The sequence below is a fragment of the Moschus berezovskii genome, chromosome 5 (assembly GCF_049115385.1).
Source record: "Moschus berezovskii isolate FMDL1 chromosome 5, NW_MosBer_1.0, whole genome shotgun sequence".
Taxonomy (NCBI): domain Eukaryota; kingdom Metazoa; phylum Chordata; class Mammalia; order Artiodactyla; family Moschidae; genus Moschus; species Moschus berezovskii.
In genome coordinates, this window is record NC_142464.1 from 18,084,115 (window position 1) to 18,228,293 (window position 144,179).

The window sequence follows — 144,179 nt, forward strand, 5'->3', positions numbered from 1 at the left end:
AAGTCATGCTCAAAATTCTCCAAGTCAGGCTTCAGCAATATGTGAACCGAGAACTTCCAGATGTTCAAGCTGGTTTTAGAAAAGGCAGAGGCAACAGAGATCAAATTGCCAACATCCGCTGGATCATGGAGAAAGCAAGAGAGTTCCAGAAAAACATCTATTTCTGCTTCATTGACTATGCCAAAGCCTTTGACTGTGTGGATCACAATAAACTGTGGAACATTCTGAAAGAGATGGGAATACCAGACCACCTGATCTGCCTCTTGAGAAACCTGTATTAAGTCAGGAAGCAACAGTTAGAACTGGACATGGAACAACAGACTGGTTCCAAATAGGAAAAGGAGTATGTCAAGGTTGTATATTGTCACCCTGCTTATCTAAGTTATATGCAGAGTAAAACATGAGGAACGCTGGGCTGGAAGAAGCACAAGCTGGAATCAAGATTGCTGGGAGAAATATCAATAACCTCAGATATGCAGATGACACCACCCTTATGGCAGAAAGTGAAGAGGGACTCAAAAGCCTCTTGATGAAAGGAAAGATGAAAGAGGAGAGTGAAAAGTTTGGCTTGAAGCTCAACATTCAGAAAACTAAGATCATGGCATCTGGTCCCATCACTTCATGGGAAATAGATGGGGAAACAGTGGAAACAGTGTCAGACTTTAATTTTTTGGGCTCCAAAATCACTGCAGATGCTGATTGCAGCCATGAAATTAAAAGACGCTTACTCCTTGGAAGGAAAGTTATGACCAACCTAGATAGCATATTAAAAAGCAGAGACATTACTTTGCCAACCAAGGTCCGTCTAGGCAAGGCTATGGTTTTTCCCGTGGTCATGTATGGATGTGAGAGTTGGACTGTGAAGAAAGCTGATCACCGAAGAATTGATGCTTTTGAACTGTGGTGCTGGAGAAGACTCTTGAGAGTCCCTTGGACTGCAAGGAGATTCAACCAGTCCATCCTAAAGGAGATCAGTCCTGGGTGTTCATTGGAAGGACTAATGCTAAAGCTGAAACTCCAATACTTCGGCCACCTCATGTGAAGAGTTGACTCACTGGAAAAGAGTCTGATGCTAGGAAGGATTGGGGGTGGGAGGAGATGGGGAGGACAGAGAATGAGATGGCTGGATGGCATCACCGACTCGATGGACATGAGTTTGAGTGAAGTCCGGGAGTTGGTGATGGACAGGGAGGCCTGGCGTGCTGTGATTCATGGGGTCGCAAAGAGTCGGACACGACTGAGCGACTGAACTGAACTGAACTGAACTGAACTGTGTTCTTTATTTCACTGTCCTCTTTACTCTTGACTCTATTGACCTTTCCCTGGCTCTTGGCCATCTGATATCCTAATCTTTTTGATATCCTTCTGTTGCTTCCAATTTTGTTATAAAATTATAACACTTATTTGCATAAGTAAAGGTATGGTTGTGAAGAACACTGAGCCAATTCATGAAAAAGCACTTCATATGGTGCTGGTACCATTCCATCATTAGGTAATGTCCAATAAATGTTGTCTTCTTTGAAATTGTATTTCTCTTGCTACTTCTTAGTCTCCTTTTGAACCCCCTATTCATCTTCCCTGTCCTTAAATCGTTCTATATAGTTCTGTCCTTCTGGAGGAGGGCATGGCAACCCACTCCAGTATTCCTGCCTGGAGAATCCCCATGGACAGAGTATCCTGGAGGGCTACAGTCCATGGGGTTGCGAGGGGTTGTACACGACTGAGCAACTAAGCATAGTTCTGTCCTAGACCCTTTCTCACTCCCATTTTCTACCTTTCCCTGGGAAATTTTACCCACTCTAGATGTGGATGAAATTTTCTGGTCTGCCCTGTTCCCTGAGGTGCAGACCCGTGTGTGTGTGTGTGTGTGTGTGTGTGCGCGCGCGCGCACGCACATGCGTGGACTAAGTAGTTTCATTCTGATTCCCCAGACATTATGGACTGTAGCCCGCCAGGCTCCTCCGTCCATGGGATTCTCCAGGCAAGAATGCTGGAGGGGGTTGCCATGCCCACCTCCAGGGGATCTTCCTGACCCAGAGATGGGACCCCTGTGTTTTATGTCTCCTGCATTGGCAGCTGGGTTCTTCACCATTAGTGCCACCTGGAAACCACCCAGATGCAAATATTCACCTACCTACTGCACTCCTCCATTGAGATACTCGCAGACCTCAAATTCAACAACACTGAAGTAGCTTTTTGCCATCTACTCCCCAAACCTGCTAGTTCTTTCATGACTCTTATCATTATAAATGGCACCACCATTCATTCAGCTTCTCTAAAACCAGAAACTAGGTATAATCCTTCATTCTTCCCTCATTCTTTTTCTCAAGTCAACAACTTCTATTGATTTTACTACCGGATATCACACAAATTCATATAATTTTTAGTCTTTATTTCAATCAATTCTTACATTCTTAAATTCATAAGATTGCTATAGATTCATAAAGCTAATAATCAGGAATATGCTACTTCTTAGATACCCAATCAAGCAGTTACTTTTACTAATTAGTCTTGACTCTGTATTCCACATCTATTTAGCCCCATTGAGAGCAGACATCAGACCACTTCAATCACAGGAGTCAGCACCCTTTACATTCGGCCTGGGAATCCACCAGTGCCTGCACAGAGGGTTGTCCCAGATAATCACCCACTTAGTCGCTAATGCATCTCTCTTCTTTTCTAGATCTTGGTGGTTTAGCCACATCCCAACTGTACTTCTTCCTGCAATATTACAAAAACTAGATGCTCAATCATAGGATGTTCTGACTCTAAGCTTATCCACCTATTTTTCAGCTATGTCTTCCGCATTATATTAATATTTGGTAACTTCACCAACCTTATCCATTAAGCAATCCCATTAAAATTTTTTTAATGCATTCGATTCAAATCATTGGTGCTCAAAACTCAATACACATGAGAAGCATCTTGAATGTTTCTTCTAATATAAATATTTTCAGACTTGGGATATTTTGATTAGGTTTTGGGTGGAACTGGGAATTTCCTTTTAAAAAATCACTGCTGCTGCTGCTGCTAAGTCGTGTCAGTCGTGTCCGACTCTGTGTGACCCCATAGACAGCAGCCCACCAGGCTCCTCGGTCCCTGGGTCCAGGCAAGAACACTCTAGAGAATTCTAATGAGCAGTCAGGCTTAGGAACTGATTTTTCTAAAAAGAAAATTATATGTAAATAATATATAAGTTCATTTACAATTTAAGCAATAAAAACAGATTTTAAAATTATAGAAATTACCATCTTTTCCCATAATAAGCAGCCTGTTTAAAAGTCTGCTTTCACATGGGGCTTCCCTGGTGGCTCAGCTGGTAAAGAATCCTCCCGCAATGCAGGAGAACTGGGTTCAATCACTGGGTTGGGAAGATCCCCTGGAGAAGGGAACAGCTACCCACTCCAGTATTCTGGCCTGGAGAATTCCATGGACTGTATAGTCCATGGGGTCACAAAGAGTTGGACATGACTGAGCGACTTTCACTTCACTTCCTGCTTTACAGAATGGAAGAAAGATCTTTTCTTTAAGAGTTCAGCTTTTCCGAGTTTCTAATGTCAAAATCCTTGCTACTTTGGGGTTGCCACAATTTTGTTGTTGTTGTTTAGTTGCTAAGTCCTGTCAGATTCTTTTGTGACCTCATGGACTATAGCCTCCCAGACCTCTGTCCATGGAATTTCTCAGGCAAGAATACTGGAGTAGGTTGCCATTTCCTTCTCCAGAGGATCTTCCTGACCCAAGGATCGAATCCACATCTCATGCATTGGTAGATGCATTCTTTAACAATGAACCACCAGGGAAGCCTAGCTACAATTTTACTAAGTTGAAAATTTAGTCTCATCTTTATAAATTATTACAGCTTATTTCAACAGAGACTTTCTCAAAGAAAGCAAATGATCTTAATTACCAAACCAGACATTTAATCATCCTACTTGGTCTTATTCAGAGAACTTTTGTTTCTTGTGACATGACTCAAAGTAGGGGTTTCCCAGGTTGTTCAGTGGTAAAGAACCCACCTGCCAATGCCGGAGATGCAGGCTCAATCCCTGGGTCAGGAAGATCCCCTGAAGGAGGAAATGGCAACCCACTCCAGTATTCTTGCTTGGGAAATCTCATGGACAGAGGAGCATGGCAGGCTACAGTCCTTAGGATTGCAAAAGATTCAGACATGACTTAGCGACTGAGTACACACAACTCAAAGTAGCCTTAGATCCATGGCCTAATAAAGAGTTAATAATGATCAACAAGAAGTTTATTATATGGAATCCATGTGAAGATGACTATATTAGGACAACCATGTTTTAGGCAGTTTGTGCTGAAGTCTAAACTTAGTGACATTCTTCATTTTTAAGAACTTAATATACTTATAAACCCAAACAAGCAGCAATTAGGATTTTAAATCTTGTAATAGTCTATAAACCCCTAGATTGACTATTTTCACATCTTTTAAAGATCGCATTTAAAAATTAGCTGTATCTATTAAGTATCTGAGTACATGTTTAGCTGAAAATAAATAACCTACCGAAGAAAGGAAAAAAGCGTTAACAAGCATGCTGTCTTACTAGGCAAAGACAAAACAAAACAAAATTTTGTTTAGGGGTATGTGGTTTGCAGGTTAGGGCGATTCTGTCTACCCATACTGGGTAGGCTACAGAAAATGTCATATTTATGATAAGAAGCAATATAAATATTTCAAAGGTATCCTGGTGCAACTCCCCATTTTTCTGCTCATCTGTGGCTTTCTTAGCTTCTGTATTTACAGATAGGTTTCTCATATCCACTCCTTCATTCCACCCTTCACCCCTGACCATCCAATATCCTTGGTGTGTCCACTGAGGAGCTCCAGGCCACACTGTGGTACCTTATTCTGAGCTCCTCTCTCTGGTAGTGAGGATCCTGCCAGTTTACCCAGTTTACCCTGCCAGTAAACTTTTCCATTAACATTATCCAATTAAATGAAGTCATATCTGTGTCTCTTGTTCCTTTGTCCCTTGCGTTCCTCTTAGTTGATTTACTTCCTCCTTCTAAACTTTGAATGAGTGCTATCTTCCATCAGATGATGTGGCCATTTGTTGCTGTTCAGTCGCCCAGTCGGTTCCAACTCTTTGGACCCCATAGACTACAGCATGCCAGGCCTCTCTGTCCCTCCCCATCTCCCGAATTTTGTTCAAGTTCATGTCCATTGCATCAGTGATGCCATCCAGCCGTCTCATCTTCCTCCTCAGAAGGCGAAAATGGTGTCAGAGGACATAGCCACAGCATAGTTCTTTATCCTAAGGAATATATTACTGTAGAAATTTTACCCATTGTGACAGTTGTATGACTCTAGTCTTTACTCCCTAAAATCTCTCCCTGAAAACGTCCTGGGATTTCTTTTCCTATATTTTTCATCATGTCTTGCTCTAAAACAAAAATCTTCAAGAGACTCGGTACTCTTAAGGTGAAACTAAAATTCTTCAAACTTTTATAGACTGAGGCAATTCATTTGTAGTCTATCTCTATAAATCCAAGAAATAACCTCAATAAGATTTAATAGAATATATTATCATGCTGTGTCCTATTTAAAGGACCTCATCACTTCTGATGCCCCTGGAATCAAGTTCCAGCCCTTCATACCTTTTCAAAGTTCTTCAATATCTGGTGTCACTTGAACTTTCTAGCATTATTTCCCAAACTCCTCCAGTCCAAATGTATCTCAGCCAGTTGGTATTCTCTTTTCTTTTACATGAAGTGTCCTCCCTTTAACTTCTTCTTTTCCTTCCCAAATTTCCATCATACTTTAAGACATACCTTTAGTCCCATCTCCTGATTAAGTTTTGCATGAATAATCAGTTAACACTAATTTCATCTCTAAGCAATCCTGCTTTTCTCATCTTTTAAACTGAACCAAATAATACCTTTAGTTTTTTTATATAATCATTCTATAACTAGAGGAATATATTTGCAATGTGACCACATCCAAGCCAGAATAAACCTAAGATGTTATTCCATAGGGAATCTGATGCCTGAACACCAAAATACCAGCTCAAAAAAGAAGTTATTGGGGGTCTCTAACTTTGGATTTCATGAGGATGTTAGAACTATTGCTTAGAGTGCATGAAACCCAATCCTATAATTAGAAATGTGAAGTTTATGTAGTTTAAATATCAGTAGAGGTACAATAAAGGCTAGACCATTCAACTGCCTCTGATTTTATTCTCAAGTCTTCCTTATGGATGTGGGTATAACCCTTACCTATTCCCTACTATGGGTAGGGCACCCAGCGGATGGATTTTACCTTCAAGTCACATCTCATTTGGTCTGCCATGGCATGACCATTCTTGTTTCTTGGCTCTTACTACTAATTGTAAATAGTTCTTATTCTCCTTTTGTGTTCAGTTCAGTTCAGTTCAGTTCAGTCGCTCAGACGTGTCCGACTCTCCGCGACCCCATGAATCACAGCACGCCAGGCCTCCCTGTCCATCACCAACTCCCGGAGTACACTCAAACTCATGTCCACAGAGTCGGTGATGCCATCCAGCCATCTCATTCTCCGTTGTCCCCTTCTCCTCCCACCCCCAACCTTTCCTAGCATCAGAGTCTTTTCCAGTGAGTCAACTCGTCGCATGAGGTGGCCAAAGTATTGCAGTTTCAGCTTTAGCATCAGTCCCTCCAATGAACATCCAGGATTGATCTCCTTTAGAATGGACTGGTTGGATCTCCTTGCAGTATAAGGGACTCTCAAGAGTCTTCTCCAACACCACAGTTAGTCCTGTTTATTCCAGAAGTGGCTTTTTTAGGGCTGAGTTCTGCCTTTCCATCCTACGTGTGGATTGTCTGCATGCCTTGTGTGGGAATTAGAATTCTCCAACTCTGGCAGCTGTGTTCTGTGCTGTGTGGCTGGAAAGCATCTTAAAGCCACTTATGGGAAGAATATCTTTTGAAAAACAAGGGTCTTGAAGTCAGACAGATTTCTAAGTCTAAATTTCCTGCATAAAGGGGATAACAAGCAAAATAACATTGCCTTCAATCTGAAGGTCATTTCTTGTAGCACCCCACTCACTAACCATACCCAGTCTAAGGCAGCTTTCTTTCTTTTAAAATTTCGTTGAATTGTTTCTTCACTTTTGAATACATATCTGAATAGCTATACAGAACACCACAGAATAATAGCTATTAGAGTTTGGTGATGATTAGTTTATCAGTATATTTCTTCCCCACCACAGTTTAAGTTCCACTCGAGGAGAGGCCTGGCGGGCTGCAGTCCAGTCCACGGGGTTGCAAAGAGTCAGATAGGAGTGACTAACACTTTAACGTGGGGCTTCCCTGGTGACTCAGACGGTAAAGAATCTGCCTGCAAATGCAGAAGACCTGGGTTTGATCCCTGCGTTGGGACTATCCCTGGAGAAGGGAATGGTTACCCACTCCAGTATTCTTGACTAGAGAATTCCACAGACAGAGGAGCCCGGTGTGCTACAGTCCATGGGGCTGCAGAGTCAGACATGACTTACTAACACTTTTCAGAACAAAAGCTACACCAGACTTAGTTCACCATTATGTTTCCAGTCTGTAGCACTGGCCCAACTCCTCAAATATTTGTTGAATGGGTAAATTCCTCATAAGATTGGTGGAGAAGGAGAGGAGGTAAAGAGTGTAAAACACTATATAAATATTTAGAGCATAAGTGTGTGTGTGTGTGTTTATCAGTACATAGAGTATTACGGTTAGTACATGGTATTTGGTAAAAGGTCCATCTAGTCAAGGCTATGGTTTTTCCAGTGGTCGTGTATCGATGTGAGAGTTGGACGATAAAGAAAGCTGAGCACCGAAGAATTGATGCTTTTGAACTGTGGTGTTGGAGAAGACTTGAGAGTCCCTTGGACTGCAAGGAGATCCAATCAGTCCATCCTAAAGGAGATCAATCCTGGGTGTTCATTGGAAGAACTGATGTTGAAGCTGAAACGCCAATACTTTGGCCACCTGATGCAAAGAACTGACTCATTTGAAAAGACCCTGATGCTGGGAAAGATTGAGGACAGGAGGAAAAGGGGACAACAGAGGATGAGATGGCTGGATGGCATCACCAACTCGATGGACATGAGTTTGGGTAGACTCTGGGAGTTGGTGATGGACAGGGAGGCCTGGCGTGATGCAGTCCATGGGGTTGCAAAGAGTCGGACACGACTGAGCGACTGAACTGAACATTTATTTTTTAATTCTTGCTTGAAATCTGAACTGAAAATAGCCCTCCCTCTTGCAGTAACAACATAGACACTTCTTTTGTTATATCACTGACTCTCCCCAACTAAAAGCAGTGGATTGATCTGAATGTTCATTTGCCTCTTTCCTACTGAAGCACCTGATTAGGCCCACAGAGCTGGGAGCATTACCTCACAGTGCTTTCAGTCTCCCAGTACTCAGTTCTCTCATTACATATTTGGTGATTTAACTCACAGACTTGCTAAGATCACATTCCCAAGCAGTCTTCTAAAACTGCCCATCTGTCCACAGACTAACCAGAATGGCCTCAGAGAAGAGAACAGACTCCTGTTAGGAAAATTAACCGCATGGAGCACATAGAAAGCTTCAAAGGTGTTAAGTTTCCATTTTACACACTTTGCCTAGAAACTTAACAGGAACTTGAGCAACATGATGGAGTATGACACTGTAAATCAATTATACTTCAATAAAATAAATAAATACATAAAAATAAATAGCTAAGTAAAACTTAGATTTATATACAGGCAACAAAGAGAATCTGACATTTTATGTGCCAGCACATAGTAGGTGCCCAATAAATAACTGCTGAATAACTTTGGGGATGGGGAAAGTATGTCTCAGTGGCTTCTGGCCGTTGATTGCCTCGCCATCCCCCTTCCTGTCTTGGAGCAGGGCTTTAAAAACACGACTCTAGTAAAAGCAGGCGTATCTTCACCATCAAGACAAACTTTTGTTTTACTCCACAGTTATAAAAAGGGGGGGCAGAGTTCCCTGAATTTCCAGATGGGAAATGGTGGTTTCTTTACTGCAGGAGTGCAGACCGGCCTCGTGGTTCCTGGGGGTGAAACGTGCAACTCTTCTTCCTCTCCATGTTCTTGGCTGGAGACAGCTGTGGGTAAGTTTGGGGAGACAGAAGCAGAAGGCGATTTCAGTATGAGAGACGCTAATCAGGAAGTCAGACTGTAAAGGCCAGCAATAGCCAAAGGAAATTCAACTTGTAGTCGCGACTGTTTGGGAAGAAAAAAAGAGGCGGGGATAAAAGAAGTAGGAAAAATTGGGGGAGGGGGAGGCTAGTAAAGGAAAACCAGAAAAGAGAGTGTGTCTGCGCACTCTGTTGTTTCTCCTGCGCTTCCTTTCTCACTCCCTCCAGAAGCTAGAGAAAGTTTGCAGGCGCAGCATCCGGGATGGGTGAGCGGGATGTTGATTTGCAGACCCTGGAGTAAAAGCGCCCGCTTCCCTCTTCCCCATTCCCGCAGCCGTCTTCCCCTCGCGGAAGGATGGGAGGCAGTCCTCCTGGAGACCCAGGGAAGCTGTAGCCCACGATCCCGCAGGGCTCAAGCAGCGAGCAGCACTGTCTCTCTGGCAAAGCCTCCCCTACCTCTTGCATCCTCCTCCCGGAAGGGAAAAAGGCAAGATCGAACCTCTAAACTGACCTTACCCCTCCCCCTCTTCCTGGGGGAGCCGAAGCAGAAAGTACGGTTCTGTGATTCACTGGAGAGAAAAGAGGGTGGAGGCAGCAAAGAACTCCGAGTGCCAAAACTAAGTTGGTTAGCTGACAAAACGCACGCAGCGTGCAGCGCTTCCGCGGGTGCACCAAGCCGCGGAGACCCAGCGGGCTTGGCGGAGTAGGCGCGGGGTCAGGGGCCGATCTGCGTCCCCGTGCGCTCCAGGGGCGAGGAGAAGCTCCTCCGAAGAAGGGGTGGCCAGCGGTGGAGGGAGATCGGTTAAGCGGGGTGTTTTTTACTCATTTGGCCGCCTGGTGAGTGTCGGGGAGATTGGCAAACGCCTGGGAGGGGCAAGAGAAACAGAGAGCCCTGAAAGGGTGGAGAAAGTGATCCGGGGCCGGTTCGCTGCCTGCAGCTCCTTATCTGCCTGGGTTAGTGCTTTTTACCGGCGGCTCAGCTTCCCAGTACTTTCCAGCTGAGGGGACTGCTAGACGGACGGTCGGCCCCGCATCCATCAGTGCGCGCGCCCCCACATCCATCAGTACGCGCCCCTCAGCTCCTGCTCAAGACCCTCCTCAACTCCTCAACCTCCAGGGCGAAAAGTTCCGGCCACGAGTAGTTCCTGCCCAAGGTGATTCTCAGTTCCTTATTTGATTTTTTTGTTTTCCTCCTGGGAACTTTTGGGTGGAGGCTTTGACTTTTTGTGTGGAAGCTACTTTGGGGAGGGAGGAGGGGAGGAAAGTGCAATTTGATGGAGAAAAGCGACTCCTTCTCACACGTCCCATCCCTTAAGCCACCACTTCTAGAAGATTAAATTTGTTGGACGTGGGGACAGCTGAGAGGAGAACAGGACTTCTTTCCCGGTGGAGCCGCTCCACCGCCTGTTGAGTCTGTGCCTCCCGCGTGCATGTGTGCGCCAGCGGCGGCGCGCGGGGCCTTGCTCTGCTTTGGAGTCTCAGCTGGGACCAGAGTGAATGGCCCCCGGGGGCTGCGCGGGGCCTCTGCCTCCGCCACCTTCGCCACAGACCTGGGTCTGGCCCAGAAAGATGCTAGCCATGGGGGCGCTGGCAGGCTTCTGGGTTCTCAGCCTCCTCACTTACGGTTACCTGTCCTGGGGCCAGGGCTTGGAGGAGGAGGAAGAAGGGGCTTTGCGAGCTCAAACTGGAGAAAGACTGGAGCCCAGTGTAACTGCCGTGTCCCAGCCGCATCTCATTTTCATCCTAGCGGATGATCAGGGATTTAGAGATGTGGGTTACCATGGATCAGAGATAAAGACTCCCACTCTTGACAAGCTTGCTGCCGAAGGAGTTAAACTGGAGAACTACTATGTCCAGCCTATTTGCACACCGTCCAGGAGTCAACTTATTACTGGAAAGTAAGTGTTACTTTATTCTTTGCAGATATCTTAAGCATGTAATTAAGATGCAGCTCCTAACTTAATGGAGTTGCAGTAAATATGGGAAACTAAAGGAGTGAATGAATGGATGGATAAAATGCATTTAGCTGTGGTGGGTATTAAAATGGATGTCCTGTTGATGATCTTAAAAGTCTCCTCACTAGATTAGTCTCATTTTCCTTACTCTCAGACCCTGCTGTGAAGTGTGTTCAGAGTTTTAAAATGACATCGGAACTTATAAACTCCCACCTACCAACCAGAGATCTGCAGAAGTGTTCTTTTCTAAGTGGATTTTGGTTTTTGAGCTTGCTCAGATTTTATTCCGAGTGTCATAATAGAATTCCTAGTCATCGTCACTGATAAGAGAAACAGACGGAAATTTTTCTGGACTCTTGGTTTATTTGTAAATCTAGAATTGAATAATCAAAGCCACAGGTAATCACAGAGAGAAGAAGGGCAAAGAAACATATGGAAGGCAGTGTAAAATCTGACCAGTGTATGTGGGACTCTGTCTGGGTCTTTGATAGGTAATTTTCTCTTACAAGATCATTAGGGAAGGCAATATGTAATCACCAAGGCAGTTCTCAAATTGGGAGAAAATATAGTGGTAAATGCTCAGTATGAGTTAAAATTCATCCCACGTTTTCCACTGTACCTCACATGTCTGGGGATTTTCTGATTAACTCTAAGAAAAGTCAGATTATTTGGATGCTTAAGAAAGTGTTTTTAATATTATTGTTACTTTGCTAAATAGCTAAATCTCCTACTCAAGGCGTTCACTCATATTCATATTTTTACTCTATCCTGTCCGAATATAGGTTACTATAACTAGTTTGCTTGTCCAAATTCAGCCTGTGGAATGGAGATAAACTAGGAGACCCAGAGGTTTAGCCAGTGGACAGAGGTAGAAGAAAAGCCTTAGAGGTTTCAGTGAATGAGTCTTGTGATTTCAGTTTCAGGGGAGGCTTGCTTCAGTGAAGTTGTTCTTGGAATTGGTTCCTATAAGAGTAGCCAGTATCCATCGGAAAAATAAAGACTATTTTGTAGGAATCTCTGTCTTGCAGAGACTTTTGCTTACTACCCGATTTCCACTGCTTAGCAAACTGTCAGAAGTTAGCATCACTGCCAGAAAAAAAAAAGAAAACTCCAATCGTTTCCTGTCTTGAGTAAAGAAGACTCACTGTACTTCAGAGTCATTCTAAAGGTTAACTGTGGCATCAGAAAGTCAGGAGCATTTGGTATTTATAAAGTAGCGGACTGTTGGCTAGAAAATAACAAGTCCATCTGATGGCCTGGGGGGTCAAGTTCTTTATATCTAATCCAAACATCCTTATATTTGGTTTTTGAAATAAATTTTTCATAAATGCTTCCCTGAAACTCTTCGACTAAATTTATAGAATTTGGATTTATTCAGATAGCCAAGAGTAACTGAAAAACATATACCTAAATGGTATTAATAGAGCATTTAAGATTTTGTTTTCCAGCGAAGAATGTCTAGTTCCTAAGCATTATCTTGCACTGTTAAAATATGTAGGTTTTTATCTTTTAATCTTGATGTTTAATTAATGACATGAAGCAGAAGTCAAGGTGGAAATAAATTCTCATTTTTCTTTGTTGTCAAAGGTTGACTCTCCTGTCTTTTCAATGCAAACATCTCAGGAAAAGATTGATTCTCCTTATTAAAATTTTCTGTTCAGTGTAACAAGTTGTGTAACTTTTATAGAAAAAAAGTTCAAATAACTACTGTGATTTGACTTAAATTTCTGTTTGAATTAAACAGTTGAAGACTTTTGCACTTTCAGTTCTTCTTTTAGACAAATTGCTGGAACCTTCCTTAAATGAACACAGATGTAAGAAAGAAAGTGGTTATAGAAGCTTAGTTCTGGGTCTAATATTCATAGTGCAAGCCCAGAAAATATGGTCATTTGTCCTCTACATGAGTACTTTTCTATGATTTCTGGATCCTCTAAAGTTAATAGAAAACCTAAATTAATGAATTACATTAAGGGAAAGAACAGGTTATGTGGAATATGATAGAATTCAAAGACTGTCACATTTAGGAAGGAAGAGTTTAAGTGATTGAAGCTGGAGCTACTTTTGATACGGTTAACAAAACAATCCTCCCTTTATATTTTGCTGGAGTCAAAATGTAAAAATCTATTCCCTTATACTGCACATAGCTATGATAAATTCCAATTTCTTTAACAACTTACATCATATCAGTCTGGCAATATTGAACATAAGCCAGCCTGTCAATAAGCATTCACTGTGTACAGATCCCTGTATTGGAACTGTGAGGAGCAAAGAAGTAAGCCCTAATCTCTGGACAGTGACTCTCAAGTTTGTGCAAAAAGTATCAGCCCAACTGCTAGTAGCTGAAGTATAGTCCTCCAGCTTCAGTGGTCTGGGGTTGAGCCCAGAAATTAATAGTAATTTAACAAACATATCCAGTTATTCTAATAATGATACTAATATAAACTGAGTGTTAATATTAAACACTGGCATCTACTGAGCAGTTACTGTGTTCCGAGATAATGCATTTTTATCTCATTTAATCTTTACAGCGATTCTATGAGGTGATTATTATTGTTAGCCCTACTTTGAATAGATGTGGCATTCGATTTCAGGAGAGAGTAATGCAGACATTCTGTGTACTGGACTTTGAGAAACAACACTGTAGGTGTTCAAAGTTAGACTGGAGATAGAAAGGTTGATTGAGAAAGCAGCTGCCTACAGTTGATTTATTTCAAAGTAATTTTCCCACCTTTTAAAAAATAGTTTTTCAAATAAAGACATATAGCAATGACATCATTTCTTCTTAAAGAGAATATAATGAAGACCTCAGAAGAGAGTTATAAATTTTGCAAAATTTAGATGTGTTTCATGCAGACTTTAGAGCTGAAAAGACTGGTAATCTGAGCTGAATATATATCTTTGGCAATACTCTTGTGTTCTATTTTGTTATTCATTTTTTCCCACTTGAAGTACCATGATGATCATTTAACAAATATAAACATAAACCAAATAATGTGTATTTGTAATAGGATATTTGATTTGATAAATTAATTTTTTTAAAAAAACAAACCTCTGAGACTCACTAAGGGTAATCACGACCCAGCTTCTAACACTTTATTTTGCCTGTTTTTGAGAATCATATAAATAGAATTGTAGAAAAGGTATTTTTTCATGTCTGGCTTCTTTCTCTTAACATTTTGTTGTAAAATTTACCCATATTGTTGGCTGGAGTTATAATCCACTTATTCTCATCAGTGAATAGTGTTCTTTTATATAAATATGCTATATTTAGTCTTCCATTCTGTTGAATGGCATGTGGGTTGTTTTGGTGTTGGGTTATTATTAATAATGCTGCCATAAACATATTGCATATATTTTTGATGAATATATTTGTATTATGTCTAGGGTCCATGGGGTCTCGAAGAGTCGGACACGACTGAGCGACTTCACTTTCACTTTTCATTTTCATGCATTGGAGAAGGAAATGGCAACCCACTCCAGTGTTCTTGCCTGGAGAATCCCAGGGACAGGGGAACCTGGTGGACTGCTGTCTATGTGGTCGCACAGAGTCGGACACGACTGAAGCAACTTAGCAGCAGCAGCAGCAGCAACAGGGTATCTAGCAAAAAGGAGGATTACTGGGTAATTGGAATATATATGTACAGTTTCTGTAGATACTTCCCAGCACTTACCCAAAGTGGCTCAGCCACTATATACTCTCATTAGCGATGATAAGTTTCTTTGCTTCACATTATTGCTAACATTGGTTGATATCTCTTTCATTTTAGTCATTTTGGTTATTATACACTGGTATTCCATTATGGTTTGGTTTGTATTTCCCTGGTGACTGAAGAAATTGAGCGTATTTCATATTTTTATGGACTGGATATTTACTTGTATCTGATTTTTTTGCCTGAGTTTTCATTAGGTGATTGCTTTTCCTTATTGATTTGTGGTAGTTATTTTTATATTCTATTCCTTTGTCAGATATTTGAAGTGCAAATGACTTCTCCTATTCTGTGGCTTGTTTTTTTCACTTTCTTAATGTTTTTTGATGAACAGAGGGTTTTAAATTTATTGTAGGCTTATTTATAATCTTTTTCTTGATGTCCTATTAAAGGTATCTCTGACTAAATCAAGATCATTACAATAGTCTTTTTAAAAATTTTTATAGTTTCCTTTTTGTTTACATCTATAATTCATCTGGAATTAATTTCTAATATGGTATAAATCAGGATTCAAACAAACTTTTCCATATGTAAACTCACTTAATTCACACTATTTATTAAAAATATACTTTCTCCACTTTACTACAGTGTCATCTTTTCCATAAACCAGAAAAAGTATGTGTTTGGGTCTGTTTCTGGACTCTATTCTACACCATTAACCTCTGTCCATTCTTCTGCCAATCCTACATTCCCTTAACTATTGTAGCTCTATAATAAATATTGATCTTTGGAATGTAAGTCCTTTTACTTCTTCTTCCAAATTGCCTAAGCTATTCTTTACTAGTTCATTCATTTTAATACGAAAGAAGGGAGGCTGTGGATGTACATATTCAAAGAATTTGAAGGATTTGGTTTTGGAGAATATGAGGTAGTTCTCTTCTGATTATTCTACTTTGAGATGGCTGGATGGCATCACTGACTCTGTGGACATGAGTTTGAGTGTACTCCGGGAGTTGGTGATGGACAGGGAGGCCTGGCGTGCTGTAATTCATGGGGTCGCGGAGAGTCGGACACGACTGAGCGACTGAACTGAACTGAACTGAACTGAAGTGAAATAATAAATGAGGTCATTAGATGAGAATGAGAATCTTAAGGTTTAAAGACAGAAAATATTCTAGGAGAGCGAGAAAGTGAATTAAGTAGAGGAGTGCTGTAAAAATACTGGGCAGCGATGAGAACCCATTTGAGATCTGCGGTCATAAATTTAAACAGAGGTCAGTCCTCGCTTGTTTTTCTTGCACCATGTTCAGGTGTGTGAGCGCAGAAGAAGCACTGTTGAAGAAGTGGATTTCACTAGATTTGGAGCTTTTCCAAGTGAATAGAGTGGGTCTTTAGACTCTAAACTTGGCAAGGGAAAGAGGAAGACTATAAGCGGTTTATATTCTCTAAAAAAGTGCCAGGGTCAATGGATTGTCTTTCTAGGGTTGAAGTGAGGACACTAGAGTCAACTTGGAAAACTGGAGAGGTAGATAATGAGAGGCGAAGAAATGCGCGCCGAAGCAAAGGTTTACAAGTAGCGCGGTTTTTAGAAATGACGGGAGAATTGTGAGGTGAAGGATGACAGCTTCGGAAGTGAAGGCAAGGCGTGAGACAGACATGGAGGTGATGGATCACTTGGTTGGGTATTTGAACCATTAGGAACAATGGGAGAAATTGTATTAAAGAGCGCAGCGAGCCAGCTGCTGGAATCTGACAGCAGTGAGGGCAGGGCCTGGAATTGGAGGACTCCACCTCATGCGACGAGTTGACTCACTGGAAAAAAGTCTGATGCTGGGAGGGATTGGGGGCGGGAGGAGACGGGGACGACAGATAATGAGATGGCTGGATGGCATCACCGACTCGACGGACATGAGTTTGAGTGAACTCCGGGAGTTGGTGATGGACAGGGAGTCCTGGCGTGCTGTGATTCATGGGGTGGCAAAGAGTCGGACACGACTGAGCGACTGAACTGAACTGAACAGGAAAGACTGTTGTTGTTTGGTTCTCTAAGTTGTGTCTGACTCTTTGTGACCCCATGGACTGTAGCCCCTCGGAATCCTCTGTCCATGGAATCCTCCAGGCAAGAATACTGTCGTGGGTTGCATTTCCTTCTCCAGGGGGATCAAACCCACATCTCCTGCATTGGCAGGCAGATTCTGTACCACTGAGCCATCGGGGAAGCCCATAATAGGAGAGATAATGAGCCTTTGATCTGTTGCCTGACTTTTCAAAAAAGTTGAGCCTTTAAAGAGAAATAGGAGCTGAACCATGTAGAAGTGCCAGTGAGGAACTAGGAGGATACCCAATCCCTGCTTCAGAATCCTTGATAATTGAGAGGATAGTTGAGAGGATAACCAGCAATCAGCCAGAGCAACAAGATGGAAGGAATGTCCAGGAAACAGATGAGGTCATAGAGGATTTTGCTAATGACAGATTTTTAGTAACAGAAACCTCTTTGGAAAGGAGTTAAGAGGGGAGAAGGATTTAATCAGAGCAGAGAATATACAGCAATATATAGAGAGTTAGAATCTGAGTGAAAGATACATTGAAAAGATTAGAGAAAGATTGCAGTTCTGGTGAAGACTGAAATAAAAGAATCTGAAAAGCATGGTGGGAATATTTCCAGATCATCTCTTAGGTCAAATTGTAATTGTAAGTGTCAAATTGTAATTGCAGCTTCTTTCTAAAGATTGAGTGGGGCCTCCTCCCTATCTGTAGCCAACTACTGCAGCCACACTGAACAGTCAGGCACACAATCAGGAGATCTGGGGGTTTTGGTCCAGGAAGACAGGATCTGTGTTGACTTTTTGCAGTGGGCTGTAGCAGCAACGGAATGTGTCTTCCAGTAGTTTAGAAACTATCGTTTTCAGGTATGAAATTGTCAGCTAACAATTACCCCAGTATTGAAAACCTTGAAAGAGTAATTGAATTCTTTTGATATCAACCAGAGTCTTGGCCTTCTCCAGTCAATAGAAATTGACTAAAGGCCAGATAAGAAATTGAGGCAAGGCTTTACTGGGGCTCCTGTGCTGGCTGCAGGATGGAGCAAAATAAGTAACAAGTTCCATTGCTTCTCCCCCAAGGAGAGGGGGCAGGCTTATTCCTTATATGGATTGAAGGTAGGGGGTGTGTTGGGGCGGGGGTCAGACTGGAGGAGTGGCTTGGATGGTTTGCCCACCCCTTTGTGGTATTGAGTGCGGGGCGCATGCACAGTGTCCTGTTTTTGCTTCTGGCTCTTCAGAAATGGCAGTTTTGGTGGGGCTTTGTGTGTGTGTGTGTGTGTGTGTCTTCTTGTATCTTTTTGTGCAGAATTCGCCCCAGGTGCACATGCACACAGTTATTTTTAGTCCTATATTGCTTCTTTGTATTTTGTAGCTTGAAGAGAGGTGTGTCCAGGTACAAACATTGCAGTGCTGCAGCAGAGTCCCAGGCCCCAGCCTGGGAGAAAGATCCAAGAAAGCAAAGGTTTCTTGATTGTTCCATTTCACAGTCATGTGGTACATACACACAATAGCCACCTCCCCCAACACACACACTTAGACTGTAAACATCAAGGATCATGCATGCTTCTTCCATCCATTTCTTTTATCCAAGACCTAGTTTTAAGTAGTGTTATACACCCTAAAAGTACACAATAAATACCAGTTACTAAGAGTTCACTTACTGCATTCATAAATATTTAAATATGTAAACATTTAGAAAAATGTTTGTAGTTGGAGAAGTTCGGAAGAAACACTTTGGCTTTGGAAAATGAATGTAACAGCAAATGGACAGGGTGGATTTAAAAACCTCACATATCCATTTCAAAAGAATGGCTCAATAGATGACACCATTCAACAAATAGCTGTCTCTTCCTCTTTTACCATATGGATTTTCCTGACAGTAGAATCAGGGTCAAGTAAGCTATTGGCACACCCTTATGATCAAAGACCCTACTTATAAATGAGTCTTTATAAAAAGACACCCTTTGAAATGAATTCCTATTCAGGTAAATCTGATGAGTTTCCTGAATAGCTTGTCCTGTAAGGTGTAAATTTATCCAGGTGCTGAAGTTCAGATAATTTTGTTTCATCCATATGACCTCTCCCAGAGATCAAAGACATGGGAGGAACCAAAAGGCTTGAAACTCCTGCTTCTAATAGGAGCTTGGCATGGAAACTTTTTATTTCAAAGTTTAGTTTAGTTTAGACTTTTTACTATAGCAATATTATGGAATTCATTGTTATGTAGTCTTTTTCTGTATTTTACTTTGATATAATTAGAGTGTGTTGCAATGTTCTTTTCTCATTCCAGATACTAAATATTCCCAGGAGTGTAACTTCATTGAGACATTCATTTCCCTGTGTGCTTTATTGCAAAAAAGACTTTTTGTCCCTCCTGCTTTTCCTCCTCTCTCTCCCTAATTCACCCACCACATTTGCTTTACTCGGACATGACTCATTATATCACCAGCCTCAGCATACTAGGGAGTCTCTAGTTCCCAATTACTACCACAGATTGGGGAAGGAAAGTGATTTTTACTGAGGGCTTTTGTGCCAGTTGCTTTTCAAACATCCTGTCATTTGACCTTCACATCACCTTGAAGGTAAAATATTTTTATAATTTTGAAAAATATTTAGCAAATATTTAGCAAATATCTTCATTTTATAGATATATGAATGTTTTAGAGAAATTATGTAAGTTTTTGGTGTTCACACAGCTTCTAAGCAGCAGAAAATGTATTGGAATCGAAACTCGTGTGGCTTCAACAACATCCTTGCTGTTTTCATCACCCATTCCTTCTGCCATGAAGTTTGTAAATACCTTAGTCCAGTCTTCGAAAACAATTTTAGCCTTATCTTTCTTTATCTTTAAACTCTGTACTCCAGCGAAAAGAATGATTCACTGTTTCTAGAGCATGTCTCATACTTGACTTTCTCCCTCCTTTTTCACAGACTGTTTCCACTCCTTGGAATTCACACCCTATCTCACTTGGCCCTAATGCCAAATGCTCATTAAGACTCAGCTAAAATACCATCTTTCCTATATAGGTTTCCATGATTCCTTAGCCAGAAATATTTACTCCAGTGATGACCTTACATAATTCTTTCTGTTACTGTCTTATTAGGCATGATTTTCCACCTCGTTCACACGCTGATCCCCTGAGTAGTGAGGCTGATTTATTACCTCCATAAATTTCACAGCAGCCAATCCAGTGCTTTGTACTAACAGGCATGAAGAATGAATGAATGAAAAGATGAATAAACAATTATTTATTTCCCTCTGGCAGACCATGTGACAGAGCAGAAATAACAGAATATAGTGAGGAAATATGAATTACAGTTCTGATTTAGAAAGTCCAGACTATGACCTTGAATGAATAATTTAATCTTTTGGAGACTCCATGATTTTATCTATAGAATAGGAGTAATGACAATCTCAAAGGCTGTAGTGCTTAACTGAGATAACATGAGGAAATTAATTGGAAACTTTCAAGTATTATATAATTTTTAAGTAAAAATTCCTCTGTATTTAGAATGACATCTCCATAATGTTTAATTACATACTGACTTTAAAAGAACTACTTGTTCTTTTTAAAAGCTGTGTGTGTACTAATATCTATTTTCCAATTTCAATCTATAAGTACAAAACTTTACAAGTAAATCCCATATGTTTCCATTTTAATCTATTTTATCCATCACGGTTTTTCATATGATATTCTTAGTTCTGAAATGTCCAAGAAGGTGATTAGGGCTCTATTTTCCTTTTAAGTTTCTGCACTCGGAGGCTGTATGTGTTGTTGTTGGTTGTCACGCTTGGCATGTTGCTCTCATCATGCTTGGCAGAATGTGTTGGAACCCTGCTAAGCCTGTGACAAGCAAAAGCCAGATGTATGTTTAAACAGTAACGTTAAGAGTACCACACTAAATGAGAATTAAAAATTGGGTAGTGAAAAGGCCAGTGATGATTTATTTCAAATTCCTTCAATCAACAGTAATTTAAAAACATTTTACTGAATATAATTTCTGTAACTTATTTATGTCTGCATGCTAACTTACCCCAGGGACGACCGCTCAGTAGGTGTGCAATAAAGAATTTTGAATTAAGACTTTGTTCTAGGCTTCATGGTGATTGGAATTTCGTGTGCTTTATGATCACTATTTCATTACCTCTTAAGTGATTATCCTGCCTTCAGCATTTGAATCCACAGTGCACACTAAGATCTGAGTGAAATCTCTGTCAAAATCACACAGTCAAAATCATGCCATTTGCTGCTTAAAATCTTTTAGAAGCTGCCATTACCTGTAGACTAAAGCCCAATCCCTAACCATTTCATATAAGAACCTTCAAAATCTGGCTTCTGACAAGATTCTGGTACAGTCTCCTAACACTTTCCCGTTTATACCCTCTTTGGATTATCACTGCCAGGATACTTGTACTTTCTCACCAAGGCTATGCCCCCTAAAGCCCTGTTCCCTTCTAAGCAAAATTCCCTTTTCTAGAATGTTCTTCATTGTCTTCTGGGAAAATACCATTGCATCCTTCCCGACTATCTACGTCCCCCATCTCCCCTCACCACTTCTTTGATCGTTTACACCTTTATACACAGGTACACGTTTTTTGGCCTATATAAGATGCAGCAGTCAGTCAACAACTGATAGAATTCTTAGAATTCAGAGGCATGTTGCACACCACTTTTTCCAACAAAGAACATTGTTGATCATTTAAAAGCAATGAATGGGAGTCTTGCCTCCACTGACCAGACTGAATCAATATCATGTCTCTGTCACATGGTGGGTATCAGTCTACCCAGTTCCTGGGCTTGGCAGAGAGAAAAGCCAGAAAATAATTACTGTCATTGTTCTCTTGCTGAGGAGATACACTGATTGCTTTCTCAACACTTGGTTGTTCTCTGACTTGTTGGAGGAGGTAAGGAAGTAGCCCTGGATGAGAAAAAGGCTGGGGAAACTGACAAGATCCTGTGAGAGTACTGGATTTTTCCATGCACAGTGTCCAGACAAACTGGAAAAGCATGATTTGGCAACATTCAGTGTCTGAGAAGGTCCACTGAGTAGGTGGGCATAGAAGCAGACATCTGAGTGACAGCCAGTATTTGATTAAATTAAATTCATGGTCACAGATCCAAAATAGGCACACAAAAATGCCCAGTGATTAAAGGGGCGTTGTGTTCAATGTGTTCAATTGTGTTCAATGATTGTGTTCAGTGTGTCCAATTCTTCAGAACTACTATTTCAAGATTTCAAGTATGTGTCCAGTTCTTCAGAATTGTGTCCTCTAGTCTGTATCCAGTTCTTCAAAACTACTACTTCAAGATTTCTCATCTCAAGCTGCCAATATCCCCTCATCAGTTCTCTATTTTACTTCAGAAATCCATTGAGAGAAAAGAAGCAATAGTAAATTATCTCTTTCATATTACCAATACAAAATTTCCAAACCCAGTGGCATCCATAGCCATGTTTTCTGCTTTCCTTCCTCCAGTAGGCATTGAAGTACTTGCATTGTCAGACACACACCTCCCAGAGTTCCTTCCCTCCTCAGATACTTGATTTTTAAATTTTACCCTTTTTCTCATTTATTAGTAATTTTTTAATCCCTACAAAATCATTTTTATCTGCATGTGAATAAATTTTAGTTCCTTGCATCTGCAAACAAAAACATGAAACAAAGTTAATTGACCCAATTTCTCTGCTCTCCTACCTAGCAAAAATTCATGAGTTATCTATACTGGGGAACTCCATTCTGAATTTATGCTACATTAATCTATAGTTACATCTATCAATATACATTTATCAATAATTATCAATCTATATTATACTATAGTTATCAATATATTGCAATATTATAATTATCAATGTATATTGCAATTCTGAAAATATAATCTAATACTATAATATAAATTGTATTAATGTATGCCATAATAAGAAAGCTGATCGCCGAAGAATCGATGCTTTTGAACTGTGGTGTTGGAGAAGACTCCTGAGAGTCCCTTATACTGCAAGGAGATCCAACCAGTCCATTCTAAAGGAGATCAATCCTGGATGTTCATTGGAGGGACTGATGCTAAAGCTGAAACTCCAATACTTTGGCCACCTCATGCGACGAGTTGACTCACTGGAAAAGACTCTGATGCTGGGAAAGGTTGGGGGCGGGAGGAGAAGGGGACGACGGAGAATGAGATGGCTGGATGGCATCACCGACTCTGTGGACATGAGTTTGAGTGTACTCCGGGAGTTGGTGTTGGACAGGGAGGCCTGGCGTGCTGTGATTCATGGGGTCGCGGAGAGTCGGACACGACTGAGCGACTGAACTGAACTGAACTGAACTGATGCCATAATAATGTATGAAGTGAAGTGAAGTGAAGTGAAGTCGCTCAGTTGTGTCCAACTCTTTGCAACCCCATGGACTGTAGCTTACCATGCTTCTCCATCCATGGGATTTTCCAGGCAAGAGTACTGGAGTGGGTTGCCATTTCCTTCTCCAATAATAATGTATATTATAATATTAATGTATACTATAGATGATCAAAATTTTAAGATTTTCACTAAATCTGTAATTTATTAGAAATTTATAGAAAGATTATGCCATAATCTTGGATCTGAAAAACTCAAGTTTTTAATTGCTTTATTAGACTTAAAACTTATCTTTCAGATTGAATATCATGAGGTTAAAGACTATATCTTTTGAACACATCAAGTTCTTACAGAAGATATAAATATATAATAAATTTATGTGAACTGAGTAATTCATATTCATCAATTAAAGTTTAATTTAGATTTTTTGAACACTCTTAAAAGTATCAGTTCAAATACCTAAAATCAGTTTTTTACTCTGAGTCTTGTTTGGATGTCTTTGTAATGCTATAAAATTAATTTAATTATACATTTTTTAGCTAAATGATTTAGTTGAAAATAAAATCTTAGAGATGTGACATTTATTTGGCACTTAAGTATTGAGTATTATTTGGCACATATATATTATATGTGTGTATTAATATATAATGACTATTTTCTAAACTCTATATTCTCTAAGCCTCATAATTTGTGTATAAATATTAATATTCACATTTTACATAAGAAAAAAATCAAGCTTTCAGGAGTAAAATGCCTTTGCCAAAGCCTTATGGTAAGTAATGAGACTAGAATTCCAAACCCAAAACTATGATTTTCCACTACATTACACAGATGGTTGACAGGATGGATTTGGTATAGCTAGCTGTACAGCTTATCTTTAGAGTAGAAATAAATGAATATCTTGATCAACAACAAAGAGCTAAATATAGTTATTCTCAGAACCAGAACTCATTTCAAACTGGCTTTCCCATTCAGTTTGGGAAAACTGGAGTCCATTCTTGTTCTTCATTTCTTTTATATATAAATTAAAGATAATGTTATGAGTTTACCTCTCAGAATTTTTAATACTTAAATTATTAATCAAAATATTAACCACTGGAGAATTTGCTAAAACCTTCATTCCTTTCGTTCCTCTGGGGTCTTCCTCAGAAATTTTTTTCATAAGGTCTAGGGTGGAGCCTGAGAGGCCACATTTGTCACTCTGCCTGGTAATGCTGAAGTTGTGCATCTGAGAACTACATTGATAACATATTGATAATACATTGATTGATAACAGTACAGTTTGGGCCTTTAATGTTCCATGACTGTTTATTAGTATCTTTATCTCTCTTTACTTTTTTAACCATTTATGTAGCGCTTACTTTATGCATCCTGAAATTAAAGGTGCTAGGAAATGCAGGCATTTTGACACATTGCTTTTTTCTTTTAGAACCTTTCTACTACAAGGCCGACCTAAAGAAAGTAGACATTTATTTGGGGGTCTTGTTTAACTCAAACTATCAATTTGATCAGGGTGGCATCAGTTTCATATACATGTATGTCCTAATGTTCTTTTATATATATATATATATATATCTTCTAATTTTCTACAGGGTTGTACATAGTCTAACATATACATTTACACAATGGAGTATTACTCAGCAATTAAAAAGAATACATTTGAATCAGTTCTAATGAGGTGGATGAAACTGGAGCCTATTATACAGAGTGAAGTCAGCCAGAAAGAAAAACCAATACAGTATACTAACTCATATATATGGAATTTAGAAAGATGGTAACGATAACGCTGTATACGAGACAGCAAAAGAGACACAGGTGTATAGAACAGTCTTTTGGACTCTGTGGGAGAGGGCGAGGGTGGGATGATTTGGGAGAATGGTATTAAAACATGTACATTATCATATGTGAAACGAATCGCCAGTCCAAGTTCGATGCATGATACAGGATGCTCGGGGCTGGTGTACTAGGATGACCCAGAGAGATGGGATGGGGAGGGAGGTGGGAGGGGGGTTCAAGATGGGGAACATATGTACACCCGGGGTGGATTCATGTCAGTGTATGGCAAAACCAATACAATAATGTAAAGTAATTAGCCTCCAATTAAAATAAATTAATTAAAATTAAAACAAAAAGAAAATTGAGCCATTTGGATCAGTCTGAGATTTGCTGAAATAATTTAATGATTTGGTTCCAACAGTAACACTTTTCAGATGGCTTTTCCTTCTTTGGCTGTGTAGGGTCTTAGATGTGGCACACAGGCTTCTCTAACTTCTCGAGCCACTGGTTCTCTTCTGTTGTGGCACAGAGGCTCTAGAGCACAGTGGAAGGTGGATCCTTAACCCCTGGACCACCAAGGAAGTCCTGCAGATCTCCTTTCTGGTGTGGCTCTGAATGAACTCAGATGTCAAAATAACAACAACAAAAATAGGTAATTTAGAGGCTTTTTTTTAGGCTAATGTTTATATTGTCACTCAATCCACATCACAAATGTGTGAGGTAGGTGAATGTTAATGTTAAATATTGAACATTAACATCAGTGTTAATGTTTAACATTGAGGTTAGTGTTAAAAATATCTCTCAGTCTTGTAAAGGAAATCCCCAAAGTTAAATGCAAATCCTTAGACATTCTATAGGGGAGAAACTATGCATTGACTAATTTGTCAAACTTGGTATAAGCCTTCCTAAAGCTTCTCACCAGCAGTTAATAGTTCAGGAGGTAACGATCCTTTATTTAGTTGGGCTTCTTGTTTTTATTTCCTTGAAATTCATTTATTCATTCATTCAATACTAAGCACCTACTTTTTGCTAGATACTGTTCTAGGCACTGGGAAACATTTCAGTCAGCACAACCTCCAAAACTCCCTTTTCTAGTGGTGTTTATATTCTGTTCCTAGGAGACACGTCTAGATCAGATATATAGTGTGCTGGGGGCAGTATGGGCTTCCCAGGTAGTGGTAAAGCACCCACCTACCAATGCAGGAGACATAAGAGATGTGGGTTTGATCCCTGGGTCGGGAAGATCCCCTGGAGGAGGGCATGACAACCCACTCCAGTAGTCATGCCTGGAGAATCCCATGGACAGAGGAGCCTGGCAGGCTACAGCCCATGGGGTTGCAGAGTGGGACACGACCAAAACGTGTGCATGACATCCATGCACAGGAGGCAGTATGCCCTGTGAAGGAGCACATACCAGGAAACGGGGCAGAAAGCAAGAGATGAGGGTTAATGGTGAAGAGGGCGATATCATGGACGGCAGGGAAGGCTGCACTCAGAAGGAGGTGAAGGAGTGGCCCCCTCTGTCACTGCTCCAGGCGGACAGAACGGCAACTGCACTGGCCCTGTGACAGGGGCACTCCTGGGCTGCCCACTTACCGTCCAGAGGCCAGTCCAGCTTGACTGGGTCACACAGGGGCAGGGAAGAGTAGGGGAGAGGAGGTCAAGGTGGTCAAGGGACCCAGGTCCTGGAGTGCATTGCCGACCAAGGCAGGGACTCTGACTTCCATTCTAAGCGAAGAGCAGAGGGGTGACACGACCCAACTTGGGTGTTAACAGAATTACTTCGGCGGATGTGTTGAGGGTAGATCCTAGAGATAGGGTTTACAGCAGGAAGACCTGGAGACCTAGTAAAGAGACCGTAGCACTAACCTGCTTGAGAGATGATGGGCTGTGGAGACGGGTGACAGAGAGGGTTAACTGAGTACATTTCACAGGCAGAGCAGACAGAATTCGGGGGTAGACTACAAGTGGGTTGTATGGTTGGAAAGAAAAAGATGAATTAAGTACAACTTCAAGGTCATTCATTCTGCTGTTAGCAAAAACACAAAAACAATAACAAACAAGTACTCAGGCAGATAAAGTCATAATTTAGAGAAACCTATTTGACAATTACCTTGCACACGTCAAAGCCCACTGATGAAAAATAGCTTGTTTCTCCATTCTCCTTCCTTTGCCTGACCCCTTGATGTTTGAAGGATTGCAGTAATATGTATATTTTCATTTTATACATATATATATATGTGTATGTATTTCATTTTATGGTATAATTTACGAGAAGAGTGGTAAATCGTGGTCAGAAGATCTGCTTTTGCGTTCTAGCTTAGCCACTTCCTAATACTTCAAATAAAAGACCTTTAAAGCATCATAGGCAAATGTGGAGGAGGCGGCTTTTTAGAGCAAGTATGGCTGTCCAGCCCCAAGGCTGTCCCAGGATGGCATTGACGGGGTGACTGCATCATTCCTATCACTTAACCACACAAACCCTGCACATCTGGAGTGTCTTAAATGGTTGATTTTAAAAAAGGAAGCCAACAAGAAAACCTGGCGTATGAACTCAGTATTCCTCTCGATTTCTGTCATGCTGAAAATGCTGCTGCTTCAGACTAGGTGTCAAGTGTATGCAAACAAACATGCACGCAGTCTCACGTTTCTCCCTTTCTCTTGGATTACTGTCTAGACCATAGAGTCTGGACAACGCTTTGTGCTTCAGCTCTGCACCTGTAATTTTAGAGTTTTCATTTACATCCATTTTGCGTCTCAGTTTAAAATGGCTAAAAGTAGAATATCTGCTTTTATTTTTAGAAAAACGGTCATTTAGGAAAACTTTCCACTTTGGTGACCTCTTCTTTTTGCTCGTCAAGGTAGTAAAACACTTCCTGAATAGCTTATAAACCACCTCAGTAAGTTGTATTACTGCTGACTTCTGCTGTTGTTTTCTGGACCAAAGAGTCAGTCAACAGCTGTGCAGACACTGAGAAAAGCTATGTTGAGAGGAATGTTTGTTGCCATGCATTCACCTTAGTTAACCCCCTACAACTGAGATCAAAAGGTTATACCAGAAGATTCCCTTTCTTGGATTTTAAGGACAAGCACTGCAAAAAATCTCCTACTGATGGGAAAGAATATTTTCAATGATTTATTTCTTAAAGAATGCTGAACATAAAGAATCTTTCCAGTCCCTCCTCTAAGTCTCTTAATTTTAAACCTTTGTGTGAAACTGTAGCCAAGCCACGTTGTCCTGTCACGTAAGTGTTATTCCCTTCCCAAGTGTTGGAGGCCTTCTCCTGGTCTCAGAAGCAGGGTTTGAGTACACATCCCAGGCTGTCTACACAGGAACTGCTCTGCTGTCTCTTTCTCCATTACTTACTTTTGACCCCAAGAGCTGGCCAGTTCGTGCATGTTTGCCTGCCATTCGTAAATTGGTTTATTTCCTTGTTGGACTTAAAACTTGTTCTATAATTTACAGACTTTTTTTAACCGTGGAACTTTTTATTCAAGTGAATTCTTTGATGGAATAACCCCGTATACAAAACATGTGAAAGCGGAACTGCTGGAGGGAGTTCCCGGCCTCAACCCCTTCCTTCTAATGCAGGCTTAGAGCCCCTCTATTCAGTCTCCAGGGCTCCTGAGCCATTGTTTGAGATACTCAGACCTATTTAATCTACTCTGGGAGTAATTTTCCAACATGTCAAGGAAGATGAATTACTGACTGAGTTCTACAAATAGTACCTTTTTAATAATACAGTCATTCTCTCAAGAATATAGAATACAGGCATTGGTGTATAAAATGTAAAAATAATGACACAGCAGCAGCAACAGAGTCGCCAATCTCTTAAACACATTTTTAAAATGTCTTAAACACATTTTTTTTCTTCAAAAATGCTTTGATTACAGTGGGTTTTTTTTTTTCTTACAGATAATGATGTCATTTTAATGCTTTTAAAGACTTGATAATAGCTTTTAAAGATGAAGCAATTAATAATCTTGAGATATTGTAATACTTCCCTGGTGGCTCAGCTGGTAAAAAATCTGCCTGCAATGTGGGAGACCTGGGTTCTATCCCTGTGTTGGGAAGATCCCCTGGAGGAGGGCATGGCAACCCACTCCAGTATTCTTGCCTGGAGAATCCCATGCACAGAGGAGCCTGGCGGGGTACAGTCCGTGGGGTCGCAAACAGTCGGATCCAACTGAGCAGCTGACACTTGCACTTTCATTGTAACACTGCAGTGGAGAGGCCATGAAAGACTAACACACAAAGGAGGAGGCATGGAGGCACGTAGAAAATAATAATGAAACAACAGTGTCGAAACAGCAGAGGAGGCTTTTCATGTGTTAAGACTTTCAAGTTTTTCTCCCGTCATCAAATACCATTTCAGTATCCCAGTACAGAGAAAAGAGTAGAAGGAAAATATTATTCAATAACTCTTTGCGACCCGCTGGAATTCTCCAAGCCAGCCTGAGAGTGGGTAGTGGTTCCCTTCTCCAGGAGATCTTCCCCACCCAGGGATCGAACCCAGGTCTCCCGCATTGCAGGGGGATTCTTTCCCAGCTGAGCCACCAGGGAAGCCCATTCAATAACTAGGTTGTATCACTTCTTTTTAGATTCTTCAAATAAGGGGTATCATATGATGCTTCTCTTTGCTGACTTACTTTGCTCAGTGTGGTAATCCCTAGGTTCATCCATGTTGCTGCAATGGCAGCCTGGATGGGGCGGAGTTTGAAGGAAATTGGATACATGTGTATGTATGGCTGAGTCAGTGCTGTGTGTCTGAAACGTTGTTCATTGGCTGTACTCCAATATAAAATAAAAGTTATAAAAAATAACTAGTTTGTAGGTAAGGTCATTGCAGAACAGTTATTGGGAACTAACATTGAAAATTTGTTATTCTTTGTATGTTCTATAAAATGCCTGGTATAAGGCAACTGCCTCATTATTATTTCTCTAATTCTATAGCAGGGGAATCAGCTGTTCAGATGAGAAATGAGAAATTGAAAAGTCATAATATTAAGAAAGGAAAAGAAGACAAAAATTTAAGAGACAGTTATTGATAGAATGGACATTACTTAGTACCTGAATGAACATAGCTTGAAGTAGAGGAGAAACTAGAAGATTTTCAGCAAAGTTCTCTTCAGGGGACTGGGAGATCATAGTAACATTAATCAAAATAAGAATTAATCAGAATTCAAGGTGGGGAATAATCTAAACCATGCTCTTTGGCTTTATATTTGGACTCCATTTTCAGAAACCAAATACCATTTGCTACTATGCAGCCGTATACAATCTTCTGGTGAGTTAACCCTATGTTAATTATAGTTGCCAAATGGTCTGAAAGAATCAAACTAAATGAATCAGTTCAGTTCAGTCGCTCAGTCGTGTCCGACTCTCCGCGACCCCATGAATCACAGCACGCCAGGCCTCCCTGTAGCGTCTGTAAAATTTGTATTTAAATGCTACACATGATCATTGTACCTACATAAATTAAAAAAGACAGCAAATTGAGGTTCCTCTAATAAATGCTGAAATTCAGAAAAGATAAGACATGAAACATAAAAATTGTGAATCACTTTATTGTACACCTGTAACATATATAACATATTATACATCAACTATACTTCAATTTTAAAAAAGGACATGAAACAAATTTATTGTTATTTCTCTCTTACCCTGGCCATTCATAAAAGCTAAACACTCTGTCTCCCTTGAGACTGTGAAATTGTTCACAGGTTCAGATATGTCCCTGATGTTCTAATAGCTGAGTGTCCTGAGGAACTTTATTACTCTGACTCATGTTTGGCCACAATGATTCAACATTAGGAAATTTATTTACTGGGTCAGGACTGTTCTGTGCATTTGAAACATTAAACAGAAGATTTTTAAAAGGAAATGTCATGCATATTTAGAAGTAAAGCTGTTAATGGGACGGAGCACTGGACTGAGGATAAGCAGAAATCATTTCTCCATTCCCCAACCCCCGCAGTGCACTGCTGGCCTATGAGGTGTGTATTCTAGATAAGCCATTCAAAAATATGTCTGCAGCAATTTGAGACAGATTACTTGATTTAACAACATTTGTCTGAAGAGAAATGTTCTTTTCAGATAGTTTTAGCTATTATTACAATATTCATGGTCCTTTAAAATCATTATTTTAAGAAGACAGACATTTTATCCGCCCCTCCAAACTCAAAAAGCTTTGATTCTGGAGAGGTTATTAAAAGGGTCAGTGGAATAGAAATAAAAAGAGTGTGTGTAACCTTTATGAGGGCTTTGGCCTTGAAACAAAAGCAAGAAAGAAATATGTGGTATTTTAAAAAGTAGCAGGCTCAAAGATTTTCAAGATAGGGACAAATTCTTGAAGAGGTGGATGAAGGTACAGCAGCAAATAGAGGGGAGTTTAGTGGGAAGTAAGTGATTAAACACGTGAGAGAGGTAAAATTGTGCCACAATCATCCTCTTCTCAGTCTACTTGAAATCTTACTTATTCTTAAGGATCCAGATCAGTGTCCTCCAGATATGCTATGCATTAAGCCTCGTGTGTGTATATATGTGTGGGTGCATATTTATAAGAGCCAAAGACAAAATATTCAGGTTACTATATAAAGAGAAAAATAGCAAATCTATAATGCAGAGGCTTGATATTTATTAACACTAATTATTTACAGACCTTCTTTAATTATGATAGGTGTCTGGTTTGGGAGATATAGTACAAACAGAAAAATAATTAATACATTCCTTAATCTGTCTACTCATAGTGAAACAGACTGCATTCTGTCTTTAATCATAACCTTGATAACACTGTTCTTGATCCTGGTTAAGCATGCAAGTTTTTATTTGACCCTAATTTTGCTTCTGTAGCCCTCTCCAGTTCGGCTGGATTTTCATATTGCAGTGCTTTATGCACAGGGACACTGAGTAAGTTGGCGGACTCTTCACCTCGTTTTTCGCTGGGCAGCCTCGCTCTGTTCAGGTTGCATGAGGAGAACTGCTGTTCAGCTTTCATTTCCATGGCAGTTTGGAGGGAGAGAGTAAGAGGAAACAGAGGCTGCAGGCACTAGCAACAGCTGGAAGGCATCTCTAATTAAATTCCAGGCAGACTTGGGCCGCATTTATAACTTTCCATATGCTGGCTTACAGTTTCTTTTAAAAAGGTTCCCAAAACAACATGCAAATTTTAAAAGATTTTCTGCACTTGTATATGTCATTCAGTACAAAATGGTTTTCTTGCGCACCTTAGCATGGAGAACGGAGTGGCAATCAGCCGTGCCCGACTCTGCAAACCATCTGGAATGACACAGTCCGTGGAATTCTCCAGGACAAAATACTGGACTGGGTGCCTTTCCCTTTTCCAGAATGGTAATCACTGACTCCTGATTCAGGGGATGATATCCAAAGAGATGTTTTAGAAGGTTTGTGTGCTTGACCAATTTGTTATTTATGCATAAAAGTTTTATGACTGCCATTACATCATAAGATTAAAAGATGTATTTAAGCCATGTGGATGAAATTCTATCTGACTTTTAAGGTTTTTCCTCACATAAGCAACTTGGAGTCTTTCTTAGAAGTTAATGTTACTTAAAAAAAAAAAGTTAAAGAAACAAACCATTGTGTTCAATATACAAACAAATCAGTGGCCATGAACTATGAGAGGATATGTTGTGCATTTGTGAGTATGGCTTTGTACTCAGCAATAGAAAGAGAACTTTGGAGTTGTTACGTTTTGTGTTTCAATGTAACATACTGGAAATATTGATTTGAAATTTTCCTACTTGATGGAATTAAAAGTCACATTATTGCAGAAGAACTTTAAAGACCCATTGCCATTGAGCTCTTCAAAGGCGTAGGCCTTGTCTTTAAAGATTTAAATTTGCTCTACATGTGACACTGCTTGGCATGTAGTAAACAGTCACTGAGTATCTGTTAAGTGAATATATGTCTTACTGATGTTTAGTGTACTTGTAATATTTCTTAATATTTTTGCTTTTGTTAGCTTAGATCCCTGTCTCCTATTTTTCTTAATTCTTTATGTTCTAAGGGAACAATATATATTAACTACACCCCATAAAGAGAGGAGGTTCCTTTGGATCCCAATTATTTTGTTCTAGGTGTTTTTTTATACAGTAGGCTTTATCTCACTGTCTTTCAAAATCACTATATTCCCCAATAGTATTCTCATATTTTTGGACAAGGACATTTTGAAAGACTTTTTTTTAGTTTTTTAGCTTAGCTCAGTGACTATTCAACTTTTCCAATGCTGACTTGAAAAAATATTCAGCACATGTCTGTTTTAACCTTTCTCATCTATCCAATCTTGGTTAAGAGATGGGGTTCAATGAATATTTGGTTACAGTTTAAATTATATCTTGTTCCAGATAATTAGAAACCTAAGTCACTTGGAAATATAAAGGCAAAAAAAGACAGAAAAAAAAGGAAATTATCATCAGATTGTATGCCAAAAAGCTATCATTTGGACATAGTTGGCAAAGAAGCCTAAATATATGTTGTTCCTTTTCCAAATATTTTACGTCCTTTTGGATTTATCACTAATATGTTATATCTCTACTATAAATTTCTAATCAGACTTTTTAAAGTTATAAAACTGTTTTATCCATACTGAATAATTTAATTTTACTTAATATAAGTGGAAAAATATTTTTATTTTATACATTTCCTTAATATATTAATTTTCTGATTAAAATCAGGATATAATAAGGAGAGGTTGAATTATGTACTTTGTCTTCTCATAAGTAAGATGACGTATTATTATCTAGAACAATCTGGGAATGAGTTTTATTTCTTCTGTAGCAGCTTTGGACAGTCTATTTGCTTTATGTTAAGTTGGAGCTACGTGATAGCCGAAGAATTTCCCGAAGTTAATTTTTATTGGAAAAAATAATGAAGAGAACATCCAAAGCATTCTCTGATTTTAAAAAGTCATAGTTATTTACAACTGCATAAGCAGCAAGGTTCCCCTGCCTTCAGTTCAGTTCAGTTCAGTCACTCAGTCGTGTCCGACTCTCTGCGACCCCACGAACCACAGCACGCCAGGCCTCCCTGTCCATCACCAACTCCCGGAGTTCACTCAAACTCATGTCCATCGAGTCGGTGATGCCATCCAGCCATCTCATTCTCTGTCGTCCCCTTCTCCTCCTGCCCCCAATCCCTCCTATCATCAGACTCTTTTCCAGTGAGTCAACTCGTCGCATGAGGTGGCCAAAGTATTGGAGTTTCAGCTTTAGCATCAGTCCCTCCAATGAACACCCAGGATTGATCTCCTTTAGAATGGACTGGTTGGATTTCCTTGCAGTCCAAGGGCCTCTCAAGAGTCTTCTCCAGCACCACAGTTCAAAAGCATCAATTCCTCAGCGATCAGCTTTCTTCACAGTCCAACTCTCATATCCATACATGACCATGGGGAAAACCATAGCCTTGACTAGACGGACCTTGGTTGGCAAAGTAATGTCTCTGCTTTTTAATATGCTCTCTAGGCTGGTCATAACTTTCTTTCCAAGGAGTAAGCGTCTTTTAATTTCATGGCTGCAATCAGCATCTGCAGTGATTTTGGAGCCCAAAAAAATAAAGTCTGACACGGTTTCCACTGTTTCCCCATCTATTTCCCATGAAGTGATGGGACCAGATGCCATGATCTTCATTTTCTGAATGTTGAGCCAACCTTTTCACTCTCCTCTTTCACTTTCATCAAGACTAACCAGTTTTAAATTCCAGTTAAGCTTCTTCACAGTCAGTGGGATTAGAATACTTACCATAAGCTACCATTTTCATAAGTTATAAATACTTTTTCATTCTTTAGCCTTATTTCCTTAAGCTTTTGTTTTGGTAGAGTGTTTTTCTGTTTCCTCATGACTGTGTTACACATGTAATAAGAACTCGATGTGAAGTAAATGTTAGCAAAGCATTTAGTTTTCATAAGCTAGATAATGGTATATACAGATATATTTATACTCTCATTTATATATAATAAATATATATGATCCAAAAAGAACATTTTTGTGACTAGATAATCTCCAACAAAATAAAACTTACAAAGTAAACTAATATAGGCTGGATAAAATAGAATACAATAATTCAACGAACATTACATTCTTCCTAATAGAACTGATTTACATGAAATTTTTTCACATAAAGAAAAAAGCATCAATGAAGATAAACAGATTGCATGTTTATCTACTAGGTGGTATCATTTGAATTTCTCATATTAGGACTTTTTAATGGTGCTTTTATACCTAATATATGTACATAAACAAAAAGACAATACAGTGCTAAGATGATAAACAATATTAAAAAAAAAAAGCAACTTAAGGAAAAAGAATAAAAGGAATTGCCCTATTTCTATAGGGCATTCAGGGAGGTTGTCTGTGACAAAGAAACATTTGCAAATTGAATGAAATGAGCGACAAAGTAATTTCACAGTTGATCCAGGATGATGGAACAGCAGTGGCAGAGGAAGTCAGCTCGGCATGGCTGAGGAATGGCCAGGACTCCGGTGTGGAGTGAGTAAGCATTACATGGAGGGAACTGAGAACAGAGGCAAAGGCAGGGGCCAGACATAATAAGCACCTTGAGACTCAACCCAAGAGCGACGAGATGCCACGGAAAAGGTTTTGAGCAGATATGCCATGATCTAATTTATGTTTCGGAATGATGCATTTTGCCTTGAGTTTCTCAGTCGGACTGTATGAGGCAGAGGACTCCAGATTCACAAAGTAAGGATGATGTGTCTCCCAGGATAGAGTAGGATTTGCTGTCTCTACTCATGGCCTCTTGAATACTGAGCGCCCAGGGAAGCTGGTCCACAGAAGCCAATATTGACCCCAAACAAGCCTCTGCTACAAAATACAGGCTCATACACGTGCACGAATGTAGTCCGACTCCCATGCTTCCAAGGCAGGCTTCCCCAGTCCTACCCTAAACCCAACCCAGTGTTCAGAAGCAGAGAATACCACCACTCGTCACTGTAGCAGCCTCCACAGCTTGTTTATAAAGGCCACGTCTGGCTGGTGGTAGAGCATTGTCAAAACTGGACAGCTCCTAGACCATTTCTAGTGCTTCATTGAGGCTCTGCGTGAGAGGGTCAGTGGGACCAAAGAGCCCCCATTTATTTTGGCCTCTGGACAAGATCAAAATCTCTAAGAAAGAGGTCAGTTCATTGTCTTTGTTTCTGTTAAAATTACAAAATTGTCGTTTGTGATTAAAATAAAAAGCAGTCTTAGTTTAGCTACTCAGAACTTCATAAGCTATTCCTTGTTTAAATATTTTTGTGTGTTGCTCCAAGCAAGAGCATTGCTTTTAACTTTTTTTTAATATTTCTGCTATAGAGATGTTACAGGCATTTTTATAAAAAGTGTGAGGTCCAACAGGCTTCATGTGAAAGCACATTAACTACTCTTGAAGATTACATTGTCTTATTATTTAAAGACATGATTATCTATTTTTCCCTCACTGAAATGAATATGTATCTTTTGGTTCAGAAACCTTTACAATTGTAACAGCACTTGAATCAAAGGTAATCAAAGTTAGTATGCTTTGAAACGTTATTTTCTTAACACATTTTGTTTAAATCAGTGATCTTTATTCTGAGGCATAACATTATTCTTGAGTTTTTGGCACTTTTGTGTAGAGTACTTTTCAATGAGCGTGAGGATCCCTGGATGAGGTTATAGATTGGCTAGGGCTATAATCTTGGAGAAGGAAATGGCAACCCACTCCAGTACTCTTGCCTGGAGAATCCCATGGATGGAGGAGCCTTGTGGGCTACAGTCCACGGGGTCACAAAGAGTTGGACACGACTGAGCAACTCCACTTAGGGCTATAATCTACCCAAACTGTAAGTTTCAGTACACAGAAAAAAAGTTCAGATAGAATAAATAAACTGGAACCAAACAAAAGCATTTAAGTTAACTTCAACAACATAGCCAAAGTTTAAAAAGACTCAGTGTCTATACTACAAATGGCTCAAAAGCATTATCTTCATAAAATATTAAACCATAAAACCTATTGCTGGAAGATATTAAAAGGTAATATTTTCTTAAAAATTACATTAAAAAGTATACTAACAGCATTATTTTACCTCCAATGTAGAATTTGTTCAAATATTTTTGAAAAGAGGCAGCACAGCATTATATAAATAACACTAGAACTGGAAGCAGAAAGTCTCATTTTGGAATTTGAAAGTTATGGTTTAAAACATTGTCTTTTACTTTGTGATATTACTATTCTTTTATTTTTTAGTTTATTTTTAATTGGGGGAAAACTGCTTTACAATGTTGTGTTAGTTTCTATATACAACGATGTAAATCAGCTGTGTGTGTGTGCACGCCCTCAGTCATGTCCGACTCTTTGAGAACCCATGGACTCTAGCCCTCCAGGCTCATCTTTCCATGGAATCTTCCAGACCAGAATACTGGAGTGAGTTGCCTTTTCCTACTCCAGGGATCTTCCCAACCCAGGGATCAAACCCATGACTCCTGAGGTTCCTGAATTGGCAGTGCCATTAGCCATAGTTATACATATTTCCCCTCCCTCTGGAGCCTCCTTCTCCTCCCTCCCCCACCTCTCTCGGTCATCACAGAGCCAGGCTGGGCTCCCTATGTTATGTATCAATAGCAAATTCCCTCACTGTCTGTTTTACACAGAGCAGTGTGTCCATGTTGATAGTACTTTCTCCATTCATCCCATTCTCTCCTTTCCCGACTGTGTCCACAATTCCATTCTCTAGATCTGAGTTTCCATTCCTTCCCTGCAAATTGGTTCATCAATACCATTTTTCTAGATCCCATATATATGCATTATTATATGATATTTGTTTTTCTCTTTCTGACTTAATCTGTTTAACAGGCTTTGGGTTCACACATCTCATTAGAACTGAGTCAAATTCAGTCTTTTTAATGACTGGGTAATATTCCATTATATATTTGCTATGTGATCTTAACTAATGCATTTTACTTCCATACGATTCAGTCCCCTTACATATAAATGAAGATTATAACAATTACGAAGGTTAAACCAAGCCATGCGTAGACTAGAAAGCACTCTGCACGTGTTAATCATTATTATTTTGGTATTTATTGAGCTTTACTCCTCCGAGCTTGGTGCTTGGAGAAACTTAAAAGGCTTCATCCTAGTAGTTTCTCTTATAATAAAACGTCTGGCACAGCCCCTGCAAGATAGTGTGAAACCTGGGCTTCTGAGTATTTCAGTTGATTCTCTTTGCCAAACTGTTTATTTAGTTATATAATCATTCAGATTACCATGAGTCCATGTAGATTTAGAATCTGAAAGAAGTTAGCTAATCGGTTAACACACAAATAACAACCAGTATGTCCACCTACTTTGATAGATTTTAACAATAATTTGGGGGGTAGGGGCAAGTAAGTGTAATGTATCTGCCATGACTGCTCAAGGACTTCCTCACACTAGACCCAAGTGCCAGTGGATCTAATAAGACCCTGAAAGTGGCATTAGTGTGTTCCCAATAATGAGTGTTTCCATTTTTCAGTTCCTGCTCTATCGTTCTATTATCCCTTGCCTATGATCTCTCTTTCCTCAGATTTCTCCAATAATTAATTTCATCCATCTGTCATAGACTCAAAAACAGATGCTGTGTGCTCACATATGCTGAAGAAAACAGTCAAGAAACTGAGAGAAGAATAGAAAAGAACATAGCTTTGTTTGTAGGAGAAAAGGAGGAAACCAAAATAATTCAAGACAGATAAGTTCATAGAAAATAACAAAGCAGAAGCATTACTGCATTAGAACAAATAAGCAATTATTTCTAAGGATTTCGATCTGGCTCCCAGGGTATAGGTGTTGAATATTTATGGACATTGCAGAAACAGCACAAATTTAAAAGGCGTGGCTCTATTTTCAGCAAGTGGGCCATTGGAAGATTGCTGCCCGGTATGCTGCTGCTAAGTCGCGTCAGTCGTGTCCGACTCCGTGCATCCCCATAGACGGCAGCCCGCCAGGCTCCCCCGTCCCTGGGATTCTCCAGTCAAGAACACTGGAGTGGGTTGCCATTTCCTTCTCCAATGCAGGAAAGTGAAAAGTGAAAGTGAAGTCGCTCAGTCATGTCCAACTCTTCGTGACCCCATGGACTGTAGCCCACCAGACTCCTCCGTCCATGGGATTTCCAGGCAAGAGTACTGGAGTGGATTGCCATTGCCTTCTTCAGCTGCCCAGTATGAGCTGGCTTCATCTCTCTCGCTGCTGTGAGATAAATTCCCACCTATCAGTAATACCCGTACATCAAAAAATGCTGATAGTAACTGGAAGTCTTTGTTCTTAGAACAGTTAGTGTGGCGCCAATTAAAAGAGATAGATATGGACTTCTAAAGTACAGCCTATGTTTAACTTTCAATAAGATGAAGATATTTCAGTTTTTTGAAACAGATGTTTCTAAGTCCTTTATTTGGAGCAGAATTTGAAATAAACTATTTATTTTCTTTTATAAGCATTTGAAATCTGTATCCTCATAAAGGATGAAAACAGGCAAATAATATGAATTACAGATTTGTGTTACATGAACTTGAAATTTTGTTCTATTTCATACCAGTTGCAGATAGTATTTCTTTAAAGTCAGAGAAAGCTACTATGGAAACACACATTAATATCAAGGAAAAATCTTTCTTGATTGCAAGGAATATTTTTTACGTGCTGGGAAGAGAAGGGAGACCCCACTGTTAACAGAGTTCCGTGTATTCAGATATGTAATGGATATATTCAGCTTTCTAATGAGATGTGAGTGACTCTAGGAAACCAGAAGACATCCTTTCAGAAAATCTAAAATAGATTTTAGTTTTAATATATTATTTTAATTACTTCTCTGCTGAGAAAGTCATTAGAAACTCAGAACAGTAAAGTTATAAAGAACCATTCTCATTTACTTAGTCCTAAATCTTGTTCTAAAATGCTTTCAGTATACTTAAAAACACTGCCGTTTTGACTCTCACATTTCTTGAAACAATTTTGTTCAAACTGTGTCATACATCTTTGACATCAGTGACCTTATCATCACTTCTGCTACTTTTTGAATCTTTTTCCTCCCCAGAGCACTCTATCTTCACTTCCATCTAAGTTATTTAACACTCAGCAGTTTTAAAATCCTTTTCTATGCTACCACTAATCATGGTAGGTATTTTTTGTTTGTTTGTTTTACCGATACTAAAATTATAAACCCTTTTCTACCTCTTTAAATATTTCCTCCATTAATTTATTAGTATGCATTTTCACTAAATTGATCTGGTGCTAAATTTTGTGGCCAATATCCGGGGTCAAAAGATGCAGATCCTATTTAAAATTCAAACTGTTAGAATATTTATTGCACAAAGTTTGTATTAAATCCCTAGAACTAAAAAAATGATTTATTTACAAAGTGTACATTTACCTTAAGACTTTAAAGAAAATAGAACGTATTTTGTTTATATCCTCCTTAAAAAAAGCACAATGAGCTTCAAACTGTAAAGAATTAATTAAATATGATTACATTTATAGCAAATAGAAGCCCAAGATAAATGTGTTCACTCTCCACAGGTTCTAAGAGAGAAGGCCAGGACCTTGAAGTCAGTTGTCACAGGTTTTTGCCATGCTGTCTTCCCAGAGTTCTAATTATTGAGTCAGGATGCTCTATAGTCTTCCAGCATTGAGAATACATGCTTTGGTGTTCCACAGACCTCTTTTCAGATCCCAGTTTTGCACGTAATTTCCTGTTTATGAAATAAGGATGCTGTTACTTTCCAAAGGTTGTTCCAAGAATGGGAGATGGTGTTGCTTTATTGCTAGACATATATAGTAAACACTCAGTAAATTGTATGTATCATTGCTGACTCTGTGCCATTTTTGATCTTAGCTTTGAATACAGACGTCAGCCATAACACCAAGACTCCTGTTGTCGAGGATATTTCTGATGTTGATATCACACTTCGTAAAAATGTGTGTCCTTGCTGTGTCCTCCATCTGAGTGCTGACTGGCAGATCCATCTTGGTCATCCCAGTTGTACCCCATTTATGTGAGCCGTGTATATAAACTGGAATTTTTAGATAAGCCTAAAAGATTTGCTTCTCCTACAGAGGACTGGCCTTCTTAGCCCAAAGGTATCTTGTCACCCAGTACACTCCCTATTTCTCAGCCCTCTATTGCCCTCTAGTGACTGCTTTCAGCATTACCTCGTCCAAGGGTTTATCCTTGTACTGAGGCACTTGGGTTAAGAAATTGTAAGAACACCTGGTTGAATTGAGAATTCACAGTCGATTAAATTATTTGCCATATTTTGCACATTAACATATGTGTGAAAAAATTGAAAAGCAGCCATTCCATTGAGAACTGAGAAGTAAATGCATCAGAAGATATGTAGCATCCCAGTGTCAAAAAGAGAAAAGTCTGGATTTTAGGAGCAAGACTGCTTAATTAATTATGGTGCCCTGAATAAAAATTTTGCTAGACTAGGCAGTTAATTGTTATTGAGTAAGATTCAATCATTAGGATCTATCCCACATTTATTGAGAATACATCCCTCAAAATATCATTTAATTTTCTTTGGGCATGCCAACATCAGGGAAGTTACAGGTATACAATATCTCAGTTTCAACAAATTTTATGGAAAAGCCAATCCTTTTAAATAAAAAATAGACTTAATGATAAGTAAAACGTTGAGTGAGCCATTCAAAGCAAATTGTGAAATCAATCATAGTTAATCTGAGTGCAGGTCTCCAGTAACATTTTATAAGCCTTTGCTCTGAGTTAATGCTGTCCCCCCAAAGTCTTTAACACATGAATCAGGTGAAGACACATATTTACCAAAATTAACAGGGATGGACTAGCTAACATAGTGGACAACAGAATCAAGTATCTTCTGGGTCATCAAGTGGCAAGAAGAATGAGATTTTTTAAAAATCAGGAAATGGGAAATTCTCTGTGTAGATTCACCAATTAAACTGTTCTTCTACAAGATGCAGGAAATCTGGCTTAACAAAATCATACATGAAAAAAATAACTTAAGGTTTTAGCTGCCTATAAACTCATCATGTGCCAGCCATGCGAACTGCCAATAAATTGATGTGACTCCTCACTAAAGTGTAGACTTCACATCAAGGAAGGTTATAGTCCTGCTGAACTTTGCACTGTTGAGACCACATCTGGAGTGTTATGTTCACTTCACAGTGCCCAACTTACAGAAGGACCCCAACGAGCTGGATTGCGTGCCAGGGAGGAGATCTGGCAACTGCTGAGTATGAGGATTGGCTGGAAGAGCTGACACAACTCTGCAACATGGCAACTGTCTTCACATATTTGAAGAATTAATGTAGAAGAGAGTGCATTTATTAAGATTCCAGACAAGTAGAGCCTGGATCAATCCAAATAAGAACCTTCTATTAGCAGACTCCTCAGAAATAAAATGAGCTGTCGTGAGAAACTGAAATTCCCATCTCTGGAGGCTTTCTAGAACAGGCAGTGAGACTAGGAAACAAGTATGGCTCTTTACAACTTTACTCTTTGGGCTTTTAGATGCTTTTCCTGTATGTCTTTAACTTCTGTGATTCTGATTCCTTTCCCTCGTTTACATTTGTTTCTTTAAACATGGAAACCTTCATCTAGTTTCTTTTACTCCCCAATTCCTGCTCCCAGATTTGTGCAGTTGGATGAGAAAGTGCTGTAAACAGAATTACATAGTATCCTGGCCAAGCCAGTGTTTCAATTGTACGCAGATTTCTTTAAGAATAAGATGCTGTCTCACAACAGACTCCCGAGGAAACAGTTCCTGTTTCTATGCCTAGTTATGGTATAATCAGAAAAGCATAGCCTCTTAATACGCAGGCCTTTATATTTAGTGAGTATAAAAATAAAGAGAACACAGATGCTTTAGTATAAGCCTAAGGAGCTGGTGAGCAGTATTCTGATATTCATGGTACAGAACCAAATAGAATATATGTAATTCCAGAATTTGCAGGCCTTTAGAAATAAAATCTCTCTCTCTCTCTCCACCGCCCCCTGCTCTCTTTCTCTTCCTTTATTCCCTCCTACCTCTCCTCCCTCTATTTCTCCTCTTTCATTCAAGACTGTCTCACAGCTGTTGCACAGCGATTCAGTGCCCCATTCCTGTGTTTCTCTTGAGCTGTTTCCTTATCACCAAACCAAGCCAACTGCCGGCTCCAGGGCTCGTCTGGCTGGTACTTCATACATCTGCTGTGCTAGGAAGAGCTTTCCCTTCACCAGCTGGCGGTCAAGTAACCATGAGGTGCAGGGGGAGGCAGGTTTAGGGGGAGCACAAAAGGCGGGTGTAGAAGAATCTCCTTTCTTCTGTGCAGTGGATTTCCTTCAGGACAGTGCTGGACCGCTAAAATTGCTTCGAAAGGAGGGAAATAGAGAAGCTGTTCTTTCAGAAGCAGGTTTATCCTTTCAAACAATCCCATATTACGGTTCAGTACATTTTATTAGAACTTTTTATTTCCTGAGAAACCATGAAGTTTGCATCTGTGTAGCATGCATTTCTGTGGACCTCTAGAGTCCTGGCATTTACAGCGTCTGACTCCCTTCCCAGATGAAACATAGGGAAAACCTAGGAAAGAAAGTTCCCCTTAACTTTTTTTTTCCTCCAGAGAGCCTTTAAAAACCAAGTGGAGAAGAGGCTTTGAGCCATAATAACAATGATCTTCATCTGCTTTGCAGGGGTGGTGGGAGGCACGAGGAACTAATACGTTATATATGGATTAGGGTAACTCTACACATTTCAAAAGTGCTTTATTAGTCATGGGACCATCAGCTTCATCTCTTTATGCCCTCATTTTTTTCATATGTAAAATGACGCCAGTGGACTTCCTGACAGTCCAGTGGTTAAGATTCTGTGCTTCCACCGCAGAGAGCATGGGCTGAATCGTTGGTTGGGGTAAGATCCCACGTGCTATGCAGCATGGCAATAAATATAAAATAACACTAGTGTATATAACCCATGGGGTCATTATGAGAAATATATAGGAAGAAGGAAGTAACACCCTTAGCACAGGGACAGCCTGAAATCAAACCTCACTAACACTCGGCTCTTAGCATCATTCTTGTCTGTGTTTAGGTTGGACACGGAAGGGGGCGTCAGTAAATATTAATCCAATGAAAGCGGGTCTTTGAATACCCGTCCTAGTTCACTGTGTGCGTGAGAAATGGCAGATTCTAGTGCGTGCTTCCTTAACTTTCATCCACATGCTTTTTTTCCTCCTCCTTTGATGAAAGTCAAGCATATAGGAAAGATGGTTTCTGGTTTTCACCATATCTTCACTTCCAGCCAGGGGAAAAAAAAAAGTGCCATAGATGAGATTACACGTTTCTTAAAGATGGACTTCAAGAAACTCACTGAACATCTGCACTGATGACATACAGGAAAATTAAGAGCAGAGCCAAATAAGATCTATAGAAATGAAGAGACCCAAGAAGCCTGGAGGAGAATGCGGAGCAGCACGGGGCCGTACACCTCTCCTTGTTCAGTGCCGCTGCTGCTGCGGCTAAGTCACGTCAGCCGTGTCCGACTCTGTGCGACCCCATAGACGGCAGCCCACCTGGGATCCTCCAGGCAAGAACACTGGAGTGGGTTGCCATTTCCTTCTCCTGTGCAGGGCTGTATAATTCATAGCAACAGAATTGCAGTGTTTCCCAGAGTAAGCTCTGGAATTTGGTTCTAAAATATGATTGCCTAGACATCGACAGATAAACTCAGTAAAGCACAGTAAAATTCAAGGCTATAAGGATAACATTAACAATGTGCTTGGAAAAAACCCTAGAGTACAGCATGCTTGCAACTATAATCAGGGCATAAAAAGCCTACATGGTTAAAGTAAGTGAAGCTGTTCAGGTATTACAAAATATGACATTTCGTATAGTTTTAAGGTTCCAGGGAATGTTCAAATCTACAACTGTTAATTATAAAGATTCTGAAGTAAAGAGTAATAATTTTCCATTTTTTTCCTGGTTCAAATTTCTTGGTGATTACAAACCATTTGAGTTTACTGAGCTGTAGTATGAAAGAATACACATTTCATCAAGTAATTCCCCACTCAGACTCCTGTAGATAAGATAGTAGAATGAAGTCATAAATAATTTATAAGCACATTTTTTCTGTAGAGGAGGAAAAATTCTCTTCTACCCTTTCTGGGTCTCTGGCGGGGCCTAAGAACAGATGTAAGAGAGATGGATAGGAAAAAAGTGTACAAAATTTACTGAATGTTTACATGTACATGGGACCCTTCACAAGAGAATGGAGATTGGAAGTAACTAGAGCAAGAAGCTTTTATACCTTTGGGGCAAAAACAAATCTGTGAAGAATTGACAAAAAAAGGGATTTGGGCTGTGGATAGTAAATGGTGAAGAAGTAACAACCAGGTGCTTATACAACCTTCTCTAAATTTCCCTTTTCTGGTGATAAGGATGTCTCCCTACCTCCTGGCAGAGGGGGCACCTTTCACAAGGGAGGCTCATCTCCTACTTTCAGGGAAGGAGCAGGAATTTCAGAGTGACCTTTCTGCTTCTGCTGGTTCCTCGAACTCTTTCAAGCTTAAAGTATTCAATCTACTAAGTTGCCACATTTTGGGGTACTGTTTCCTGAACCCCATCTTTCATAATATAACAATACAAAATTCTATCTTCTCATAAAAAGCTTTAAAACTTGCTTTCCAAAAGCTGTAATTAAGCAAAATACTCTGTATCAGGTAAATTTAGTGATATGCTTAACGTGTTACACTTATCCAAAGAAAGTATAAGGTTTCCCAAGCTAAATGATCAAAAATGGAAAGCAAAATTTAAGTAACTTGTAAAATGCAGTTTATGTAATTTCTTTAATTAAGGCAGTTTGTTTTCTATTTAGTAAAGATACAGCTATTTTTTCACTTTTAAATCACAATTAAAGTACCTAAACATAACAGTTTGAAAATTTTGACTGTATATGTCAAATGCTATATGAAATGTCTTATTGATAAAAACAAAATTCAAATGTTTTCCACTTAGTTCATGGAATCAATAGCACTTCATTTTGTTGATGATGGATAAAGATTACACAAATAACTTGTAACTATTATTACAGTATCCTTAAAATTTGTAAAATTAAGAAGTAGTAAATGTGTTTGCTGCTGCTGCTAAGTCGCTTCAGTCGTGTCCGACTCTGTGTGACCCCATAGACGGCAGCCCACCAGGCTCCTCCATCCCTGGGATTCTCCAGGCAAGAACACTGGAGTGGGGTGCCTTGCCTTCTCCAATGCATGAAAGTGACAAGTGAAAATGAAGTTGCTCAGTCGTGTCCAATTCTTAGTGACCCCATGGACTGCAGCCCAGCAGGCTCCTCCGGCCGTGGGATTTTCCAAGCAAGAGTACTGGAGTGGGGTGCCATTGCCTTCTCCAGTAAATGTGTTTAGGAAGAGAAAATAAAAACCCAGAACCACTGCATGTGAAAACAAAACAGCTATAATTCAAGTTACCAAAATGATTTTAATACTCCATTTGCCTCCTCATGACTACCCACTGAACTCAACTGTAATAACGTGTGTGAAAATGCATAGTATAATTTATGCAAATACAAAATGTTATAGATGCAGTAGTACTGCTATTACTGAGGTCAAGGAGAAATGTAAATTGATGAACATGAAGAGTTGGCATATGAACTATATAAATTGTCGTTACATGTTTGTGTGCACATACGTGTGTGTGCCTATGTGTGTGTACTTGTGTGTATGTATTACATTTCCTGATTTGTTTTTTACTCTAAAATGTTCATGTGCAAAGCTTGGTATACCGATCCACTGTAAAATATGGCATTTTTAAGCTACCTTCAACATCTCAACATTTTACTCCTTTCAGTACATTTTTTATGCTCATAAAATGCTACTTGCTATGAAAAGGAATCTTCTCTGTGTGAAACTTCTGTGTGCCTGCATTGTATTGTTGTATTGAGGCTTAGTGGTTTGTGAGTCATTCTAAGATGGTGGTTACAACATTTAGGATTTATTTTCACTTTAATTTTGCAGAGCAAGCACAACCCCTGTGGTTTCCAGTTCTAGGAAAGCATGAAGGAAGCAGATAAGGAGTGGTGAGAAATACATCTAGGAGAATGGAGGAGTAAATTCCAGCTCACTTTTTACTTCTCTAACCTGGGGAATGTAGTTACAAGTGACTCGTACCTCCCTTATTTTAAGTTACTCATCCCAGTAACTACAAGACACATTATTTTATACTAAGAAGTGATTCTTAGTGGGAGGAATTAAAGAGTAGAAGAAAGCACTTTGTGAGAAATTGCTTTCCTAGATCACTCTGCCTGTATCTGTGAACAGATTGCTATTTTTAAGCCCCAAAGATCCTCTCCCAACAACCAAGATTGTTGATTCAAATCAGAAAAGAAGCTGTGTGAAAACTGGGAGAATTATTTTTCTTTTCATAAGGAAGAGAGTAAAAAGGAATCAAAGAACAGGCGAACTGTAAATATATAGGGTACTTATAAACAATGGTTATATCTATTTATATAAATGTCAAATACATAAAGGTAAACTGCATTAAGGATTTTAATATGGAAACGTGGCAATGGTCCAGACTTACAATGGCAGTTAAGCTACTTTTCTCATACTTCCTCACAATTCCTTTTTTTGAAAGATGATCAAAAAACGAAAACCCAAAATCCCTTAGAATATGAGTATCTTAGTAACAATTCCATGTGTGCTCAATCAAAATACCGATATCACTCATGTCTCTACCAGTAAGTTATAATACTAACTATTCAAAGTTTACTTATTTCTGCCTTTTCCTGTCTCATTGTCAGAAATGGGCGTTTTAAGAGAGATCACGAGAAAACTAATCACAGCAGATAAATTTCCATTCAGATTTCAAAAACGTCTCTTGATTTTTAATGCACTGTTGTTATTTTTGTTAATGTATGTTAAAAGATTAAACTGAGGGATATTAAAACTTTTTACTTGAGCAAAATCAATTCAAATTGGGCAGCATCCAATCTAGCGATAGAAAGGAGTTCAGAGGGACCTATACAAAAGGAAACACGCTATAGGCAAAAAGGAGCAGAATAAGGAAGTTACACTAGGGGAAAACAGTGGACTGGTTATTGCAAAGTTAATTTCTTTGGGGGAATGGCAGGGGTCTGTCAGGCAGATTACCCAACCAGTGATGATCAGGCAAGTCCTCACTGACTGGTTTTATGATTCGTTTCTGGGAGAACCTAAATGGTAATTAAGTTGTGTTTTTTTTTTGACATGAAGTTTTAGCAAAAGTGACTCCATTTTGGGCTGATTGTCTTGTTTCTAATACATGTAATTTCAAAAGATAAAATTTTTTTACTGTTTCTTAAATGTAAAATAAGCATGTCAAAGATTTTATTAAAGTTGCTAATTAGGGAGAGAAACATGACTATGTCAATATTAGTTCAAATGAGAATTTGAAATGATTATATATGCAATCATGAATGCTAAAATCAATTTATTAATAAGTACAAAACTGGTAAATATTCAGAGGGCAATAAAATATAATGTTTGGAATTATATTTTTTATAGGACAGAAACCTGTTGTATTTCAACTGTACAAAATTCATTTGCATTGTTCTGGAAAAGAACCATTTATATTACCCTCAGTTTTCTACCACTTAACTTCTAACCCCTATAGATTTGTACAATAGCCAAGTCAATTATAAGACCCCCCTCCATAGAATTGATAGTCCCCAGAGGATCCCATAGAACACTCAGATCAGATCAGATCAGATCAGTCGCTCAGTCGTGTCCGACTCTCCGCGACCCCATGAATCACAGCATGCCAGGCCTCCCTGTCCATCACCAACTCCCGGAGTACACTCAAACTCATGTCCACAGAGTCGGTGATGCCATCCAGCCATCTCATTCTCCGTTGTCCCCTTCTCCTCCCGCCCACAACCTTTCCCAGCATCAGAGTCTTTTCCAGTGAGTCAACTCGTCGCATGAGGTGGCCAAAGTATTGCAGCTTCAGCTTTAGCATCAGTCCCTCCAATGAACATCCAGGATTGATCTCCTTTAGAATGGACTGGTTGGATCTCCTTGCAGTATAAGGGACTCTCAAGAGTCTTCTCCAAAACCACAGTTCAAAAGCATCAATTCTTCGGCGATCAGCCTTCTTCACAGTCCAACTCTCACATCCATACATGACCACGGGAAAAACCATTGCCTTGACTAGACGGACCTTGGTTGGCAAAGTAATGTCTCTGCTTTTCAATATACCATCAAGGTTGGTCATAACTTTCCTTCCAAGGAGCAAGCGTCTTTTAATTTCATGGCTGCAATCAGCATCTGCAGTGATTTTGGAGCCCCCAAAAATAAAGTCTGACACTGTTTCCACTGTTTTTCCATCTATTTCCCATGAAGTGATGGGACCAGATGCCATGATCTTTGTTTTCTGAATGTTGAGCTTCAAGCCAACCTTTTCACTCTCCTCTTTCACTTTCATCAAGAGGCTTTTGAGTTCCTCTTCACTTTCTGCCATAAGGGTAGTGTCATCTGCATATCTGAGGTTATTGATATTTCTCCCAGCAATCTTGATTCCATCTTGCGCTTCTTCCAGCCCAGCGTTCCTCATGATGTACTCTGCATATAAGTTAAATAAGCAAGGTGACAATATACAGCCTTGACATACACCTTTTCCTATTTGGAACCAGTCTGTTGTTCCATGTCCAGTTCTGACTCTTGCTTCCTGACCTGCATACAGGTTTCTCAAGAGGCAGGTCAGGTGGTCTGGGATTCCCATCTCTTTCAGAATGTTCCACAGTTTATTGTGATCGACACAGTCAAAGGCTTTGGCATAGTCAATGAAGCAGAAATAGATGTTTTTCTGGAACTCTCTTGCTTTCTCCATGATCCAGCGGATGTTGGCAATTTGATCTCTGGTGCCTCTGCCTTTTCTAAAACCTGCTTGAACATCTGGGAGTTCACGGTTTACATACTGCTGAAGCCTGGCTTGGAGAATTTTCAGCATGACTTTACTAGAGTGTGAGATGAGTGCAATTGTGCGGTAGTTTGAGCATTCTTTGGCATTGCCTTTCTTTGGGATTGGAATGAAGACTGACCTCTTCCAGTCCTGTGGCCACTGCTGAGTTTTCCAAATCTGCTGGCATATTGAGTGCAGCACTTTCACAGCATCATCTTTCAAGACTTGAAATAGCTCAACTGGAATTCCATCACCTCCACTGGCTTTGTTAGTAGTGATGCTTTCTAAGGCCCACTTGACTTCACATTCCAAGATGTCTGGCTCTAGGTCAGTGATCACGTTATTGTGACTATCTTGGTCGTGAAGATCTTTTTTGTACAGTTCTTCTGTGTATTCCTGCCACCTCTTCTTAATATCTTCTGCTTCTGTTAGGTCCATACCATTTCTGTCCTTTATCGAGCCCATCTTTGCATGAAATGTTCCCTTGGAATCTCTAATTATCTTGAAGAGATCTCTTGTTTTTCCTATTCTGTTGTTTTCCTCTATTTCTTTGCATTGATCACTGAGGAAGGCTTTCTTATCTCTCCTTGCTATTCTTTGGAACTCTGCATTCAGATGCTTATATCTTTCCTTTTCTCCTTTGCTTTTCGCCTCTCTTCTTTTCACAGCTATTTGTAAGGCCTCCTCAGACAGCCATTTCGCTCTTTTGCATTTCTTTTCCATGGGGATGGTCTTGGTCCCTGTCTCCTGTACAATGTCACGAACCTCCGTCCAGAGTTCATCAGGCACTCTATCAATCAGATCTAGTCCCTTAAATCTATTTCTCACTTCCACTGTATAATCATAAGGGATTTGATTGAGGTCATATCTGAATGATCTAATGGTTTTCCCTATACCCCTGAAAGAACTCTTTTGCCCATTTCCAGATCTTGAACAATATTTCCTTGACAACGTATATAATTTTATTGAACAAGTTGGTCTTAGCTGTTTTTTCCTTTTAGGCAGTAAATCCTTTTTGGTGACTGGAAAACTCTAAAACTATGAGGAAATCTTTCCTCAAGACATCTGCTTTATGAGAAGCTATTCCCTGGTGGCCTAGAGGTTAAAGCGTCTGCCTCCAATGCGGGAGACCCAGGTTCGATCCCTGGGTCGGGAAGATCCCCTGGAGAAGGAAACGGTAACCCACTCCAGTATTCTTGCCTGGAGAATCCCATGGACGGAGAAGCCTGGTAGGCTACAGTCCACGGGGTCGCAAAGAGTCGGACACGACTGAGCGACGAACGGATGAGATTAATATGGCAGGCTCGTCCTTTAGACAGAGCTATTGATTTCTTTCATCTTTTATTTTTTATTGGGGTATAGTTGCTTTACAATGCTGTGTTAAACTATACAACAAAGTGAATCAAGTGAATCAGCTATACATATGCATATATCCCCTCTTTTTTTGTATTTCCTCCCCATTTAGGATGTTCCTTTCCTAGTTTTCCCACTGTCCACACAGCTGCTTAATCCCAAATCCTAGAAATAATCTTGGCTCCTGTTCAGCCATCTTTGTTGTTGTCACCCGGTAGCTATGTGTGTTCAGTTCTTTGCAGCCCCATGGACTGCAGCACGCCAGGCTTCCCTGTCCTTTACTACCTCCTGGGGTTGCTCAAATTCATGTCCATTGAGTCGGTGATGCCATCCAGCCATCTCATCCTCTGTCACCGCTTCTTCTCCTGCCTTCAATCTTCCCCAGCACCAGGGTCTTTTCCAGTGAGTCACCTCTTTGCATTATGTAGCCAAAGTATTGGAGCTTCAGCTTCAGCATCATTCCTTCCAGTGAATAGTCAGGGTTGATTTCCTTTAGGATGGACTTGTTTGATCTCCATGATGTCCAAGGAACTCGCAAAAGGCTTCTCTAGCACCACAGTTTGAAAGCGTCAATTCTTTAGTGCTCAGCCTTCTTTATGGTCCAGCTCTCACATCTATACGTGACTATGGAAAAACCATAGCTTTGATTATACAGACCTTTGTCGGCAAAATGATGTCTCTGATTTTTAACGTGCTAAGTTTGCCATAGCTTTTCTTCTAAGGAGTAAGCGTCTTAATTTCATGGCTGCAGTCACCGTCCACAGTGATTTGTAGCCCAAGATCTGCTCCATCCCAACTATACATATACATATGCATATATACACCTGTCCGCTATCTAGCCTTGTCAGATCTACAAGCAAATCATCTCCTAAGTATCAGTTCTCTAAGTCTCCTGGTTCCAAGCCACAGACCAAGCCACAAACATCACTTGCCTAGATTATTACAGCAGCATTCACACTGTTTCCTTTTTTGCCACCAAAATTGCATTCTACACAAGTTAGCCAAAGAGATTTTGAAAAGCTTAAATCAGATCATATCACTCCCCTGTTTAAAGCTTTCCAATGGTTTTAAACCCATTTCGGTTAGAATAAAATCAAAATTTATGAAACAGTCTACACGGTCCAACGTATTCTGGCCCCTCCTGCCTACCCTCCTGCCATCTCCCCTCCTGTGCCCCAGCCGCAGTCCTTCTCTCTGTGCATGGATATCTCTCTCTGTTTCCCAGCTCAGGGCCCTTATATTTACCCTCACTTCTGCTCGAGTGACTTTCCCCATATCTTTACTTGGCTTCATCTCATCATTCAGATGTCAGCACAAAATCCACACCCTCAAAAAAGTCTTTCTTCCCCCGCTACCTGATAGACCTTTTCTCAGTCCCTCTGCCATTAGCTTGTTCTATGTTTTTTCCATAGAAGTTATCACTCCTTGGATTTTTCTTATTTGCTAATTGATTGAATCGTTTATTATCTGACTCCCCTGGTTGGGGGTGGGGAGCAAGGCGCTATGTCTCATGTATACTCCGGTGCTTGGCCCAAAGGAATGTTCAACTAGTATTTGTTAAAAGAAAGCATAGATAAGCCCCAGTAAACATGTTTGAGATATTTATACAGGAGTTTCTGCTCAGTGTAGAGAATGACTGTGGTACATCGAACGTGTCAGAACATCTCAGGATGGTGCTCAGCATGGTGACGAGTTAGTCCTCCACGTCACAGCGGAGCCTAATGGTGACAGAGTCTCCTGCACAGGTCTTCAGTAGATTCCTTAGGAGTAAGAGGCACCAGTCAGTCCTCGGTTGTGAGCTAAAGTGTGAAGTATAAGGATTCAGGATCATAGGAGCCCTGGAGAGGAAGAAGAGCAGGGAGGATGGAAATTGGAGCCTATTGCAAATACTGACTCTTCTCTGTCAACTTTTAAAAAACATCTGAGCAATTCCAAGCCCACAGTGATGAACTTTTGCTATAAGGATGTTAGTGCCCTCCAGAAAAACCCTGAGACTGCTTGGGTTTGAGGACACATGTTGGGATCCTCTAAAGAATCAGAGTCTACTTTTGTGAATGAGTGTCTTGGGATCCTTAGTAAAAAGGTGCTTTGACCTCTAGTTGTTACTGTTTTTTATTATCTAGGTAAATTTCTGACTTATTAGGCCAGCTCCTTTCTTCACCCACATCTGTTATCTATCAGGCAGTCAGTCGTGTCCGACTCTTTGCGACCCCATGGACTGCAAAACGCCAGGCCTCCCTGTCCATCACCAACTCACAGAGCCTGCTCAAATTCATGTCCGTCGAATCGCTGATGCCATCCAACCATTTCATCCTCTGTCGTCCCCTTCTCCTGCCTTAAATCTTGCCCAGCATCAGGGTCTTTTCAGATGAGTCAGCTCTTTGCATCAGGTGGCCGAAGTATAGGAGTTTCAGCTTCAGCATCAGTCCTGCCAATGAATATTCAGGACTGATTTCCCTTAGGATGGACTGGTTTGATCTCCTTGCAGTCCAAGGCACTCTCAAGAGTCTTCTCCAACACCACAGCTCAAAAACATCAATTCTTTGGCACTCAGCTTTCTTTATGATACAACTCTCACATGCATACATGACTACTGGAAAAACAATAGCTTTGACTAGATAGATATTTGTCGGCAAAATAATGTCTCTGCTTTTTAATATGCTAAGTTTGTCACAGCTTTTCTTCCAAGGAGCAAGTGTCTTTTAATTTCATGGCTGCAATCACTATCTGCAGTGATTTTGGAGCCCAAGAAAATAAAGCCTGTCACTGTTTCCATTGTTTTCCCATCTATTTGCCATGAAGTGATGGGACCAGATGCCGTGATCTTAGTTTTCTGAATGTCAAGTTTTAAGCCAACTTTTTCACTCTCCTCGTTCACTTTCAATAAGAGGCTCTTTAGCTTTTCTTTGCTTTCTACCATAAGGCTGGTGTCATCTGCATATCAGAGGTTATTGATATTTCTCCCTGCAATCTTGATTCCAGTTTGTGCTTCATCCAGTCTGGCATTTGGCATGATGTACTCTGCATAAAAGTTAAATAAGCAGGGTGACAGTATACAGCCTTGAAATACAGCCTTTCCTGATTTGAAACCAGTCTGTTGTTACATGTCCACTTCCAACCATTGCTTCTTGACCTGCATACACATTTCTCAGGAGGCAGGTAAGGTGGTCTGGTATTCCCATCTGTTTAAGAATTTTCCACAGTTTGTTGTGATCCACACAGTCAAAGGCTTTGGCACAGTCAGTAAAGCAGAAGTGGATGTTTCTCTAGAACTCTCTTGTTTTCTCGATGATCCAATGGATATTGCAATTTGATCTCTGGTTCCTTTGCCTTTTCTTAATCTAGCTTGAACATCTGGAAGTTCAGGGTTCACATACTGTTGAAGCATGGCTTGGAGAATGTTGAGTTTTACTTTGCTAGCGTGTGAAATGAGTGCAATTGTGTGGTAGTTTGAACATTCTTTGGCATTGTTTTCTTTGGGATTGGAATGAAAACGGACTTCTTCCAATCCTGAGGCCACTGCTGAGTTTTCCAAATTTGCTGGCATATTGAGTGCAGCACTTTCACAGCATCATCTTTTAGGATTTGAAATAGCTCAACTGGAATTCCATCACCCCCACTAGCTTTGTTTGTAGTGATGCTTCCTAAGGCCCACTTGACTTCATATTCCAGGATGTTTGGCTTTAGGTGAGTGATCACACCATCGTGATTATCTGGGTCATGAAGATCTTTTTTGTTAGTTCTTCTGTTTATTCTTGCCACCTCTTCTTAATATCTTCTGCTTCTGTTAGGTCCATACCATTTCTGTCCTTTATTGTGCCCATCTTTGCATGAAATGTTCCCTTGATATCTCCAATTTTCTTGAAGAGGTCTCTAGTCTTTCCCATTCTATTGTTTTCTTCTATTTCTTTGCATTGATCACTGAGGAAGGCTTTCTTATCTCTCCTTACTATTCTTTGGAACTCTGCATTCAGATGGATATATCTTTCCTTTTCTCCTTTGCCTTCAGAGTCTCTTCTTTTCACAGCTATTTGTAAGGCCTCCTCAGACCGCCATTTTGCCTTCTTGCATTTCTTTTTCTTGGGGATGGTTTTGATCACTGCCTGCTCTACAGCATCACAAGCCTCCTTCCATAGTTCTTCAGGCACTCTGTCTATCAGATCTAATCCCTTGAATCTATTTTTCCACTTTCACTGTATAATCTTAAGGGATATGATTTAGGTCATACATGAATGGTCTAATGGTTTCCCTTACTTTCTTCAATTTAAGTCTGAATTTGGCAATAAGGAATTCATGGTCTGAGCCACAGTCAGCTCCTGGTCTTGTTTTTGCTAACTATATAGAGTTTTCCATCTTTGGCTGCAAAGAATATAATCAATTTGATTTTGGTATTGACCATCTGGTGATGTCCATGTGTAGAGTCTTCTCGTGTTGTTGGAAGAGGGTATTTGCTATGACCAGTGCGTCTCTTGACAAAACCCTGTTATCCTTTGCCCTGCTTCATTTTGTACTCCAAGGCCAATTTGCCTGTTACTCTGGGTATCTCTTGACTTCCACATTTTGCATTCCAGTCCTATGATGAAAAGCACATCTTTTTGGGGGTGTTAGTTCTATTATTTCCACCAAAGAGTTAATTATCCTAAGGCTATGATAAGCATATGACTTGGGTGCTCTTTACATAAACATGTGGGAAATATTTTTCATATTTTAGGATTTTTCATTATAGAATAAGTTCTGAAGTTCTAGCAGCTCTGCCCTTTATGTATGCCAATTTACAATGAAGATCTGAAAAGATCACTCATATCCACTCCTTGCCAAATCTAAGAGCATTGACTAGTCATTTTTATTGTGTTCTACTTTGTGCTTGACGCAGAGAGAAAAGATCCATGGCAGAGTTGGCATTTGAAATGGGCCTTTAAATATGAAAAAACAAAATATGGAAGTGGTTCCAGAACAAAGATTCATTTTGAATAAAGTCACAGGAGTGATGTTGTTTAGGATTTATTTGGAACAATAACAAGATGAGTCCTTGTTATTTGGGTCACTGAAAATTTGCAGCTATAATTTCAAGTGCCTCATGTTCTGCAGTGTCTCTGTACTATATGTACTTTGTAGGTAACTGTTTTTTTAGCAACAAGATTATATCATTGGGCTTTATTTTGTAATATATTACTCCTGAAGCTTCTTAATAAGTTAATTTAAGTAGAACAACAGAGAAAGTGAGAAGGGGTGGAAACATAAACTCAGAGGCTGTTACCACCATTTGATTAGGTCTTTAAGTCACCCCAGGATCTAATCTCTCTTTACCTTTTTGCTCACTACTCATCTCACATTTATCTACCAAGATTCCTTGTAATTGGTGTCTAGTCTTCTTCCTTCAGCATCTCAACAGTTTAATCATATTTCAGGAAAGTCAGATCCCTGACACTTTCTCCAACCTGTTCCCACTATCATCCCTACAAATCCACATCCTGGAAAAATGACCTCTCATTGCTTACCTCTCTAAACCTCTGATTTCTAATCTGCAATAACAATAACAATAAATCTAAGAATTGTGCTACGGTAGATAGTGAATACAAATATTTTGAGCATTCTTATTTTTGAATTGCTGCAGTTTTAACTTGGCGATATTAATTTAACATTTTGTCTTGCTTACAGTATTCATGTACATGAATACTGTATGTGATAATTCATGTACATGAACTATTTGCTTCATCTAGATTAAAATTTAAAGTGTAAGTGGTATATATATATTTTTTTGTTTCCACCACAGAGTTTCTTGTATTGCCTTATACATTAGGTATTTAATTCATGTTTTATTTTGAATTAAGTGACAATTTACAGTTTTTAACAGCACATTTGTCTTGGATTGTGATTATTTGGGGGCTTCTGGGAAATCAGCTATATCAGATACTTTATTTCATTGTAAGTCACCTGAGAGCAGTTAGGCCATGTCTTCCCATCTTTTAAACTCCTAGGATTTCTTCCATATGATATGAAACAAATAAATATTTGATGACCCAAACATGAACACACAAGCAACTCTTGTATTATTTTAAATTGTCTGAGATGCCAAAGAACTACGCGTTGACTTGCTCATTTATGTAACTGAAAAGTGGGGGGTTTTGTTATACAAGTTTTGAAGGCTTTTGGAATTGTGACTAGTGCATCTTATTTTCAGAATATAGAGGCTGTTCTCACGTCCCTGTGTATCTCACATTTTCATCTGGAAAGATGGAATTTTGTTCTTTCTGGAAATATTTATGAGCCTCTACAATGTTCCTGACTCTGTGAAGAGCACAGAAGTTCAGATGAAGAACCAAATAGAAAGATCTGTTTGCTTTCTGTTAATAGACCTTCAAAGGCTACTCAGATGGAAGGCTATCTCCATTTTTTTCCTGAAATCCAGAGGTTTACTTTAGGAGGGCCTTGTAGAAACTGGAAAAGAAAAAGAAAATCAATTGTGCAAGGAAATCGTAAGAACCTTACCCCAAGAGTAGGGTGTTTTAAGCATATATACCTAAATTTAAGAAGTACGTTTTATGGGCTGTCAAAATACTTGGATTTAACTGGAAAAAAATTTTCACTTACTTTAAATTTGTATTCCACTTTGAATTTACTCTTTAACGTAACTTTTTCTTAGAGCCAATTCTAGATGAAGTTTTAAAGTGGATAAAAACCCATCTTTGGTAACTCCACCTCCTTCTCTGAGTTTTCTGTCTTTATCCTCATTTTCTAGGCATTCAGTATTATCCTGTTGCTTAATCCAGAAGGACCTTATCTCACTAAGGTTTTCGTATTTTACAGATGCATTAATGTTCCTGTGTTCACAGATTTCAACGCAATATAACTAAAAGTAGAAATATGAACATATGAACAGAGGATACTAAAGGCACATTAATATTTCATTTGAAGTAGCCAAATAGTTGTTTCATTCTTATAGATGTTTTTAAAGTTATTTTTCTTTATTATTATTATTCTTTTATGAGCTCCAAAACAAAATTCAAGCTGTAATATCTTCACCTCTGTGATTAATGACAGCACCCTTCTGATTATTTTTAGATTCAAAAATAGCTACAGTGAATCTCAGTCTGGCTGTAAAAGAATATGTACTAGTTTCTTTTTTTAATGATTTATTTTGTGGTTACATTATTTCAATGTAGTATAAAAAGTAGAAACCAAGTTATTTTTTTAAATTAGTACATTATTTTTAATTTTAGCTATTACAGTTTTCTCTTCTTTATGTAGTAATTCTTTAAGCAATTCTGTATGTCTAATGAAAATTACATTTTTCTGTGTGGGTTATGATGAGGTAGATCACATTATTGTCTTCATCTTATGCAAGAGGTAAAGGCCACTATAATTTTTGTATTCCTTGCTTTTTAGTGTGTAAATCCCATATAGCATCCTGCCCAATGTCAAATAAATGGTGAATATTCACAAAGTACCAGTCGTTCGCAATGTGCCCATTTTCCCAAGCAGCTTTCGTCATTTGTAATAGTTAACTTTGTTCTCATTTCTTAGTCTTCATTCTGCCACAGGCCTGTAGTAAAACACTCATGCTGTACTATTTCATACTATGCATCAGGCATTCTGTAGTGCACCAAAAATGTAGTAATGAAGAAGTCAGACGAGGCCCTTGCCCCATGGAACTTGCATTCTAGTTCCAGTGCCTTGTGATAGGAAACAAAGAAGCCCATGGGTAAGGTGACTTCAGATTATGCTAGACAGGAAATATACAGCTTGAGTTGACAGAGAGTACCATGTAAAGTTCAACCTTTACTGTGTGTGTATGCATTCAAGATATTTATTTATTAAGTAGGAATTATGTCCACCAGAAATTACAAACTCAGGCATATGTGAAGTGTGTAAAGCAGCTACCTAATGAAAGTTGTGCTTTTCAAATGTTCTTCAATTTTTTCTTTTTTGCTGACCAAACCAAATTACCCTTTGGAATACATTGGTCTAATCTATCTACCTCTGCATGGAAACGTCCTCTTTTTTAAAAGAAAGTTCAGTTCAGTTGCTCAGTCATCTCTGACTCTTTGTGACCCCATGGACTGCAGCATGCCAGGATTTCCTGTCCATCACCAACTCCCAGAGCTTGCTCAGAGTCATGTCTATCCAGTCAGTGATGCCATCCAACCATCTCATCCTCTGTCATCCCATTCTCTTCCTGCCTTCAATCTTTTCCAGCATCAGGGTCTTTTCCAATGAGTTGTTTTTTTGCTTCAGGTGACCAAAGATAGCTTCAGCTTCAGTCCTTCCAATGAATGTTCAGGGTTGATCGGATTGACTGGTTTGATCTCCTTGCAGTCCAAGGGACTCTCAAGAGTCTTCTCCAACACCATGGTTCAAAAACATCAGTTCTTCAGTGCTCAGCTTTCTTTATAGACCCAACTGTCACATCTATGCATGGCTACTGGAAAAACCATAGCTTTGACTAGATGGACCTTTGTTGGCAAAGTAATGTCTCTGCTTTTTAATATGCTGTCTAATTAGTCATCATGTACAGTGATTTTGGAGCCCAAGAAAATAAAGTCTGTCACTGTTTTTATTGTTTCAACATCTATTTGCCAGGAAGTGATGGGACCAGGTGCCATGATCTTCATTTTGTGAACGTTGAGTTCAAAAACTCAAACTCTACCCTCTAGTAAATTATAAACCATGTGACATCCTTTCTGTTTGTCCAACCAAAATTAGTTTCCTCCTCTTCAGGGCAGACAAATAATTTTCTGTCTTGCATGTATTTCTGTTTATGTCTTGTTCTCCTTGCTTAGCCTTTTATTACTTATATAACTTGTCATTAATCATGGCATATAAAGTTGTGCCTTACCCACAGAAATTGCTCAATATGTGTCTATTACATGAATGAGGAGAAGGCCAGACTAAGTCAAAATTCTTACCCATATAATAATTATGTGTTTTCTTAGTTAAAGCATCATCAGTTCAGTTCAGTTCAGTCGCTCAGTCATGTCCAATTCTTTGCGACCCCATGAATCACAGCACACCAGGCCTCCCTGTCCGTCACCAACTCCTGGAGTTCACTCAAACTCATGTCCATCGAGTCGGTGATGCCATCCAGCCATCTCATTCTCTGTTGTCCCTGTCTCCTCCTGCTCCCAATCCCTCCCAGCATCAGGGTCTTTTCCAATGAGTCAACTCTTCGCATGAGGTGGCCAAAGTATTGGAGTTTCAGCTTTAGCATCAGTCCTTCCAGTGAACACCCAGAACTGATCTCCTTTAGAATGGACTGGCTGGATCTGCTTGCAGTCCAAGGGACTCTCAAGAGTCTTCTCCAACACCACAGTTCAAAAGCATCAATTCTTCGGCAATCAGCCCTCTTCACAGTCCAACTCTCACATCCATACATGACCACGGGAAAAACCATAGCCTTGACTAGACGGACCTTTGTTGGCAAAGTAATATCTGTGCTTTTTAATATACTATCTAGGTTGGTCATAACTTTCCTTCCAAGGAGTAAGCGTCTTTTAATTTCATGGCTGCAATCAGCATCCGCAGTGATTTTGGAGCCCCCAAAAATAAAGTCTGACACTGTTTCCACTGTTTTTCCATCTATTTCCCATGAAGTGATGGGACCAGATGCCATGATCTTTGTTTTCTGAATGTTTTGTATTTATTTACATTGCGAATTATGGTGAGGATATAATGGACAACACGTTCCCTAATTATTTGATTTTGTTGTTCAGTTGCTAAGTCATGGCCAACTCTGTGACCCCATGGACTGCAACATCAGGCTCCTCTGTCCACTGTCTCCCGAAGCTTGATCAAATTCATGTCCATTGAATAAATGATACAATCCAACCATCTCATTCTCTGTCACCCCCTTCTCTTCATTCTCTCAATCTTTCCCAACATCAGGGTCTTTTCCAGTGAGTTGGCTCTTTGCATCAGGTGACCAAAGTATTGGGGCTACATAGAGAAGCCCTGAATCAGGTTTACACCAGAAAACTGGTTTTGTTTGCTCTTACTTTCTTGGAGCAGTTCATATTCCAGTTGAGTAAAAGAGAAACTCCACAGTTTAGAATATACAATTTTAAATTGTTTATTGTTTTGAATTTATGTTTATTGTTTTGAACTTGTGACTTTTGAGGAGGGAGGTAAATAAAAAGATTTATTTGAGCCTTGTTATGGTATGAGGCAAATATTAGATGTTAACGTGGAGTTATCATGTAAGCAATTAAATACAAGAAGCTGGGGTTTGGAAGAGAGATTATATATCTGAAGATATAAATGGAAGATATTGAAAGCCATAAGATTATATGGGATCCAGAGTTGAACCTGAGCACTCCAGAGTTAAGAGTAGTAGATGGAGGGAGTCAAAAGGATACTAAAAGGAAGCAGCCAGTGAAGTAGGAGGGAAACCAAGAGATTGTTCTGGAAGCCAAGAGAACCAAGAATGTAAAGGAGAAGCAACTGATCAACTTGCTGAAAGTCACTCATGGAATCGAGAGAGGAGGACTGATTACTGACCATTGAACTTAACAACATGGAGGTCAGTGGTGATCTTTTAGTGGAGTAGTGGGTAGAAAAACCTACTAGAAATATGTTCAAGAGAGAATGGGAGAAAACTAGGTGGAAATAAGTGTCAACAAATATGTCAAGGGGCAGTACCTGGAAAGGGATGTGGTGTCAAGAGAAGGTATTGTAAGATGGAATAAATAACAGCAGCAGTGTTATGTAAGTTGGTGGGATTGGCTCAATAGAAATGAAGAATCTGCTGATGCTGAAGATAGGGTGGCAGAATTTTTGAAAAGATGTTCCTGGGTAGATGCCAGAGGTCATGAGATCTAATGTGCCAGGTGGAGGACTGGCTTTATCTGTGGATGAGGAAGGAACAGTGTATGAGCACAGAAGCAAGGGCTGGTAGACTGGGTTGAGTACTCTGTGGAAATCAGAATAGAATCTGAGTGGTTCTGCTTCCTCTTGTGAATCAGGAAGTAACTTTATGAGCTAAGACTGAGGCTGAAGGGGGAGCTGTTAGAGAATGGAGAGAAGGAGTGTAAATATTTTATCTAGGGAATTGAGAGAGGTGATGAACATGGAAAATAAAGTAGGAATTGATGGCTATCACTAAGGGCCTACTTGCAATTCATAATAATGACTTTAAAGTGAGACTAGCACACATCATTTTAGTTTTTTTTTTCTTTTTTTTTTTTCCAGGAAATGGCTTAGGCAGAAAATTGGATTTAGATTTAGACAGAATTGAAGTTTACCAAAAGAAGTGATAAAGTTAGAAAGAAGGAAAGAAGAGTTTCACACATGTACAAAAAGGTAACTTCAAGGAATGCACGTGGGATTCATACTAGGCAATGGTATAAGGATAGTGAAAAGGTAGTAGAATAAATTGATTGCTGGTCTCAGTGAGCACAGATTTTTTAAAAAAATTTAAGTGCTAGAAGGAATGAGCTGGAAAAAAATAATTCAGTGCTTAGAGCATGAAGTGCCTGAAATTGTGACTTGAGTGGGCTTCCCATAAATGGTAATGATAAGATCTAAAACATGATCTCAGGAGTTGGCACCTGCAGGGACAAGATCATGGGAATAGAGGATGTCAAGGAACTGAGTTCAGAACATTGGAGAATCATTCATGTGGATATTGAAATTGAGTTGAAGAGTGTTTTGCAGTAAACCAAGAGCCAAAAATCTGTAAAACTGAAGGAGAAGAAAAACTGAAGTTTGGTATCTTATATAGTCTGATAACATGGGATTCAACGTTCAGGTTTATGAGGAGGAGAACTGTTTGGAAATAGTGACAAAATGCAAGTAGGGCACTTACCCTGCTTGCAGCCTGAGTGTTAAGAGCAGATGGAAGAAAGACTGGCCACTACTGGAGGGAGCGACAGGGAATGGAGTGCTGTCAGAGGTGAGCCAGCCGTTGGTGGCAGCAAGAAGATGAAGATCACATCCAAGAAAAGATTGAAGAATAAATTAACTTCACTTATGCCAGCTCCAGAGGACACATAGTGTTGGGGAGAAGTTGAAAATGGGAGCAAAGGGAGGAATGAATATACAGAGCCTTCATGAAATTGGAGACAGTGATGTGAGGAAACTCAGGTTTCATCTGCTTGTGACTTTAGTAGGAAGAAAAGACCAAGTAGGAGTGGAGCTGAGCCAGAGCGTGGTGGACACCTGTCAGTGTTGTGGGGAAAGGTCTTGCCAGGGGTCTGCAGAGCTAAGAATATACTATCAGAAAGCAAACATGCCTGACACATGAGATTGTGGTCTTGATGTTCATGAGTGGAAAGGTAGAATGTCAATAGAGTCTTAATTTTTGCTACAAAACTCTGCTTTGATCATTTACAAATTGATGATATTCTATAGAAATATAGTCTACGCTGTTTCTTACCTTATAAAAGAAAAAGCTTGTTTAGGGAATGATTTTTATGAGTTTTGCCAGATTTAGGCTGATACTGTGGTTCTAGGAATTCATACATGTTTTGTCATTAACTTCTTGGGAAAATCTGGATTTTCACATAACACAATTTATAGATAGTATCCTCTTCCCATTATTTCCTTTCAGTTTCCCAGAGTCTAAGCTTCACTGCGAATATCTTACTTTATTGTAGTTATGACGGGGACTGAGTACGCTGAGTGAATGAATTTATTGACCCGTGCATGAGTTTTAATTATTTAAAAATACATTTATACTCTTAAATCTCCTGCTTAAGAATGAAAATTAGGTAACCGCTAGCAATCTCAGTTCAGTTCAGTTCAGTCGCTCAGTCATGTCCAACTCTCCGCGACCCCATGAATCACAGCACGCCAGGCCTCCCTGTCCATCACCAACTCCCGGAGTTCACTCAAACTCATGTCCATCAAGTCGGTGATGCCATCCAGCCATCTCATTCTCCGTCGTCCCCTTCTCCTCTCGCCCACAACCTTTCCCAGCATCAGAGTCTTTTCCAGTGAGTCAACTCGTCTCATGAGGTGGCCAAAGTATTGCAGCTTCAGCTTTAGCATCAGTCCCTCCAATGAACATCCAGGATCGATCTCCTTTAGAATGGACTTGTTGGATCTCCTTGCAGTATAAGGGACTCTCAAGAGTCTTCTCCAACACCACAGTTCAAAAGCATCGATTCTTCGGCGATCAGCCTTCTTCACAGTCCAACTCTCACATCCATACATGACCACGGGAAAAACCATTGCCTTGACTAGACGGACCTTTGTTGGCAAAGTAATGTCTCTGCTTTTTAATATACTATCAAGGTTGGTCATAACTTTCCTTCCAAGGAGCAAGCGTCTTTTAATTTCATGGCTGCAATCAGCATCTGCAGTGATTTTGGAGCCCAGAAAAATAAAGTCTGACACTGTTTCCACTGTTTTTCCATCTATTTAAGTAATAGCAAATTGCTGAAGTCTCTGAGCTATTTTCTTTTTCTCTCATTTCTTGCGTGTGTTCTCCTTGTGCCACTTTTGAGGCTGTGATTTTCAGTTCCTGTCTTGGTTTCTTCACTGGTTTGTTATTAATTCTCATCATTCTTTTCTGATTGGGATTAATAATTTTATTGTCTCTTTGTTTACCTTTCAGTTTATTTTGATTCAGCATATTAAATTGCATTTTAGTTTCTCCTAGATCAAGATGTTCCCTGTTCTTCAATTCAGTTCTAATTTTTATTTATTTGTTCTTACAATTATTACTTTTTTCTTGCAGGTATTCTGAACACCTTGACATGGGTTCTTGCTTATATGTAACACTTACACAGAGGAGAAAGATATTTAGCTTCTCCCATCCTAAAATAATCCAAGAATTGTTTTGAACCATGACCAGGGGGAAATAGCTGGTTTGTTAACATTTATTTAAATAAATTTCAGTAACAAAATAGGGCTTCCCAGATGTCACTAAGTGGTAAAGAACCTGCCTGCCAGTGCAGGAGACACAAGAGACCTGAGTTCCATCCCTGGGTCGGGAAGATGCCCTGAAGGAGGGCATGGCAACCCACTCCAGTATTGCTGCCTGGAGAATCCCATGGACAGAGAAGCCTGCGGGCTACAGTCCATGGTGTCGCAGAGTCGGTCACGACTGAAGCGACTTAGCACGCACGCGGTAACAAAACGAGGACTGGAGTAGGGAGGCGCACGGCTGTGCTGTAAGTGGCTTTCCTCTCGTCTAAGCAGGTGGGAAAAGATGCTCAACTGTTCCGCTTTACCCTTTGTAGCTTTGGTTATCTCATTAATTGATTTTGCTCTTTCCTTCCATTTAATTTTCAATCATGCTAGGTTCCAGAGGAGAGTAAAGTTGTTAAAGAATAGGAAAACGTCAGTCTTATTTTTCCTCTTGTTCAAAATATTGAATTTGGGCCAAAGCAAAGGAAGCTAAGCCACTGACAGTCTTTACTTTTATGCATATTTATTTATACTTCTATTGGCTCCATCTCAGAAACATGTGTGAACCATATTGAAAAATCACACTAAAAAGCAGTCTTTAGTTATTGGTACTTAACTGGTTGATATTTAACTCAAGTTTTCATGGTTCAGAGTGTAGTATTTGAGTTTTCAGCCACTGCACTGAAAATGGATCTTTTTCCTACAAGTAGATGCTTAGTAGCTGGCATCATAAGCACACAGACCAAGTAATTATTTATTATCCTAAAATGCAAATTTTCATGTGGTGTAGAATGCTATTGTGTTGACATAACCACTTCATTCATTCTCTGCTTGAATGGAAGCCAGATTATAAGCAGAAAATGGTTAGTGAGCCTAGAACTGGTGGACGTGCTTATGATTCTAATGTTTTATGGCTTTCAAGTTTTATTTTTTTTGATTGCAAACAACTTGGAATTAAAAGATTAGCAGGTACCCCCAACATATGCATATATATTTATTTAATCATGTATTACCTGTACAAATACTATTTAATATGTATTATAAGAAATAATACCTCCCAAATCAGAAATTGTATAAGAATTTTAAAACATACACAGTATTTCTAATCTTTTCTTTATGCCTTGTACCTCCCCCATGGTGGACACATTAGCTTGGAAACCACTGACCAAGTGCTGACATCTTTGCTGTAGAGATAAACATGTCACAGTTACCTGAAAATACAAGAGTTGAACATCCAAGGCACTTAAATAGCAGAGCAGCCTTGGAGACACAAGAATAAAGACTGCCCCTCTCACCTCTTTTTCTGGGTGACTTGCAGGCCAATGGTCCTCATTCTGAGTTACACAGTCGTTTTTATATAAGTGTGAATGTCATTGGCAATTGTGTCACTGTGTCAGATGTCAGTGAGTGTCTCCATCAAATGACTTTTATAGATACCAGAATTCTTCCCTAACTTGGTTAATTTTGTACTTTAATTCTGACAGGATACATCTTTTTCTTTCTTGTGAGTTTGTGAGATGCTGTTCTCACACGCTGCTTCAGAGCAGTCCACACTTTTGCATTGTGTGCAGTGTACTATTCCTCGCTCTCTGATTGCCCAGACATTGTCAAAAGTGGGGTATGTGAAACTGGCTTTCCAGTGTTCCAACCTTTTATTTCAATACTTCCCTCCCTTATAGTGGGGCTTCCCTGGTAGCTCAGATGGTAAAGAATCTGCCTGCAATGCAGAAGACCTGGGTTCAATCCCTGGGTCAGGAAGATCCCTGGGAGAAGGGAATAACAACCCACTCCAATATTCTTGTTGGAGAATTCCATGGACAGAGGAGCCTGGGGGCTACAATCCATGGGGTCATGAAGAGTCAGACACGACTGAGTGACTAAACACATCCCCTTGCAGTGGGGCTCCAGTGCACCATTGTGCAGTGCCCTCTTGGTACACCTCATTGCCTGGTCCTGCCCTTCGAGGACTGTTCCTGGGCTTTATGGCTGTTTCCCCCACTTCCAATATTTTGAAACTTTACACTTCCCCATTCCTTAGCAGAGGAATTTTCTCATGCTATCACTCAAAAGCTGAAATATCTTGAAGACGGTAGAGTTCTATCAGCAAAGTCCTATCATCAGATGACCCAGTTAGCGAGCTTTACCTGTCCATTACCACACAAAACCCTCCCCAACACCCTCAACCCTGACTCTTGCCTACCAGACTGAGCTACTTAAAGTTCCAACATTGTGCCAGTTCACATCACTAAGCCTCTGCTTGAAAAGTTTATTCCTACCCTCTTCACTTTTGTGTTCTATATTCAAGACCCAGCTTAAATATTTCCCCAGGGAATATTTCTTTGAACTTTCTTGAAATGCCAACATTTGAGTTTCCATATCACACTGCCATCACCCCTATTTAAGCACTAAACTGGCTGAATTGAAATTCAGTTAAGTTCAGTCACTCAGTCGTGTCCGACTCTTTGCGACCCCATGAATCACAGCATGCCAGGCCTCCCTGTCCATCACCAAATCCCGGAGTTCACTCAAACTCATGTCCATCAAGTCAGTGATGCTATCCAGCCATCTCATTCTCTGTCATCCCCTTCTCCTCCTGCCCCCAATCCTTCCCAGCATCAGACTCTTTTCCAGTGAGTCAGCTCATCTCATGAGGTGGCCAAAGTATTGGAGTTTCAGCTTTAGCATTAGTCCTTCCAATGAACACCCAGGATTGATCTCCTTTAGAATGGACTGGTTGGATCTCCTTGCAGTCCAAGGGATTCTCAAGAGTCTTCTCCAGCACCACAGTTCAAAAGCATCAATTCTTCGGCGATCAGCTTTCTTCACAGTCCAACTCTCACATCCATATGACCACGGGAAAAACCATAGCCTTGACTAGACGGACCTTTGTTGGCAAAGTAATGTCTCTGCTTTTTAATATACTATCTAGGTTGGTCATAACTTTCCTTCCAAGGAGTAAGCGTTTTTTAATTTCATGGCTGCAATCAGCATCCGCAGTGATTTTGGAGCCCCAAAAAATAAAGTCTGACACTGTTTCCACTGTTTCTCCATCTATTTCCCATGAAGTGATGGGACCAGATGCCATGATCTTAGTTTTCTGAATGTTGAGCTTCAAGCCAACCTTTTCACTCTCCTCTTTCACTTTCACAAGAGGCTTTTTAGTTCCTCTTCACTTTCTGCCATAAGGGTAGTGTCATCTGCGTATCTGAGGTTATTGATATTTTTCCCAGAAATCTTGATTCCAGCTCGTGCTTCTTCCAGCCCAGCGTTCCTCATGATGTACTAGAATTGAAATTACCTGGATGTTTACCTTATCTTTTATTGTTTAGCTGTAAACTCCTTGAGATAAGCCACTAGGTCTTACTCACCTTTGTTTAAGCAGCACATTGTTTGGGAAGAAAGAGAGGGAGGGAGGAGGGGAGAGAAAAAGGAAGTTCACTATAAAACTGAAGAAAATGAAAGAACTCTGGGTCTTCTATCTTTAAACAGATAAGTAAATATTTGCTGGAAATCTTTCATAGTATGAAGCTGCTAAGTCACTTCAGTCGTGTCCAACTCTGTGCGATCCCATAGACAGTGGCCCACCAGGCTCCTCTGTCCCTGGGATTCTCCAGGCAAGAACACTGGAGTGGGTTGCCATTTCCTTCTCCAGTGCATGAAAGTGAAAAGTGAAAGTGAAGTCGCTCAGTCGTGTCCGACTCATAGCGACCCCATGGACTGCAGCCTACCAGGCTCCTCCGTCCATGGGATTCTCCAGGCAAGAGTACTGGAGTGGATTGCCATTTCCTTCTCCAATAGTATGAAGAGTAGGACATAAATTTGAAGCTTTCTTGTTATGATATAAAATTTTAAAAATTATCTTTGTTCCAGGCTCTTCATCTCAGTATTCCTGCCTAATTTACATCTTATGATGCTTTTAGAATTTTTTACCACTTTGATATTCAAATTTCAAACACATACATTGCTCTGGGAAGATATTTCATATTTTATTGATTATAAGATGCCTTTAATAGTAGAGAACCCAATATATTAAGTAAAATCATGTTAAATATGTAAGTTAATTATACTTAATTTTGAAATAAGTAATGAAAAATGAGTATTTTAGAATTAGGTAATATTACTAACAGTAAAATCTAAGAATTACTGAATGCTTACAAAAATAAGTACTTTACATAAATTATAAAACGTATTTCTCAAAACAGCACTAGGTGATCAATTCTACTACTATTATATTACATAAGAGGAAACTAAATGCACAGCGTTCACATTGGTAATAAGTCCTCAAAGTAAAATTTATATCTAGGTACTTTTATGCTAGAGAAATGTGGTCCAGTGGAACTTGTATTCAATGATAAAAATATTCAATATCTGTGTTATTCAGTATGGTAGCCACTAGCCACATGTGACTACTGAAACCTTGAAAATGTGGCTATAAATGAGAAACTGAATTTTAGTTTAGTTTAACTTAATTAATTTTAATAAAAATAGCTGCAGAGAGATTTATTTTACATAATTGGCTCACATGATTTTTAAAGTTGGCACGTCCAAAAATCTTCAGGATAAGCCACCAGGCTATAAACCCTGCCGTTGAGTATGAAGGCACTATATTGGGAGAATTCCCCCTTCTTCAGAAGACTTCGGTCTTTTTCTATTAAGGCCTTCAAGTGCTTGGAATATGCCTACCCATGTTATGGAGGATAATCTGTTTCACTCAATTTGCTGATTTAAATGCTAGTCTCATCTAAAAATATTTTCACAGAAACATCTAGAATGTTTGACTAAATATCAGGGTACCATGGCCTAGCCAAGTTGACACAAAAATTAATCATCACATAGTTCACTCAGCACTTCTGTATGCAATACACAACAAACTACATTGTTCTGTAGAGTACACTTGAAAGGAATTTGGTAATGAATTGCTTTCATAAAATCAAACAAAACTGACAGGTTTAATCAATCATCAGATAAAGCATTCTAACAATGTTATTTGTTTCAGAATATTCTAAAATTCTTTCATGCTATCTAATTACTATCAGATACTACTTTTTTGTTTCCTATAGTATATGAGTAAAAGGTGAGGAGGAGGAGTAGTGCTCAGTCATGTCCAACTCTTTGTGCCCCTACGGACTGTAGCCCTCCAGGCTCCTCTGTCCATGGAATTTTTCAGGCAAAAATACTGGAGTGGGTTGCCATTTCCTTCTCCAGAGAATCTTCCTGACCCAGGGATTGAACCCACATCTCCTGCATTGACAGGTGGATTCTTTACCACTGAGCCACTTGGGAAGCCCAAAAATATGAGGACTGCAGTAAAATTATCATTTTCCCATATTGAAAATATCATAATGATTGATGGGAGTTGAATCTACCATTACTTTCATAAAACAACTATAAAAAAATTAAAAAAAAAAACTATAGAACACAACTAATATATTTGGGAAAAAGCATAATGATAGAGCTGATGGGATATTATGTTACACATGCCATAATTAAACATGGAACAATTAGCAAATCATAAAAGAATAATTAGAATATTTGTTAATAATCCTCCTTATAAACACTTACAAAGCTTATAAAACACTTATAAAACTTAAGCGTTAAATTACACTTCTTCATTGACTGCAAACTCTTAGTAATTGGAATTAATAAAATGAATAACAATACTTAATTTGGGCTTATTTTTAATTTCATACTGAGGATTTTGGCTCAGTACTTTTTTAACAGAGCATCTTTGACTAAAGCATGAAGTTCTACTTAAGCAAAGGGCTGCCTTGGAAAGAGAAGTAGACAGATATTTCCTGCAGTTTTGAGTGTTTTTCTCTGTAGTAGACATTACTTCCTCCACAAACTGATGTTGACATTGCTGCCTTTCATATTTGAAAGAGGAAGATGGATCACAGAGAAGAAAACATCTGCCCTGTTCATGTTGTACAAGCATAGTGATTGTTATTTGTTTTTTCTTCTTAGAATTATTTGAGAATTAATTGATATTTAGATATTCAGACTCACTGTCCACCTGAAGTTTTCACCAAGGCACCTCATTCCTGGTTGTTGTCCACCAGGCTGTCTGTATGTGGCTGTTGTGAAGGATGAGATTTTATGTTACATTTGGATTAGAAATGGCTAGAGGCAGCTATTATTTTAGTAATTTGCAAATTGGAAAGCTGAACTCACTTAAGTAACTGTAGCTTTCTGACTAAGAACAGAAGTTATGCCATGTGTTGAGTTTAATTAACACAAGGCTGGTGAGATTATTCCTAGAATGATGAGTTAATAATCACTAAGTTGGTGGCTTCATTTACAGTCTAGATGAGCAAGCCTTTTTAATCAGCTTTGTGGTTAACCTAGTTTCTTGGTAAAAGTTACATTCCTGGTAGATTAAACAAATTTTATAGTTTCAGGTGAATAACTCTGAGAACCTCTTGTCCCCTCTCAATAAACATTAAACATAGGAGCTGTCATTCAAGATAATAAGAAAAAGAGTGTGTATAAGCTAAAAGAATCTTCTCTAAATCCTTTGCACACACCTCCCAATTCCCAGTTTCTTAACAGCCTGGTTCTTTAGGCTCTTCCTTCTGTTACTGGAATGAGTAATACTCAACACCGTTTATGGAAGTTGCAGAGCACTTGTGTCAACAAGATTCTTTTCACTCAGGGCCTGTCATCAAATACCATGGTTTTCTATACTTTCTTTTCATTTTAACCAAAGATGACTCAAAAGTTTAAAACTTAAATAATTTTTCTTTCTACACTTGGGTTTCCCAGTGGTTTCACAGTTATGGTTACTTAAAAATGTGTATCTGTACATCTATTTCAGAGAATTTTAAACAATATTCTGCTCTCTTTGTTTGGTGAGTTGAATTCAACTCCTTAGAATGTCCACAAGTTCAGCTATCCCGTTTATGCAGTAACCCCAGCTTTAATGCTCCAGGATATCCTTACTGGTGCTATTGCTTTGTATCAGATACCTTCCTTAAGCTTGGCAGTGGCCCAGATTAAATTGTTCAAGAACGAGAATGTGACATTTCTGGTTATTCTGGACCTCAAAGCTATTCAAAAAATGTTAAACTTCATTCTTATTCTAAAAGGTTATGATAAGGTACATTGAATGCAGATTGACTTTCTCACAATAGACATTCAAAACAGGTCATGGTGCTAACTCATGCCCCATGGGGACTTACATTTGGTGTGGATTTTGATTCTAAATCTGTGCCACTCCAGATTCTTTATGATTTCTCTCCTTAAATTTTTCATTTTAGGAGAATTCAGCCCATCTTCCAACTTCTAATGGCTAGTAAAAGTTACTGATTCATAGATTGTTAGAACAGAAAGGCCCTGGAGACTTCCTAATTCCATATTCCTTATTTATATAAGAAGTTTTACAGTTTTGTGAAAGGAGTTTCCTGATGTTGGCTAGTATATTTCTTTAGATGTATCCCCTATAGTTATCCTAACCCATTTCTGCAAATGTCCCAGTAGTCTGTAATGCACAGTGGTTTTGCAAGTGATCCTGAGTATTTTTCATGTTTGCTGCCTTGTTTTATAAATGTGTACTTTGTTTGCTCACCTGCATCCAGGACTTCCCTGGTGGCTCAAACAATAAAGAATCTGCCTTCAATGTAGGAGACCTGAGTTCAGTCACTGGGTCAGGAAGATCCCCTGGAGAAGGAAATGGCAACCCACTCCAGTATTCTTGCCTGAAAATTCCATGGACAGAGGATCCTGGTGAGTTACAGTCCATGGATTCACAAAGAGTTGGACACGACTGAACGACTTTTTGTTTTCTTTTGTGTGCTCACCTGTGTCCAGTAGCTACTGAACACTTTTCTAAAGAGTATTTTATGAGATTTGAACATTTATGTAAACATTAACATTCTAAAAGCCTTACCATTCATACTGAAACTGCCCTGTTACAAGATCTAGAGAATAATTTTGATCTTTGGCAGAATGCTAGTATCATTTTTTTCTAACTCTCAGAAACTAGCTGTTGGCTTTTATACAAGGGAATATTAAGTTACTTTCTCTTTATTAAAATGCAAAGGGGTATAGAACAAAGTGTTCAGTATACAGAAGGAAGTGCTTCCTTTCCATAGAACTGTATGTTTCTAGTTCCTACTAGAAATCTTTAATAAAACATGACAATACTCACTTTACAGAGCTTGAATCCTGTTAGATGCAAAGCTATTTCACCACCCAGATTGTCTCTATGAGAGGTATCTGCAGGATTCTGTAAGTGATCTTATTCTTTTAGAATAAGAATGAAGTTTATTATTTTTTCAGCAGGACTCTGTTTTGTTCTTATACTACTTAATAATGATTACTAAAATTGCAGGGCTTCCCTGGAGGCTAAGACAGTAAAGAATCCACCTGCAATGTGGGAGACCTGGGTTCGATCCCTGGGTTGGAAAGATCCCCTGGAGGAGGGCATGGCAACCCACTCTAGTATTCTTGCCTAGAGAATCCCCATGGACAGAGGAGCTTGGCCGACTACAGTCCATGGAGTCACAAAGAATCAGACATGACTGAGCAACTAAGCACAGCACAGCAGCACTAAAATTGTATAGTACTTCATTCTTTATTCAAGGGCCTCTGTACATATTATCTTATGTAACTTTCACAGCAACCTCAAGAGAAAGACATGGGTTATAACTCTGATCATAGTAAGTGAATATCAGATGTCATTTGGAGCAGGCCTTTAGGTAACCGTAATCCACACCCTCTTTCATAATCAGGGCTGGCCAAGGCCCTTCCCATTATTTCTCTGCCTTTCCTAGGCTGTGTTTCTGCATCTGTCCAGCTTCCTCTTCTTGTCGCTGATCCATGAACTTCTGCCCTCTCCTTTCTCCATAAGATTCCCAATACTCTTCTGAGGCCTTACTAACTTTTCTGAAAATGTGTGGTCATGTTGCATAGCAACAGGTTTCTGCCATCTCTCTAGCTCTCCACCTCACAAACTACCCCTGCTCCTCACACAGGAGGGGAAACCTAGGTATAGGAAGAGTAAGCAACGGATCCAGGTGATGGAGCATGACCTGAAAGCCATGTGTTCTGAGGACAGATCCAGAGCTCCACTTGTTACTTTAAAAATATCAATTTATATAGCACATTATAGTTTACATAGATATTTTACTTATGTAAACTCATTTTAATGTCTTTAATAATACTGTGAGGTAAGTATTATCTTTCCATTTTGAAGACGCCGATGTGGACACATGGAGAATTGACTTACTTTAGCCAATGCCTGCTTGTTAATGCTCAACTTTACCCTTTTCTTTGAGATTTTATTTACCTAAAACTGATTTCATCTCTTTGTGGGAAGTCCCGTGGTGCCCCAAGGATTTCTGTTAATTACTAGGGGTTCACACAGTCTCGTGGCCACCTGTTCCTAGAGCTGGGCCCTGATCTCAGCTAAATTTTATCTTCTTCCGAGGACAGTATACCTTTCAGCTTCAGTGCAACCCAGATATGAAAAATAGTCTTTTCTTTCTTTGCTTATTTTACTTTTTGTGGAAAAACTAAAGCCAGCTACTCCAGAAGCTGAAGAAAGCAATACAGAAAAGTTTCACCACTGAATTTTACCAGAACTGGCATACTATTTTGGCTTTAAAAAATCATTTTTTTCACTTTACTAGAGAGTTAACAGTGGAGTCAGTGTTATAATTTCTACTCCTAATCGTTTGTTCTTTTTACCACAAAATGCTACTTCATAGACATATTTAATAGGTTTGGTAATGATTGATGTATCTATTCAGAGGAGTTTAATCATAGAATAATTAAGAGAATATTAAGACATCGATGGTTCTCAAACTTTTTAGGCCTCAGGGCCCTTTTGCACTCCCAAAAATCACAGAAGACTCCAGAGTCTTTTGCTTATATGAGTTAATACTGTTGATTTTTGCCATAATAGAAATTAAAACTGAGAATATCTTAAAATATTTATTTATTTAAAAATGACAAACCAATTACATATTAACATAAATAAGATAGTTTTATGACTATAACTATGCTCTTCTAAAAAAGAAGTGAGAAAGATAACACTATTTTTAATTTTACTGTTCTCTTTAATGTCTGACTTAATAGAAGTAATTGGATTTTCATTGTTGTTATATTTGAAGTATGTGAAGAAAACTTAGATTCTTAAAGATATATAGCTGAGAAAGGGAGATGTATTCAGATCATGTTTTTAGATACTTCTGATACTCTTCTTGATTACTACACCGAAATTTGACAAGTGGTAATTATTGGAGACCATACAACAATCAAAGGTTGGGAAACGTGTTAAGTCTGCCAAAACTCTAGCAACCCCATTGAACCCTTTGATTTTTTTTCGGTTGTGTTTCTCTTCGCCAGACACAGTTTAAAGCACTTTGCATGGTGGGGGTGGGGGTGGTGGTTTAGTCACTAAGTTGTGTCCAACTCTTGTGATCCCAAGGACTATAGTCTGCCAGGCTCCTCTGTCCATGGGGTTTCCCAGGCAAGAATACTGGAGTGAGTTCCCATTTCCTTCTCCAAGCACTTTGCATATACCAGCTTTTTTAATCCTCATAATAACTCAATGAGAAATGTGCTAATGTTAACCTCATTTTCAGGTTACTGAAGCAACTGAGTAAACTGAGGCATAAAAATGGAAGTGAGGAAACTGGTGAGTAGAGATTCTCTGCAGTGAATTTGCCACTTTAGTCCTCAGCTCTGTTGTTTTACAGGATAGTAAATTTAAAGTAAAATAACCCTTAATGACAAGGGCAAGTAATAGAATCACAGAGTTATTGGTAAGCATATTGAACACTCTAATAACATAATAGAGTGAGAAATATCAATAACCTCAGATATGGAGATGATTCCACCATTATGGCAGAAATCAAAGAGGAACTAAAGAGCCTCTTGATGAAGGTGAAAGAGAAGAGTGAAAAAGCTGGCTTAAAACTCAACATTGATAAAACAAATAAAGGGGTGTGGGAATGGAAAGAGTGAGACTTTATTTTCTTGGGCTCCAAAATCACTGTGGATGGTGACTGCAGCCATGAAATTAAAAGACACCTCCTCCTTGGAAGAAAAGCTATGACAAACCCAGACAGCATATTGAAAAGCAGAGACATTACTTTGCAGACAAAGGTCTGTCTAGTCAAAGCTATGGTTTTTCCAATAATCATATATAAACGTGAGAGTTGGACCGTAAAGAATCCTGAGCACTGAAAAATTGATGCTTTTGAACTGTGGTGTTGGAGAAGACTCTTGAGAGTCCCTTGGACTGCAAGGAGATCAAACCACTCAATCTTAAAGGAAATCAATCCTGAATATTCATTGGAAGGACTGATGCTGAAGCTGAAGTGCCAATACTTTGGCCACCTGATGTGAAGAGCTGACTCACTGGAAAAGACCCTGATGCTGGGAAAGATTGAAGGCGGGAGGAGAAGGGGACGACAGGGGATGAGATGGCTGGATGGCATCACTGACTCAATGGACATGAGTTTGAGCAAGCTCTGGGAGATGGTGAAGGACAGGGAAGCCTGGCTTTCTGCAGTCCATGGGGTCTCAAAGAGTCAGACACAACTGAGCAACTGAACAACAACAAATCCTTCTTACAAAACTGTCTCTACTCAGAACATTTATTTTGTAAAAGTAAAACTGAGTACTTGGCACATGGGTTTCCCTGTAGATCAATGTGAATTATTTCTTCGCATTCCTCTATAGACATTTAAAGAGTCGACAAATTAGTCAAGTAAGGCTGAAAATAAGCAACCACATGGGGTAAACTTCAGTTTGACAATTGAAATTTCCAATCTGACTGTCAGGAAGAAAGACAGTGGGCAAGACAGTAATTCCCTCTTCCCAAAAGATGGCATTATCTTTTGCTTTGCTTGGTTTCATCATTTGCACACAACAGAGCAGTGGGAGAAGGATGTGGAGTTAAGGAGTTCATGGACGGGAAACGCATAGAAGAGAGAAGATGTAATAATAGTTATAACTAACATGTGTAACACATGTTACACATGCCTGTTCTCCATTGTGTTCAACTCTTTTCAACCCCATGGATGAGCCCGCCAGGCTCCTCTGTCCATGGAATTTCCCAGACAAGAATACTGGAATGGGTTGCCATTTCCTACTCCAAAGGATCTTCCCAACCCAGGGATCGAACCCGCCTCTCCTGTGGCTCCTGCATTGCAGGCAAATTTTTTACCACTGAGCCACCTGGGAAGCCCAACACTTGTGTAACATTTTACAATTTACTGTATGTTTTCTGTATTTTATTTTCTATAGTCTTAACCAGAAAAGAAAGCAAAACAAAAACATGTGTAGGGGTCTTCAGGGCATGTTTACTTTTCTTTTTTATCTCCAATTTTTAGAATTATTATTACTATGAAGTATTTCAAACATATTAGAACTTCTTAAGAATAATTTGGCAAATACTCTGGGTATTTTTCTACACAAAGGAAAAAACTGAATCGAATTATTATATAAAATTAAGTCAGTTATAACCTTCTTCTTATACATGGGGTAGAAGAAAGATGATCTATAAGAATGATTAGGGTAAGGGAGTCTGTTTAAATTTGCTAAATTTCTTTCATTTAACTACTTACAAAGTTCAAAACCTCAGAATATAAAATATCAATTCCACTTTTTTATCTGCCAGCACTAATTGCTTGCTAATACTGCCACTTTAATAATAAATTCTAAGCTATTTAAAATAGTTCAGTATCTCTATTTGGGACAGAATCAATAGTTGTCACTGTTAGAAAAGACACCAATAAAAGGGCAAAGCCACAGATAGATTAGAAGTCCATAAATTTATCTTCTAGGAAAGAAATATTTAATACATGTTTTTAATACATGTCAGTTGGTGTCTGTGTCCTATTTCTAATGATGGCTACATGAAAATACACGGCTTTAGCCTTGAGAATTTAGTCATGCCAATTAATACAATTCTTACTCAGTAATTGTCTTTACCTCCAGTTGCAACTGCTTTACAACAGAATTACAAACTTCCTTTACAAATGATGCTCATTTATTGAAAGTGCAGTAAACCAACTGCCTTGAGGAATTATCGAGTATATTCTTTTCTAAACTTCCCTAAAACATAAAAATTATTCTCTACTTTTGATACTTAGTATATCATAAAGGCCCCATAGAGTTATTTATCATAAATTCTCACTATCCTTTCTATTCCCTCCACTGTTCAGTACCTGGAATATTGTAAATTCTTAATAAACATAGTTCTTGTTAAACTGAATTTTGAATTTTTCTGAAGACTGCCATCATTTTCTCTACTGAGCCACTGCAAGCCATGGCTTGCTGCTAAGACACTGATGTCTTCCACATGAGTTTGTCATGAAGTACTTTAACCTCAATTCAGTTCAGTTCAGTCTCTCAGTCGTGTCCAACTCTTTGCCACCCCGTGAACTGCAGCACACCAGGCCTCCCTGTCCATCACCAACTCCCGGAGCCCACCCAAACCCATGTCCGTTGCGTCAGTGATGCCATCCAACCAACACTGTGTGATTAATTTCAGGTGCAAGATACTCAGTTACTTGAAAGAGAATTCCAAACCATGGGTAGGAGGAGGTAATCCTGCTCAAAGATGCAAGAATGTTACCACATTTTTGTTGGTCCAGTTTCTACAGAAGACACTTGGTGAACAGAAATATCAAGTTCTAATTTTTTTTTTCCAAAGTCAGAACCGTAAAGAAAATGTTGGACTTTACCAACATTTGAAAATATGGCAGTCCTATTTTCAGGGGAATTAACTGATGAACTGATAAATTCAGAGGAAAGTGAATAGATAATATTTTCAAAATTTAAAAGATTTTTTACAAGGAAGCTGTATTTTACATTGAAAATTTCTCATAATATCAGCAAAATATTAGCTAAAGATATTTTCTTTAACACATCCTGTCTCTAGGGCAAAACTGGTAACATGAAATGTGGTTTAATATTTAAGTTACTCTCTGTTCTACACCTCTAAGCACATTTTCTGTTTAGAACAGAGGAGATAAATCACATTGTTTTACATTGATTTAATAATACCCTGTGGTAGTAGTGAAAATAGCAAGAAAAATAGAAATTTTATTTTGACAGTATGGGTACACTTTGCTTTATGGAATACATGTGTCCTTGAAAAAGTCTCTGTAAGTTAAATTATTTTAAATGCACTCGAGTTCCCTGTTAAATTTTACTCTGCAAATAATTTTGCAGATAAGGAATCAGTTAATTGTATAAGTGAATGTTCATTTAGTTAGATGTTTGATAGTCTTTAATTTATGTTTTAAACTATTTTTTTTTTTAATGAAGTGTAGAAAGTCCAGTATTTCTTTAAAAAGGAATACATCCAAAAGATAACACAGGAAAAAGGAGTCATGGTAAAGTCTCTTTAGTTAGGGACGAAGCTTATTTTTTTATGGAAACTAACAAGAATTTACACACACTGTCAGTTCAGTTCAGTTCAGTTCAGTCACTCAGTTGTGTCCAACTCTTTGCAACCCCATGAATCACAGCACGCCAGGCCTCCCTCTCCATCACCAACTCCCGGAGTTCACACAAACCCACCTCCATCGAGTCGGTGATGCCATCCAGCCATCTCATTCTCTGTCGTCTCCTTCTCCTCCTGCCCCCAATACATCCCAGCATCAGAGTATTTTCCAGTGAGTCAACTCTTCGCGTAAGGTGGCCAAAGAATTGGAGCTTCAGCTTTAGCATCAGTCCTTCCAGTGAACACCCAGGACTGATCTCCTTTAGGATGGACTGGTTGGTTCTCCTTGCAGTCCAAGGGACTCTCAAGAGTCTTCTCCAGAACCACAGTTCAAAAGCATCAATTCTTCGGCGATCAGCTTTCTTCACAGTCCAACACTCACATCCATACATGACCACTGGAAAAACCATAGCCTTGACTTGACGGCCCTTGGTTGGCAAAGTAATGTCTCTGCTTTTTAATATACTATCTAGGTTGGTCATAACTTTCCTTCCAAGGAGTAAGCGTCTTTTAATTACATGGCTGCAATCAGCATCCACAGTGATTTTGGAGTCGCCCAAAATAAAGTCTGACACTGATTCCACTGTTTCCCCATATTTGCCATGAAGTGATGGGACCAGATGCCATGATCTTTGTTTTCTGAATGTTGAGCTTTAAGCCAACTTTTTCACTCTCCTCTTTCACTTTGATCAAGAGGCTTTTTAGTTCTGCTTCACTTTCTGCCATAAGGGTGGTGTCATCTGCCTATCTGAGGTTATTGATATTTCTCCCAGCAATCTTGATTCCAGCTTGTGCTTCTTCCAGCCCAGCGTTCCTCATGATGTACTCTGCATATAAGTTGAATAAGCAGGGTGACAATATACAACCTTGACGTACTCCTTTTCCTATTTGGAACCAGTCTGTTGTTCCATGTCCAGTTCTAATTGTTGCTTCCTGACCTGCATACAGGTGTCTCAAGAGGCAGGTATGGTGATCTGGTATTCCCATCTCTTTCAGAATTTTCCACAGTTTGTTGTGATCCACACAGTCAAAGGCTTTGGCATAGTCAATGAAGCAGAAATAGATGTTTTTCTGGAATTCTCTTGCTTTTTTCATGATCCAGCAGATGTTGGCAATTTGATCTCTGGTTCCTCTGCCTTTTCTGAAACCAGCTTGAACATCTGGAAGTTCACGGTTCACGAATTGCTGAAGCCTGTCTTGGAGAATTTTGAGCATGACTTTACTAGCGTGTGAGATGAGTGCAATTGTGTGGTAGTTTGAGCATTCTTTGGCATTGCCTTTCTTTGGGATTGGAATGAAGACTGACCTTTTCCAGTCCTGTGGCCACTGCTGAGTTTTCCAAATTTGCTGGCATATTGAGTACAGCACTTTCACAGCATCATCTTTCAGGATTTGAAATAGCTCCACTGGAATTCCATCACCTCCACTAGCTTTGTTCATAGTGATGCTTTCTAAGGCCCACTTGACTTCACATTCCAAGATGTCTGGCTCTAGGTGAGTGATCACGCCATCGTGATTATCTTGGTCGTGAAGATCTTTTTTGTACAGTTCTTCTGTGTATTCTTGCAACCTCTTCTTAATATCTTTTGCTTCTGTTAGGTCTATACCATTTCTGTCCTTTACAGAGCCCATCTTTGCATGAAATATTCCCTTGGTATCTCTAATTTTCTTGAAGAGTCTCTTGTCTTTCCTATTCTGTTGTTTTCCTCTATTTCTTTGCATTGATCGCTGAGGAAGGCTTTCTTATCTCTCCTTGCTATTCTTTGGAACTCTGCATTCAAATGCTTATATCTTTCCTTTTCTCCTTTGCTTTTCGCCTCTCTTCTTTTCACAGCTATTTGTAAGGCCTCCTCAGACAGCCATTTCGCTCTTTTGCATTTCTTTTCCATGGGGATGGTCTTGGTCCCTGTCTCCTGTACGATGTCACGAACCTCCATCCAGAGTTCATCAGGCACTCTATCTATCAGATCTAGACCCTTAAATCTATTTCTCACTTCCACTGTATAATCATAAGGGAGTTGGTTTAGGTCATATCTGAATGGTCTAGTGGTTTTCCCTACTTTCTTCAATTTAAGTCTGAATATGGCAATAAGGAGTTCATGATCTGAGCCACAGTCAGCTCCTGGTCTTGTTTTTGCTAACTGTATACAGCTTCTCCAAAGAATATAATCAATGTGATTTCGGTGTTGACCATCTGGTTATGTCCATGTGTAGAGTCTTCTCTTGTGTTGTTGGAAGAGGGTGTTTGCTATGACCAGTGCGTTCTCTTGGCAAAACTCTATTAGCCTTTGCCCTGCTTCATTCCGTGCTCCAAGGCCAAACTTGCCTGTTACTCCAGGTGTTTGTTGACTTCCTACTTTTGCATTCCAGTCCCCTATAATGAAAAGGACATCTTTTTTGGGTGTTTGTTCTAAAAGGTCTTGTAGATCTTCATAGAACTGTTCAACCTCGGCTTCTTCAGCATTACTGGTTGGGGCATAGGCTTGGATTACTGTGATATTGAATGGTTTGCCTTGGAAACGAACAGAGATCATTCTGTCATTTTTGAGATTGCATCCAAGTACAGCATTTCGGACTCTTTTGTTGACCATTATGGCTACTCCATTTCTGTGGGATTCCTGCCCACAGTAGTAGATATCATGGTCATCTGAGTTAAATTCACCCATCCAGTCCATTTTAGTTCACTGATTCCTAGGATGTCTACATTCACTCTTGCCATCTCCTGTTTGACCACTTCCAATTTGCCTTGATTTATGGACCTAACATTCCAGGTTCCTATGCAATATTGCTCTTTGCGGCATCAGACCTTGCTTCTATCACCAGTCACATCCACAACTGGGATAGATGAGAGTAAAAAGAATGTTTTCAGAAGAAAACCACTTACCGTGTGACTTGCAGCCATGTGTTTTAGGAGACCAGGAAAACTATAATCAGTGTTTCAATTGCCTTGGATCAAGGCAATTCCAAGGATTAACAGCAGGCTCTGATGACCAGCAAAGACCATTCACAGGCATGAATTTTTTAAATTATGTGAGAAGTTATCCTTTTCCTTGTTTAGTAAAAGGAGACATCAGTGGTGTAGTGGTAAAGAATCCGCCTTCCAATGCAGTAGAGAGGGTTCAGTCCCTGGGTCTGGAAGATTCTCTGCAGAAGGAAATGGCAACCCACTCCAGTATTCTTGCTTGGTAAATCTCATGGACAGAGGATCCTGGTGGGCTATAGTCTGTGGGGTCACTATGAGCACAGAATTCATTTAGCACGTACCATCGTCTTTCTTCTGTTCTAAAGGTAATCTCCCAAGTAGATGTCCTTACTGAGAAGAAAATTCCTTGATAAAATGAATGAGTGTTTCCATTCAACTGGCATTTAGATTTCTTTTTTTATTTACCAAGGCTAACTAATGACTTGGTAAAATTAGTCCCATATTAATAATTAGTCCTAGTAGAATAATCTAGTCATTTTGAAACCGATTCATCTGGATTTCATCTATATATAAATTTATGTAACAGAAAGTGACAGCTTCTTCTTCTACCACAATTATTATCCCCTGGAAGTAATCATGTCTGAGGGTTTGGTGTGTATCTTTACATTTTCTTTCTCTCTCTCAGTGAATACATACATCATTCATTCATTCATTAAAAAAAAATACTTATTGAGATCCTATTATGAATCAAGTATTATTTTAGGTGGTTCAGATACAGCAGTGACTAGTCCCTGCCCTCATGGAACTTAAATACTTTTTTTATTATCAAGAGATAATAATGCAGTAAGATATTCTGTAGGCAGATGTTCTTACACTCACTCAGCAGTACATCGTATGCACTTACCCACATCAGTTCTTAGAGCCACACATGTTCTTTTCTTTTTTCTTTTTCATTTATAGTCTTGAAGTAGTCTGTGCTCACCATCTAGACAATTTCACTTTTCCAGTCATATCTCAGCTTACAAAAGTCTGGCCTTCTTCCCACACCATTCTACTAAACTATTATTTAACAGGTCACACATGCTCGTGAAATCCAGTGGCCCTGCTCATTCTCACCTTCTTTGGCTCTTCTCCAGTATGGAATGCTATGGCTCTGTGAAACGGGCGACTCTAACTCCCCTCTACTACTCTAGATCACACAGTAGCTGTTTCATCTCAGACTTTCCCCGGTGCTCCTTGCTTTAATTCTAAATATTGGCATTCCTTGGCTCTCAGTCTCTATTCTGTCTTTAGATGGTGTCATGCGCTGTGGCGAATTCACCTGTGACCTAAATGCTGCTGCTGCTGCTAAGTCACTTCAGTCGTGTCCGACTCTGTGTGACCCCATAGAAGGAAGCCCACCAGGCTCACCCGTCCCTGGGATTCTCCAGGCAAGAACATTGGAGTGGGTTGCCATTTCCTTCTCCAGTGCATGAAAGTGAAAAGTGAAAGTGAAGTCACTCAGTCGTGTCCGACCTTTAGCAACCCCACGGACTGCAGCCTACCAGGCTCCTCCGTCCATGGGATTTTCCAGGCAAGAGTACTGGAGTGGCTTCCCATTGCTAATGAGTCTCAAATCTTTGTTGTTTCATCCTGTAAACTTCCAGATGGTACCTTACACGTGCCTCCAACATGATGCAGAGCAGGATTCACCATCTTCCCACTCATTCCTGCTCCTCTTCCAGGATTTCTTAGTGCAAGAAGCTTCTTTTCCCTCAGCCAACCTGACCAGACATTCTGGGCTCGTTCTCAACATTCCGTCTCGATGCTTCTCACATATGGCCTGTAACCCTATTAAAAGTCCCTCTTTATAATCTCAAATCTTCTTCTCTCATTCTGTCTGTTACCCATCTTCATTTTGACTATCAACGTTTATCTCTTCAGTCACTTCAGTTCAGTTCAGTCGCTCAGTCATGTCCGACTCTTTGCGACCCCATGAATCACAGCACACCAGGCCTCCCTGTCCATCACCAACTTCTGGAGTTCACTCAAACTCATGTCCATCGAGTTGGTGATGCCATCCATCCATCTCATTCTCTGTCGTCCCCTTCTCCTCCCGCCCCCAATCCCTCCCAGCATCAGAGTCTTTTCCAGTGAGTCAACTCATCGCATGAGGTGGCCAAAGTATTGCAGTTTCAGCTTTAGCATCAGTCCTTCCAATGACCACCCAGGATTGATCTCCTTTAGAATGGACTGGTTGGATCTCCTTGCAGTACAAGGGACTCTCAAGAGTCTTCTCCAGCACGATAGTTCAAAAGCATCGATTCTTTGGCGCTCAGCTTTCTTCACAGTCCAACTCTCACATCCATACATGACCACGGGAAAAACCATAGCCTTGATTAGACAGACTTTGGTTGGCAAAGTAATGCTATCTAGGTTGGTCATAACTTTCCTTCCAAGGAGTAAGCGTCTTTTAATTTCATGGCTGCAATCAGCATCTGCAGTGATTTTGGAGCCCAAAAATAAAGTCTGACACTGTTTCCACTGTCACCCCATCTATTTCCCATGAAGTGATGGGACCAGATGCCATGATCTTCGTTTTCTGAATATTGAGCTTCAAGCCAACCTTTTCACTCTCCTCTTTCACTTTCATCAAGAGGCTTTTTAGTTCCTTTTCACTTTCTGCCATAAGGGTGGTGTCATCTGCATATCTGAGGTTATTGATATTTCTCCCAGCAATCTTGATTCATTAGATTAGTACAAATCCCCTTGCTTAAGTCCTGTTCCATTCTAATGCATTCTTCACACTACAACCAGAGTGCTTTTTATGATGCAAAACTGATTATTATGTTATTCTCTTTTCAGAAACATTTCTCTGGATTCCTGTGAGCACTCCATTAAGTACAAAAGCCTTCACAGAGCTGTAGGCTATAGAACCACTCTCTGGAATTCGGAACTTACTTGTCTGTATACTGTTATCTCGTGCCAATTTGTCTGAATCTGTGTACTCAGAGCACCAAACTGTCTCCCTTTTTGTACTTTGTTTTTTTTTGGTTTGTTTGTTTTCAGTTTTATTTATTTATTTATCTTTTTATATCTTTTTTCTTTTTTATTATTTTTTTAGGAGGCTAATTATTTTACAATATTATATTAGTTGGTTTTGCCATATATTGACATGAATCCACCCCAGGTGTACATGAGTTACCCCTCCTAAACCCCCCTCCCACCTCCCTCCTCCCTTTATCCTCCCTCTGGGTCATCCCCGCACACCAGCCCCGAGCATCCTGTAACATGCATCGACCCTGAACTGGTAATTCGTTTCACATATGACAACATACATGTTTCAATGCCATTCTCCCAAATCATCCCACCCTCACCCTCTCCCACAGAGTCCCAAAGACTGAGCTATACATCTGTGTCTCTTTTGCTGTCTCGTACTTTACAATATTGTATTGGTTTTGCCATACATTGACATGAATCTGCCCCGGGTGTACATGTGTTCTGCATCCTGAGCCCCCTCCCACCTCCCTCCCCATCCCATCCCTCTGGGTCATCGCAGTGCACCTCTGTCTTATGCATCGCAGAGCCCCAAGCACTCTGTCTTATGCATCGAACCTGGACTGGCAATCTGTTTCACATATGCTAATTTACATGTTTGAATGCCATTCTCCCATATCATCCTGCCCTCGCCCTCTCCCACAGAGTCCAAAAGACTGTTCTATACATCTGTGTCTCTTTTGCTGTCTTGCATACAGGGTTATTGTTACCATCTTTCTAAATTCCATATATGAGTTAGTATACTGTATTGGTGTTTTTCTTTTTGGCTTACTTCATTCTGTATGATAGGCTCCAGTTTCATCCACCTCATTAGAACTGATTCAAATGTATTCTTTTTAATGGCTGAGTAATATTCCATTGTGTACCACAACTTTCTTATTCATTTGTTTGCTGATGGACATCTAGGTTGCTTCCATGTCCTGGCTTTTGTAAACAGTGCTATGATGAACATTGGGGTACATGTGTCTCTTTCAATTCTGGTTTCCTCAGTGTGTATGCCCAGCAATGGGACTGCTGGGTCATATGGCAGTTCTATTTCCAGTTTTTTGAGGAATCTCCACACTGTTCTCCATAGTGGCTGTACTAGTTTGCATTCCCACCAACAGTGTAAGAGAGTTCCCTTCTCTCCACACCCTCTCCAGCATTTATTGCATGTAGACTTTTGGATAGCAGCCATTCTGACTGGTGTGAAATGGTATCTCATTGTGGATTTGATTTGCATTTCTCTGATTATGAGGGATGTTGAGCATCTTTTCATGTGTCTGTTAGCCATCTGTATGTCTCCTTTGGAGAAATGTCTGTTTAGTTCTTTGGCCCATTTTTTGATTATGTCGTTTATTTTTCTGGAATAGAGCTGCAGGAATTGCTTGTATATTTTTGAGATTAATTATTTGTCCATTGCTTCATTTGCTATTATTTTCTCCCATTCTGAAGTCTGTCTTTTCACCTTGCTTATAGTTTTCTTTGCTGTGCAGAAGCTTTTAATTTTAATTAGGTCCCATTTGTTTATTTTTGCTTTTATTTCCAATATTCTGGGACAAAATTCAACATCCATTTATGATAAAAAAAAAACCCTCCAGAAAGCAGGAATAGAAGGAACATACCTCAACATAATAAAAGCTATATATGACAAACCCACAGCAAACATTATCCTCAATGGTGAAAAATTGAAAGCATTTCCCCTAAAGTCAGGAACTAGATAAGGGTGCCCACTCTCACCACTACTTTTCAACATAGTTTTGGAAGTTTTGGCCACAGCAATCAGAGCAGAAAAAGAAATAAAAGGAATCCAGATTGGAAAAGAAGAAGTAAAACTCTCACTGTTTGCAGATGACATGATCCTCTACTTAGAAAACCCTAAAGACTCCGCCAGAAATTTACTAGAGCTAATCAATGAATATAGTAAAGTTGCAAGATATAAAATCAACACACAGAAATCCCTTGCATTCCTATACACTAACAATGAGAAAACAAAGAAATTAAGGAAGCAATTCCATTCACCATTGCAACGAAAAGAATAAAATACTTAGGAATATATCTACCTAAAGAAACAAAAGACCTATATATAGAAAACTATAAAACACTGGTGAAAGAAATCAAAGAGGACACAAATAGATGGTGAAATATACCCTGTTGATGGATCGGAAGAATCAATATAGTGAAAATGAGTATACTTCCCATTTTGTATTTGAATGTCATGCTTCTCCTGCTGAAACTCTCTCTTTACCTTCCTTTCAGCCCTTTACCTGGATGGCTCCTCCTCCCTCAAGAATCATCTGAGTCATGTTCCTTTGTGAAACTGCTTTTGTCCATGTTGCTACATTTTAAATATCTGTCCTTTTCCCAAACTCACCCAGATACTCCTATGATTACACTCAGATCTAACCTAGTTTCTTCTAGGAACCAGGACCCTGCTGTGAGTACCCAGAGAATGCTGTGGTTGTGTTTGTTGTAGCTTTTACTCCAGTCGTGATCATTGTTATCTGTAGCTTATGTAGACTGAATTCCTTGAGAGCAGGACCCATCTTGTTCAGCTTTGTCATCCCCAAAATTAGCGATGTCTGACTCATGGTGGGTAGAAGAGTGGTAAATAAGTAATTCATCTAAACTATGCCGCATAAATGAGTGGATGTTTGTCCATGAGATGAAAGACAAGGCACAGACTTGGTATGACACCCCTCCCCCACCCTCACCCTCCACCTAAACAATGAAATTAGCACCTATAAATAGTTATACTTTTGAGACAAAAAAAAAGGATGCCACTTGGAAGAAAGTAATAAAGGAACACCTTTCAGAATATGGAAAATAAGTTATATGTTTCTAAGATACATATCTGTGTGATGTTTGATTTGTAAACTGTTCCCTTCAATTACTTACTGCACTATTGGCTGCTTTTGTACCCTGTAACCATCCTGGACTTTAGAATCTGCGTGAAACTATTAGGATTCATTTCTTTCATCGTTGTACTTGTAAGGCTCCATTAAATGTGTAACTGGATTAAAATAATAATATTAGATTATTATTTTAAAATTAGACACTTTTTAGAAAAGAGAATTAAAAAATTACTGCTACTACCAGCACTCAATCATATAAATTAATGTTCTAAAAAATTACAAAACTCTTCATGTATTCTAATGCCATGCTGAAAGGTCCACTTAGCTCTTTTCTTTTAAGTTGGCGGAAAGTGAGAATGGTGATTGTAGATTTAAGGAGACTTGGCATCAGCTCTAGTTTTACTATTGTTCATATGAAATTTTCTTCACATGGTAGCCAGATGGAGGCAAATAAAGTCCACTAAATTTCAAAAGTAGTGTTTTTTTTAGCAAATATGATTACAGTGTCTATTCAGAATACATTATGTCTTTTAATCTAACTTTATATTGTTCAAAAGAAGTTAAATACATATTGATACATTGTGGAAACTTCTGTCAGTTGTCTGTACATAATATAAACTTGGTTTTGTAAACCTGCTTTGAGCTTATATGGAATTCTTTATGGAAACACTAAGCTGCAGTCCTTGACCCATGAATTTTTCTAGAAGGAGCCTTAAGTGTCATTTAGTACTTCTTTTCCAGTTCAGGTGTGCCTTTTATAGTATCTTTGGTGGATTTTTTTGGTGTTTGTTTCTTTTCTTTCTTAGAATTTTTTCTTTCCACTTTGAGTTGAAATCTGCCTCCTTGTACTGTTACCCATTAGTCCCAACTATATACTACAGAAACAGAGACCAGACGGTCCATCTCCCATTCACTAGGTTCTGAAAGCCACAAATCTAGAAGTCATTCTTGATTTTTCTTCCTTTGTCCTTGCATCATCCTTCCCTCACTGATCTAGCCCTAAAAGTTCTAAGTCTAAAGCATACATTTGATCTATCCACTTCCATTTTTACTGCCACTAGATGGTAGTCCAAGCTACCATCATCTTTGACCCAAACTACTTCAGTAGCCTTAAAAAACTCTGTGTTTTTGCTTTCCATCTGTCTACAGTCTCCTGTCTCTACCAGTGATCTGCAGATGCAGTCCTGACACCCAAGAGCAATGCAGGATAATTCATTAGAGTGTAAGAAGAAATGCCAGAAATTCTATTTATATTTATTTTTACCACAGCTAACTTAATTTCTATTTTGTATAATTTCTATAATTATTATAATTAATAAAATAGTACAGTGTATATACTTGAGCTCGTATTTTTCTTTTTTGCTTTCTGTTAAATTCATAGTCTGATAGATTCAACTTTTCAGAGTTATTTACATGGTCATATGTAACTAACATGTGGGCAGTTGATTTTTTTTTTCAATTAATTTGTAATGCCTTTTGTTTAGATTTTCTTACTTTTTAAAAATTTTGAAACCATCTTGTACTTACAGAACATCTTCAAGTAGAGCACAACATAAATAACTTTCTTTTCCTGAACCATTTGAGAGTTAATTGCTGACCATCATATCCAGTACTTTTTGTGTATGTCCTACAAAGATAGTTACCCACATTATCCAAAAAACAGCTATCAAGAACAGGAAGACACTATTATTCACATTTGGTTTTCAGACTGCATTTAGGTTTTGCCAGTTCTGCAACCATGCTCTTATTGTGACCATTCCAGTTCAGAATCACACATTTCATTTATTCACCATGACTCCTCAGTCTCTTTCGAATTGGAAGTTTCTTAGTCCTTGTTTGCCTTATATAATCTTGACACTTTTTTTGTAGAATGTCCCTCAGTTTGGTTTTCCCTGATGTTACTGAGGATTGGATTCAGATCATGTACTTTCGAGTAGAACACTGTAGAATCAATGCTATGTTCTTCTCATTGCATCTTATCTGGTAGCACATGATGTTGATTTGTCCCGATTACTGATGATGTTAACTTTGATCATTTGATTAATGTGTTATTTGAGCACTTCCACTGTGTGGTTACTCTTTTCCATATATACAGTTAATAAGTGTCTGTGGAGAGGTACTTTTATATCACATTACATATCAAACTTTTCCTATTTACTTATTCATATTAGTATGAATTCAAGGTTTCCTGATCTATTCTGTGGGTGTAATTTATTACTGTCACTGTTTATTTTGGTGCTTGCATTGTCCCAGAGTAGGCCCATTAAGACTCCCTTAATTTAGGATTCTACATCTTTTTGATATATTCCCTATCAGTCTTTAAGCCCGTCCTTAACTTTCTATGTATATGTCATTGTATTTGTTTCAACAACAATTCAGGTCACTTAGATTACTTTGAGTCTTCATTATCCACTTTTAACTATTCCTCCTAGATAATAAACGTGTCTTCTATTTCTTTATTCAAATTATAGATAATAATAATCTATGAGTTGAAGCCAAAGAAAGGGTCCAGTTGTGCTGTTTCAGAAACTACCTTCCAGACTGGGAATTCTCAACCAGTTAGTTAATGTTAATCAATGTGCTATTTTGTAATTTTTTTGAAGAATTATCTGATTGGTCTTCCAGTTGGTTGTTGCCAAGTCAGTGTCACTGACAAGCCAAAAACTGTCAAGAACTTCCTTAGATCCCAGCCATCTCCTTCCTGAAAAAAGAAAAGTTGTTAACATTCCGTGCTGTTCTTCATGACTGATGGTGCTGATTCCACCCAATCCCAGGGTTCAGAGAACTCATACCTTCATTGCTAGTAGGATCGTTACTTACAACCGACTCAGCTCTGGGAGTAGGGGGAGAAACAAAGCAAAACAAATTAATCCAAACTTTACATGGGTCTAACTGTAGCTGGATGGCATCACCGACCTGATGGACATGAGTTTGAGTGAACTCCAGGAGTTGGTGATGGACAGGGAGGCCTGGCGTGCTGTGATTCATGGGGTCGCAGAGAGTCGGACACGACTGAGCGACTGAACTGAACTGAACTGAACTGTAGCTGTGAGTATACCCTAGAAAGTTTCCACAGCCCACAGTCTGGATTCCAGTACATAACTCAAAACTTACAGCTATAAAACTTAGGAAAACCCCTAAATTACTCTGAGTTTCAGTGTTCTTTTATTGTTGTTGTTGTTAGTTGGAATTAATAAATGGAACCCCCCTGCCTGTTCCACACAATTGTGGAAAGCAGAGAAGATCATGTTAATGAAAATTTTCTCTTTGCAATTAACTGATATGAAAGAATAAGATCATTATTATTGTGAATATGCAGGGCTGTCATCCAGTTGATTTTCCATTATTTTATAAAGAAAAAATCAAGGGCAGATTTTTCAAATGCCTATCATTTTCCTGGGACTTCCCTGGTGGCTCAGTGGTAAAGAATTCACCTGCCAAGCAGGAGACGCAGGTTTGATCCTCAGTCGGGAAGGTCCCCTGGAGAAGGAAAGGGCAACCCACTCCAGTATTCTTGCCTGGGAAATCCCATGGACAGAGAAGCCTGGTGGGCTACAGTCCAGGGGGTTGCAAAAGAGTCAGACACAACGTAGCGACTAAACAACAACAAAATCATATTCCTAAGCTATTTTCTTAATTCTCCTCCTTTTTAAAAAGAAAATAAAGCTAACATGGCAGGACTTTTCTCTTTGACCCTACCTAATTTGCTTTAAATTTAAAGTCATGCTCAAAATTCTCCAAGCCAGGCTTCAGCAGTATGTAAACCGTGAACTCCCAGATGTTCAAGCAGGTTTTAGAAAAGGCAGAGGCACCAGAGATCAAATTGCCAACATCCGCTGGATCATGGAGAAAGCAAGAGAGTTTCAGAAAAACATCTATTTCTGCTTCACTGACTATGCCAAAGCCTTTGACTGTGTCGATCACAATAAACTGTGGAACATTCTGAAAGAGATGGGAATCCCAGACCACCTGATCTGCCTCTTGAGAAACCTGTATGCAGGTCAGGAAGCAACTGTTAGAACTGGACATGGAACAACAGACTGGTTCCAAATAGGAAAAGGTGTACGTCAAGGTTGTATATTGTCACCTTGCTTATTTAACTTCTATGCAGAGTACATCATGAGGAACGCTGGGCTGGAAGAAGCACAAGCTGGAATCAAGATTACTGGGAGAAATATCAATAACCTCAGATATGCAGATGACACCACCCTTATGGCAGAAAGTGAAGAGGAACTCAAAAGCCTCTTGATGAAAGTGAAAGAGGAGAGTGAAAAGGTTGGCTTGAAGCTCAACATTCAGAAAACAAAGATCATGGCATCTGGTCCCATCACTTCATGGGAAATAGATGGAAAAACAGTGGAAACAGTGTCAGACTTTTTTTGGGGGGCTCCAAAATCACTGCAGATGCTGATTGAAGCCATGACATTAAAAGACGCTTACTCCTTGGAAGGAAAGTTATGACCAACCTTGATAGTATATTAAAAAGCAGAGACATTACTTTGCCAACCAAGGTCCGTCTAGTCAAGGCAATGGTTTTTCCCGTGGTCGTGTATGGATGTGAGAGTTGGACTGTGAAGAAGGCTGATCGCCGAAGAATCGATGCTTTTGAACTGTGGTGTTGGAGAAGACTCTTGAGAGTCCCTTATACTGCAAGGAGATCCAACCAGTCCATTCTAGAGGAGATCAATCCTGGATGTTCATTGGAGGGACTGATGCTAAAGCTGAAACTGCAATACTTTGGCCACCTCATGCGACTAGTTGACTCACTGGAAAAGACTCTGATGCTGGGAAAGGTTGGGGGCGGGAGGAGAAGGGGACGACGGAGAATGAGATGGCTGGATGGCATCACCGACTCTGTGGACATGAGTTTGAGTGTACTCCGGGAGTTGGTGATGGACAGGGAGGCCTGGCGTGCTGTGGTTCATGGGGTCGGGAGAGTCGAACACGACTGAGCGACTGAAATGAACTGAACTGAACTGAACTGAATTTGCTTTAAAAGAAAAATGCTCAAAAATTATCTACTTAAAAATACGTTCTCAAGTTTTTCTAGGATCAGCATAATCCTCACTATTTGGTTTATAAATTCTTCCTATCTTTAATTAGAAAGTTAGTCTCATAATCCTGATTTAATATGACCTCACTCCGTGACTAACGAGTCTTGCGTTGATAGGAATCTGATTCTGGTTCCTTTTTGGGAATAAGTTCGGCAGGATAAAGGCATGGAAAGACAGATGTTTGAAATCTCTGGTTCTAAGGTTTTTTAGTGATTCTCAACTCATTGTTTATCCTGGGAACCTTAAAGTAATTTCCCTCACAGAAATAGGATTATTTTATTACTGCTTCTGCAGCTGATTCATGTTTTTTTATAATTCATTGGTCTTCAGGAATTGAGACTTTATGTTGTTTCATTTTAATTTTTAAAGTCCATTTATCATCTCTGAAACCTTTTTGTTTCCTTGGTTCTGGCTATACTTGGAGTCATGTTGATTTTTGTGATCATGCCGAAACAACTTGGCCTAGGAGAGATAGGCCTTCTTTCTTCAGCCTGTGTCCCATGTACATGCACATGCTCTTTGGTGCATTTAAGTGTTTAAAGTTGAATAAATGAAGAAGCTTAAAAAAAAAAAAATTAGAAAGTTAGATTAACTTCTCAAGACTGACAGTATCTTTCCTCTGCTCCTTGATTTTTTAAGAAGTGCTGGACTTAACTCTTGAGGAGACAGGAAAAGTGTCCAGCTTAGCCTGTGTTGTTCAGGAACCCATGTCACAGCCTGGTAAAGCAGGTTGGAGGCGGTGGGGGGAAGTCTCTGTATCTCTATTCTCCCATCTATAAAATGAACTTAAACAATCCTACTTCTCACTGTTGTAAGGAGGACTAAACACAAAAAGCATGTGAAAGGTCTGTCAGTTATGAAACTTGAAAGACACATGTTAGCAGCATGATTCAGAACTCTGGGTTAATAATAGTAAAACTTATCATTTATTGAATGCACGCTCCTTATCAGATTCTATGCTCTCTTTCAGGACTACAGCAATCCAATATATATTATTATCCCTGTTTTACAGATGAAGAAATGGAGGATCGGGGGGGGTTAGTACTGCTCAAAGTCACACGGCTAATAAGCAGTTGAACAAATTCAAACCCTGATTTCTCTGACTCCCAAAACAAGACATACCCTTAACCCCTGCATCTAATGCTGCATCAAACATCTATTTGGTCCCAGAGTCTTGAACTCATTTAAGCAGGAGCTTCCCTGAAAGTCCTCTCTGTTAGGAGCTGCTGCCAAACCTTTATATTGTTGATTCTAAATTTTCCAATATGAAAACCATTCTACGCTGGAGAAGACAGAAACCACACAGTTGATTAATAGCTCTGTACTCCCTTCTGTGTCTGCCAACACTGTACCATCTTCTGAAAGCAGCAGACCTCTTGCCTACTCTTTTTGTGTGAACAGTTTCTTTATTTTACACTCTTCAAAAGCCTCAATTCTCTTTGCCTTTAGTACTAGGTGCAAAAGTGTCCAGTTTTAATTAGAAAGACTTCAGTTGGTTAGCTGTTCAATGAATTGAATAGATACTCCGGCCAACTACACTTTCTACATAAGACAATTAGCAACCCATGGCCACAAATCCTTCCCCACAGTCTCACAACATACAGATTTCTCCTTTTTAAATATCCTCAATGTTTATGTTGATAGGTGTTACCAATTTGTCATGTACTTATACAAAAATTAGTGGTTTTAGAACTTAATGTTTTAGATCTTGAACTGGATCAGAAACTCTCAAGAGCAGTTAATACTTTATGAATTTAGGACTAAATTATATTTATTAAAACCTTGTTTCTTTGGAGTTCATTACTGTATTCATTGTGAACTTCAACAGCTAAATGATAAGCAGAGTAGACGGGGCCCAAATGAATGCTGCCTGGACATTACTACAGCTTCTATAAACCTTCAGCCTGTTACTGTAATTGACACTTTGAAAGAGCTCACAGTTGCATTATACTATCATTTGAACATTTAAGAATAAACTAGTCAATCCAAGGCATATATAACATGTTGGACTTTAAGGTTCAATTGATTTTTTTAAATTATTTTTTATCTCAATATAACTCTTTGTAATTTGATTCCAGGAATATTTTTATTTTTACACTAACCCTTTTTGCAAACTTTGTTTTCTCAGAATGTCTATATTTCCTATTCAAAAATTGTTTTGAACTTATATAATAAAACTATAGAATTAGTCCTTTTTTAAGATGGTGTGAACTAGTGGGCATATCTTGACCCAATTGAAAATTCATACACTTATGTGATAATAATCATTCTCTGAGGGGGATAAAAGCCCTTGGCAAACATCGTTAGGAAGAGAAAAATGCCAGAAATCAACATATATTTAATTTTAATGTATAGAAAGGTTACCTCAATTTCTTACACTAAATTGTAAGTGAATGTAATTTTCTTAAAAAGAGACAGTGGGAAACATATGAAAGGATTCATTTCCTACTGTTTTTGGAAAAATGTAATCTTTCCTTAGCACTAGCTAAAACACTTTCTAAAATGGCTTTTCAGCAACAATATATTGTGATTCAGAGATGTTCTGTTTCTCCCTACAGAGATTTAACAGGTTTTGACAAACAGGAGATTTTTATATAATTTTATATGTATTTTTAGTACTTTCAAATCAACTTGAAATAAATTATTCAGAAAAATGATTTAGGAGATAATGTGAGGTCTTTAGACCAAAAACAACAGTAACAACAACAGCATATTACCAAACCAAACTTGAGTCCCTTTACCTGGCTTCAGTAAAGCCAATCTACTCATCCTGGGTTGTGGTGAAGGAAAAGTGTTTATTGCAGGGCCCCAAGCAAGCAGTCCAGGCAACTAATGCTCAAAAGACCCAAACTCCAAGATGAACATTCTTCTGATTGGTTGATGGTGATGTAATCAGGAATCAACATCTTCAACTTTCTGGTTCCAACTGGTCTGGGTTCTTTGTGCTTGTGGTCAGCATATAGTTAACTTCTTCCACCTGGTGGGAATTTCAGAATCTACAAAATAGCTAAAAGATAAAGCTCAGAATATTATTTATGGCCACTGAGGAGAAACTAAAGTTCTTTGACTTTGTTTAATGGCTAAGTTATTATTTTTTCATGCTTGAATGTTTTCCTTTGTTTCGCATTTTCTCAATTCTTTGATTAAATATATTCTTTGGAATTCGGGGAAGGCCTAGAAGGGTATAGTTTTCCTACAAACAAGAAGCAGGAGAGGACATGGAAGTGTGGGAGTGGTGGGGAAGGGAGCATGGTCTGTCCTGAGAAGGTCCCATAGGATCCTTGTTGTTGTTATTTTTGTCACTAAGTCATGTCTGACAGCATATCAGGGCCTTTTCCAGTGAATGGCCTTTTCACATCAGGTGGCTAAAGTATTGTACCTTCAGCATCAATCCTTCCAGTTATATTCAGGGTTGATTTCCTTTAGGATTGACTGGTCTGATCTCTCTGCTGTCCAAGGCAATCTCAAGAGTCTTCTCCAGCACCACAGTTCGAAAGCATCAATTCTTCGGCACTCAGCCTTCTTGATGATCCAGCTCTCACATTCATACATGACTACTAGAAAAACCATAGCTTTGACTGTATGGACCTTTGTTGGAAAAGTGATGTCTCTGCTTTTTAATACACTGTCTGGATTTGTCATAGCTTTCCTTTCAAGGAGTGAGCATCTTTTAATTTCATGGCTGCAGTCACTGTCCACAGTGATTTTGGAGCCCAAAAAATAAAGTCTGTCACTGTTTCCATTGCTTCCCCATCTATTAACCATGAAGTGATGGGACCAGATCCATGATCTTAGTTTATTGAATGTTGTGTTTTAAGCCAGCTTTTTTGCTTTCTTCTTTCACCCTCATCAAAATGTTCTTAGTACCTCTTTGCCTTCTGCCATTAGAATAGTATTATTTGTATATCTGAGATTGTTGATATTTCTCTCTTCAATCTTGATTCCAGCTTGTAATTCATTCAGCCTGGCATTTTCATGAGGTACTCTGCACATAAGTTAAATAAGCAGGGTGACAAGCCTTGTCATACTACTTTCCCAATTTTGAACCAGTCCGTTGTCCTATGTCCATGTCTAATTGTTGCTTCTTGACCTGCATACAGGTTTCTTAAGAGACAGGTAAGATGGTCTGGTATTCTCATCTCTTTAAGAATTTTCCACAGTTTGTTCTGATGCATACAATCAAAGGCTTTAGTGTAGTCAGTGAAGCACATTTTTTTTTTCTGGAATTCTCTTGCTTTTTCTGTGATCCAAAGGATTTTGGCAAGTTAATCTCTGGTTCCTCTGCCTTTTCTAAATCCACCTTGTACATCTAGAAGTTCTCCATTCATGTACTGCTGAAGCCTAGCTTGAAAAATTTTGAGCATTGCCTTCAGCAAGTGAAATGAGCACACCTGTATGGTAGGATCCCCAGAATCCTGCTTGGTTACAAACACTCTGAAATTTATATTCTTTCCTTGATAATGTTAGTTTGGTGCATCATGTAATTAATCGAATGATTAAAGTTTATTCAAATTAATTCTGTTATAAGAACTTTAAAAAGACTTTGAAACAAGTAATGAAATCTTAGTTTCAAAAGTACTGATTTAAAGTGAAAATGCATTTCAAATGTTAAATGTGTAGCTAATTATGGAAGGACTTTTGGGTCAATAGGAGAAATACTGAATTGATCATATTTTATTTGGGGTAGCATTTATCTTCATAGAAACATCATTTAATAGAAGACCCATTGTTTTCTGTGGACTCTCTCTTTAAGCCTGTACTGACACATTTTTTTCACTCTTGTTAGGTATCAGATACACACCGGACTTCAACATTCTATCATAAGACCTACCCAGCCCAACTGCTTACCTCTGGACAATGCAACCCTACCTCAGAAGCTGAAGGAGGTTGGATATTCAACACATATGGTTGGAAAATGGCACTTGGGTTTTTATAGAAAAGAATGTATGCCCACCAAGAGAGGATTTGATACCTTTTTTGGTTCCCTCTTGGGAAGTGGCGACTACTATACACACTACAAATGTGACAGTCCCAGGATGTGTGGCTATGACTTGTACGAAAATGACAATGCTGCCTGGGACTACGACAACGGCATATACTCCACACAGATGTACACTCAGAGAGTGCAGCAGATCTTAGCTTCCCATGACCCCAGAAAGCCTATATTTTTATACATTGCCTACCAAGCTGTACACTCTCCACTGCAAGCCCCTGGAAGGTATTTTGAACACTACAGATCCATTGTCAACATAAACAGACGCAGGTATGCGGCCATGCTTTCCTGCTTAGACGAAGCAATTAATAATGTGACCCTGGCTCTAAAGACGTACGGTTTCTACAACAACAGCATTATCATATACTCTTCGGATAACGGTGGTCAGCCCACAGCAGGAGGAAGCAACTGGCCCCTCAGGGGTAGCAAAGGAACCTACTGGGAAGGAGGGATCCGGGCTGTTGGCTTCGTGCACAGCCCACTCCTGAAAAACAAGGGCACCGTGTGCAAGGAGCTCGTGCACATCACTGACTGGTACCCCACTCTGATTTCACTGGCTGAAGGGCAGATTGATGAGAACATTCAACTGGATGGCTATGATGTCTGGGAGACAATAAGCGAAGGCCTTCGTTCTCCCCGTGTAGACATTTTGCACAACATTGACCCCATTTATACCAAGGCGAAAAACGGCTCTTGGGCTGCAGGCTATGGGATCTGGAACACCGCCATTCAGTCCGCTATCAGGGTGCAGCACTGGAAACTGCTCACAGGAAACCCGGGATACAGTGACTGGGTGCCCCCCCAGTCTTTCAGCAACCTGGGGCCAAACCGGTGGCACAGTGAGCGAATTACCTTGTCAACGGGCAAAAGCGTGTGGCTGTTCAACATCACAGCCGACCCCTACGAGAGAGTGGACCTTTCCAATAGGTATCCCGGGATCGTAAAACAGCTCCTCCGGAGGCTCTCCCAGTTCAACAAAACCGCGGTGCCTGTCAGGTACCCCCCCAAAGACCCCAGAAGTAACCCTCGGCTCAACGGAGGAGTCTGGGGGCCATGGTATAAAGAGGAAAGCAAGAAACAGAAGCCAAGCAAAAAGAAGGCTGAGAAAAAGCAGAAGAAAAGTAAGACGAAGAAGAAACAGCAGAAAGAGCGCTCGTTTCCAAACTGCCATTCAGGGATTTCTCGTGGATAAGTACAAATTTTTTTCCTGTCTTCAGTTCAGTTCAGTTCAGTTCAGCAGCTCAGTCGTGTCTGACTCTTTGCAACCCCATGGACTGCAGCACGCCAGGCTTCCCTGTCCATCACCAACTCCCAGTGCCTACTCAAACTCATGTCCATTGAGTCGGTGATGCCATCCAACCAGCTCATCCTCTGTCGTCCCCTTCTCTTCCTGCCTTCAATCTTGCCCAGCATCAGGGTCTTTTCAAATGAGTCAGTTCTTTGCAACAGGTGGCCAAAGCATTGGAGTTTCAGCTTCAGCATCACACCTTCCAATGAATATTCAGGACTGATTTCCTTTAGGATGGACTGGTTGGATCTCTTTGCTGTCAAAGGGACTCTCAAGAGTCTTCTCCAACACCACAGTTCAAAAGCATCCATTCTTAAGTGCTCATCTTTCTTTATAGTCCCAACTCTCACATTCATCCATACATGACTACTGGAAAAACCATAGCTTTGACTAGACGGATCTTTGTTGGATCCGTTGGATTTTTGTTGGATCTTTGTTGGATTTTTCCTCTCTGGTTAAATGTAAATCATTGCCAAGTTTTCCACCAGTTTCTAGGTGAACCAGCAAAGTTGACTCTGTAGGATCCCTGCCATCAGCATCAGACAGTTTTCGTATTGTGCTACTCCAGAGACTTCTGCCAGCTGGAAAATTTGTTCTCAGTGCCAAAGGTGCTACTCTTGGGAGCCGTGCTTAAAGCAGAATGGAGATGTTTGTTTCTCTTGCTCCTTTATAAAAGGTGGTCAGTGATGAGTTCAGCTGTCATGCTTCAGTCAGTTGACCAAATACTATGTTTTAAATTATAACATTAAACTTTAACCACAATTAATGGACATGCTAGTTTAATGGAAGTTACAGGGTAGAATGATTAAAAACCACCTTTGATAAGTCTAGTCAAAAGTTGCATCACCTCAAAGGCCTTGAAAAATGCTTTTTTCTTAGTGAATTTTTGTATTTCTGTCACAGGACACTTGGGTTTTTAAAATGGATTCTATTTCATACATCATTTCCTTTCCTGTGAAAATAAGCTGTTCTTCTCACATGTGAACAGCTTGCACCTCACTTTATCATGCATGAGAGAATGGCAAATAAGAATGTTTCAGCACACTGCCAAAACGTGAATGTAACTATTTTCTAAACACTTTAATAGAATGATGTTTCAACACAAAGTACATAATTTATTTTTACAGAAAAAATGTTATTTTGTTTTCATAAAAAGTTATACAAATGAATTTTAATTATTTTATTTTATTTTCTACATACCATTAGAAGAATTTTATTTCATATTGTCAAGATTATCAAGCACTGTAATACTATAAATTAATAGTGTGTGAATTTGTAGAATATAAAAATTAAAAAATGATAAACATCATTGTTCAACCATTATTGTGAATGTAAGAAGATGAATATATTCCTTACAAATTGCTTGGAAATTCAGTGTTTGTATAGAATTGAGAGACAACTTTATTGTTTCTATCATAAACACTTTATTTATGTATCTTAATTATTAAAATGACATATTTTTTAGCACCAGAAAATTGTGTGGCTTTTCTGATTTAATGTCTCTATAGAATTACATTAGTCATTTTAACAAACAAAAGTCTTTACAAATAGGCAAATGAAAGTATGATTTGCTAACAAACATAGTAACATAAAATGGATTTTGCAAATAGGCGGTGTTTATACCTGGGGACTTCCCTGGTAGCTCAGACGGTAAAGTGTCTGTATGCAATGTGGGAGACCTGGGTTCGATCCCTGGGGTGGGAAGATCCCCTGGAGAAGGAAATGGCAATCCACTCCAGTACTGTTGCCTGGAAAATCCCATGGACAGAGGAGCCTGGTAGGCTATAGTCAGTGGGGTCGCAAAGAGTCGGACACGACTGAGCGACTTCACTTTCACTTTCACTGCATGGAGAAGAGTGTTCTCTTTTTAATAAATAAGATTTATAATGACCTTACTCTTATACCACATGAACATGGTGGGAAGATACAGAGAAGTGAAAATATGGATCCTCCCTAGAGTGGTTGAACATCTAGTTTGAAACTCACACATGCAGACATCATGAGGCAGATTAAAGGAGCACGCTCTGTAATGAAGTTTAGCCTGAGTGATCAGGGAGGAAAAGATGCTGTGGTCCCTGTCCACCCTGGGGTTGTCTTTAAGGTGCTTTCTCCTTATACTGCCTGTAAGTCTCAAGGTGTTTACACTTGAACAATCTAGAGTTACAACCATGATGGGTGATATTACAACTGTGATTAAAGAAATGTAAGCAAATGTTTTGTTTCTTGAGGTAACAATGGAATTTTACTCAGCCATAAAAAAATGAAATAATGCCATTTGCAACAACATGGACAAACCTAGGGATTGTCATACTGAGCGAAGTGCATTAGAGAAAGACAAATATCATATCATATTGCTTACATATGGAATCTTAAAGCATGGTACAAATGAACTTATTACAAAACAGAAATAGAGTCACAGATGTAGGGAAAAACTTAGGGTTACCAAGGGGGAAAGAGTGAGGGGAGGGGTAAATTGGACAATTGGGATTGACATATATACACTACTATATAGAAAATAGATAACCAGCGAGGACCTACTGTATAGCAGAGGGAACTCTACTCAATACTTTGTAATGACCTATATGGGGGAAAAGATCGAAAAAAGAACAGATATATGTTTCTGTATAATTGATTCACTTTGCTGTACAGCAGAAACTAACATAACTTTGTAAAACAATTGTACTCCAATAAAAATCAATTTTAAAAAGAAATGTATGAGGTGATGTTGTTTTAATGTCACTAACTCATGTCTGACTCTTTGAGACCCAATGGACTGTAGCCCGCCAGGCTCCTCTGTCCATGGAATTTCCCAGGCAAGAATACTAGAGTTTCTTGCCATTCCTTCTCCATGGGATCTTCCCAACCCAGGGATCGAACCTGTGCCTCTTGCAGTTCCTGCATCGGCAGGCAGATTCTTTACCACTGAGCTGCCTGGAAAGCCCCTGAGTTGGTATGGTTAGTTTAGTTCATCACTCAGTCGTGTCCAACTCTTTCTGACCCCATGGACTGCAGCATGCCAGGCTTCCCTGTCCATCACCAACTCCCAGAGCTTACTCAAACTCACATTCATTGAGTCGGTGATGCCATCCAACCATCTCATCTTCTGTCATTCCCTTCTCCTCCCACCTTCAATCTTTCCCAGCATCAGGGTCTTTTCAAATGAGTCAGTTCTTTGCATCAAGTGGCCAAAGTATCAGAGTTTCAGCTTCAGCATCAGTCCTTGCAGTCCAAGGGACTCTCAAGGTGGTATGGTAGCATACTATTAAATGTGTTTATGTCAGAATTCAAAGGACAGCTTCTGACAGTGTATGGAAATCTATACAGGAATTGTTAGACTTACCCAAATTACTAAAATGGACAATAATACAACTTTTAAAATTTTTAATTTTTCATTACTAGAATATATTCATTTCACTATGTAGAATAAAGTTCTATTTCTTGAGTTTGTGCTTTGTCGACTGTATATTCAAATAAGTCTTAAAAATCAAAGGCAGACTGTCAGTGTTTTCCTTTCTTAGTGGCACATAAATTAATGAGTTATCTTAAAATAGATGATATAACATCAAAGATAGAGTTATTATTACATTAAAAAAGAGTTCTGAGAAAAAACAAGTTTGGGAAATGCGAAGTTAAACAAGGTTAAAAGGGTCTACAATTTGTGTAGACTTTCTTACAGTTTTTAAAATCCTAGCTTGCCTTGTAAACCTCTAACAGAAGGCAATTTTTATATAATGTTTTCTAATTTACTTCACCATAAAACCCTTGTCTATATAGCAACTTACATAGGACTAGGCAAAGTGTGAAACAGACTTTGGAAATTTTTAGTGTAAGCATAGAATTTCTAGAAGTCCTGAGCAAGACATAAAGGAGCAAAGAGGCAAATTAGGATCATAAAAATTGTTCACATTTGAGGCCAATGGGTATTATGTAATATGGTGGGACTTTAAATTGTCTATAAATGACCATAACTTTCTCAATGAAAATAAAACCCACAGTTTTCTACCTGGAAATGATTTCAAGGATGTTCACTCTTTTTTTTAACTAACTTTTACTGGAGTGTAGTTGCTTTAAAATGTTGTGGTAGTTTCTACTGTACAGCAGTGAATCATCCACACATACACATATATCCCCTCCCTTTTGGACTTCCTGTTGGTTCAGGTCCCACAGTGCATTAAATAGAATTGCCTGTGCTATACAGGATATTCTCATTAGTTACCTATTTTAACATAGTATCAATAGTGTTTGCATGTCAATCCCAGTCCCCCAATTCCTCCCACTCTGCCCTTTCCCCCTTGGTATCCATATATTTGTTCTTTATCATCTCTACCATTTTTCTGGATTCCACAAGTTCACTATATTTTTAGAAAGTACCCATCCCCACACGTGACTCTGGGCAGGTTGTGATTTAGGAGAAGTCTATGTCTTGCCCTTAAGAAACTAAAATCTAATATAGTAGTCATGTATAAATGATGAACAGAAATGTTTCCAAAATGCTTCAACAAATCACTAGGTGTTTCAGGATATGCAGGGAGAAAAATACTGTGCACTTGACTTCTACGCTGTAAGCATTAAAACTATGCTCGTATGGGGCATTTATTTGCAGGTGTCATTTTCCTGAACTCTGATTCTCAGGTTGTATTTCTAGAGTCACCTGTGGCTTTTCCAAGTGTAAATGGCACCTCTTTAAAACCTCTGATCCTTTTATTAGGATAACAAAGGAAAATCCTGGACTGAAATATAAGTATCCCTCTGGCTTTGTCAGAAAATGGTGGATGTGGCTTAAGTGTATTGTATAGGAAAGGATCTGAATCATTTTATTTAAATGAAAAAACAAAACTCAGTGGTAAGTTTCAATCATTGAAAGAATCCACACCAGGACTGTCAAGTCTTGTTTCATTTACATACTTTTCTCTCACTTTTCCCTTTTAAAAATCTTAAGAATAGAAGAGAAGCTGTCCCTTTGACATTTAGATGAGTAGATGGTATGTTGTGGCATTTGATATTCCAAGGTACAGGAATTTGGCATCAGGATTAGTTTCTTTAGCATTTTACTCCTAGGATTCTTGGGTACGTACATTGTGAATTTGTCAGTAGCCATCAGAATGTGTGTTATTGGCAGGAATAAACTGGCTTGCTAAAAGTAGCAAACAGAATTCTTGTGTCAGAAGTTAAGAACTTCATTGTTTGCTTTTAGTGAAATCACTTACTAAAATTCATTCATGCAACAAGTATTTATTAAATCCTACTGCCTGCTTGTTAGCCAATATTCTTGGTGCTTGAGATTCCTCAGTGAACAAAATGGGTAAAAATTCTTATTGCTTGTGCAGGTGACTGTCTAGCCCAGAAACACAGATAATAAATAATAAACATAACTAATAAATCAATTACATTCTACATAAAGTAGTGTGAAAAAGAAAGAGTAGACCAGGATAGGGGGAGGAATTATTTAACACAGGGTGTATCCATCCATTTATTCAACACTTGGTAAGTGCCACACCTAAAGATACACACTGGGATATGGTGACAAGCAACACAGGGCAGAGTCCCTGTCTTCAGGTAGTGTATGTCTGTTCTCCTGGGAGACACAGCATCAGTCAAATAAACACCATCCTCTCCTCCACTCTCTTCCCCTACTTGCTCTTTCAGCATAGACTTATAACCCTTTAATATAGTTCATACTTTACTTACAGATTTTATTTCTTCTCTAGCTCCTCCCACTAGCTTATCAGCTTCTTTAGAGAAGTAGTTTATGTCTACTCTCCATCTGTATGGCCAGTATGTAAAACAATGCCTGGCTCCTAGTCAACATTCAATATAGATCTATCTTTTTGAGTGAATTGATAAAATAATCACACACACACACAAAAAAAAAACCACATCAACTACATTTCCTTGGGTTTCCACTTCCATTGTTGTGTAGGAATTTCACCGTTGAAAAACAGAACTAATCATCCCTAATACTCTAATACCATTCCTCACAATAATAGCAATGATGTAAAATGCAAAAATGTCTAGTATTAGAGAAAACTAACTTGATAATGTATAGTTACAGGAACAAAATGGTACAGCAAAAACCAAGCAAAAAATCACACAAAATTGAGAGTAAATTTTATCTTTATTATCAAACAGGATAAAGCATAATTATTGTAATACTACTTTGAAAATAACAGAATACAGCAGTGTAAATGAGAGTTTTCAGAAGGGAGAAGTGGGGACTTAAATTATGAATAATTTTTGTAGCAAGCCATAAAAGAGAAAATATAAATAGCGAATAAACCTTTGTTTCTTCATAGAATTATGAAGTAAAATGGACTATATCTCACATCCTTGGGTATCTTATTAAGAAACTCTCCAGTTTGGCAGAGGGAGAACTGTGCTTCTTTAAAGGTAAGGTTTTCTTAAGTATTTTATTGGTTGTAGCATCTCTGTGAAGTCCATTGATTCACTGATTAGATATGACAACATGAAACACACGACACCCAGTGTTGTCCTTGGGAATTAGGCAAACTTGAACACGTTTACTTACCTTTCCATTTTATACCTATGATTAGAAATTTCCTTCCCCTCTCAAACTGTCTACAATCCTATACTATTTTTTTTCAATTGGGTTATGCAAAGAGTCGGACGTGACTGAGCGACTAAACTGAACTGAACTGATGCAACTTTGAATAAAATCAACCTTAACTGAAAAGGTGTAAGAAAATAACAAATACTCATTAAAAATATCTATGTATTCACTCTTTGCAGAAATCCTTTAGCTTTCTCCACTTATTAGTGGAGAAAGTGAAAGTGTGAGTCGCTCAGTGGTTTCCGACTCTGCAGCCCCATGAACCGTACCCACCAGGCTCCTCTATCCATGGAATTCTCCAAGCAAGAATACTGGAGTGGGTTGCTATTCCCTTTTCCAGGGGATCTTCCTGACCCAGGGATTGAACCCAGGTCCCCACACTGCAGGGCAGATTCTTTACCATCTGAGCCACCAGAATCAAATAGAAATAAAATTTATCTTTCAGAATAAACACCCCCAAAAAATTTTCAACATGACAAATTAATTTCTCTGGTAACAATACTTTAAGAATTGACGTCTCTTCAGCCTTAAGAGTTGTGAATGACTGGGGAGTACTTTCAATTGAACATGTAAATTCTAAACAATTGTGAGAAAAAATGTTTTATAACCAAGATTAGAAAAATAAAGCAAAACTTTGATTTTACTTATTATCTGAAACTATCTTCTTGTGTCACCACCACCAGAACTTCCAGAGGCTCCTTTTCAGCAAAAATGATGGCAAAACTCATTAGTCGTAGACTCATTTTGTCTCTAATATGTGTCCCACTATCATCTCTCTATTTTAAGGTTTTCCTGATTGGAATTATCAATCCCCTCTAGCACCTAGAAGGTAGGGAATTATCGCATATAACACCAAAATTATCTGCTACTCATTCAGATTTAACAGCAACAAAATGTAACCGTTCAGCCCAGGTCGTCCCAAGTTATTTTGACTTAAAGCCACTTTAAACGCAGCAGATCAAGCAGGACACTTTGATCTTCCTTTTTTCTTCTGGAAAGGAGGAGACAAAAATCGCAGGTGAAAGGCACCTTCTCTGTATCAGGAGGAAAGAAGACATTCTTATCACCAGAGATGGGAAGTTAAGGCTGAGAGAAATCTGTACAAATGAGCTTGTTAAACCAACCCTTATCTTCCTTGTCACATTTCCACAAATCACTGCACTAGCCCAAACCCCTTTGCCTTGTCACGTCTTCACAGTTTACTATCCTTTGTCCAACCCAAGACATAAGCTTGAATTGCTTCTTAGGGTCTTCATTTTCCTGGGAAGGTGCCCATGTATATGTAAAAATAAAATATAGTCTTTTTATTAAATTTGCTTTTCTCTTCTTCAATTTTTGTTCAGAGCTGTAAGAGTTAACAGCATTTCAAAGGTTACAGTCACAGATTCCACGAAGCTATGTTCTCCCTGCAGGGAGGAGTCTGCAGTGACTGTGTAGGTGGGGAGGATAAGTGGAGAGGTTCTTCCCTCCTTTTTGCCTTGGACCCCGTGCTTGCGCACCTCCCAGCACCTGGACTGTGGCTGGACTGTTTCTTCCTGTCCTTTCACATAGAACCATGGATCCACATGTCACATTCTTGGTACTTCTATTATTCATCTCTGAGTCCCACACCCTTTCCTGTCCTAGAACTAGGCACGTAGATGCCTGTGTCCAAAAGATTGTTATTTGAATCCATCCCATCCTGAAGTTTCCTAGCACAAAGGGATGCGTGTGTAGAGCTACCAGCCAGTTCGCTGTTGCTTAGTCACTAAGTCATGCCTGACTGTTTGCAACCCCATGGATTGTAGCCTGCCAGGCTCCTCCATCCATGGGATCTTTCAGGCAAGAATACCGGAGTGGCCTGCTGTATCCAGAGGATCTTCCTGACTCAGGGATCAACCCTGAGTCTCCTGCACTGGCAGGCAGATGAAGCCTGGAAGAGAGAGTAAAACCCAAAAGCACCATTTAGACTGTTTGTTTCAATCCTATCTTCCAGTCCTTGGGCAGCAAATGTCTTTCAGTCCTTTCAACCTGTAGGCTACTGGCTTCTGTGACCTTCTCTCAAATCCTGTCAGCCGATGGGGATCTCCTCTGTCTCTCCCAGCAAATCATGTTTCAAACAAGAACCCATCCTTGTCAGCAAAACTGATACATTTTTACTCCCTAAATTTCTTCACTGTTATCCAGAAAGCAACCGTGAAGTTTCCAGAGCAGAGATTAGTCGTCAGTTTCGTTACTGACTACAGTGACTGCACCAGTTGCCCTCCTTCAGGTTACCAGATTCTGTGTCTCCCAAACTGCAGTTCTTAATGTTGCTAAACCCGGACGTGGGCCCACTCATCATAGTGCAGCAAAGCCAGCCTACTGACACGGGGTTTTGGTGAAGAAGAGTATAGTTTATTTGTAGGGCACCAAGCAAGGAAAATGGACAGTTCATGCTCAAAAGACCCAAACTCTCCACACTGGTTTCCAGGGGAGGGTTTTCAAAGGCAGTGTGAGGGAGGGGGCGGCAGGGTGCCTAATCAGCTTGTGCTCGATTCTAGGATTAGCTGACCTCAAGGTGAAATTTCTAGCATCGTCAGTCTTCTGGTTTTAACTGAACTGGGGTCCACGTGATTTTGGTCAGCAGTTTTCATCTGGTGGGGATCTGGTTTCTGTAAAGACAATTTAGGAATGTGTGTCAGACCTTTATCTAGATCTCTGAGGGAAGTGGGAGTTTGGTAACTCTGTGATTTATAGTCCCACTTGTTACCAGGTCCCCAGCCCAGCAGCCATTCTTTGTTTCTACATGTTTACATTCCTAATTAGTGACTCTTGAACCAGCTTTTGAGACTCAGGGGAGGCCCCGAGACACTAAAGCAAAAGTTGTTTACTTCAAAAGATGGGGACATAGGGGATTGTAAACAACTTGGTTAGAACCCCAAATAAACCCTTTCCTTATCTGCAGCTTCTTGCATTATTTCCTTTTGGTTGACAGTCTACTATGCACTTGCCCTGTGATGCAGCAACTCCACTCCCGGATATTTACCCCAAACTAGTGATCAAACCAATACATACCTAGCAAAGCGTTTTGAACACTGTAGTATTTACTTAATATTGAACACAAAACAAAAAAGGCCTAATATAATCACTTGATATTTTAAGTCATTTTTCTACCATGTTAACCAACATATGGAAATTGTGGAACCTAAATAAACATCCTACCCATTACATATAATAGAGGGCTGCCACCAAGTGTTATGCCAACAAGTTTCCTTCAATTGGTTGAAGCCATATGTGACTAATTTTTAGTTATTTGAGTCAAATCCTTTAAAACTGGGGCTTTCCTGTTGGCTCAGATGGTAAAAAATCTGCCTGCAATGCAAGAGACCTGGGTTCAATCCCTGGATCAGGAAGATCCCCCACCCCACCCCGGAGAAGGAAAGTGACACAATGCAAATGATTTATTGACTGTTGAAAGTGTTAGTCATTCAGTCATGTCCAACTCTTTGCAACCCTATGGACTGTAGCCCACGAGGCTCCTCTGTTCATGGAATTCTCCAGGCAAGAATACTGGAGTGGGTAGCCATTCCCTTCTCCAGAGGATCTTGCCGACCCAGCGACTGAACCCAGGTCTCCCACATTGCTGGCAGATTCTTTACTTTATATTGAATGGTAACTACAATTAAATCTGTATGTATATTTCACTCACAATTGATCCATGTCTAATCATCACGATTAAAATTCAGTTCTGACCAAAATTGCTAATAAATGTAAACTGAAATAAAAAGGCATGCAGACATGCACACATGGCTTTCTAATGGTGCCCCACTGAGGAAGCTAGAATATGCCTCAGAGCTCGCCACACCGTTATCTCTGCAGTGACTACCCTGCTGTTTCTCTGCCCAGCCCCACTCTACCACTGCCTGTTTGTCTGTCTCCTACTCCCCATTGGCTCTCCTCTTTCTCAAACTTTCCTAACCTTCCCCACCTTTCAATAAATACAATATTTTTAATAACTCTAAAAAACTAAACAAACCCACTTGTTGAAATTTAATGTTAACTCCTGTTAGTTCTGAGCACCTATCTTTAAAGAAAGTCTTTGAGCAAACTTTCATGTTTAGGATACTCTATTCCAAATTGCCGTTTATGTTCCAACCTAATCTGAGAGTGAACAAGACTACTGATTGAAATTCGTATTTTTACCTACAGTCAAGGTAGTGATAATATTTTTACAAAGATAACTTTATTTACTAGTACCACATTCACAACTATTTTTGTGTGTGGATATCTGTATTTAATTATAATCATATAATGTTTGCTTGAATTATGGTTCCAGAACTAATTACAGCTATAACTGGCCATTAAATGAGGAAATGTGTTTGCAGCTCAAAAATTTGTCTTGTATTTCCTAGTGGAAAAGGGCATATACTGACAGTTATATAAAATTATAACTAATTTTAAGTGGATTCACATTATTACCCTGCATAATAAAACAATAAGCAAGTCTCTGCTTTATAGATTATGAACTGTTAAATATTTGTATTATTTCTTCTTGCCTAATTTGCCAATATTTTTATATTTATGTTCAGTTTTGTAAGTAAAATTAATGTAAGATCTAAATAGTTATGAACAAAAAGATGAATTACCATTTTTTCTATTAAATTGCATTAATTCTTTCCATCATGAAGTAGTTTATTAAATTATCTCCTATTCACTTTCAGAATTGATGCATTTGTCAATTACCTAACAGGTTGTGTTAAAGGATAATTTCAGTAGAATATATTTTGAATATTTCTAAATTGTGACTGACACATTTAAAAAATTAACACAGTCTAAATTATGAAACTGCAATACTTTGGCCACCTCATGCGGCGAGTTGACTCACTGGAAAAGACTCTGATTCTGGGAAAGGTTGGGGGCTGGAGGAGAAGGGGACGACAGAGAATGAGATGGCTGGATGGCATCACCGACTCTGTGGACATGAGTTTGAGTGAACTCCGGGAGTTGGTGAGGGACAGAGAGGCCTGGCGTGCTGTGATTCATGGGGTCGCGGAGAGTCGGACACGACTGAGCGACTGAACTGAACTGAACTGAACTGAAATTATGACTATTGGAGAAGGCAATGGCAACCCACTCCAGTGTTCTTGCCTGGAGAATCCCAGGGATGGGGGAGCCTGGTAGGCTTCCATCTTTGGGGTCACACAGAGTCGGACATGACTGAAGTGACTTAACAGCAGCAGCAGCAGCAAATTATGACTAACAATTTTAAAGAAACTGTAACTATTTCATGAGTTACCTAATCCTGCCTCTAAATTTCACCTAACCCTTCCTATTAAAAATGAAGTTATAGTTTCAATAAATTTCATATTATTAATACATTGTAGTCCTCCTTTTCCCTCTGAACATCATTTGAATATTTTTTCTACCATGAATTATTTTGTTTCCTTTAAAGTTCTAAATAAATGTTGGATTTTTTTGTCAATATGGAAATATTCTAATTTCCTTATAATTCATACTAATTTACTTCATGATTTATTTGCTCTTTATATCATCTTTCTCTTTTTACATTTGTCTTTAAAATGTCTTTTTAAGCTGCCAGTCACTGATCTGAATCATTTCATTAGTTGATTTTGATGTTGTCCATGCTCATGAAATACTGCCAAGTAAATCCTTGAAAATTTTCCTTATCATTACTTGTCTTTTTTCTTATACCAAAAAAAAAAAAAAAATTGTGTACTATTTCCATGCAAGATATAAATTTCTATAAAACTCCTAGAGGAGAACGTAGGCAAAACAGTCTCTGACATAAATCACAGCAGGATCCTCCAAGACCCACCTCCCAGAATATTGGAAATAAAAGCAAAAATAAACAAATGGGAAATAATTAAAATCAAAAGCTTCTGCACAGCAAAGGAAACTATAAGCAAGGTGAAAAGACAGCCCTCAGAATGGGAGAAAATAATAGCAAATGAAGCAACTGATAAAGGATTAATCTCCAAAATATACAAGCAGCTCCTGCAGCTCAATTCCAGAAAAATAAATGACCCAATCAAAAAATGGGCCAAAGAACTAAGCAGACATTTCTCCAAAGAAGACATACAGATGGCTAACAAACACATGAAAAAATGCTCAACATCCCTCATAATCAGTGAAATGCAAATCAAAACCACAATGAGATACCATTTCACACCAGTCAGAATGGCTGCTATCCAAAAGTCTACATGCAATAAATGCTGGAGAGGGTGTGGAGAGAAGGGAACCCTCTTACACTGTTGGTGGGAATGCAAACTAGTACAGCCACTATGGAGAACAGTGTGGAGATTCCTTAAAAAACTGGAAATAGAACTGCCATATGATCCAGCAATCGCACTCCTGGGCATACACACCAAGGAAACCAGAATTGAAAGAGACACATGTTCATTGCAGCACTGTTTATAATAGCGAGGACATGGAAGCAACCTAGATGGCCATCTGTAGACGACTGGATAAGAAAGCAGTGGTACATATACACAATGGAGTATTACTCAGCCATTAAAAATAATGCATTTGAATCAGTTCTAATGAGGTGGATGAAACTGGAGCCTATTATACAGAGTGAAGTAAGCCAGAAAGAAAAACATCAATACAGTATACTAACGCATATATATGGAATTTAGAAAGATGGTAACCTTAACCCTGTATACGAGACAGCAAAAGAGACATAGGTGTATAGAACAGTCTTTGGGACTCTGTGGGAGAGGGTGAGGGTGGGATGATTTGAGAGAATGGCATTGTAGCATGTGTATTATCATATGTGAAATGAATCACCAGTCCAGGTTCGACACATGATACAGGATGCTTGGGGCTGGTGTACGGGGATGACCTGGAGGGAGGATATGGGGAAGAGGGAGGTGGGAGGGGGGTTCAAGAGGGGGAACACATGTACACCCGGGGCGGATTCATGTCAATGTATGGCAAAACCAACCAATACATTAATGTAAAGTAATTTGCCTAAATCTTGAAGGATATAAATAATGAGCAATACAATTGAATTTGCCACACTAAAACCCTTCACCTAGTTCTCACATTCACAATATGTGTCATCTCAGAAATTCTCCAGGTGTCAAAAATTTAACCAGTGTCACTGAATGAGCTTTCCATAATTGTGTGTGAAAAGAGAGGAAATGCCTATTTCATAAAATCACTAATAACTTCACTTTATTTAATTTACTGCCTTTCTCTGAATCAGAAACCCAATCCTGATACATAAGTAGAAGAAAAGTAGTTACCTGGAAGCTTCACATTACTGATATATATATATCCTCTACAGAGAAAAAAAAAAGAAACAAAAATTTTATTACTCAGAATCGGGTCTTTAATTTTGTTTTTTTGCAAGATGAGAAACATGAGAAGTCTGTAGGAAAACTGTGTTCTCTTAGACCATTTGGACAGGGCATGCATTCTTATTCATTAGGGTTACTAACAGAAAAAGGATTACTAGGAGGCATATCATTGTTAAACATATTATGAGAGACAGTTTAAACTCACTGGAGCTCATGACTAGATTAAAATGTTTTTAAAACTGCATACATAGGACTAACAGACTGAAATAACTGACGAGAAAATTTTGGCTCAATATAAGCAAGAACTTTCTAGCCTTTCGTGCTGCTGTCAGTGCAATGTGGTAGACTCAAGAAGCACTGTGTTTCTGTTATTAAAATAAATCTCATATGAAACACTACATGTGAGGGGTATATCCAGACCTGGTGTGTTAATTAGAGCCAGGAGAGTCACCCAGAGCCCGTATTGCTACAGTAGTTTGGGTCCAAATCCACCTTATACAGACAACCAGAAAAATGACCTCCCATAGTTTCCCAGTCCAAGTTTCGTTCCCAGGAGTGATTGTAATGAAGTGAGTATGTGTGTACATTATTTATTTTTCCTGACTTCAACTGAAATCAGTGGGAAAAAAAAGAACAAGAGGTTTGTGCCATACTCAGAAACTTGTGAGCATACAACTTCTCACTCTGGGATATCATTCAAATCTTCAGTTTCATGACTTCATCTTTAGTTGATGGCGTACACCCATTCCAAACTCATTTACAAACCTATCTCCAAGAAAGATAGGGCCACCTCTATTTGTAATTTATTTCATGTTCATGTGGTTTTCTCATTATAATGTCTTCACATAAGAAGACACCTGTTGCCAGGGCAACCTGAAAGCACAATTTGTCTCCTTAAAACATATGCTACCTGGACAAATTCCCTCTGTATTCTTGGTTGGCCTCACTTTTGTGCTATTAAAATGCAAGCATTCTTCAGTTTCCTCATTATTTTTCCTGTTTTTTACACAGTCTTATCGATCTTTACTCTTTTCTTTTGATTCACTGTTATTTTATTTTTATTGACTAGCTTGAATGCATTTCCCCACCTTGAAAGCATGGTAGTTTTCCCATCTTTTGCATATGTCTGTGTCAAAATTTTTATCTTCATTAGAAAATAAAAAGGGATCAACTTTTGCATTTTAAAAGCCTAGAGTTAATAAAATCTTCAGTGTATGTTTCAAGGAATGGAGGTTAACACACTGCATTTTTGTACAAGCAGTGGAACCATGTATGAGCATTACTACCACTTTTTAACTGTTTATTTAAAAAAGTTTTTATTTCATCACAGTATCATATCTCCTTTAACTTGCTTAACATGCTCAAATCAACTGTAAACATTTATTTCCCTCTTGACATTAAAATTGACATCCTGGCCCCTGGAAGCCCTCTCACAAACTAACCTCTTGTCTTTTCCCATTCTACCTCAGATATTTCTGAAAGCATCTTCGTGTTTCCTACTGTTCATGGGGCTCTCAAGGCAAGAATACAGGAGTGGTTTCCCATTCCCTTCTCCAGTGGACCACATTTTGTCAGAACTCTCCACCATGACCCGTCCATCTTGGGTGGCCCTACACAACATGGCTTGTAGTTTCATTGAGTTAAATAAGGCTGTGATCCATGTGATTGGTTTGGTTTGATGGATATGAGTTTGAGCAAGCTCCAGGAGTTGGTGATAGACAGGGAAGCCTGGGGTGCTGTAGTCCATGGGGTCACAAAGAGTCTGACACAACTCAGCAACTAAACTGACGGAACAGATCTTAGTGTTTGATAACATTTAAGATAGGTCAAGCCTATTGTTATTTTTCCAGTCCTAAGAGGTAGAATCATCTATGTTTCAGGAAGTTCTGGATTACATTTAGAGACAAATAATATCAGAAACCATAATATTGACATCAAATCATACATTAGACTATTCTATGTGACTACAAGAGGCAAGAAGTGACACCAGAGGACCCAAGAAGTGTCTGCTTGCTTCGTTAACACATATTGAATATTAAAAAGCGTGTTCACAAATAACATAGTGAAGCATAATATTTTAACTTATTCAAATTATGAAACTGTTAAAAGGCAAACATAGATTACAAAAGAGAACCTCTATAACAGTGTTTTTCTTAGCATGTTGAAACAAATCATATGCAGCAGTAGAATTTTCTCAAAAAGAAGAGACAATCAGAAACAATAGTTCTTGTCAATAAAATGTCCTGCCCTTTCCTCTAATATATTCAAGATTGAAGAATGCATCTTAAGGAACTTTAAAGTTAGTTCTTTTCTATAATGATAGGACTTTTAAATTGGTAGCTTGGGAAAAGAGGTCAGAGGACCTATTTTTTTCTTATGCATCTTATCCAGTTACTTTTATAAAAATCAGTAAATGAGGAAAACATTTCATATATGTTTGTTGTGAATAATTAGAAGACATTTCCAAAATGAAGTTCTGATAGTATATCCTAAAGATATATCTCTTCCATAAAATGAAATTTTTAAAAATATTTGTTTTTTCTTGAAATGTGGCTTTGTGGATTTATGAAAAATATTGCTCTTTATTTTAACTGAAATGGAAATAATAGGGAAAGACAAATCATTGCCAAATTTCATTTAGCCAGCAGTCATTCATATAATGCAGATGTGTGTGATCAAGTCTCCTTAGAGAGCTTAATGTTGCATCAGAAGGCAAGAGTCAGCTTAGCTATGTTTCCAAGAGCTGTCATTTTTCCTGTTTATATCAACTACAAGTGTGCTAAATTCATTCATAGATACATACTGAGCATCACATCAAAATCAAACTTCATTCATCACACCTATTCTTTGCTTTTTAATTACTGAGAAGCTTATCAATGGGTAAGACTATTGCCATACCTTTGAGTTAGGATTTCTTAATCTCTTTTCCCCCCGAAGAAGTATAATGGCTTTGAATGAGGTTAGACGTGACAGGGATTTGAGTTTTCTTGAAGGACCAAAGTCTGAAAATAAGTTAGTATAAAATCATTAAGAATTTATGAAGAAATAAATATTAAATAAAAACAAACTCAATTGATCTTTGACCATCAGATGAGAAGGCAAGGTCTTGAATCAACTTTTTATTTAATTATACCTTGTCTGAATATTCTAGATAGAAAGAACTTGCCTATTTCTTATACTAATTGGAAGACACTAGATTAAAATGTTTTACATTGCCAAAATTTTTACTCTTGTATACAATACTAATTTGATTAAGAATAGAGGAAATAGAAATGAGAATAGAAAATGAAATTTTTTCCAAGTGTTACATAGTTTAGGAGTCAGAATAAGTCTCTTGGAAGAATGAAATTGAATTTGTAAAGGAAATTAGCACTCTAAAAGTTTCTCAGGTTGAGTAACTCTATATACTATTCATTCTGAACAATTCAGCAAACCACACAGCTTTCTTATCTATATTTACCTGTACAGACTTTACCTTCTCTGTATTTCTAATGCTATTTATAGTTTGAAGTTATCAGCAACTACTGTTGTCCATATTTTAAAATGTGTGTTTTACTACAAACATTAATTTTTAATATAGTACAATATATGTACAATATAGTACAATAAATGTTTGTCAATGATGTTCACAATCGGATTTATGGAAAAGGCAATGTTTGTCAATGATGATAAGCTGTGATGTTATACCATGGTGTTGGTAAACTACCGCTGGAAAACTTTATTGCTGTCCCAGAATTAATGGGTTCACAGTATAACGCCAAGTGAGGCAAGTATATTTTCCTATTTTCCCAGAATAAATGTCCAAATCCACATTATGTCAAGTAATATCAAATTCTAAAATCAAAAACCTATCAGTTGCAGAGCCAACCGCTTTGAAGAGAGGATGGGTGAGATGCACTATTTCAGCTCAGTTGAAACCATCCAGCACCCAACCCTCCACCACCCTACTTCCTCTGCACTATATAGAAAGAAGGAAGGCTAGAAGTCATCTTTTCAAGGAATCAGAGGGGATGAAGCAGTTTTCCGTACTCCTCCAATCGGTGAGGAAGAGTATTTCATTTATTTTGTCCCATCCTACAATGTTGAGGATGCCAGAACCTTTCTTTACTCTTTCCTCTAAATTATGGCTGCTGATCATCTGTGGGGATATAAATGTTACTTTCTCAAGGCCCCGCTTTCTGGAGACTGTTCTGTCTTATCCTTTCCTTACGTGTTCTTTCTCATGCCCTTAAGACAGATATCGTGACTGATACATCAGCCTCAGCAGATGTTCTGTGTGCAGAACAAGCTTCGTTATCTTCAAAGCCTTACTATATGACTCCCTTGTCCAAGAGGGAGACTCATTAAATACGTACTCGGCCTTTTCTCAGAGAGTTGCTCTTTTGCAAGCTCTCCCTGCTCTGTCTCTCATAATACCGTGTGGCTGTGAGAATTAATTCAATGTGACTCCACCACAATCATCTACCTTGTGAAATTTTCTAAGCTACTGAACCAGCTTAGTTCAGTACTTCGTTTTCTCGACTTAAAACTGGTAAGAGAAGAGAAGAGCAAGAGACAAGAGGAGGAGAGACAACTGCAAGGGGACGTAGCCAGTCCTCTCACTGTGTGGTGTAGCAAAGATGCCTGTTTCCCACTATTACTAGGGTGTAGGTTAGACACAGAGTTATTTTACCAGCACTCCCTAAGAGTACACTCTAGGATAGAATCCCCAACCACAAGAGGTAATGAAGCAAACTTCTCTTGGCTTTATTTACCTCTTTGGAAATCACTGGTTTTCCGGAATTTGGTATTGGTGTATCTGAAATGGTAATTATCTCTTCAAATAGTTTCTTTACACCATCTTTATATTTTATTATTCTGGAACTATCATTAGGAGCTTGTGGGAACTCTTCCCTCTTTCCTCTCTTAACCATATTTTCATTTCCTTCTCTTTCTCTGCTTAACCCTGGGTAATTTCGTTGTGTCATTTAGTGATTCTTTTTTCAACTGTGTAGTGTAGTATTTTACCCATCAATCAGGTTTCTAAATCTAATTTTATATTTTAATTTTTAGAGCTTCTGCTTTGTTCTTTATCAACAGTAATTTGGTCTTTGCTTATATTTTTTATTAATTCTTTTTCTTTAAGGAATTAAAAAATACTCATTTATTTATATTTTTCTGATAATTACTGTTAGGTAGTTAGAATAGGAAAAAGGAGTCCAAAATGGTGGTGGTTCTATCACAAACAAGGAGAAATGCCTGCAAAAATGAAGCAAAAGAAAATCCATGGACTGGAGTGAGAATTTCAGGTAAAACAAACATGCCCCCTTCTTGGCTAGCCAAATTTGCACAGGGCAGGCTCAAGAGGGAGAGGAAACAAACATATAAAAAGGAGGAAGCCAAGATGGATTGAGGCCTCTCCTTTGGGGTCAGCCTGCCCTCACGCCTCGAGGTTGTACTATGCTTTGCTTGCCGAATAAAACTGAGCTGGAACCTAACTGTAACACTGATTCACCATTTCAAATCTTTGCTGTGGTGAGACAGAACCAAGGAAATTACATGCTCCCCTGACATCTCAATATCTACAGGCTTCGCGAGTATGGTTCATAACGTTCTGTTTCTGCTAACCTTGCTTAAGGCTTATTTTTTCATGTTTTGAATGACATTTTATTAGGAAATGATATTCTTTGGAACTCAGAGAAAAGTTTGAAAAATGTATTGTAAGTTCTTCCCCAAAGAATATTTGCATGTTCTTTTGCTGGGCTCTTGGGGTCACTACAAGTCCAGAATCACTTTGACTTAATTATTGGCTTGGATTTTAAGTCACACAGTAATATGAATATCCATGGTCTTGGGGTGATTTAGGGCAAAATGAATCTTAGCTTGGTGTGTGAGAGTAACATGAAGGAGGTGGTTGAGGATATGGACTCAGGATCATTTGGTTTGCATATGAAAGGCATGCTCTCAGGGAGTGGTTCACTGACTCTAGGAACTAGGTAGCCCTGGCAGTCTCTCCCAGATAAGCAAGGACCCAAAATAAAGTATCAAAAAATAGTAAAAATCACAATACACAGGCCAGACTGGCAAATACTCTCAACATCTTCCTCTGAAGCGGGATTTCTCCTCAAGTTCAGTCACTAAGGGTATGTCCTCTGGGAAGTGGGGTCTCAGATTTTTGAAGTTATCTCTGACCCAGCCTTCTGTGACACTTAAACCCATGCTTCGCCTCCAGCCTCCCTGGGTGCCTGGGACTTTAATATCCAGGCCCAGGGCTGCTGACAGTTGTTAGGTGCTCCTTAGACAAACAGTGACTCCAGTGCTCATTCATTCTCTGGATGTGTGTTTTCTTGTCACTTCTGCTCTCTGATGGTTTTTCTTCATTTACCACCACATTAGCAATGATTTTTAAAACTTTTTTTTTTTTAACACTTAACTATTTCAGGCACCTGATGCTAGGAGTGTTTTTTATGCTCAACTAGTCAAACATTGTTTCTAAAATTAAAGTCTTAGATTTGCACTGTAATGACTCTTTGCTTTCTGAAAGTTATTCTTAACAAATTCTACTAAAAGCAAAGGCAAAAATCCCTAAAATAGTATCTAATGAAATTTTAATCTTGAAATTTTTTAGGGCTTTCAAACAATTTTATGCGTTTTGAACAATTGCCACCAGCATATAAGCTACTTAGAGACTTTGACTGTTTTGTAATTACTGTTTTCTCTAAGAAATTTAAAACTTTTCCTGTAGTTATATATGTTGCAATCTGAAATCTAATTTTAAAATGTGAGAACATCTGTCTTCCTTTTTCAATATTGGAACTGTTTTTATAGGGATGTAAATATTTTTAATAGTTTCTCACTCACTGATCTTAGAATATAGAAGCTATTGCCCCTATCTTCTGAATACTCAATATCCTCTAAATGGGTGGTAAGAAAACATTTCAAAACCAAACAAAGAAAACTCAATATGCAGTAGAGAAGAATATAAATGTGTATGTTCCTAAATTATATTCAGAAAATAAAATTTGAATTGCATGATATATTATCTGCAATTTAAATATCAATTTTGTCACTTTGTTTTAATTTTTAGGTTTTGATAATACCAAAAAAAACCCCAAAATTGATAATACAGCTCAATTATTATAAAAATAATAATAGTAATGATAATAATTATTATTCTTGATTGTTCAATAGAGCAGTTTGAGTTTAATTTGTAGCCTCTCTGTTTCATATATATATATTTTTAATTTAGCTGCACCAGGTCCTGGATACAGCACAAGGGATCTGATCTTGATCTTCCTTGCAGCACATGGGATCTTTTTTAGTTGTGGTATGTGAACTGTTAGTTGCAACACGTGGTATCTAGTTCCCTGTGAAAGTGAAGAAAGTGAAGGTGTTAATCGCTCAGTCAGGTTCAGCTCTTTGCAACCTCATGGACTGTAGCCTGCCAGGTTCTTCTGCCCATGGAATTCTCCAGGCAAGAATACTGGAGTGCTTGCCATTCCCTTCTCTTGGGGATTTTCCTGACCCAGGGATTGAAACTAGGTCTCCTGCATCGCAGGAAGATTCTTTATTCTCTGTCAAACTTGGGCCCCCTGCATTGGAAACAGGGAGTCTTAGCCACTGGACCGCCAGAGAAATCCCTCATTTTTTATTATAATTAAACTAACTAGACACTCATAAGTCAATGTGTTTTATATTACCAACTAACATTGGGAATTCAAACTATTGTCACTAATTAATCATTATTTTACTTTTCTTAGGAATCAAGCCAGATTTGAGAACTAACTATTGATCAGGAAGTTTGGGAAAGACCTGTTTAGCAAAAGGAATATGAACAAATATGTTTTGTATGTATTGACTATTCCAAAGTTATTTGCCAGTTAAGTTATCTACCTTACAAGAAGTTTTCTAATATTTATGTCAAGATTAGCAGACAGAGGAAAGATGAAGGAAAAGTTCTGAATAAATAAATTTTCCTTTCATGAGAATTGGCTCAATCTCAAAAACAAAGAAAGAAGTACCATTTAAAACAAGGTATTTTTCAACTATCAGATTACCAAAGAAAACAGTGTATATTACCAGGATTAGCCAAGGGGGAAATGAAATCAATGTTTTATGCACTGCTAATTTATATATAAATTGTTATCAGCCACAGAAAGAAAAATTGACATTATGTATTATTAAAAATTTTTTTTAATGTGTACATACTTTAATCAACTAAACCTTCAGCACTTTTCCTGAGAAGTAAAAATGTATGTCAAAGATGTAGATACACAAATGTTTATCACAGTTTTGTTCATAATTCTGAATGTTTCTAACAAGAGTGAGGCTCTGCACTAAAAATATAGGGTAAAGAATTTGCATATCTCTGCTCTTTCAGGAAGGACACACCTTCTGATGACTTAACTTGGAGGCTACCTCCAACCAATCACCTCTCCTTTCTAAGGACTCCTCCTGCCAGCCTGCCTACAGAGTGGCTGAGTTTCCTGCCTGAACTAAAAATGACTTCTTTGGTTCATCACCTCAATATTGACTTAAAACTTACTATTAATAACTTGTCTGATGTTTACTCCTGATTTTTAATCTAATTTATTTTTTTTTATTTTTGTATTTTAGATTTTCTGCTTCTTATTTTTTAGCTAAAAAACTTATTCTTACATTTTTAATAAATGTAATTTAACTTCATTTTGTAATCTTAAAAACCACTTTTAGTCTTAATAACCTTTCTTAACTTTTTACTGTTTAGACCTAGCTTCTTGGACATCTATTTATTTTCAACTTTTATTTTCTTAATTTAATTGCTTTTTCATATTTTAAAAATATTTCTTTATAATTTTTTTTACCTTATTTCTACTTTTTTGTTTTAGACTTCACCTTTTTAAATGTCTGTTTCTTCATTTATCATTTCACTTTAATTTTTTCTTCTATTCTGTTAAACAATATCATTGCTTCATCCTTCATGCTTCGTGCTTCATGGTCATGAGGAGAGTCCTGGTCCAGCCCACAGATGACTCCTCAGCCCATCTGCATGTATAGGTAGGGTGGCTCTCTGTTCTCGCACAGTCCTTGCTGAACTCAACTTGAACAGGAGAATGTCATTTCTCCTTGCCAGCTCCACTGAAACTTAACTGGCAATAAACTTGAAATGTAACTGGCAGTGTATTGTAAAGGCAATCCAGTTCTTAACAAAGACTTATTTGAAAGAAACATGACTGATTAAAGATTGCGTAAAAGTTGTGTAATCCTTCCATCTCTCTCTAGGTGCTTCCATCAGAAAGTTGGTGCCTGAATTTTAGTGTTCCAGTCCCATCTAGATTGAGCACACAAAATTACACTTTAGTGTGCTCTCATTGGTCTATTTTGAAGAATTGTATAAGAAATTGCCCTATGAAAGTGTTAATGCATCTGCTCTGGAGAAGTTCCTGGGAGCATAGGGCTTCTGGTACAACTGGGTTTCGTTGTTTTTTTTTTTTTTTTGGTATGGCTATTGATATGGTCAGCTTTATCTTATTGACCCTCTAAATTATGTAAACCATTGTTTTTTCGTTGGCTGCTAGAGAACACAGAATCAAAATCATGGCCCATATCCAACAAGGACCCAATATCTCTTGGCAAACATTTTACTACTCCCAGTTTCATTTTATTTCTCTCATTCCAAAATTCCCTTTGTGGTGATTTTCTTAGTTACATATTTTTATTTTATCCAGATACATTATATGCATTGTGATACTCCACTATAAAAAATTTGGAAAACAGTAATACTCTGAAAAAGAGGAACACAAAGAAAAGGTCAACATTATAACCCAATTTTGCACATTAAAAAAACCAGGACAATGTGATAATTATAGGCACCCAGTTATTAGCAGGACAGAAACTGAAACATCCACCTTTAAGTTATAAAATAACTTAAAATTCAAAGCCATCAGATTCTGTTGCTATGTTACAACTGCCAGATTTCCATCAACAGTGGGGATTAAGCACCAGTCAGAAATAATCAGATTCCTTGTGCTGTTTTCTCTACTTTATTTTGAGTAATATTAAAGTTCCAGAAATATATCAACCCAGAAAAATCCAGTGAGTATAAGTAACAGAAAGTGTTAGCTCCCTGCTCTTTGCCAAATGCTCAGAAAAATCTTAGGCAAATTCAACTAGATGTTTTCTGAATAACCATCTAGAAACACTGTAGTTTTACTGGGTAGGGTATTGTGATAATTTTAAACTACACACATTTCGTCGAGAATATATAGAAAAGCATAATGTAAAGATTCAAATTGCAATTTAATATTAAACAAAATATTTAAATAATACCGATGAATATTTTAGGTAGTGAATAAATAGTTCCAAACTGCAAAACTCTGAAACTCAACCACTTTTCAATGGAATTTTATATTTGCTTTGGAGTTCAATACTGTATTCAGTTCAATTCAATTCAGTTCAGTCGCTCAGTCGTGTCTGACTATTTGTGACCCCATGGACTGCAGCACACCGGGCTTTCCTTTCTATCACCAACTCCTGGAGACTACTCAAACTCGTGTCCATTGAGTTGGTGATAACATCCAAACATCTCATCCTCTGTCGTCCCTTTCTCCTCCTGCCTTTTATCTTGCCCAGCATCAGGGTCTTTTCCAATGAGTCAGTTCTTTGGATCAGGTGGCCAAATTATTGGAGTTTCAGCTTCAGTCCTTCCAACAAACATTCAGGACTGATTTCCTTTAGGATCTCCTTGCAGTCCAAGGGACTCTCAAGAGTCTTCTCCAACACCACAGTTCAAAAGTAACATTTCTTCAGCGATCAGCTTTCTTTATAGTTCAGCTCTAACATCCATACATGACTATTGGAAAAACCATAGCTTTGACTAGACAGACTTTTGTCAGCAAAGCAATATATCTGCTTTGTTTAAAATTTATTTTTTTATTGAAGGTAATTGCTTTACAGAATTTTGCTGTTTCCTGTCAAACCTCAACATGAATCAGCCACATGTATACATATAGCCCCTCACTTTTGAAACTTCATACCATCTGCCTCCCCATCCCACCCCTCTAGGTTGATACAGAGCCCCTCTTTGAGTTTCCTGAGCCATACAGCAAATTCCTGTTGGCTATCTATTTTACATATGGTAATGTAAGTTTCCATGTTACTCTTCCCATACATCTCACCCTCTCCTCCCCTCCCCCCATGTCCATAAGTCTATTCTCTATGTCTGTTTTCCCCACTGTTGCCCTTCAAATAAATTCTTCAGTACCATTGTTCTATATTCCATATATACATGTTAGATATACATTTCTCTTTCTGACTTACTTCACTCTGTATAATAGGTTCTAGGTTCATCCACCTCAGTGGAACTGACTTGAATGTGTTCCTTTTTATGGCTGAGTAATATTCCATTGTGTGTATGTACTACTACCTCTTTATCCGTTCATCTGTCGATGGACATCTAGGTTGCTTCCAGGTTCTAGCTATTGTAAATAATGCTGCAATGAACAATGGGATACATGTGACTATTTCAATTTTGGTTTCCTCAGGTTACTGTCAATTTCTCCTTTTGTGCCTATTAGTTTTTGTCTTCTGTATTGAGGTGCCCCTATGCTGGGTGCATTAGTTCAGTTCAGTCGCTCAGTCATGTCCAACTCTGCGACCCCATGAATCACAGCACACCAGGTCTCTCTGTCCATGACCAACTCCTGGAGTTCACTCAAACTCATGTCCATCGAGTCAGTGATGCCATCTAGCCATCTCATCTCTGTCGTCCCCTTCTCTTCCTGCCCCCAATCCCTTCCAGCATCAGCATCTTTTCCAATGAGTCAACTATTCGCATAAGGTGGCCAAAGTATTGGAGTTTCAGTTTTAGCATCAGTCCTTCCAATGAACACCCAGGATTGATCTCCTTTAGAATGGACTGGTTGGATCTCCTTGCAGTCCAAGGGACTCTCAAGAGTCTTCTCCAACACCACAGTTCAAAAGCATCAATTCTTCGGCAATCAGCTTTCTTCACAGTCCAACTCTCACATCCATACATGACCACGGGAAAAACCATAGCCTTGACTAGACGGACCTTGGTTGGCAAAGTAATGTCTCTGCTTTTTAATATACTATAAAGGTTGGTCATAACTTTCCTTCCAAGGAGTAAGCGTCTTTTAATTTCATGGCTGCAATCAGCATCCACAGTGATTTTGGAGCCCCAAAAAATAAAGTCTGACACTGTTTCCACTGTTTCTCCATCTATTTCCCATGAAGTGATGGGACCAGATGCCATGATCTTAGTTTTCTGAATGTTGAGCTTAAGGGTGGTGTCATCTGCATATCTGAGGTTATTGGTATTTCTCCCAGCAATCTTGATTCCAGCTTGTGCTTCTTCCAGCTCAGCGTTCCTCATGATGTACTCTGAATATAAGTTAAATAAGCAGGGTGACAATATACAGCCTTGACATGCTCCTTTTCCTATTTGGAACCAGTCTGTTATTCCATGTCCAGTCCTAACTGTTGCTTCCTGACCTGCATACTGGTTTCTCAAGAGGCAGGTCAGGTGGTCTGGTACTCCCATCTCTTGAAGAATTATCCACAGTTTATTGTGATCCACACAGTGAAAGGCTTTGGCATAGTCAATGAAGCAGAAATAGATGTTTTTCTGGAACTCTCTTGCTTTTTCCATGATCCAGCGGATGTTGGTAATTTGATCTCTGGTTCCTCTGCCTTTTCTAAAACCAGCTTGAACATCTGGAAGTTCATGGGTCACATACTGTTGAAGCCTGGCTTGGAGAATTTTGAGCATGACTTTTCTAGCATGTGAGATGAGTGCAACTGTGCGGTAGTTTGAGCATTCTTTGGGATTGGAATGAAAACTGATCTTTTCCAGTCCTGTGGCCACTGCTGAGTTTTCCAAATTTGCTGGCATGTTAAGTGCAGGTGCATAGATATTTACAATTGTTATGTCTTCCTTTTGGATTGATCACTTGATTATCATGTAGTGTCCTTCCTTATCACTTGTAATCTTCTTTATTATTATGGTCTATTTTGTCTGGTATGAGGATTGCTGCTCCAGCTTTCTTTTGCTTCCCATTTGCATGTAATATATTTTTCCATCCTCTCACTTTCAGTCTATATGTGTCTTGAGGTCTAAAGTGGGTTTCAGGTAGACAACATATATATGGGTCTTGTTTTTTATCCATTCAACCAGTCTGAGTCTTTTGGTTGGAGCATTTAATCCATTTACATTTAAAGTAATTATTGATATATATGTTTCTACTGCCATTTTCTTAATTGTTTGATTTTGTAGATCTTTTTTCTTCTTTTGTATTTCTTGTCTATATAAGTCCCTTTAACATTTGTGGTAAAGATGATTTGCTGGTACTGAATTCTCTTAACTTTTGCTTCTCTGAAAAGCTTTTTATTTCTCCATTAACTTTGAATGAGATCCTTGCTGGGTACAATAATCTTGATTGTAGATTTCTCCCTTTCAGTACTTAAAATATATCCTACCATTCACTTCTGGCTGGCAGAGTTTCTGCTGAAAGATCAGCTGTTGAACTAATGGGGTTTCACTTGTATGTTACTTGTTGCGTCTCCCTTGCTGCTTTTAATATACTCTCTTTGTGTTTAGTCTTTGTTAGTTTATTAGTATGTCTCTTGGCTTGTTTCTCCTTGGGTTTATCCTGTATGGGACTCTTTGTGCCTCTTGGACTTGATTGGCTATTCCATTTTCCATGTTGGGAAAATTTTCAACTATAATCTCTTCAAAATTTTTCTCATACCCTTTCTTTTTCTCTTCTTCTTCTTGGACCCCTATAATTCAAATGTTGGTGTGTTTGATATTGTCCCAGTGGTCTCTGAGACTATTCTCAGTTCTTTTCATTCTTTTTACTTTATTCTGCTCTTCAGAACTTATTTTTACCATTTTATCTTCCAGCTTACTAATTCGTTCTTCTGCTTCAGATATTCTTCTATTGATTCCTTCTAGAGTATTTTTAATTTTAGTAATTGTGTTGTTTGTCTCTGTATGTTTATTCTTTAATTCTTCTAGGTCTTTATTAATTGATTCTTAAATTTTCTTCATTTTGTTTTCAAGGTTTTTGATCATCTTTACTATCGTTATTCTGAATTCTCTTTCAGGTATTTTGCCTATTTCCTCTTCATTTATTTGGACGTCTGTGTTTCTAGTTTTTTCCTTCATTTGTGTAGTATTTCTCTGCCTTTTAATTTTTTTATAACTTACTATGTTTGAAGTCTCCTTTTCCCAGTCTTCAAGGTTGAAATCTTTCTTCCTTTTGGTTTCTGCCCTCCTAATGTTGGTCCAGTGGTTTGTGTAAGCTTCATTTAGGGTGAGATTTGTGCTGAGATTTTGTTTGTTTGTTTTTCCTCTGATGGGCAAGCCTGAGGTGGTAATCCTATCTGCTGAAGATTGGGTTTGTATTTTTGTTTTGTTTGTTGTTTAGATGAGGTGTCCTGCATAGGATGCTAGTGGTGGTTGGGTGATGCCAGGTCTTTTATTCAAGTGGTTTCCTTTGTGTGAGTTCTCACTATTTGATACAACCTAGGGTTAGTTCTCTTGTAATCTATTAGGGTCTTGGAATCAGTGCTCCCACTCCAAAGGCTCAGAGCTTGATCCCTGGTCAGAAGCGAACATTCCACAAGTGGTTTGTTATGGAATTAAGTGAAATTAAAATGAATATCCAAAAATGAGAAACCAAAGATGAACCCCAGACAAATGGCAACTACAAAATCAGGCAAATAATAACTAAAGTAATGGAATATACACATATACATATACAACCATGAGCAAAGTCAAAACAGTCCAACAAAAATAAAGTGCAGTAGATTGACCCAGTGAACAAAGGAAATAAAAAATTATATTTTCCAGTTAATAACAAAACTGACTAAAGCACAAACTGGAAAACAAAGCTAACGCTAGGTGCCAAGTGGGGAATAAAGTAATGAAAACAAAACTAACAAATATGTTGAGAGGAAAGAAAAGAAAGAATAGATACCCAGAATTAAATACAGGTAGATGAAGAAGATTTATATGCATTAGAGATTAACTGTAAGGGGAAATGTACAGCAGGAAGAGCAAACAAAGGAATAAATGTATAAAAAATATAATAGGTTTTAAAAAATAAACATTAAATTTATTAAAAAAGAGAAAAGAGAAAAAAATGGAAAAAGAAAAAAAAGGAAAACTCCACAGAACTGCAAGAGTCCAACGTAGAGACAGAGGTTTATAACGATAAAAAGTGTGACTGAATATACACATATACATATACACCCAAAAGCAAAATCAAAGCAGTCCAACAGAAATAAAGTACAATAGATTGATATGGCGAATGAAGGAAACCAAAAATTATATCTATCACAACAAAACTAACTAAAGCACAAACTGCAAAACAAAACTAAAGCAAGTTGCCAATTGGGGAATAAAACAATGAAAATAAAAATAACAAATACGTCGAGAGGAAAGGAAAGAAAGAAAGAACAGGTATGCAAAGTCAAATTGAGGTAGATGAAGAAGATTTATATATACATTAGAGATTAACTGCAAGGGGAAAAGAACAGTAGGAAAGGCAAACAAAGGAATAAATGTAGAAAAATAATAATAGGTTTTAAAAAAAAAATCCATAGATCTGCAAAAGCCCAACTTAGAGGTAGAGGTTTCCAATAACAATAAAAAATGTGACCGAGGGGAAAAAAAAGCTCAAAAGCTTAGTTAGATTTCTTTGTGGGCCTTAGGAAGCATCACTACGAACAAAGCTGGTGGAAGTGATGGAATTCCAGTTGAGCTCTTTCAAATCCAAAAGATGATGCTGTGAAAATGCTACACTCAATATGCAAGCAAATTTTAAAACTCAGCAGTGGCCACGGGACTGGAAAAAGTCAGTTCTCATTCCAATCCCAAAGAAAGGCAATGCCAAAGAATGCTCAAACTACCACACAATTTCACTCATCTCACACGCTAGCAAAGTCATGCTCAAAATTCTCCAAGCCAGGTTTCAACAGTATGTGAACTGTGAACTTCCAGATGTTCAAGCTGGTTTTAGAAAAGGCAGAGGAACCAGAGTTCAAATTGCCAACACCCACTGGATCATCAAAAAAGCAAGAGTATCAGGAAAACACCTACCTCTGCTTTATTGACTATGCCAAAGTCTTTAACTGCGTGGATTACAACAAACTGTGGAAAATTCTGATAGATGGGCATATCAGACCACCTTACCTGCCTCCTGTGAAATCTGTATGCAGGTCAAGAAGCAACAGTTAGAACTGGACATGGAACAACAGACTGGTTCCAAATAGATAAAGGAGTACATCAAGGCTGTATATTGTCACCCTGCTTATTTAACTTATATGCAGAGAACATCATGCGAAATGCCAGGCTGAATGAAGCACAAGCTGGAATCAAGTTTTCCTGGAAAAATATCAATAACTCAGATATGCAGATGACACCACCGTTAGGGCAGAAAGTGAAGAAGAACTAAAGAGCCTCTTGATGAAAGTGAAAGAGGAGAATGAAAAAGTTGGCTTGAAACTCAACATTCAGAAAACTAAGATCATGGCATTGGGTCCCATCCCTTCATGGCAAATAGATGGGAAAACAATGGAAACAGTGACAGACTATTTTGGAGGGGGGCTCCAAAATCACTGAAGATAGTGACTGCAGGCATGAAATTAAAAGACAGTTGCTCCTTGGAAGAAAACTTATGACCAATCTAGACATCATATTGAAAAGCAGAGATACTACTTTTTCAACAAAGGTCTGTCTAATCAAAGCTATAGTTTTTCCAGTAGTCATGTATGGATGTTAGAGTTAGACTATAAAGACAGCTGAGTGTTGAAGAATGGATGCTTTTGAACTGTGGTGTTGGAGAAGACTCTTGAGAGTCCCTTGGACTGCAAGGAGATCCAACCAGTCCATCCTAAAGGAAATCAGTCCTGAATATTCATTAGAAGGCCTGATGCTGAAGCTGAAACTCCAATACTTTGGTCACCTTATGCAAAGAACTGACTCATTTGAAAAGACCCTGATGCTGGGAAAGATTGAAAGAGGGAGGAGAAGGGGATGACAGAGGATGAGATGGTTGGATGGAATCACTGACTCAATGAATATGAGTTTGAGTGAACTCTGGGAGTTGGTGATGGACAGGGAGGCCTGGTGTTCTGCAGTCCATGGGGTCACAAAGAGTCGGTCCTGACTGAGCGACTGAACTGAGTGCCAATAAAATCAACAACTACAATGGAGTGGGGGGAAAGGAGGAAAAAAAAAGAAAAAAAATGCAAAAGAATCTACGGAACAAGTCAAATCATAAGAAAATAAATGTTCTTCTTGAGTCTCTGCTGTCAGAGTCCTTTCCCTCGCTGGGAGTCACAGTCCACCTCACCTCCCTAGCCTGCCCTCCAATACTTTCCTGGTCTCTGGACCTGCTTTGGGGACAGTTCAGATTCTAATCTGGTCCTAATCCTGTGTGTTCTTGCCTCCAATGTCCACAGCTATCAGAACCACTGCATTTTCTTTTGTGGGAGCTCTTAATGGCCTTTCATATATTCCATAGACACAGAGTCTGCCTAGTTGATCATGTGGATTTAATTTTCAGCTTGGACAGCTAGTGGGAAGGTTTTTTATCTTCTTCCTTAGCCACACTGCCCCTAGGTTTCAATTGTGGTTTTATTTCCACCACTGCATGTGGGTCGTTCACTGGGGTTTGCTCCTGAGGCTACCCTGGAGGGTTTGGACTTGCCCCTGTGAGGTCCACGTGTGGAGGTGGTGCAGCTGCTTGGGTTGCAGGGGTTCTGGCAGCACCAGGTACTCAGGGGAGTTGGCAGCCAGGGCAGCAGGAAATTCAGTGCTCTAGAAGGGTATGGCAACTAGAATTGGCCAATATGCTCCAATATTCTTGCCTGAAGAACCCCCGCTCCCTGACAGGGAAGCCTACAAAGTCGCAAAGATTCAGACACTACCAAAGCAACCCTGTGTGCATAGATGCAAGATTTTTTTTTTTTTTCCTGTGGCAGCTCTGCCTCAGTGAGAGTTGAGCGTGAAGGTGACACAACTGCTTGGCTTGCAGGGACCCTGGCGGCACCAAGTTCGCAGCAACACGGACTGCTTCCACCACAGGAGTTATGGCCCTATCAAAGTCTTTTTTCGAGCCTCTTGTAGCTGGTGATCAGAAGGCTCTTTGGCCAGCCTTTCTTTGTAGTTCCACCCATTTGGGCACTTAGAGTGCTCCCTTGCCTGGGGTCCTCTGTTGTTCGGTGCATCAGGCACATAGAGGGCCCCCCCTGTTTGGGGTCCTACTCTGTAGATCTGCATGTCAGGAAGTTAAAGGGAACCCTGGGTGGGGTCCTATTCTTAGTACAGTGAGTTAGGCATTTGATGGGCCAGCCTCTCTCTTGTTCAGCTGCGGATGCTGGCATGGGGGGAGAGAGAGGCTATGGTGATGGCTCCACTCCCTTTGCGTGACCCAGCAATATCACCTTACTTCCATGGCTGCCTGACTTTCCTCCCCTGGCATTCCCACGACAGTCTCCTCCCTCACATCACCTGGATCCATTTCTCCACAGTCAACAGCAGCCCTTGCCCTGGGATTGCTCCACAATCCCTAAACTCCAGCTCCCAGCCGCTGTTCTTTCCAGGGGACCTGCGTCCCTGTCCAGGGTATGTATGGCTGCGGTAAGGACTGTCTCATGCTCATTCCATTTAGGCTGTCACAGGGCAGCTGTTTCACTCTCAGCCTTAAATGCTTCTCCTCTGACTCAGATAAAGGCCCCGATGTGGGGGTCGGACCCCTGCTTCAGTTTCTCCACCCGCTGAGGGCAGGGCCAGGCCTACTAACACTCCTGCTTTTCCCCCTAGTGCCTTCATCCTGCCGAGTCTTGCTTGATTCTATATATTCTTTTCTGCTGGTCAGGTACTCCTGTCCACTCTCAGCTGGTGTTCTGCATGCACTTCTGTGTCTGAAGGTGTGTTCCTGATGTATCCGAGGAGAGAGATGTAGTCCACCTCCACCTACTCCTCCACTATCTTGTTCTCTTATGTCTCTGCTTTTTAATATGCTACCTAGGTTGGTCATAGCTTTTCTTTCAAGGAACAAGAGTCTTTTAATTTCATGGCTGCAGTCACCATCAGCAGTGATTCTGGAACACAAAAAATAAAGTCTCTCACTGTTTCCATTGTTTTCCCATCTATTTGCCATGAAGTGATGGGATCAGATGCCATGATCTTAGTTTTCTGAATGTTGAGTTTTGAGCCAACTTTTCACTCTCCTCTTTCACTGTCATCAAGAGGCTCTTTAGTTTTTTTTGCTTTCTGCCATAAGGGTGGTGTCATCTGCATATCTGAGGTTATTGATATTTCTCCTGGCAATCTTGATGATGGTCTGTATAAGGTATTACCTTACACAGTATACAATATTGTATTGGGTTGGCCAAAAAGTTCGTTCAGGTTTTTCCATAACATCTAACAATATAAGTACCATCTAGAGATTTTTCTACAAAATTCTTTGCTCTTCTCTGTTTTCTGATTATAAGATTAATTATTGTAGAAAATGGAAGAAGCAAATGAAAATGAAAACTTTATAAAACTATTATGAGCTAGCATTTATTCAGTGCTTACAAGTATGAATACAAATCTAAGAACTGACATACATTTTCTCTACCTCCCAACCCCATTGCATAGTAACTACACTGTTTACCCTTATTTATAACTGAAGAAAGCAAAACTCAGTGAAGTTATTTGTGATTAAGGTAATGGCCCACTAATCATAAAAGGTGAAAGTGGATTTTGATGTATTACATCCCATTTTTGATCACTTATTCATTTTGATGGAGGATAGATGGCTAGATAAAGAGATAGATGATAGGTAGATACACGCATAGACAGATAGATGATAGGTAAATAGACCTTTCTTGATTTCTAAGTTGGTTTAAATTACATTCAGCTGGAAGGGACAACAAACCTAACAGATATCTTTAACATTTAAACACACAAGTGCTTATTCCTCTACAAGAATTCTAGAGATAGGCAGATGTAAGGCAGTTATAGTAGTTCAAAAATGCCATCAGCAAGCTTTCCATATTTCTTCTTGCTATACTTAGCATAAAAGGCTTCATCCTGACTCTCATCACCTTGTTGTCATATGGTAGCTACTGCATCTGTAACTGTCATATTTCAGGAAGGAAAAAAAAAACAAGGGGAGGAAGGGTCATACCCTTGGCCCTGTGCCTTGGAAGCCCCTCTTATCATTAGCCAAATCTAGTGCATATAGGATTTCAGCTAATTCAGTAGTGCATAACAAATTATCCCAATACTTTATGGTTTAGAACAACAATGAAACGGCTGACAACTCTGCCTCTGTATAGGTTTGGGTCGGTTGCACTAGGCGTAGCTAGTCTCTGTTCCAGGTGATGTTATCAGGGTCAGCTCACTTGCGGTTGGAAGATACAAAATGCTTCACGCGCAAACCTGGCACTCAACCGGACACTGAGAATGACTGGGAATTGACTAGGTCTCTCTCCTTTCTTTTATGATTTCTCATCCTCCAAGGCCACTCCCTACCTCCTCATGAACTTTTCCTAGCCAGAATTCTAAACTTCTTTACATGATGCCTGCCTTCTAAGACAGTGAAAAAACAGAAGCTGCAAAGTCTCTTCAGATATATGCCCAGAAGTCAACCAACACCACTGTCACAGTTTACTGGTCAAAGCCATTGGTGGTGCCACGGGTGGGGCCAGCTCAGATTCAAGGGCAGCAGAAAACAAATTCGACCTCTAGTTGGAAGGAGAGGTGCACGTGTACAGGCGTGGAAGGAATTTGGGGTAGCCATCTTCACAAGTAATCCAATGCACATGTATGCTCTTATTCCAATCACTGTCTACAAAAAGCTGGAGGAGATCAAAAAACAGCCAGGAAACAACAGGGTCTGCCTTCATTCAAGGCTTTTTTGTAACCAAGGAATTCCTGTTCTCTCTTTCTTTCTCACTCTCTAGCCCTGTCATTCCCTCCCGCTCTATTCTTTCTCTTCGTTTCTTTACCACACGTAACACTCAAATATAATCTCCAGGATAAATTTATACAAAGTGATAGGTTAAGCATTAAATCTACAGTCAATCTTAACTTTAAAGATAGGAAAAAATTACACCTGAAAAAGTCTTCTTGGGGCAGGGAGCAGCGGGTAGGGAGAGTTCAAAGAAATAGATGATGCGATCAAGAGGTACAAACTTCCAGTCATAAAATAAATAAGTCATGGGGATATAATGCACAGCACTGGGAATATAGTCAATAATATTTTAGTAACTTCATATGGTGACAGATGGTTACTAGACTTACGGTGCTGATCAATTCCTAATAGATATAAACATCAAATCACTGCATTGTATACCTGAAGCTGATACAATATTGCATGTCAACTATCAGTTCAGTTCAGTCACTCAGTCATGACCGACTCTTTGCAACTCCATGAATCACAGCACGCCAGGCCTCCCTGTCCATCACCAACTCCAGGAGTTCACGCAAACTCATGTCCATCGAGTCGGTGATGCCAGCCAGCCATCTCATTCTCTGTCGTCCCCTTCTCCTCCTGCCCCCAATCCTTCCCAGCATCAGAGTCTTTTCTAGTGAGCCAAAATAGGAAAAATATGTTTCTCTGTATGGTTAGGGCATCAGTAATCTTTTTGTTTGTTTATTAAGTAATTTTTAAAACTGTTTTCTGATTTTCCACAAAATGGTATTACCTCTGTATTTAAAAATAATAATAAATATTTTTTAAAAGCTGAATTTTCACCAGTGATATAATATTCCATTATATAGATGCAACAAAAGGGATACACCATTCCCTTATAATTGAATATTTAGGTTGTTTACAATTTTACTCTTTAAATCATGCAAAGATAAATGTATATAAATAAAGGTAAATATGTTTTCTTAAAAATTGCTTTCCAAGAGATGTATTTTAGCCTTTGACTAGCAATTTATGTAACAGCCTTTCTAATCATATGCAGCACAACTGGGTATTTCTGCAGTTTTTTTAATTTATAACAGCTTATTTTTTATTGCATTCCTTTTATTAATAGTTTGATATTTTAAAATTATATTTATTGGCAGTGTGTATACTTTATTTTACTTTAATTGGAGAAAACATGAAGTAGCTATGCATACATACAGCTATACATGTATCCCCTCTGTCTTGAGTCTCCCCACCCTATCCCCCACACTCCACCTCACTAGGTCATCATAGAGCCCTGGGCTGAGCTCCCTGTGCTGTACAGCAGATTCCCGCTAGGTACCGATTTTACACACGTAGGTATCTGTCAGCGCCACACTCTCTATTCATCCCACCCTCTCCTTCCCCTCCTGACTTTGTATGCTTTCGTGTATGAATTGTCTGCATCATTTCCAGTTTTTCTGTTAGAACTAAATTTGTATTTCATTTATCTTTAAAAATCTGTCTATAAAAAGCATATTAACTTCTTGTTTAACTTAGTTTATTATGTTTTCCTAATTTCTCATCTACTGTTCTGACTTTTTCCTCACAGAAAAACTAAAAATGTTTTACTTTTGAAACCTATCAATCTTTTCATTTATATTTTCTCCCACAGCATATATATCCTCATATATTCTACCCTCATCCTGAGATATTAAGTTTGCAGTTAAATTTTCTTCTAGTATAATTTAGAATTTTCTTTACTTAACTTTTTGATTCACTTGGGCTTTATTTTGTTATATGATGAAACGAGAAAGTTTAAACTAACACATCCTCTCATAGTAAAGGCTGTTTCTCAACACCATTTATTGAAGAATTCATCAATCCACAACTACATATGCTGCTGCTGCTGCTAAGTCGCTTCAGTCGTGTCCGACTCTGTGCGACCCCATAGACAGCAGCCCACCAGGCTCCCCCATCCCTGGGATTCTCCAGGCAAGAACACTAGAGTGGGTACAACTACATATATACATGTGTAAATTGTAATATATAATATTTTGTATATTTATAGCTGGCTTCCCTTGTGGCTAGATGGTAAAGAATCTGCCTGCAGTGTGGGAGACCTGGGTTTGATCCCTGAGTTGGGAAGATTCCCTGGAGGAGGGCTTGGCAACCCACTCCAGAATTCTTGCCTGGAGAATCTCATGGATGGAGGAGCCTGGTGGGCTCTGGTCCATGGCATCGCGAAGAGTTGGACATGACTGAGCACAAAAACAACAGCATACATATATGTGGAGCTTCCTGGTGTCTCAAAGAGTCTGCCTGCCATGCAGGAGACCTGAGTTTGATCCCTAGGTCAGGAAGATCCCCTGGAGAAGGGAATGGCTGCCCACTCTGGTATTCTTACCTGGAGAATTCCATGGACAGAAGAGCCTGGAGGGCTACAATCCATGGAGTCACAAAGAGTCTGACACAACTAAATGACTAACACACACACATACATACTATGGTCTAATTAGTTTATTTACCAGTTCCTATGTTAATGAATAGCACTATTTCTAGTTTTATAATATATGTTTAAAATCTATTCATTATTAGGACAAATCCCAGTCCAACTTTTCCACGCTTAAAATAAAAAAGGAAGAAAGAAAAAAAGTTTAGTTTCTCTCAGTTTTCTCTTTTTAACCATTCCAAATAAATATTCAAGTGTTTATTTTAAAGTTTTTAAATGACCTTACAATTATTTTCACTGAAAGTTATAAGAAGTATATGAATTAATTTGGGAAGAACTGACATGATTAAACTATTCTCACAAAAAGTTTTATTCCTGTACCCATGAGAATTTTTCTTGTTTTCTAGTAAATTTTTTCAATTTTCTTAATGTGGCTCATGATATTTCTTCTCAGAATATATTTCGTGGTAGTATTTTGTTGCTGTTTGGAATGAAATACTTTTCTTTCATTATATCTGCTAACTGATAATTATTTAATAAAAAGCTATTGTTTTTAATGTCTTTCACACAACTGATCCTTTTATTGAGTTATTTTCTGCTTTCTAAGGGTTTTCAAATCATTTTCTTCAGTATTCTTGGTATATACTGTATCTCCAGAAAATAAGTATTTTCTGTCTCATTCACTGCAAAATAAAAATCTTATTTGTTTTTCTGTTTAATGTCTTATACATTGGCTCACATCCCAGAAGAGTGTCATGATATGTTTGTTCATTTGACTGATATTTAGTGAGTGATCAGCCCTTCTCTGGGTCCTAATTTGTGCTACAGTTGGGTCATTTTGTAATTTCAGAACCACATGCTTGTTCGAAGTTCTCATTATATTTTTGTAATTATATTCCCTATACCAGTATTCAGACTTTTCATGGGGAAAATTCCTCACACCACTTTTTTTCTTCTTCTTCTTCTTTTTTTTTTTTTTTGGTCTTTGCAATCCCAGCACAGAAATTTAAATATTATGTAGTCACTGGATGTTTGATGAATGGAAAGATGAATGATGCAGTGTGTTGTTGGAGCCTTGTCTATGGAGAATGAGCTGAACAGGATGTGTTCACTTACAAACACAACATTTCCACCCACCAACTTTCTCAGCTTCCAACCATAGAGCTGTGATTTTGGAGAACAAAACTATAATGAGAAGTACAGCTGAACTGAAGGACTTATTCTAGAGAATGATCTGGTGGTGAAAAGCAGCACGAAGCAGAGAGGCTTTATCAAGAAATTTTATTTTTAGTCTACTTATATGCAGGATGTTCATGCTTGTCATCACTCAGGAGTTTCTAAGGAATAAACTCAGAACAACCTCTCTTCAATTTTTGGTAATGGGTTAATTATGGGAATGCCTGGAGAATCCCAGGGACGGCGGAGCCTGGTGGGCTTCCGTCTATGGGGTCACACAGAGTCGGACACGACTGAAGTGACTTAGCAGCAGCAGCAGCAGCAAAGCCATTATAGCTACCCAAATGAAACTAAGGATGGCAGTATTAATGTGTATGCCAAGTTTAACTCAGACAGTGGTAGGGTTAATCAATATGGAGGCTAGTGGACAGAAGGTATCACGTTTTTGCCTTTATTGTCAAAGTAACATCTAAAGTTGTATACGTGAATGTTGCACTCATCACTTAAAATTTTAATCCCAAAGTGTGGTGAACAGATTTAAGATCATAGACTTTTAAAAATAGGCCTAGTTTTCAATATGTATACAAAAGTCTTTAACAACTCTAGTTGTCAGTTTGTGTAAAAAGTGATTTAGGAACAGAAAAAAAAAAATGGATTCTCTAGTCTAGACCACTGGTTTTGACATCAGGAGTTTGTGTGTTTGGTCTGGGAGGAAACATCTTTAAAGAAACAGGTTCTAAAAATTCCACTATTGCTCTAATTTCATAGCTAATGAATTTTATTCTGAGTCATAATTCTTGGATTTGTGCATGTTACTCTCCCTTATTCTAATGAGTGGACCAGGAAGAAAGAATTATTTTCTAAAAATAGGGATGTTCACTCATGAAATTGTGAAATTTTGTAAAAATATATTCTGAGTAACTTTAGAGCTCAGATTCAATAGTTTTCTAATCTGTTTTGTTTAAAATTAAGAAGTGTGTCAAACAGAAAAGCTAAGGCATTCCTTTTGGCTAGTACTAGTGGACGAATGGGCTTCCCATGTGACAGAAAGCCTGGCAGGCTATAGTCCATTGAGTTGCAAAGAGTCAGACATGACTGAAGCAACTTAGCATGCACCCAGTGGACAATGTTGTATAAAAGTACTCATTGCATACTCAAAAATAGTAAGATGGTAAAATGAGATTAATTGTATCATCGAATTCTTTAAAATAGAACAAATATATTCTAAGCATTTTGTGAAGAAAGAATCTGGCATATTCATGACATGTCAATTGTCTCATGAGTGTGAAACAGCTTTTTTTATTGCATGAACATGATATGGATATTTAACACATAGTTAATTGTGTTATCATTCATTTAGCTTTCAACAATTATGATGGGGGTAATTCTACACTGATACAGTACTGTATAATAAAAGGAATATGACAGAATGTATCATCAGGAGAAGAGTTTTATGTTTGTCAAGCTTGGTATTATTTTGTTCCCTATATAGGGCCTGGGCAGATAACGGGAGACATAAATGAGAATTTTCTAATGAAATATTATCCCCAGAGGGAGAATAAATGACCAGAAAAACATAAATAATAACTAAGGTTGACCAATAAACTAAATAGCTTTTCCCCTGGCTTCAGTATATTTTTTTAAAAATTAATTTAAAGAATGAACATTTCCCAAATAATTCCAGGTATCTCTCACAGAAACAAAATGTCATAAAAAATCAGGTATTTTTTGAACAGTGGTTCTGTGGTTATATTTGTATTTTGAATCAGGCCTTTCACCACAACAAATTATAAATAAAATATGAAACTTTGCTTCACTCATTAGTGGCCAAATGCATGTAAAATACAAGCTTGACTTCTTGTTCACTTTACATAGTGAACCCAAAGCTGCTAAGAAAAACACCTACTTTTCTAAAAGTCTATAGTCTCACTTAATCTAGGCAAATGTGAATAAAAGAGAAGGACCTGCTAAAGATGCAAAGTTCACCTAAACCAATGAAATTTTAAAACATTTCTAAGTGAACAAAGCCAGACATTCCATCAACTTATGCTGCCACCTGAGGCTATATGCATATTAAGTGATTCAGATGGCTCTAGAGCTGACTCTAGATTGGTATGGAACTCAGTGGATTCGTGGCACTAATTTATGACCGTGACATCTACAGGGATGATACGAAGGTGTAGCCTGGGATTCCCATGAATTTAAGGTCATACATGTTAACAAATTACAGGTAACCCCAACCAATCTGCCATTGATATGATCCCAATGGGTCAAAGATCTGTATTCTACTGGAATGACCATTTAGCAGCTTGTGTGTGTGCCTTCAATGGGGTTGGAGGATGTAATTGACCATATCTAAGCCTTGATAACTTTCATAAGCTTTAAATGATAGTAACCGGGCTTTTAGCCTATTGAATTCTGAGATCTCTATGATGAGAAAGGCAGTGCTATATAACTGCAAGACCCTTGACACCTTACAGCATCGCAGGGAGATATCTGTGCTATAATTCAAACTGAATGCTGTATTTTTGTGCCTGATAAATCCTTTAATATAACACATTTGAACCACATGAAAAATCAGATTTCTGCTCTGAGTCATTCCCTAGTGTTGACAATCTTTAAAAAAAAAAAAAAAAACTGGTGTGGGAGGCTCATGGCTAAAGTATTTACTTTTAATTCCACTAATGTTATTAACTATACCATTTGTATTTTGCTTGTTTCACAAGATAATTGTTTCTTGTATTACCAAGTTTATCACTGAGCCTTCAATGGAAGTGATGACTAGACTTGAAGCAGTTGATCAAATGTATAGTTCAATATATGGTCAGTGATTGTAATAATGTAACTCTAGAAGGCAATGGCAACCCATTCCAGTACTCTTGCCTGGAAAATCCCAAGGACAGAGGAGCCTGGTAGGCTGCAGTCCATGGGGTTGCTAAGAGTCAGACGTGACTGAGCGTCTTCACTTTCACTTCTCACTTTCATGCATTGGAAAAGGAAATGGCAACCCACTCCAGTGTTCTTGCCTGGAGAATCCCAGGGACGGGGGAGCCTCGTGGGCTTCCGTCTATGGGGTCGCACAGAGTCGGACACGACTGAAGTGACATAGCAGTAGCAGAGCTGACTCAGAAACACTACAGTTTTAATAAGAAATGTAAACCATGTTGTGGTTTACAGGGCCAATACCGGAAGTATTTCTGGACATATTTCAATTTATCTTTTTTCTAATGCATTATTGCAAAGCTTCTAATTTCCATCTTTGTCTCTCTTACTAAGTGTTGATATTTTTTCAATAGTGATCATTTTATTATTAAGCATAACAATTACAGTGTTATAATTTAACATTTGCTCACATTCTTCATATGTATAAACAAATATATATATGACGGGGACTAGCAATGATCATATATGCTTATATTTTATACATTTATATATAGAAATGCTTATATGTTTTCTAATTGAAATATAGTTGATTTATAATATTGTGTTAGTTTCAGTTCAGTTCAGTCGCTCAGTCGTGTCCGACTCTCTGCGACCCCATGAATCACAGCACGCCAGGCCTCCCTGTCCATCACCAACTCCCAGAGTTCAGGTATACAGAAAAGTGATTTATTCACATGTATATTTTATTCCTTCCAGATTATTTTCCATTATAGGTTACTACATGATATTGAATACAGTTCCCTGAGCTATACAGTAAATCCTTGTTGTTTGTGTGTTTTACGTATAGTAGTTTGTATCTGTTAGTCCCATACTCCAAATTTATCCCTAGCTCTTCCCTTTCCTCTTTGATAACCATAAATTTATTTTCTATGTCTGTGAGTCTGTTTCTATTTTGTGTATAGTTTCCTTTGTATTATTTTTTAGATTCGACATATAAGTGATTGCTGTTTTCCTTCAGTCACTCAGTCATGTCCAACTCTTCATGACCCCATGTACTGCAGCATACCAGGTCTCCCTGTCCCTCACCATCTCCTGGAGTTTGCCCAAGTTCATGTCCATTGAATCAGTGATACCATCCAGCCATCATATTCTCTGTTGCCTTCTTCTCTTCTGCCTTCAATCTTTCCCAGCATCAGGATCTTTTCCAATCAGTTGTCTCTTCTCATCAGGTGGCCAAAGTATTGGAGCTTCAGCTTCAGCATCAGTCCTTCCAATGAATATTCAGGGTTGATGTCCTTTAAGATTGACTGGTTTCATCTCCTTGCTGTCCAAGGGACTATCAGGGTCTTCTCTAGCACCATACTTTGAAATCATCAATTCTTCAGCACTCAGCCTTCTTTATGGTCCAATTCTCACATCTGTACATGACTACTGGAAAAACCATAGCTTTGACGATATGTACCTTTGTTGGCAAAGTAATGTCTTTGCTTTTTAATACACTGTCCAGGTTTTTCATAGCTTTCCTTCCAAGGATATAAGGATACAGGTGATATCATAAATTTTTCTTTGTCTCTCTGACTTACTTCACTTACCGTGATATTCTCTAGGTGCATCTATATGTTGGCCATCTCAAGAAGGTGAAGTAGAAGGACATAGTACCTGAAAAATTATGGACAGAGTTTCATAACATTGTACAAGAAGCAGTGATCAAAACCATCCCCAAGAAAAAGAAATGCAAAAAGGCAAAATGGTTGTCTGAAGAGGCCTTACAAATAGCTGAGAAGAGAAGCAAAAAGCAAGCTAGACTTCAACAGTATGTGAACTGAGAACTTGCAGATGTTCAAGCTGGATACCTTTAGGAAAGGCAGAGGAACCAGAGATCAAATTCCCTGGATCGTACAAAAAGCAAGAGAATTCCGGAAAAGCATCTACTTCTGCTCAACTGACTACACTAAATCCTTTGACCGTGTGGATCACAACAAACTGTGGGAAATTCTTAAACACTTAGGAATACCAGACCTCCTTACCTGCCTCCTGAGAAATCTGTATGCAGGTCAAGAAGCAACAGTGAGAACCGGACATGGAACAACAGATTGGTTTCAAACTGGGAAAGGAGTACATCAAGTCTGTTACTGTCACCCTGCTTATTTAACTTATATGCGGAGTACATCATGAGAAATGCTGGGCTGGATGAAGTACAAGCTGAAATCATGATTGCCAGGAGAAATATCAATAACTTCATCTTTTTAAGCCAATCGTATGCTGATGGACACTTGGGTTGTTTCCATATCTTGATGATTATAAACAGTGCTGCAATCCACATTGGAGTGCATGTATCTTTTCAAATTAGAATTTTTGTCTTTTCCACATATATGCTCCGGAGTATAATTGTTAGACCATATGATAGCTTTATTTTTCTTTTTCTGAAAATTCTCGTACTGTCTTCCATAGTGGTCACAACAATTTACATTCCCACCAACAGTGTAGGAGGGCTCCCTTTTCTCCATACCCTCTCTAGCATTTATTATTTGTTGCCTTTTTGATGATAGCCCTTCTGACTGATGTGAGGTGATACTTCAATGTGGTTTTGATTTGTACATGCTCATATATTTATATATGTATTTATATATGTATGTATACACATAGCTCACATTCATATAAGGCTTACTGCACACCAGACTCCCTTTCAGGCACTTTATATATGTTAACTAACTTTTCCAACAACCCTATGTAATACATACTATTATTATCCCCATTTTATTAAAGTGAACACTAAGGGGCAGAGCAGAGAAGGCAATGGCAAGCCACTCCAGTACCCTTGCCTAGAAAATCCCATGGATGGAGGAGCCTGGTAGGCTGCAGTCCGTGGGGTCGCTATGGGTCGGACACGACTGAGCGACTTCACTTTCACTTTTCACTTTCACACATTGGAGAAGGAAATGGCAACCCACTCCAGTGTTCTTGCCTGGAGAATCCCAGGGAAGGGGGAGCCTGGTGGGCTTCCGTCTATGGGGTCACACAGAGTCGGACACGACTGAAGTGACTTAGCAGCAGCAGCAGCAGCAAGGGGCAGAGAGATAAGTAACTTGTCCAAAGTCATGTATATTGTAGGTGGTGAGAGGAGAATTTAAACATAGGCAGTCCAGTTTCAACATTCGTACTCTGAACTACTGATAGAGAACATTTGAGGAGATCATAATTTTATTTGTAAACAAGGAATGGACTTTAGTAGGTCAGCAGTAACCAGCCAACAAATAAAAAATGGTAAGCTAAGGCATAATTCACTACTAAATATTTGACTAGGGAATGACACGGCATGTATATGTTTGT

At 38.9% G+C, this 144,179-nt stretch overlaps 1 protein-coding gene across 1 annotated transcript; it reads left to right on the top strand.

Annotated features, from left to right (window-relative positions):
* Positions 1 to 9,739: 9,739 nt before the first annotated feature.
* ARSJ (arylsulfatase family member J) lies at positions 9,740 to 102,292 on the top strand. The gene is made up of 2 exons (XM_055434500.2): positions 9,740 to 11,019; positions 98,117 to 102,292. The coding sequence occupies exons 1-2, from the start codon at positions 10,619 to 10,621 to the stop codon at positions 99,513 to 99,515; spliced, it is 1,800 nt and encodes a 599-aa protein (XP_055290475.2). The 5' UTR covers positions 9,740 to 10,618; the 3' UTR covers positions 99,516 to 102,292.
* Positions 102,293 to 144,179: the final 41,887 nt, after the last annotated feature.

What these genes read in the sequence shown, in the direction of transcription:
- ARSJ (XM_055434500.2), top strand. Translation starts at nt 10,619, where the DNA reads ATGGCCCCCGGGGGCTGCGCGGGGCCTCTGCCTCCGCCACCTTCGCCA. An exon ending in AGTCAACTTATTACTGGAAA is followed by an intron (nt 11,020 to 98,116) that starts GTAAGTGTTACT and finishes CACTCTTGTTAG; the next exon opens with GTATCAGATACACACCGGAC.